Below are 144,179 nucleotides of genomic sequence, written 5' to 3' on the forward strand. Positions count from 1 at the left end.
ACTACTGCTCCTCCATTTCCCTTCAGAAAAGTGAGGCCCTCCCAGGGACATCAACTGAACATGGCATGTCAAGATACAATGAGACCATGCTTTATCTCTATCAAACTATAATTCAAGAGTGCTTCTCCCTTAATTAAAATACAAATCGATACCTGAATCAATGTGTCCTGGTTATCCCCTAGAGAAGATGCTGCCTGTTCAGGAATGAGTGCAGCACAGGAACCAGTCCCCACAAGTGTCCTAAGACTACCACTACTTTCTCCACACTTCTCAGCCATAGGCTGTGGTGATTGACATTAATAAGCCTAAGTTTTCCAACTTCTAGTTAAAAATCATATTTTAAAAATAGGAAAATGCCTAGAAATCATTATTTAATTTTTCAGTGTCCAAAACTTTAGAGTTTTCTTTTTCTTTTTTCTTTTTGGCAAAATAGAATTCTAAATATGTTGCCTTCTCGGTAAATTTAAAGTATCAATATTCCCATTCAAATGGCATTTCTACTTTGATATGGTTATAGATGAAGCCACATTCTAACTTTTTATCTGCTTTTAAATAATCATTTGAGGACCTATCCAAGGGCATGGACTGGCTTTTTGGAGTCCATTCTCTATGGAGGGATACCTTTCTCAGCCTTGATACAGGGTGTAGGAGCTTGGTCCTGCCTAACTTGGTATGCCAGACTTTGTTGACTCCCCAAGGAAGGCCTTATTCCCTTTGAGGAGTCGATGGGAGAGAGGGAGGGGAGACGCACACGGGAGAGAGAAGGGGAGGGATGGGAAACTGGGGTTGGTATGAAAATGAAAAACAAATTCTTTAAATAAAAAATAAAATCATTTGGACCCTTTCTCTAAACCTTGAATTGGGTTCTTTGGGTTCCCAACAGTGAAATCAGATGCAAGGTCTTCAGATCTGAAATACACATGCCATCTTCAGGTCAAGATGCTGGGAGGGCAGTGGCTGGGTACCTTCACTCTTCTAGAAGATTCTGACAGTCTTGAGCCCCCAATGGATGTCGTGCTCTCTGCTTATATTCGATTCGGCATTTCCCTTCTGGCTGGGGGATACCCACCAAATGAAGACAACTCTAAAAGTAGAAACATAGAAGAGATGCAGAAACTAAGAGATGGAAGCCAACAGCATTAGTCCCTTCTTTCCTGGGTGGGGTTTCTAAAAGGTGCAAGGTGAAGGCTGGAAGGGTGGGAAATGTTCACATTGGTGAGTTTCAAAACATGGAGAGAAGAGAAAGACCGCTTATTTTAATACCATCCAGCTTCACTTACACCCACCCTGGGCCCACAGGCCTCCCTGATGCCTACCCTTCTCTTTAGCAGGCTAAAGGGGTTGCTATAAATACACAAGGCTCTTTCTACATCCCTGGCTCAAAAGCTATGAAACAGAGGACTGAATGTGCCACTTTTTGTTCCGACAAGGTGGCACTGATATGGATATCTGACATGAGTCAGCTAAAACATGGCTGACACCAGATATCGAAGGGACTGAGTCAGCTAATGATGGCTGACAGTAGATGCCTGGGGAACCCAAAAGGAAAACGGGGATGTAATGACATGTGACTGTTGCTGACCGAGTGCCACTTTTGTGTGATTCTACAGAAACATGACCTTGAGGTTGGAGGTGAGTGCCTTGCCTCCCTCTTCTGTGGTGGTTTGGGTGAGAAAAGGCCTCCGCGGTCTCAGTATTGGAACACTTGTCCCCCTGCTCTTGACACACAAGGAAGTGCGTCACTAGGGGGTGGGCTCTGAGACGGAAAAGTCCTTCCTGTTTCCAGCTTGCTCTTTCTGCTTCATGCTCGTGGTCTAAGATGTAACTCGCCGCTTATTTTTCCTGCTGACTGCTGCCACATCTCCAAGCCACCACCGACCCTTATCCCTCCAGAACCATAAGCCCAACATAGTGTTTTATCACAGCAGCAGCAAAGCAACTAACACACCTTCCTACCTGCACTCTTCGTGGGAGTCTGCTTGTGTGTGGCCTATACATGTCAACCCGTGCGCTGGTAATTATGTCCAATCTCATCCTCCCTAACTTCCTCTATAACCACCCTTTTCCTGGCTCTGGAGCTTGGACCTCACACCCATTTATGCTCAGTTACTGAGTGAAAATTGGCACCTGTGACAAGTGCTTGGAAACTACTTGCAGCTAATAGACAGACCACAGCCACACTGTTATTATGACCATCGCTTGTGGATTTTTTTTTTTTCGTTATAAAGAGGAATGTTTGAGTTTGGGTAAGGGGAGGGGTGTCATTGTACTGCTAAAACCATAGAAAGGATACTAGGGATTAGAGACATAAAAGGCTCTGTCAGCCTTGAGCTTTAGTGGTCAATGAACAGTAGTGAGAAGGGAAGGTGTTCACAATTTAGGTAATCAGTCTTTTTTTTTTTTTTTTTTTTTTTCTTTCTTTGTTTCAAGTACAAACACAAGAGGACACAGGATGGTGGATTCCTTAGCTCCAGTGATAGAATGGAATGTATAGTTCCCATGAGCCCACTGATGCTAAACGCACAGTTATACATGAAGGTGGATACACTTCTCTAGTGAGAGATGAACACAATTTTGTTTCCCTAGATGCTGGGAGGCACTGCTGGTCTGAGGCTGCAGTCTACCTGGGCTGGCAGCTCTCTCCAAGCTCAGCACCATGGATGACTCCCTTCCCCCCTGGCAGAAGGCACCCTGTTCCCTACCTGACCTTATATGGAGACTGTCTCTAGGCCCAGATGCCTGACTTATCTCTAGTGTGACCCTGGACACAGTTCCCTGCAGAAGCTGTCCCTCTGCTGCCTCTATGGTAAATAGGCATTGTGCTAGGATTGCGATAGGACTGTGCTTCCACAGATGATACTAGGAACTTAATGGAGGAGCACGGTGTTTAATTAATTAGGTGATTCCCAACTACCACCCCCAGTCCTATACATTCTCTACACTCTTGAGCCAAGCTGAGATAATTCACTGAATATATCTCCTGGAGGGCTAATCCCCATCATACTCACAAGTTGGATAAGGTCCTGCTTGCTGCTTCTGCCTGTCTTACCCCCTTGGCCCAGTGGCCAATGGGCTGCGGGGTAAGAGGGGACTGGCATTAAATATTTGTACCCTAAAAATGTTACCATGGAGCAAAACCACCTGAGCCAGCGAAATATGTGCTTGACATTGAAGTTGTTTCATGGTTGGGTGCTAATTACTGGTGTGTCGTGTAGCTTAAATAAAGCTTTGTTGTATTTCCTGGTTATTTGGTTCATAATGAGATAGAAAAAAGAAATATGTGGGTCATAAGAATGGGAGAGCTGGGCCCGTCAGCACTTTGGAGAACTCACCCTGCATCTCGCCTGAACAGCACGGTAGAGCTGACCCTGCTGGTATCCGTACAGGTGAGCTGGCCCGGAGTGTGAGAGCAGGAGAGCTGATCTTCCCATACCCAATCTGCCATTTGGTGGCATGGGTGAGGGAAAGATGCCCTCCCACAACCCTGGTCCCTTGCCACCTGTGGCAGCCAGGAGAGCTGGCCTCTCACCAAGGGTAGCACCCAAGAGAAGGAGCCCTGTACCTCTCCTGGGAAAAACAATAGAGCTAGCCCTGAGGGCTTGAGAGTAGGAGAGCTAACTCCAGTACGTGTCGCCTGCTGCTTTGAGTGAGCTAGCTGGGGCAATGCCAGAGAGCTCTCCCTTTTAGTGTCAATGAGGGAAAGCTGTCAGGTGTCAGGCTATGAATTAGCCCATCCCAACATCCATCTCATGTGTGAACTGCTGGAGCACGTGAAGGGACCAGTCCTGCAGATCCGAAGATGCAGCATCTCCATGACACAGAGAAACAACAGGACATCCCACAGGAGTCCCAGTGAGGGCCCAGTACTGAGGGCGTAGCAGAAGCAGGATGCCTGGAACCAGACCAATAGCTCACTGCAATGAACTCTTCCAAGTAAAGATGTATGGACTAAAGGGCATACTGTGTGACTGTCACACTGCAGCTTCCACACCGAGACTTTTATGTTGTTGTTGTTGTGTGTTAGTTTGGTATTTGTGGGTTTTTTTCTTCTGCATTTTATTTTGTTTTGGGGAGGGAGTAAAAGGATGGAGGGCAGCTATTAAGGGCCAGGGAGATGGGTGGGATCAGAATGCATTATATGAAACCCACAAAGAAGAAGAGAAGGTGGAGAGAATGTAAGAGCCAGAGGTAGTAGGTGACTATAAGAAAACTCTACTTTCTAGACACGATGGGGCTGTTGAATATATGGACTGACAGTGGTTATGACTGTGTGTACAAGATCCATGCAAGCTCACGATAGACAAAACCCTAGCATGGAGGTGTAAAGTCCCACCCCAGCTGAGAAGCCACTAGTAATTGATAGTTGCTGCCAGAAGACAGTTCTCTTGCAGGATGTGTCCCTTGGGTAGGTCTAACATGCTCCAGGAATGACCTCAGGCCTAAAGGTATATTGGAAGCACTAACTGAACTCTATGAGTTTTAAAAAAGAAATAAAGACACAAAGTCAGTTTAGTAAATAATGAAGTACGGATCTGGGAGATGAATATGCTCAAAATACAATGTGTGAGATTCTCAAAGAATTGATAAAATTAAAAAAAAAAAAAAAAAAAAAAAAAAAAAAAAAAACTAGGGAAAAGAGAAATGGAAAAGATACCAATGGAAAGTGCCTAAGTGTATATATCTGTAACACATTTTCCGAGCTGCTTACGTACTTACATAATTTCCATTGAAAGAACACAGGGAGTTACTCCTCATACATTAAACACAAATGGCCTTAGTGAATAGCACTGACGTGACTTCAGAGCCTCATGTGTTTAAACAGCACCGTGCGTCCAGTTTCCACATTTAGGATTACATTGGACTTTTTTTTCCCCTTACAGCAGTGGTCTCTAAAGTGTGGTATACTGGCTACCAGCAGTAACAGGCACACCTATATATAACTTGTTAGAAATGCAAACATGGAGCTCTTTCCCAGCACCATTGGATTAGGAGCCCTAGCAGGGGACTGAACAACCTTTCTGCACACCTTTGAGGATCCAGGACTCTGAGGCTCATGTTCTTTCAGGAGCCACTGCATCTACAAAGAGTTAAGTGACAACAGCCTTAATGATGAGAAAGGGGAGACAGCTCAACCTTTTCCTTTGTGCTTGCTATCTTTACAAGGGAGTTGGTTTCCCTGCATCTGGTCACCTACTGAAAATGAACCAAGCGCCACAACAACATCCAAAACAAAGAGTTCATTTATACACCTATACACGACCTCTCTATATGGAGCCAAGGTCAAATTTAAGGGATTCGCTCAACACTTGGCTGTATTGAAAGCCACATTTATAAAGTTTCTATCAAATCTGATAGAACACTCACCTGCTTTGGCAATGGGTCCAGAAGGCTGCAATCATATTTATAAAGCACTAAAATAATACATATTTGGATCTCTAACAGAGCAAACCACCTGAAGGAAAAACACATGACAATTACTTGTCTCCAAAAGATGTACGAATACCTAACTCTTAATACCACATAGTCCACTGAGTGATTGGGATGGCTCAGCTGCTTTAGAAGATGTATAAAATGCTTAGTCATTATGCAAACACAATATGAAAATGTATGTTTTTTAAGAAGTATTTTATCTTTGTGCATGTAGGTATGTATCTGTATGACCGTGTGTGCAGGTACATGTGCACAAGAGTATGCATGTACCCTTAGAGGCCAGAAGATAAGCAGGAATATGCACATATGTATGCACAAAAGTCAATCAAAATTTTACATTGTATTTTAGCTAAAGGAAAAGATAATGAAAATAATGATTTACTCAAATTTAAATATCTGGGCATTCTAGTAGAATTTTCTCAAGTTCCCACTGAAGGTAAATTTTTTGGCAATGGCAAAATAGGTTTAGGCATTTATTGCAATGTTGATTTTTCTTCCATGTTCATGTTAGAATTTGGCCACCTGTGGCACTTGAGCTATGTTCATGCTAAAAATGTTTTCCCAACACTTCCAATGTCAAAATAGTGAAAATAATGAGGTGTGTTACTTACAACAGATTTGGTTTTTACACTTACCGGAACAAGAGTGCACATCTAGAAAGAAAACTCATTAACAGGCAAACATGCTGGAAATTCCTTAAATACTTAGCCCCTGTGGATCTTTCCCAAGTGTAAACACTCCTCTGGACACAGCTGCAGGGGCTTTGGGGAAAATGAGGTCCCTGCAAATTCAACACTGTCAAGACTGAACTGGGTTAGCGGCAAACCATAGCAACTAGAGCAAGGGGGCATAGCAAAGGCGTGCCCAAAACTGATGCTGCAGAGACCTGGGGTCTGGAGAAAGCACCGACCTGCGTATCCCTGAAGGCGAGCCTTGAGCTGCACCTTCAGGAAGGACTGGCTTTAAATAAGCAGACGTGGTGTGAATGAGAGTCTTTGGGAGCCTGAGCCTGCTCCAACAGTAGAGAGCATGGGGGCCTGGAGACAGCGGGATAACTCTTGCAGGAGGGTAGCCAGTGGTTTACAGAGGTACAGCTGGGGTCAGATTACAGAAGACAGGAGTCCTGACAGGATAAGGGTTTGATGTGCAGCGTGGGTGTGTCGGGCTCCTAACCAGAGTGACATTCACAGACTTACTGCGGAAGAATTCATCAGTGCCTACTAACTAAGGATAGATGAAGGAAGACATTGAGGGGGAGCCAGGCTGATTGATGACAAACTATCTGCTGAGGAGCAGGTTGCACAGGAGGGAACGTAGGTGGGGTGCCAGAGTGGGGGTGGGGTGGGTAAAAGACAACCCCAACCACCAGGCGTCTTGGAGGGTAGCAATGTATGTGACAGAAACAGAATGCTTAAGGTGTGCTAGGATCGGGTGGAAGTACTGATTTCCATTGAGAAGGTTTTGATTTTGAGGGCACTTTCATTATTGCTGTTGTTTTGGTTGCTGTTGGTTTCCATCCCAAGAGGTCCTAGAACCCCATATGCAATCCCAGGCAGTCCTTGAACTTTTCCTCAGCCTCCTGAGTACTTGGACTACAGGTGTGTGCCACCACACCTGGCATCTCTCTGACTTTTCATGAGGGAAACCTCCTTTCCCCTCCTAGAAGTCATTGAAGGCGATGCCAGCAAGGGCTGGAAAACCGTCCCTGTTGCCAGGAGCAGGAGCTGGGCAGTGTGTGCCTGGTTGCTACCAGCAGCAGCTCATGAAAATAGAAGGCTCTTGCCCTGGAATTCAGAGATGGCAGCAGGCAGGCGGAGTTATAGAGGCAACATGCATTGAAGCAAGCTATTCAAGTTCAAGAAGAGGCGTTTCCCCAGTCTCATCCTCCTAAGAACTCTCGGAGGAAGATAAAAATCAAGCATGCGGTAGGAGGGAAAATAACCCAGACTCCAGGGGCGGAGAACCCGTGCCAGCATCGGCCAGAGCCCTGGGAGAACTGGGAAGGCAGAAGTCGCTCTGCCTTATCCTCTGGGTTTCTGACTCCAGAGGTCTGAGACAAGACACACGCTCTGTGGTGTGTGCAGGTTTCTAGATAGTCCCTCCGCTAGTGTTGTGATGCCCACAACTTGGGAATTAATAATCTAGGGGAATTTAGTGAGGGGAAGGGAGGAATGCATGCTGGGAGGTGTGAATTTATCATTCCTCTTAATTTTAGTGCCCAGTGTCCGAATTACAGAGGACAGCGGAGTGAGCAGGTGAAACAGGCTGTCTGAGACACCAAACTTCTAATTGGGGTAACGGTAAGCATAAATAGGAAGAAGATGAAAGGCAGGTGCTTTATGCTGAGCGAGGAAAGTCAGATGGAAGGAGATAGGAAGGTAGGGACCGTGTGGAGTAAGATGGGGTGACGATTGACAGGTGGTGCAGAGGGTAAGAGGGCTTGATGTTCTTTCAGAAGACTGGGGTTTGGTCTGCGCTGAATGTGCTTATGCTCATTGAACCATTTTACTGACCCCAATCTTCTATCCTCTCCCTCCATTCTTCCCTTCCTCCCTCCCTTCTTCTCCCTCTCTCTCCCCTCTCTCTCCCTCTCTCTTTCCCATACACCACCATATCCAGCCCACCCCCCAAGGAATGCTGAATGCAGTTCTGATATTTTGTTGAGACTTATTTTTAAGAATGTGATTCTTAAAAACTAATAATCATTTTATTCTTTAGGTATGGGTGTTTCTGTTTTGCCTGAACGTATGTCTGTATTGCATGTGCACAGTGACAGCAGAGGCCAGGAGAAGACACAGGATCCTCTGGAACTAGAGTTGTTAGCTGCCACCTAGCTGCTGGGCACTGAATCTGGGCTCTCTTCACCAGTGACAGGTGCTCTGAACCTCTGAGCCATCACTCCAGTGTTTTTACATCAATTACTCATAAGAAACATTGCACTGTTTGCTGTTTGCTTTGTATTGTTTCTGTGTGGAATGGAGTGTGGTAGTGCTGACCCCATCAAGTAAACTAGGAAATTCTCTCTCCATGTTTTGAAGAAGTCAGAGAAGGGTTGAGATTACTTAATGATGTGCTTGAAGGCTTTGGGTAAAGGAAAACAAACAACACCTAGAAACAGTAAATAGAGATATTCAAAATCAAGGAGGTGAAATTAATGAAAAAGAAAGGAAAAATACAAATAATTAAAGGAAGAGTTGGATCTTTAAAAAGATTAATAAACCTTTAGCCAAATTAAAGGAAAAAGACCAAAATTAATAAAATCTGAAATGAAAAGTAAGACATTACAATAGACATTGAGGAAATTCAGACAATCATAAGAACAAACTTAGTTACAAAATAACATCAAGTACTTAAAATATACAAAATTAAAAGCATAAAAGTAATACACCAAAACATTGGTGGGTATTGAGAGATTTTATATATATATATATATATATATATATATATATATATATATATTCTACTTATCTATAATCATGACAGTTCTAATAGCTGACAAAATTCATTTTAAATGTAAATATGAGTTTGTGACATTTTGTAAAAGGGGAAAAGATATGATACTGCTCTCTAATTTTGAAAGAAAAAAGTTACATGTTACTAAACCAGAAAAGCTAGAAGAAACCAGTTTCAGAATGTATATGTATATGATCTACCAAAGTTAATCAAGATGAAATAAATAACTTAAACGGACACATACAACCAATGAGGCAGCAGTAGTTAAAATTTTTCCTAATCAACAAGAGCCAAGGGCCAGATGGATTCAGCGTAGAATTATACATACAGTGCAACTGTATATTTGGACCCACGGTGGCTGTAACTGAATGCCAAGATTTGTACAAGATCAAGCCAGTCAAAATCCCAGCCAGAATACTAGAGGGACTCATGAAGTCCTGCACCTGTGTAAGAAGCTATTGGTAATTGATGGCTGCTGGAAAAGGGAGTGTAGAGACCGTTTTCTTCAGGGATATGATCCTTGAATAGCTACCCATGCTGCTTAGTAGATGGACCAATACCCAGGCCCATACAGACAGCACTATATAGACTCAGTGGGTATTTTTTTTTAAATGGAAGGGAAAAAAGAAAGAAGGAAGATAGTGAGAGAGGGAGGGAGAAAGAAAGGAGGGGGAGGGAGGGAGGGAGGGAGGGAAGAAAGGGCTGTTGATGGAAGAAGGGAGAGGGAAAATACAAAGTTGGGAGGGAGAAGATGTGGGAAGTAGAAGAGAAATTAGAGGGAATGGGGGTGGATTAGAACAAACACATTATACGCAAGTATGACTGTTAAGTAAAATATTTTAAAACAAACAACCACAACATAAAATGACAGATATTGTCAGTTTCTGCGTCTATGTGACTCTTTATTCACATCTGAGTGGAAATGACCATTCTCAGTAGGAACTCTAATAGCTAACTTTCTAGCTCTAAACACCTGCCATCACCAAGCTAACTACTATGGGAGAGAAAGGATGGATCTGGGTTTGAATGACTTGATTCACTGAGGGAGCAGGGAGCCACATCAGTAAAGCTGGGTGGAATCAGAGCCACAGAATACCATGGCTCTCCAGGTGAAAATTAAGAATACCAGGACAGGCAAAGAAATAAAGCCATGGAAGATAATGGCCAGTGGCTGATACCAGGACCTAGCACTTCAGTTCCAGCCCCCATGTTCTGAGGAATGAAATCCTCTCTCTGGTTTTATTTTGAGACTGGGTCTCATGTGGCTCAGGCTGGCCTCGAACTCCTGATCTTCCTCCTGCCATCTCCCTAGTGCAGCGATTACTGACATGCACCACCACGCCTGTGTCTGGAAGAGATGAAAGTAACTAAAGAGCAGTCAGTAGCTCTGCTGCACAATGCGCTTCATCTGCAGGAAGGGTTTTGGAGAAGAGAGCATACCCCATTGGAAGTGTCTCCTTTCTCTCCACAGACAACAAAGCTATCCCAGAATCCCATGTTCTATTTCACATATGAGGAGAAGAAAAAAATGACACTTTCTCTGAAAATTTTGCCCAGAAAAGAACGTTCTGTTTTGGAAGCATCCTCCTCTAAGTGCTGGATACCATCCCTGTGCTGCTGTTCAGTTCTCAACAGGCTTTAATCTTAGCCTCATAATGAAGTATCAGAATTAAGTGGTCAGGAAAATAATGACTGTCACTCCTTTATTGTCTCCAGTGCTCTCCTGAGTGAGTCCAATTTCCTTAGCAAGGCCCTGAGAAAAGAGAAGTATGTCTAAAAATCAATGGCAGCCTGGCTTAGAGTCTTGGACTTAATGACACTCAGCATCCACCCTCATCCATCATCCCTTTTTATAGACCCAAACAGACATGTCCACACTTGGCAAAAATATTGGAACGTATTTCTAAATGTTAGAGAAATGTTTAAAATGTGATACAAATGGATGCTTTCATTTAATTATATTTAACTAATGGAACTTAAGGAATAGATTTACTTATAGAACACATTCCTCTGAGTAACATGTTATTTCATTCATTGATCATTAAATCCATAGGTATTAGAATTTGCTCACTCTTCAAAAGTACTGTGCTGTTTCTCTGCATCAAAGTGTAAAAGGCATTCATGGCCCTTCTCAAATGCAAGATTGTGCAAAAACTACTTAACTGCCCAATCCATAACCATAAGAATTATATCATCTGCATGACAAATACATAGGAATGAATGTGCTCAAAGCTCACAAATCCCAAGTAGTAGTAGCCTTAATATGAACATATTTGTACATTGCATTCCTATGGAAACAATTATTTTCTTTTTTTCTTTCTTTCTTTTTTTTTCTAAGATTAACAGGACCATCCCTCAGGAAGACAGACTTTCTTGAATGTTTTTGTAGTCATTATTCCCATGGAGTCCAAAAACCTTTTCAAGCTCTGATGTCTCCACACCGCTCAATATGGAATTTATTCTACATGTAAATCCTCCGTCACTTTCCATGTGCCATCTCCCGTTAAGAAGAACTAGCGTTTTTATTAAATGTTTGTGTGGGCATACATGCATATAGGAAGGCACAAGCATGTGAACAGAAGTAATAGTTCTTCTTTGGAATAATACTTATCAGGAAATTGTCCACCACCGGCCCATGCTACATGCTTCACTGTAAATACTGTAGTCCTGGCTTCAGTAACAGGCTCAAAGCCAAAGAAGATGAGTATAAGAAACTCTTAAGTTGCTATTAAGTATTTATGTAAAGAGACCTGAAAAAGTAACATCTATGCTCAGAAGAATTTACTAAGTGACTTACTAAGTGACAAAAATGAGGGACTTCTCATTGGTCTCATAACTGCTTTGTTGGGACTGGCAAAATAGCTCTCTTGCAAAGTACACAAGTTCAAGCATGCACACCACTAGGTCATAATTGCTGGTAACATCAGATCTATGTGTTCTCTGATGTTCTCTTCTGGCATCTGTGGGCACTTATACACATATGTGCACATACTCCCATGCACACATACACAAACACACACACACACACCCCACAGAGAGAGAGAGAAGACACACACACACACACAGAGAGAGAGACAGAGAGAGACCAAACAAGTACTCAGTATAAAGCCATGCACCTTTAATCCCAGCACTAAAGAGGTGGGGACAGGCAGATCCCGGATGCCCTGGCCTGCCAGGCCAGCTGCAGACAATGAAAGACAGAGACTCACAGAAAATGTGGGGAGTACCTGAGGAACAACACCCAGAGTTGTACTCTCACCTCCTCAGGCACACATGTGTATCTGCATCTGCACACATGTGTCACATACCTCTCCAATGTACACACAGGAAAGTCGTGCTTGAAACTGCCCCTCCATGAACTGTGGAAACCCCAATATCCTCTGACACCAGTAGTGTGGTCTCCCTGTCAGAAGCCACCACGGACATTCCCACAAAGATACCCCACCCCGCCACTGACCAAACAAAAGGTACGCTCCTAGATCTCCCTGTAGCTCCATCATAAATGGACCGGGTGGTACCCGACCCCAGAGTCACTGCATTTTTGCACTTTCTGTATCCAGGCTGTGCAGCTGTCACACTGACCTTCCAGGACACTGGAACTTCATGCCTCCAAAAGCCATGAAGCAGTCCAAGAAAACATTCTTATCTAAATTTGCCTCTTTCCAGCGTTCCTGTGGGAAGAAAACACTTTTTTTCCCCAAATCAGTCTTATATAAATAAGCTTAACTCAGCTTCTTCTGTGCTAAAAAGGATGCTGTACAGCTAATCCTTGCATACGGAGTTGCAGAGTTGTGGGTCATTTTTTACCCCAACCTGTTATTAATATCAGACACAATTGTGGTTTTGGAACATGAACTTAGAAACAGAAAAGGCTTAACAAGGATCCTATTAAGTGGCAAATGTAAATGACAACATAAATCACCTGCAGAATTGACCTAAGAGGAGGAAGGCTATTTATAATATGGCCTTGGGCTTTATCACAAAGTTACTCATAATAATAAATTTAACAGCAAGATACCGACAGAACTGCTTGCTGGAAGAACCCTGGGATTGGAATAAATACATCTGGCTGCCAGTTCTTCCAGATTTTCCTAAAGGCAAGGCTTGAACGAGGTGAACTCTTCAACGGCTCAGCGCTGCGATTCCCCAAGCACATGAAGTAACATCACTATTTTAATTTGCTGTGTTTTTATTTTGTGGGCTCCTTGGAAACCAGTAACAGAAGCAGTTGCCTAAGGAATACAAAATGAGGCTTCCTTCCAGCAGAACCAGGGCTATTGGCTTTCATGTTCCTTCCTAGTTTTTTGTTTTGTTTTGTTGGGGGGAGATTTATTTATTAGGTATACAGGTATACAGTATTGAGCCTGTATGCCAGAAGAGGTCACCAGATCTCACTATAGATGGTTGTGAACCATCATGTGGTTGCTGGGAATTGAACTCAGGACCTCTGGAAGAGCAACCAGTGATCTTAACTCTCCAGCACCCTTTCTAGTTTTATATAATAGTTTATCTTTGAGGATGCTTGTTCCACACTCTATCCAATATGTACACATTGCAGCAACTACATTGCAAAAAAAAAAAACCCCATAGTAGCCAGCTTTGGGCATGGTTACCTGAAAAATATGGCTGCTTGCTGATACAGGCTGAGTTAACTTATGTACTCATATTCTTGGCAAGAAACACAGAAATTATAGAGAATAATACATACTAAAAGAGAGCACTTACAGGTTTGAATGAGTCAAGTTCAAGGAAATGCTCTGGATTTCTGTGTAGCCAGAATGGAGACACCATCAACAGATCACCAGGAGGGACCGTATGACTCTAAAATAGAAAAACCAGCTTCAGACCATGTATTTAGAAGTAAGTTTAAGGAAAGTTTGGGGCATTAAAAACAAAACTACAACCGCACTGTAAAAAAGAGACATGTTATAATAAACTTGAGGAAAACCTAACTTTCCTAGCTAGGTCATATTCTCTCTCTCTCTCTCTCTCCCTCCCTGTGTGTGTGTGTGTGAGAGAGAGAGAGACAGAGACAGAGAGAGATAGAGAGATGATATATGTATAACAGACAGAGGACAACTTGTGGGACTTCTTCTGGGAATTGAATAATTTACGTGTCAGGCTTGGTGGCAAGTGTCCTTACCTGCTGAGCCATCTCACCAGCCCTATTGTTTTAGGTGGAGAGTTTCTTGCTAAGCCTAGACCTAATGGTTCTGCTAGCACTTGTTGGCCTGCAAGTCCCTAGGATCTGTCTGTCTCTTTTCTCCAACACTATAATAGTGAGTGTTCACCTCTGCACCTGCCTTTGCTTGTGGATGCTGGGGATCTGAACTTAGGTCTTCGTGCTTGCAAGACAAGTCCTTTGACAAACCAAGCAATCTCCCCTTCCCCCTGGATAGATTATTTCTATGGTCCAATTAGGAGATGACTAATTCCCAATTCTGCTTACTAGTCACTTGTACATATATGGTTGACTATACAGAGGGAGATCTTAGTTAAATGTCAGCATTTTATTTTCTGAAAGATTTATTTTATTTTGATTGTGTGTCTGTCTAAGTGCAGTACTGGAGATTCAGAGGAGGGCATTGGATTCCCCTGGAGCAGGAGTTATAGGTAGTTGTAAGCTGCCATGTGGGTGCTGGGAACCAAACTTGAGCCTTCTACAAAAGCAGTACATACTCTTAACCACTGAGTCACCTCCCCAAGGCTGACGTTTTAAAATTATGTGTATATGAATATGAGTACTAGTGACTACAGAGGTCAGAAGCGTGTCAGATCCTCTAGACCTGACTGTAAGGAGTTCGGTTTTTCCACCCGCTGCCACTCTTTTCTGGCAGCCGCGCCAGCCCCAAATAACACACAGAGACTGTATTCGATATAATCTGTTGGCCTGGTTACTATTTTCTTATTGGCTAGCTCTATCTTAAGTATTAACCCATTTGTGTTAATCTATGTATTTCCACGTGGTCTTCTTACCCGGAGCCAGCTGCCGCATACTGCTTTCTCCCGACTCTCCATCTTGGCTCTCCATCCTGACTCTCCTTACTATTTCCTGTTCCTCCTTGTCTCCTAGTCCCTCCTATCTTCCTTTCCTATTGGCCAACGGTGCTTTATTTATTAACCAGTATGAGAAACATATATACATAATGGCATCTCCCATCACCTGACATTGCAGGCAATTGTGAGCCACCCAGCTTGGGTGTTGGGAACCAAACTAGGCAGATAAGAGGCACACACACACACACACACACACACACACACACACACAGGTATATACACATGTATATGTAGATGTGTATATAGACATACACATGTATGTGTGGGGGGGGCTATAGCATGATGAATATTCCAATAGAGGATTATCACCATACCTCAGTATTATTAATAATTAGCATAACTAATTAAACAGTCATTGTTCTCTCTTGTGGTTATTTTTTTAATAAAAACACTTAAAATTTTAAAAAATCAACCAAACAAATCCTATAATATGTAAAAAAGTATCAGTAAACAGTGGTTGAAGTGGTTGAGGAGGCACCCTTTGTGAATCTCTATGAACCTCTATCCTCCAGAGGCATATGCACACAACATAAAACACACGCACACACACACACACACACACACGCACACACACACACACACACACAGCACATACCATACACTATGATCAAGTGATTTATCAGAGAAGTGAAAGGCTGATTCAATATTTGATTATTAGTAAGTATAACCCATATCACAGGACAAACACAGGAAAGCATATGGTCCTATCAACTGATACAGGAAAGTAAGAAAGAAAATTCAGCACTGATTTATGATTATCAGACTTCTCAGCAAAGTAGAAATAAAATGTCTTGAACTTGACAAACAGCATCCATACAAATTCTATACCTGGCATGGTACTTAATGATGAAAATGAAAAGCTTCCTCCTAGACTCCAGGACAAAGCACTGTTGGACACTCCCAGTAGTCAACAAAGTGCTGAAAACTACAGCCAATATGATTATAAGAAAACAAAACAAAAAGACCAGTAAAAATAACGCCTATATCAAAGAAGTCACTGGAATCTACTAACATTCCTAGCTGTTGGCTGAGATGCAGCTTGGTGGTAGAGTGTTTGTTTGCCAAGCATGCACAAGGTCCCAGGTTCTATTCCTGCCACCACAAAAATGAAGAACAATTGCATTTCTACAAACAGGCTGTAAAAAACTGAAAACTGAAACTTTAAACAACAGCAAATGACCACCAATAAGCCAGATGGAGCAGATCACACTATAACCCTCGTACCTTAGAGGCTGAGGCAGGGAACCATCACATGTTCCAGGCCAGCCTGAGGCACACACATGTTCTCAGAATAAGACCCTGCTTCAACGACACCCTGCCCCAAACGACCATTTACAAAAGTTCTAAAATGAATCATACATTAGGGAATAAATATTTCTTTTAAAAAATCTGTTTGCTGGAAACCCACTGACACAGAGACATCTATACCAAGTCTCGGATGGCGCTCTGTCGAAGCTCAATCAGGATTATGCTGACATTCAGAGGAACACTTTTCTCTGCTTCATCATTGTAACAACCAGACAATGCCCTCTCAGAGTATGCTCACAGTTGGAAATAATCAATAGGTTACTTAAAAGTAAAACTATCTAAATCCCAATACAGCAAAGTGCTGTACTTGATGTAAGATCAATGAAACTAACTTGGTCTTCACCGGGGAGCAAATGTGTTAAGTGTTACACATTGCGATTTTTACCTCTTTTATGGTCTATCAAAATCCCCTGGAATCAACCCCAAAACTCTGAGACTGTGTATATAAAATGTAAACAACAGAATGGGAGGAACAGATGAGGTCTCCCTGGGTAACGAAGGCCCTTGAGCCAGTAATTCTTGTAAAATTTTGGTTCTGGAATATTTCGGTCTTCGTGGTGCACGGACCCTTCATGGTGAGATGAGGAAGTCTCTCCCCCATCCTGTCCTCCCTCCACTGCCATCCCCGGGCCAAGCAGATCCATGCCCTTCTTGCTCTCTTCTGAGCCCTGTGGCTAGAAACTTCTTCCAGTCATTCAGAGACACTTCTCTCACGCCCTGCTCCTGCACAAAGATACTTGCTGAGTGCAGGAAACGGGCATCAGTGGAGTGATGCCTGGAAATGGTCTGACTATATGTCAATACTGCATCTCCTTGCGTCTCAGGGAAGAGCCAGGAAGAGGGAGTGGAGGATTATAAGACAGAAAAGGGGGTCTGAGTCAAAATAAAAATAAAATTAAGGAAAAAAACAAAAACAGAAACAGAAACAGGAAGGGGGGAGCAATGTCGGGTCTTCTGGACGTGGTGGAGCTGTTGCACTCATGAGCTCCTGGGCAGCTGTGGCCGCCTGCTCAAGATCTGCACATGCTCCAGCCAACATGGACGGGGGAGGGGCAACAAGTCCTCACCCCTAGCTGAGGAGCTGTGTGCAGCTAGTGGCTGTCAGAGGAGGAAGAATCCACTTTTCCTAAGGCGTAGCCTCTGGTAGGTTATCCAGGTCCTACATTCATGCTATATAAGCAACACTGACTAGATTCAGTGGGTGCTAACTGAAAGAAGACACCGAGTTTGGAAGGAGCCGTGGAAAGAAAGAGCTCTGAGAGGAGGGAGTGAATGTGACTGAAATTCAGCATACACATATATAAAATTCTCAAAAACAAAGTTTTAAAAATAAATAGTGTTGAGTCAGCTAACAAAAGGCCACCTGCTTGGCTTAAACATTATATAGCTGATGCAGAATCACATGGCCAAATTTCTACTTGAAATGTTATATGTTAGCAGCGAAACTATTTTCCAAAAGACAAACCTCTCTCTGAATGAGAAGGTGTCACTTAACTTAGTGTTTTGAACTGTTCTAGGGTCCCTTTGGACTCACAGCAACTTAGGGACCCATATAAATAATATGCACCATCATAATACAATGGCATTTTCCATTGTAAAACTGAAATGTTAAAATTCACATGGAATCACAAAAGGCCCCAAATCTTAACCAAAATTAACAAATCTGGAGGCAGCTACCACATAACCTAAACTACAGATCTACAGTAATCAAAATGGCACAAAACCAGACATACAAACTAACAGAAAAGAGAGCCCTGAAATCAATCACAAATTTATAGCTTTTTATAAATGTGCGGAAAATATCCAATGGGAAGATCCCAGTTTTCTTAATAAATGGTGTTGGGATAATTGGACACCAATATGAAGATGAAAGAAATTAGGTTCTTATCTCATACAGCATATAAAAATCAAGTCAATTGGATTCAACTTGAGACTATAAAACTACTAGAACAAAGCACAGGGAAAACCCTCCCTGAAATTGATCTTAAAAAAAAAAAAAAAAAAAAAAAAAAACCTGGCTGCAGAGATGACTCAGCAGTTTGGAGGGCTCATTGGACTTCCAGAGAACCTCAATTTGGTTCCCAGCACCCACACTGAGCAGGTTGCAACTGCCCATAACTCAAGCTTCAAGGAGTCTAGCAATCTTTTCTGGTTTGTAAGGCACTGAACTTATGCAGATAACCACCATCCCCAACACACAGACACACACACACACACACACACACACACACACACACACACACCACGAAAATATTTACTAAAGAAAACCTACAAAATATTCAATCAATAAGTTTATGGGGGAAAAACATACAATATCATTGTCATGGAAATGAGAATCCAAATTTCACCGAATATTATCTCAGTCTTGTTAGAATTTGTATTATCCAAAAATGCAGAAGTATCAGAGGACAAAGACAAAGAGAGAACCATTGGAGACTGTTTTTAGGAAATGCACATTAGTACAGTCATGTAGAAAATAATATGGGGGTCCCTCAAAAGATTAATAGTAGATGCTGGGCATTAGTGGCCCACGCCTTTAGTCCTAGCACTCGGGAGGCAGAGGCAAAAGAACCTCTGTGAGTTAGAGGCCAGCCTGGTTTACAGAGCTAGTTCCAGGACAGGCTCCAAAGCTACAGAGAAACCCTGTCTCGGAAAACAAAAACAAAAACAAACAAATAAAAAAGATTAATAGTAGAACTAGTATGTGACCAAGCTATCCAGATACTGAGTTTATAGCCAAAGGATGTGAAATTAACATGTCAAAAAGATAACTTCACCTTCATGTTCACTGCGGCAGGTTTCACAGTGACCATGACATGGAATCAAAGTGTGTCAGCCTGCAGATGAGGATGTAATATTCTTTTTAAAAGATAGAAATTCTCCAACAGCACAGAAGAAGCTTGAGGACAAATACGCCAAGTACAGAGGGACCAGAGCCTGATAAGCTCAATAGGGAAAATTCTGCTCTTAGAATTGGTGTTTAGAAATGCAGTTATTAGGATCTAGGAGGTGGGAGACTTGAGGAATGTTGGTCAAATAATACAAAATTCCATTGAAACAGTGGAATTGCTAAAGAGATATGGTACATCATGTAGTCACTATAGTTAGAACTAGTGTACTTACTGGTCATAGAGTACATAGATATTTTCACAAAGAATGATCAAATGTGAAATAATATACAGGTTAATGAATTGGCCAATACAAAACCTGGACATATTTCAAAGCATGCTGTATCTGACAAATATATATAGTTTCTATTCAGTTATAACAAATTGAAGAAATCAATAATATATCAACCTAGAGAACATATGAACAAAACACATACTTTTTCTAGAAGTTTCATATTTTCAAACAAAACCAGAGCTTAACAGAATTTTAACTGGCTTTACTACTTTTCTAGTAATGACACCAGGGGCTCTCAAGCGGATGGCTTCCAGAACACACCACTTAATTAGAGGCAGCTTCTTCAAGTCATCTTCAGACACTTTAATCTTATCTTTACCTGTAAAGAAAATTGTTTAAAGATTACAGAAAAGATGCACTAGAGAGAGCAGACTTGTCAATGCAGGGTAAGCTCATCAACAAGGAAACTGTTGCTGGGGTGTATTGATTTGGGTTACTTTCTGTGCGAGAATAGACTGGCACCCAATGCTAGCTGTAACAGTCCTGTAGCTACAGAATGGCTAAGATGGTCTCTGTCTGGAAAAGGGTTCAGTTTTTCCTTAACTCATTCTTCTTGTCAAAATCCCCATTGCACTTAAATTGTACTAAAAGACTGTCAGCATAAGACAAAAAATACAACAGGCCAGGAAAGTAAATGTTTCCAAAAAGTGCTGGACATACTTAGCCATTGGGAAATGCAAATCCAAATTTCCTCAAGGGTCTGGAAGATGGCTCAGTTGTTAAAGATTTGCCATGCAAGCATGGGTACCTGAGTTTGGATCCCCAGAACCTATGGAAAGAGCTAGGCTGAATATCATCATTTGAAAGTAGAGATGGAATGAATGTCCCTGGAGTTTGCAGGCCAGCCAGCCTAGCAAAATCAGTGAGCCCCACTGAAACACCCTGACTTGAAAAATAAGGTGGAAAAGCAATCGTAGAAGATATCCACCATTGACCTCTGGCTTCCCCAAACAGATTACAGAATGCTCCAGGGATCCTGATGTCTTCCTTTGGTCCCCACAGGCACTGTACACACATGATGTGCATCTATGCCTGTAGGTAAAACACTCATACACTAAGTGTTTTTAAGTTCTGGAGATCATTACATTGCAAAATAAACCCAACGGTGAAATTAAGTACCACCTTGCTCTCATACACACTTATATACTCAAAGATGTACACAAATATCTGCACAAACATTCAAAAACTACTTTAGGGTTGTATCCCATTCCAGAAAGAATGGCTACCATCAGACCAACAAATGAAAACAAATCTTGACATTATGTAGAGTCAGCAGAGCCTGTCCACACTGCTAGTGGGACAGTATACTGGTCCCTGTGGAGATCCGCATGGAATGTCCTCATGAAACTAAGACAGGAAGTACCCTATGAAGCAGCTCTGTGACTCCAGGGTATGTTCCCAAAGAACACTAAGCCAGCACACCACATAGATACTTACATACCCACGGTTATTGTCATTCTGTTCACAATAGTCAATACAGGGAAGCAGCCTATGGAAACTCTGCAAATGGATTCAGAAAATGGGGTGTACAATGTAAAGAGGAATGGAATGGGATTCACTGGATAATGGATACAATGGGAGATCATTGGAGCTGGACAGGTGGCTCAGCAGTTAAGAGTCCCTGATGCTTTTAAAGAGGACCTGGATTTGATTCCCCAAACTTACAACCACCCATGACTTCAGTTCCAGGCAGACCCAACATCCTCTTCCGGCACCAGGCAAGCATATGGCATACATACATGCACACAGGCAGACACATACATATAAAATAAAATAAGTAAGTCTACACATACACATAAAATAAAATAAATAAGTCTTTTCCAAGTGTGAAAGATCATTAAAGTATGAAAAAGCAGCCAGACTGGAAAGGAATATATGGCTTGTTTTCTCTCATGTGCAGAATCTATGTTGAAATGTATGTATTACACACACATGTGGTATGACAGTAGAAAAGAACTAGGAGAGGGCAGAAAGAGGTCTGGAGGAGAACAAAAGAGGGTAATGAAATCTATACTCATGTGAAGGAGAGGTCAGTAACAGGAAATGTCAGATGGGTAAGGGTATGTTAACCAAAACAAAACAAAAAAATTAAAATGCACACACACACAAAGACAGAGAAACATAAACACACGCACGCACGCACGCACGCACACACACACACACACACACACACACATGAAGGAAGTGACCTGGCCTTTCTTTCCCTGATGATTATTGCTTGGTTTTGTTGTTTGGTTTTGATGTGGAGAACTGGAAACCAGGAAAGATCCTCAACCTCATTCTTTTGGCAGCTCCAACCGAAGGCATGCACTGCCATGCCCAACTCTTTTACTTTGCAATTTAATCAGTTATTACAGATGACCCAAAGACAGGGACAGTGGGGTAGGGATGGGGGTGACCTCTCTGAAATGAAGAGCATGCCCTATAAACACAGACACACCAGAATTTCCTAAGTTGAATAGATGAAGATACCTAAAAAAGGGAATAGAGGTCAATCTTTACATGGCCTTAAGTGTGGTCATGGATTTCAATCAGATTATACAACTTAATGGTGAATAATTCAAGGAATAATAATTCCTCAGAATAGCACTGCTTTCAATCTGGTCTTGACATCTCTAACTTGGTAAGTCACCATGACCAACCCACCCAAGTGGATCCCTGCGTCCCCTTCCATCTCTGTCTCCCCAGAGACGAGCCAGCTGACCATGGTCAGATCCTAAGGAACCCTGAGCCAAAACAAGTCTTTACTCCTTGAAGTTGGTCCTCTCACAAAAGCTGACTTAAAACACCAGTGGATCAAAATAAATAAAATTAAACTAAGAAATAAACCAAAAGACAAAATCAGTTGTCATAAATAATAGGAGGTTCCTTTCCCTCAGACATGTCAGGAGCTCTCTCTCTGTGTGTGTGTGTGTGTGTGTGTGTGTGTGTGTGTGTGTGTGTGTGTGTGTGTGTCTGCATATGTGTACCATCCTGTTTTTCAATCTGCTCCATTTTCTCTGTGCCCTAAACATCTCCTGGGTACCAAACAGAAGGGGCATTTAGGTAACACATGGCACCTAAGGGAAAATCCCTTGGAAGTCAAGTAAAACTGGCAGCAGATGTGTGCTCTTTTGTCTATAAGCCAGCCTAACTCAAGAACCATCTATCTATTTCCATGTCTGTCTCCCTATGTTATTTAAGGAATTAAAATTCCTGTGAGCTGTGTGTCACAGCAACCCACATGAAATGAGAAACAATCAAGATACATTATTTTTGTTACAAATAATGTTGGATTGGTTGAGAATTTCAGCAATAAGAACAAGTTTGGGATTAGAAGATAGGCCAGCCATTTTTGGTAATTGCAACTTCTGGTATCTGAATATTTTACACAGAACAAGGAAACGCATATAAATAGTTAAATGTGTATGGTAATGTATGTACATCAACCTAAAAGTGTGTGCAGAAATACAAAACCAAAATGTACTATGAGAATAAGAAGTCAAGGAAGGAAAGCAGATAGAAAAGCCTGTTTGTTGTATGATAACTACAGTGTGTGAGGGGCCGAAGGAAAAGGTATGGGGACTGCTGCGGTATGCATTACAAGGTGGCAGCTGATGATGGAGATGGAGCCTGGGAAAAGCAGCAGAGAAATGGGGTATCCCATAGTCCCTGGAATCCTGGTTCCTGGGCCTCCGTGTCTGCTCTTTGCCCTCTGCATGCCCTTCTTTCTGCACTGGACTGCCTCACTGCACACCACCCAGATCATGGTTGTCCCAGGTAGCATCTTTAAGTTCCCCTGATTTTATCAAAGCATTGAAACTATGAGACAAGGGAAAGGAAAATTATACTGTGGCTGGAAACAACCTAGAGTGGAAAGCCCTGTCTGCCATCTAGGCTCCCAGAGATTCAGCCAGCGAGTCACCGGCCATGGAGCTAAGGTTCACCCAGAAGCCCATGGCTATGGCAAATTCAGACACAGACGGGGAATGTTTGGTGATGCATAGTAGTTAGAGATCCAAGACAGGCTTCAGACCAGTTTCTTCTGGATCCTAAAAGCCACGGGATACCTAGCCAGCTAGGACCCTACATAAACAAGCATGACAGGCAAGTTAGCCTGACCTTCTAATTCAGATCCTAATGCTGGCTTCTCCAAAGGACTGGTTTCCCTGCAAATAACTGTTTACAGAAATTATATTTGAACAAATTCACCAACCAGTCCTTCCTCTTTTTATTTTTTTCTGCTTCAGTTCACTATTGCTATAGCATACAGATGATAAATAGTTTTCCGTTAGACCAAAGGTAACTGGTGACCAATAGTTGAGGTTAATGCTCCAAATCAAATGTGAGGGATTCCGATGGGAACCACCCTGGTCATTCATCCTCATTGTCACCCTGACAAGAATCACCTAGGAGGCACACCACTGCGCCTGGCTGTGACAGAAGTTCCCCAGAGGTTTAACTGAGGAGGAAAGACTTGTCCTGAATGTGCGTGGCACCATTCCGTGGACTGGAGTCGCAGATCAAATAAAAAGGGGAAAAAGAAGGAAGTCAGCTGAGCGTCCATATTCTTCCCTTTCTGCTTCCTGACCAGCAAGCATGACTTATGCTGCCGCGCTTTTCCTGTGTGGTGGGCAGATCCCTTCAAATCTCATCCAGGATGAAACCTTCCTTCCTTAAGATGCTTTTGTCTGTATTTTGTTACATGAGAAAAACTGGCTAACACATCTCCCCATTTTTAACATCTCCCTGTTCTAACACATGCATAGCTTGACCTTGGATATTTGAACTTAGTTGTGGTCAAGTTTCTGACCTCCTTCAGAGGAATTTTTGTAAGTTTTTAATCCTAAGTGTCACTGTTAGACTATTTGCACTGTAGGAACATTTTATACCACATTACAGAATACAGAAACTGAATGCTGTTTCTAGTGGGAAACAGCTAAAGCTATGCCATACAAGCATATAAGTGATGTGGAAAACAAGTGTTTTAATCATGTCTCACAAGTCCCAGTGTAATGTGGGAAATGATGTGGTATTCTTGGAAAAGACAAAAGAAATAGTCTGTTTTCAAACATCTTTCTGGTAAAAGAGCATTTTTGTTAGAACTCATAAATGGCACTGCACCGATGCTGTGGGGATTTCAATGCTCATCTGTGGTGTGTTATTCCAGTCCAGTGGCTGTAAATTCAGAAAGCCCCACTTGGGAGAATTCCAAGGTAATCACCAGAAGAGCTGGAGCCCCACCGAGACCAAGACCACTACAGAGAGAGGTCAGGGAGGGAGCTAAGGGTGGTGGCTGGTAAAATTTAGAAACCCTCTGTTTAACTCTTGGCATAAATGCAACAAAATAAAACCTTAGAATATTTGAAAACAAATAAAAGAAAGGATTATTCTTGCATTCAGAAAGAGAGAAAGAGAGAGTTTTGTCTGGCAGTAGTGGTGCATGCCTTTAATGCCAACACTCAGAATTTGAGACCAGCCTGATCTACAGAATAAGTTTCAGGAATGTTGGGACTATTACATAGAGAAATTCTGTTTCAAACATCAAACAAACCAACAGACAAAAACAAACAAAAATTCCCAAAAAACAAAAGGTGAAATTTTGAATGTATCACATTTAGTTTGAGATGGAAACCATAATTGCACAGAAACTATATACTATTTTCATTAAGTATTAGTAAGAGACTTAAGTACTGTTATTTCAGGTACTGACTCACCCATATTACAAACATGCTACATATCTGCTGAGATCAGGCTACACCCTTCTCAAAGATATGCCATATCTTGTAAAATATTCGTTTTTCAGACTATACCTTACCTCAAGAAAGTCCATTTTACAAGGAGACTTTTACTCAGTTTTGACATAAAGATTAACTACCCCTAGGTGGGCATGTGAAGTGTCATCTACCTGGCATCACTCACACTGCATAGAGTTGAAAGGGTGGCACCTTATGCCTTAGTTACTTTTTATTGCTGATAAGATTCGGTGATCAGGGCAACTTAGAAAAGGAAGGGTTTATTTAGGGACTATGGTTTGAGAAGGTCAGAGTCCACGATAGCAGAGCAAAGGTGTGGCATCACAAAACAGCTGAAAGCTCACATCTTGATCCACACTCGGGAGGCAAAGAGCATCCTTAGAAGGGCATGAATCTTATGGAGCCTTAAAGTCCACCCCCAGTGATGCACATCATCCTCCAACAAGACCACACCTCCTAATCCTTCTGCCACCCAGGGACCAAGTGTTCAAGCACATGAACCTATGGGTGCCATTCTCATTCAAACCACCTTATCCTACAAATTTACCAAGGTGAACTGAGACTAGTGTCACATGAACATCCCTGAAGACCTCTTGACCACATGTAGGCTGTGCTATTGCTTTTAGCAAATTACACATCTAACTGAGAAGAGCAGCCACTCCAATATTTGATATGAAAATGAATATTCCATATTATTCCCCACATACTTCTTCAGTAGTAAAAAAGGTTAGCTACCTGGGTTTCTCGTTTCTTATACAACATTAGTATATCTCAATCTCAGCATTTATTCACTGTTATACACACTTTCCTAGACAGAACACCCATGCAAAAGACATTCAGTCAAATTTGTAAAGTTTATTGGAGAAATAGTGGGAACAGGTCAAAGACAGTGGCCATGAAGTTAGCCTTTGAGTTCACTGCTATTTCCTATAAATTCTTTCTTTTTTGTTTTGATTCACTGCAGGTTTCTGGAATATTAACTCTTTGCAAATACAAATAACTTGGAAGTGTTTATGAAATAGATACACAACTTTCCCCCTATTTCTTTACTTTAAAGATGAACTTTACAAATTTGATATTTTTAAATTCTATTTTAAAAACTTCCAGATGATTTGTCTTGATTACATTCTTTCAACCTCCCCCAGACTCCTCCCAGATCATCCCCACCTCAATACCCACCTAACTTCATTTTTGCCTCTCTTTGATTTTTCATTCACAAAATATAGACAATTAAGCCCCATGTCTCATTTATTTCCTGTGTATATGTATACTCTGATTATCCTAATTTTATGGTCAGTTCTCATATGTAATTGAACTCTGACCTTAGTAACTTATATTTCTAATAATTTTACTCATTATTATACCAGTTATTAATTGTAATCATAGTTATTTTGTATGGAATTTTATGTTATCCAGGTAACTTCAAAAGGGCCATATGAATTGTCATCATAATTAATTTAACATATAGTAACTTGAGAATGTGAAGTAATTAGACGTTTTCATGATAATAAATCTTGCCATCTAGAAATATAACATGTTCCTTTTTTAAGAATACTTTATAAAATATTGTTATATGAAATATAATATATGAAATATTTTGATTTTCTCCATATAGGTCTACCCCAACCTGGGTTTTTGTTTGTTTGTTCGTTTGTTTGTTTTGGTGTGTGTGTGTGCATATGAATGTGCATGTGTGTGTCTGTGTGTGTTGTATACAAGCATATGTGCAGGTTCATACATATGTATATAAGAACCCATAGAGACCAGAGAAGCCTATGGGGTGTCTTGCACTATCACCCTCTGAATCCAGGCTCTCATTCCTGTGCAGCAAATGCTTTTACTCACTGAGACACCCCAGTCCCCAGCCCCTAGCCCCCAGTCCTCTGCTCTTAGCTCTGAAAATAATAGACCCTACACAGCTCATTAAGGTACTTCCAGCAAACAAACACTACCAAAGGATTGCCCATAGGCTCTGAGGCTATTGCACTGGGGATAGGAAAGACAGCAAGAGCCTAGCAGACCACATCTCAACCCCCTCCCCATCCTCCAGCCACCAACCTTTCCACGCATTGTAGTCAACTCTGAGTCCTTAGCGACTGCTGCTGAGTCTTTGAGAGGCTGGCATGGTTTTTACCATCTCAAGTGTGTTATCAATCATGGCAGGTTCCTTCTGCAGAAGTATAAGCAATAACCTTTTGGAAGAAGCCTCTGCTCAGCTACTTCATTCTGACACTTGTGATACCAAAGATAAAAGGGACTGTGAGAACGATGGCGTGGGAAAGATAGCAAGGACTATGGCGTTGCCTAGCACAGATAAATTACAGCTGACGGGAGGCGAAGAGGGTCAACAGACTGGCCCTCTGCCCTTTTACTTCACCCATGCATGCACACACAGAAACAACACATATTCCATCCTGTCATTTCAAACAATCAAAGCCATGCTATGCCAAATTAACTGCATCTACTCTCTGATAAAAACTATATCTCGTGCTAATTTTACAAGTATTGCCTCCCACATTCAAGAGGCAGTTTCCAATTCCTGTTTGAAAGAAGACAGTGGACCCCTGCTTCAAAATTGTGATGCCTTTTCCTTCTTTAAGAAGGAGTAAAAGGCATAGTTCCATTTATAGTAAAACATAAAATAAACCTTGATCTAAAACTAACCCTTACATTTCAGCATTTTATCTATGGTAGAGGGGAGATTATCCAAATGCCTTGGTAACTCCCATCAGAACACACTTGAATGAGAAAGTACTTGAATGAGAAGGAGGGAGAATTAATGAAGCCGAGAACAGTGTTGCATGGGAGTGAGATGTGGAATGACTAAACTGAGATGCTGCCAAGGGGAACCTCTCTCCTGGCTCATAAATGTGACAGGGCTGTCAAATAACCTATGGCTATTAGAGGCATCACTTTGCATGCTGGGGCCAGGCGACAGAGGAATCACCCACTTCGCAGAAAAATCGCTTGACTTGGACCACCGCAAGAACCATGGCCCGCATTTCATACAGAAGGCAAACAGTATTAATACAGCCTCTGGGGACTCTTGACCCACCATAATGCATGGGATATAATGCAAGGCTGGGATATCAGGCTGGAGTTCACAGGCCGGGTGTTCCCAATGGCATCATCTTAGCCTTATGGCAGGGAGCAGGATAAAATTATAGGCTTTGGCTAGAAAAGATGAAATTTGCGATAGGTCAGATGAAACAAACCTCTTGCTTTTGTAAATAGCTGGATGCCGTTTTCAAGGCTGGCAACTAGTAAATACTGTGGCAATATGCTGCTGTGTAGTTTATTGCATCCTGGGTCCAAGCTAGCTCATAAAGGCCAGACTAGCAAAGGGAAATGAAATGAGTCTTGTGAACTATTCTCTGAATAATATGCATTAGCCTCTAAACTCCACATTAGATTGGGGTTATCAGATTTTAATAAAATAACTATTCTGTGTCCATAACTCCACCGGAGGGATCTTGGGTCCATCACTTCATCCTTTACTTCATTATTTCGGACGATTTGTCACGTAAAAAGCCAAAAAGATCCATTCCAGCTATAACTCTGGTTATCAGCCATAGAGCCCGGGCTTGCTGGGGAAGAGTGATGAGTAAGATTATTAAGTTAGCTAAGACAGCACGATGGAATCTTTCAAGAATGCTGTTATTGGCTGGCAAGAGGGTATGGAGAATGTATCCAAGTGGAGAGAAGCTGTGAGTTAGATGCAAATAAGTGATGACGGTCCATAAGGTCTAAATTTAGAGTAAGTGCAAATATTACAATGCACTGCATCAGGACTAGGGAGCTAAAGAAGCAAGTGAAGGCAGCACCATGTTCACTATGAATGTCAGTCACCCTGGGCTTCATTTTGATTTTACCAGTTTACAGACTTGTTTATATCTATTATCAAAGTCAACGCCATTCTGTCTTTGCACCTGGACACCCTACAGTGTATGTTCCATACTGTTCCATCCAAACACAGTGGTGCCCAAAACAAAATCAAAACAAACATAAACATATTACAGGCTGAGTTTAAGATTTCTCGTTTTCAAAGTCACAAGTTAATGACTAACATTCAACTTCTGACTCCATCTAATAGACATTTTTTAAAGATTTGTTTTTAGTCTTATGTCTGTGTTTGAGTATATGCACACGAATGTAAGTACCCACAGAGTCCAGAAGAGGGCACTGCATGCCATGAAGTGGGAACTACAGGATGTTGTGAATTACTTGATGTGGTACTGGAAATGGTACTCTTGACTTCTGAAAGAGCATCGAGGGCTCTTAACTACTGAGCCATCTCTCTGCCACCAAATGGACATGTTTGCTTGCACTCTATGATTTATACTTTGAAGAATCAATCCTATCTATGTGAATCTAATTCATTGTAAATCAACAAATTGACTCAATGGATTATTCTCGGTAGTATATGTGTATATGCAAATACATATATACATGCACTAACAATTGGCGAAAAAGAGGCTGGGAATTTGAAGAAGAATGAGCAGGGAAATATGAGAGTGTTTGGAAATAGGTAAGGGAAGGGGGAAATATTGTAATTAAATTATAATCTCAAAATTAGACAATAAGCAAATTTCATTTTAAAATAAGTCATAATAAGATTATGGGCAGAAAAAATGCTGTGGATGACACCCTATGTAAAAAGATATAAATATATAAAACAAATACATAAAAATGTTGCAAACATAACATATATATATATATATATGTATATATATATATATATATATGAGTAGCTTTGATCTGTCTGTTGTCTGCTTGTTTTTAAGACTGAGCAAGTGCTACTGATGGCTAAATCCCCAGGGAGAAACCCCAGAATGAAGAAAAATATTGCTTCTAACACAGTGGACACAGAACCTAAATGTTCAAAGCACAGATTATGTTAGGTTACCTGCCAATGAATGGGCATGCACGTGCTGAGTTAACTGGGAGCCTGTGGTCCAGTGCTACTCCATGCTATTTTGAGAAAACAAAGCAAAGTTAAATAAATAGATGTTTCGAGAAGCATCTAAACATAGACTTCTGTCTTTTCACCAAGAAGAAAGTTAACCTCAGAGTGCAGTGCTATTTAAACAAATCAAAAGCCAGCACTTGGAAGGATTCCTGAAAATCTGAGGTGAGTCTGTGAGTTCAAGGTTAGCTTGGGACAACAGAAAACCTCTCCTTACAATAAAAAGATGTGTTTAAAAAATAAACAATAGCCAATATATAATTTAATAATTAATATGCAATTTAATTTAAAGCAAAGAGGTAAGGAATTTATTTTTCTCTTCAGTTCTGTGGACACACACACAAACACACACACACCTGTGAATACACTACCATTTGAGAATAGAAGAATGTCATAGGAGAAAGAGATTTAGGGAAACTCTTAGAATCAAAGTCTAACTGAACGATCAGTTTGCACATTCTTTTAATTAAATAAAAAAAATAGAGGGAATGAACACATGTTTTTGGCTAGCATGCAGCGACTTCAGGTGATCATGGTACTGTTTAAAATTGCCGGTTGTGGGCTGGAGAGCTGGCTTGTGGGCTTAAGAGAGCCTGTTGTGCAAACACAAGGAGTGACGGTCTGGTACTCCAACACCAAAGTGGGTGGAGACAGAAGGACCTTGGAGAACTGCAGGCTTCCAGGCTCATTGAAGAAAACACAAGTTCAGGGAGAGACTCTGCCTCAATGAATAGGTGGGGATAGACAGAGAATGCCTGACACCTCCCTTGACCTCTGCATGCATTCTTTGTTCATCTTTTGTGTATACACACATGTGCTCACGCTCAGATATGTCACATACACACCACATTCACGCACATAAAAATATGATATAAGCACATTTCTTATACTCACATATATGCGTAACCTATGTAAGTAATCTACACAGATCATCATCGCCTGTGTTTCAGCAGAAACTTGCCTGAGCAGCCCAGAGTAGCAGCCTCAGGATTCTTGCTTTTCTTGTCTCCCCTGAAGCTCCCATGAAGAGAGGCTCCAGATCAGATCAAACAGTCATAGCTTGAACTAGGAGTGAGTGATAATAGGACTCAAGAACTGGCTCAGCAGTGAAGAGCATGGGCTGCTCCAGAAGGATCCAGAACAAATGTCTGGAGCAGTACCAACTGTAACTTCAACAGATGCAATGATCTCTTCTGACCTCCTCAGGGACGTGTGCAAGTGTGCACACATGAGAATGAGCGTGTGTACACACATACACACACACACACACACACGTGAATACACAAACACAGACACATACCTACACATGAATACAAAACAGCAAAATAAAAAGAAGTAGGAAGTTGTTGGTGGGGAAAGCTAGTGATATGAAGAAATGTGATTTTCCTGGCATCAATTGCAGATTTCACAGGCTGCAGTTCTTGGGGACACAATGTTATCTAGTATCCCCTGCCAGTGTCACAGTGTGCTTAGCATTAGTGGGCATACTGGACTTGCCAGGCAGTCCGGGGCCTGATTGTGAGTAGTTTCTGGCTCTGCCCTCCAGGCACAGCATATCCAGCCCTCCTGGAAATCCCACAACATTTTAACAGATGTATTAAGAACAGAGCCAACAAACAAAAATCCCCACCCCCAGTCAGCTGGAGTAAGGTCCTGTTGCTGACTCTAGGAAACCCTTATGACAATATTGGGGGTGGGGAGCAGAGGCAGACTCATCAGACGCCTCTCTCCGGTAAGATGAAACCACACAGAAATACATAGATTAACAAAAATGGGTTAATAATTAAGACAGAGCTAGCCGATAAGAAACTAGTACCTGGCCAACAACATTATATCAAATGCAGCATCTCTGTGCATTATTTGGGGCTGGCTGGCGTGGCGGAGGGACAAGACCAAGGGCGGGCGGGAAAAAAAACCACCCTTACACCAGAGAGCTGGAGAAAGGAGTGGGGGAGGTCAGGTGCTGGAAAAGGCACAGCGAAGGCTTCGGAGGCTGTGGAATGACTGGCAGGTCTGTTTTAACAGAACCGCAGATGCCGTGGGCACACCCAGTGCCATCGCATCTGCTGTCCCTCCCTCTAGAGTCCCACCTGTCTAAGCCCAACCCGGCACTGGTAATCCTCCACACCCAATTCTGTTTTCTTTTGCATACAGCATTGGCAGCTGCTAACAGTCTTAATTTATTTATAAGTTAAACTGTTCACTGACACCCCCCCCAAGAAGAATGCAATCATTGTTTATGTCTTCCAAACTTCCAAAGCAGAAAGGCAGAGAGAGCCTGAGGGGGGTTCTGAAAGAAAACCTTTAAAGGTCATTTGTTCACCTTTGCAGCCACCAGAGGCAGCAGACAGTAGATGGGACGAACACCAGGTAAACTGCAGAGATGAAATCGAAAGCTGGCGGGATCAGGTGCCTGTGGCAGCTTTGACCAGGCCTGTATTCCCACACAAGCCAGAGGCCATTCATTTGTGCAGCGCAGTGTACTCACATTTCCATGCCCAGCCTTTCTTCCTTCTTTCTTTCCTTCCTCCCTCCCTCCCTCCCTCCCTCTTTCTTTCTTTCTTTCTTCCTTCCTTTCTTTCTTTCTTTCTTTCTTTCATGTAGATACTGGAGATTGACCCAGGTTCTCATGCTTATGTGGCTAGCATTTTACCAACTAAGCCATCTCCCCAGCCCTGGCACCCGACTTTAAAACATAGTAGACATTCAAGATCCAAAGCGCATATATTAAATGTGTCCTTAATTATGTAAAATGATTTAGTACCTGCCGTGCCAAACATAGAAGATATGCCTTCTAAAATGGTCTTGTGGATGTCAGGGGACCTGACAGTGGGACAGGACAAATGCAAGTGTCCAGAACACAATCTGGAAAAGAGGAACACAGAAAACATGAATCCTTCTCCCAAGGTAAATGAAAGCAAATTTAGTGTTAACTGTAGGCAGCTGAGAGAGGCAAGGCTAGCGTTTCAGGCAACTGCAAACGACTGGAGAGACAACTTAGCAGTCCAGAGAACCTTTGACCCTTCCAAAGGGCACAGGTTGCATTCTAAGAATCTACAGCACAGCTCACAACCACGTGGAATTCCAGTTTTGGATGATCTGACGCCATCTTCTGGCCTCTGTGGGCACTGAACACGTGTGGTGCTGAGGTGTGAATGGAGGTAAAATACCCATACACAAACAAATAAAGGACAATATGTGAAGATACTTGCTATTAAGTATCACATTTCAAAATAACAAGATTTTACAAATAAGAGTGATGTCAAATCTATACATTGATTCTGTTGCCATAGTTTATCTATAGTATTTACATAGAGCAAACTATCTTTGCTGAACTAAGAAAGGTGGGATTGTGTTTACCAACAAGAAACATAAAGTGTCATGTAGCCATTCACTAAATATTCGGAACAAATTATAACACTTAAGAATGTTAATACAACATGAAAACATCGCCATGAATTAATTTCCTAAAAATACAAATGAATCAGTGGAGAATGGTAGCACTTAGCTATAATCCCAGCACCTGGGAAGCACAGGCTATGAGTTCAAGGACAACTTGGTTCGCACATGAACTTCATAGCAACCAGGCCTACATAGCATGACTATGTTGAGAGCAAGAGAGAGAGAATGAAAATGAGCCAGAAAATGTTCTTCTTGCAAATAAAACATTCATTTTAAATAATTCCAGGAAACCACACTTAAATCTAATTAAGTAAGTTAGGAGGAGCTGGAGCTGAGGCTCGATGGTAGCGCATTTGCAAGGTATGAACAAACTAGTCTTGGGTTCAATACCCAGCACTCCCCCCCAAATTAAAATGAAAGTAAAACAAACAAGAAAATTACAAGAGTTCGACACAAGAAAAAAAATAAATAAATGAATAAATAAAGCAGAGCCATTTTATATCCAAGTACATCTGTCAATTTTCTCTTTTTTGGCCTATCAGAATTATTTTCTATCTAACAATGTAATTTTCAATGCCCAATGGTAACTCAAGGTAATATTCGTAGGAACTTCAAACCTCAGTCTAGGGTTTTAAAACCATGTTGAATGCAGCTGCTTCCAATATAGATTGGACGACCAAGATCTCTGTTGGAATTTGTAATCGATGATAAATGTCTCCTACCAAGTAGACAACATCTGTCTTTTCGATTGTGTAGAATCCTGCTTCTACCCTGGGTCACTCAACCAGCCAGCTTTGAACTTCTATGAAATGCCTCATGTGCCTTGATGTCCCCCACCCAAGCGATGCCCATAACAGTCTTCGTGTCCAAACTTTTATTCAAGAGCTAACATATTTTGGAGGTTGATTTTTATCGTTCCTAATATTTATCACCATAAATTAGTTTGAGTACCTCATCTCTCCTCTGTATAAGGTGCTTAAGATGAAAATCAGCATATTAAAACTGAGCTTCCTGCTGAGGCGGGAGGTTTTTTTTTTCCTAAGGTTAGGCAATACAGGACATCTTAAGGTCCTGGAAAGCTTGGGTTTCCCTTTCACTCGTTTCCTCTAAGCATCTATTGTATTAAAGAAGAGATCATGAACTTGAGAAGGCGTGGAAGTGGGCACAGGAGGTGCTGGAGGGCAAAGGAGGGGTGGGGGACATGTAAACACAGCACCGATGTATGGAATTCTCAAGATGAAAAATGCAAATACAATAGCTGTAAGTGACAAAAATAATTATTTTGAAATCAATCCCTGCAGTGCTTCCGTGAAACAGGGTGTCTCTTGAAATGATCCCAATCCTCCCCCGTGTGGCCAAAAGAGGAAGAGCAATTCAGAAGGGAGGTGTTGAAAGGGGCCAAGCTCAGGTGTATTCAGTTGGGAAGGCAAGGATGCTATTATAGCCTTGACAGAGAGAGAGGAACCAGAGGGCCAGGACCGAGACCCCTGCTGTGCATACATTCTAGAGCAGCATCTGGATCTGGAAAGATGTAGTCTGGAGATTATCTAGCTCACCTTCACACACTGCTTGGAGAGCTCTTTTCCTGTCTCCCTCCTCGGGTTCTTCCTCCCATGAGCTTCCAATGGAAGTGCTAAGCTATTGGATTTGATCAAAAATCATTCCATACTCAACTCATTGCATTGGAAATGAGAGTTCACACCAGGGGAAAGGATTCCAGTGATGATCACAGATCTTCAATAACACAAGAAGAGCTCAAAGTCCTGCGTGCTTGACTGTGGTTTTGAGAGGCACTAAAATTAGGTACCATTTATGAAAACTCTAGAATTCAATAACAAATGGCTGCACGATGGTGTTAAGTGCTTCCCGCCCCCCTTAAAAGCTTTCTCATTTTCAAAGTCTGGTATTTTTTACCTTTAAGATAGTATTTTTGAGAGCTGGTGAGATGGCTCAGAGGTTAAGAGCACTTGTTACTCTTGTAGAGGACCTGAGTTCTGCTCCCACCACCAATGCAGCAGCTCACAACCACCCAGAACTCCAATTCCAGGGGAATCTGCTGTCTTCTAACATCCATAGATAGGCAGTATGTATGTACATACTACACACATGTACAGGTAAAATACTCACACATAAAATAAAATAAACCAGAACAAAAAATATGCTTTTGGTGTGAAGGTACAGGACAGTGATCCCAGCCATCCTCCCTGACATAGCCAGTGTGAGGCCAGCCTGGACTACATGATTACATGCGACCTTACCTCCTGGTACAATAGTTAGAGGAAAGGGAGTACTTCTTCCTTTTAGAAGCTCCCCCAAGGGGGGTACACCATTGGTGGAGGTGGTGCAATACCACATTGCTGCATGGAGTGGACAGTGCAAGCTCTCATTCTACCTCCCAGCTCCAAAAGTCCATTTTCACCATGTTGTCCTCATATAGAGAATGTTTGTGCTATTAAACTGATAAGAACAGATATCACACTTCTCCTTAGCTGAAGGACAAGAAGTGATTTCTTTACTTCTTAAAAAATTAAGAAAAGGGCTAGGCTATACAGCACATGCCTATAATCCTGGACTCTACCAGGGAAACTGAAGCAAGAGAATCATGTGTTCAAGGCTGGCCTAGGACATTGTTTCAACACACACACACACACACACACACACACACACACACACACACACACAAGATACTAGAGAGTTAATAAAATGTTTCCATGCAATAGTGACTCAAAAAGCTAAAGTGGCCCTAACATCACTGACAAATCTGGGAAATGATTTCAAAAGCACTGCCCAATGGAATGGCAATCAAAAGTATGCTGAAGGGTCAAGTACATGGTCAGAGTGCAAAAAAAGAGAGCCACCTGGCCACTAAACTGCAAGAGAGCTAAGGAGGAAGTGAGAAGAGATAGGGAAGGAGGCTCCCAGGCTGGCTGCATCCTTCAACCGCAGCCAATAGGAGATGTAATGGTCAGCTTCCGGAAGTGCCCTTTTTAAGTTAATTGCTACATGCTGCTCAAGCTCCCTGGGTTTCTGGCACTGGAAGTGGGGTTGGTCCCCCTACTTCAGGCCCTAGCGTGTTCACATCAGGGGTTCTCCAAACCCCCTCGTGTGGGAAGTGGACCCCCACACTCTGTGACAGGGAAGAAAGACAGACCACAAGATAGCTGAAGACAGAACTACAGCCTTGAGAACAGCAGGCAGGTAGATCATTTCCCACACATGCTATCACAGTGTAGCCCACGATGAAAGAGTTGTACAGTGCGAAAGAGGAGCTGCAAGTATGGCCATGGCAAGCTCACTCAGAAAAGCAAGCTCAACTGGGAACTCCCGCTGCTGTAACCTCCCCAGCTGGCTTCTTATGTATGTTTTGAGTACCTGATTTGATGATGCCATCCCTCTAGTTGCTGTTTGTTCTTTTACTTGGAAATCTCACCAGAGAGGACACTGCTGTGGTCAAGACTCTCTATGGGTACCTACAACTGGATGTCTTAAAAATGTCTTCCCAGTTGATTTTTCTGCTGCCTGATTTGATAGTGTTTCTCTATGTATCCATCCATCTGTCCATCCATCCATCTGTCCACCCATCATCTATTCATCACTTGCTATTTATTCTTTCACTTTGGCTTTTTATATATTTAAGAATTATACTCATCTAAAGCTAGAAATGATGGCTATTATAGATCATATTTTGAAACAAAAGAAGAAAAAAATCTCTGTAACGGTCCAGATAATCTTCTGTCAATCATGGCCAACACAAACATATATACGGCAATTTCTGACCAAAGAACTTCATATTTAGAGCTGTGAGATACCTACAGCTGGGAAGGGGGAGGAGAGGTTACTGAGCAAGGTCATACGAGTGCCGCCATGACAATAATTGAGTGGCATGTTGGCCACAATGGCTTCTGGGCTTACTTACAACTCCAGGGAAGCAGCAGATAAAAATGGCAAAAAGCCAGCTTTGATACCACTGAGAAATGTGCTGGAAAGTTTATTTGCCAGTCAAGCACTACATAGAATTAGGAAATGAACGGTTTTCCCCTCAAAATAACTTCGTGAAGTATAGCCAGTATCTTGCGATGGTCTGTCAAAGCGCACCTTGGCCCCAATAGACTCTCCTGGTAAGCTGGTGACAATCCCATCTAATGTTCAGGTTCTGGGTCCCATGGGCTTCAAGGGAGGAGAGAGGAAGTACTGACCCGATCTGGACCCGAACAACCTTTCCATCACTTACAGCTATTAGGGCTTCTTCAGCAATAGGCGATCCTAAAACCAGAACAGTAGAGCCATGGCCATCCTAGGCATTGAGGGCTCAAGCATTTTGTACCCATGGCAGCCTATATTCATTATTAATGGCCATTGAAAGAAGCCATTGATTTCAACGAGGGTGGTGTATTTATGTAGGGCACACACATTATTTATTGAGTACCAATGTTGTTAAGCACTTTACATTACCTCCAGTTAAATCCTCCCAACCATCCTTGGAGGCAGTTCAGATGAGGACATGGATGCAGCTGGGAGAGGTTAAAGGAATAGCTAGCCCTTTGTCACCCATCTATGGGAACTGGCTTCAGATCTGTTGAGAAGGTTTTTCCAAGCCTCTGCTCATGCTTCACACAGCCCCTTGGAAGTGCCAACAAGGAAGATTCAGCAAGATGAAACTTCCAGTCATCATCAGACATGTCCTTTCAGATCAGTGCCAGGTCCAATCACAAAAAAAAAAAACTGACCTCTGTGTCCAGTCAATAGCGCTTTGTGTGGCTTTCTTCAGGGGAACTTTCTGGAGAGACCCTGAGAACTAGCACTCTGGCTGGCTGTTGTGTGCACGCTTGGGAAGTTTCTCTTCAGTTTTGCTGTAGTGTAATCAGCTTGTTGAGAAGAGTTAGAGAAGACTATGAGAACATACAGAGGAGTGAGGGGGCAGTGTGGGGTTCTTCACTTGACTGGCAACGATGAAATATGGATTCTTGTGGGTGGCACATGTTTGATCAGAAAGGCCAGACTATCTGTCTTTGTCATGTACAACAGATTAAAAGAAGTAAAGATATTGGGACCTAGGAATCAAGCAACTACCTGGGCCTTCAGAAACAGGAAAGAAAAATGTGGAATATTTATTCCTAGTTGTTAGAGAAAATGAAAAAAAAAAAAAATAACCACAGCTACCAGAGATGGGCTAGGTATTCCTATTTCATCAAACACAGATTCATAGACAGCCATCATTCCATTTCAGCCAATGTAATGAACAGCTTGGGTTAAGGAGACAGTGTGCTGACCAGGAAATCAGGGAAGACTAAGCATAAATCTCCTGGCTTTCACCTAGTTCATAACAGCTTTAAACACACACACACACACACACACACACACACACACACACACACACACACACACACACCATGGAAACAATGGGGGAATATTTGGGAAGAGGGAAGGAAATAAGTAGGTATGGGGGCAAAAAGAGGTAATGCATGTGACCATGAGCCAGGTTCAATGATATACATGAATAAAGATGTCCTAGGGACACCATTGTTTTGTTCACTTAGTAAAAGAAAATTCAAAATAGGAAACAGTTGCCCGGCACTGTGCATCACACCTAGAATCTCAGCACTTGAGACTGGAATTTGAAGGGCAGTCTGAGGCTTCACAGCAAGACTCCCTCAAAACAAACAAACAAACAAAAAAACCTAAATTAACTAATCAACTAAAATAACTACACAAAAAATAAATGAGCTTTAAAGGTCCCTGTTATCTTTAGATGTGCAGTGAATTTCAACATCATAAGCCTCATTCACAGAAAAGATTGTAGAGCCAAGAAGTACAGATGCATTGGTATCCAGAAGGAGAGGGAGAGTTCAAATTCACTGGACATGACTAGAGCATCTTGTTGGATCTCACAGAGACTTTGTAGGAAAATGAGCAGACCCTGGGATTGTTTCCAGGGTCATTGTCAGAAGTCTTTGGGTTCGTAATCATGTTATCGCCCTCTCTCTCCCCCCCTCCCCATTACCTGCAAAGGAAATGGAGGCAGAGATTTTAAGTGAGGACCACTGTGGCTGGAGATAAGCAACTGCATCTGAAACCATCAGCTGCCATAATCTCACCCTGGTTCAAAGCTGGGCTAGGCTTCGCTGGACTGTGCAGTATATAGATCACGTGGAGTCAGAGCCCCTTAAATGATATGATACATAGGGGGGTGGCAAACATGTCAGAGGGCAGAATTCTCTCTGGATCTAGGCTTTGCCTCCTTAGTATTTCGGGGTGGGTTTTTTTGGGGGGCAGGTGGAGAATTATACATGTATGTATGTATGTATGTATATGTGTGTGTGTTTGCTGTGCACGTGTGTGTGTGTGTGTGTGTGTGTGTGTGTGTGTATGCTCATTCAAGGGCACATCCATCTGGTATGTATGCATGTATGCTTTTGCAGAAGCATGTGCAGACAGGCATGCACTTGTATGCTCTTGCCTGTAGAAGCCAGGGGTTGATGTTGGTTACCTTCCTTGGTCACTCTGAGTTATTCGCTGAGACAGGCTCTCCATGAATCCAGAGCTCACTGATCAAGCTAGTTCAGCTGGCCAGCTTGCCCCACAGGTCCCTGGTCTCCGCCTGTCCAGCAGTGGGATTTCAGGCAGCCTGCCACATCCACCAGCATTTAAGAACTCAGGTCCTGTGGCTTGTGAGGCACGCATTTCACCCACTGAGCCAGTAGTCGGAGTCTATCAAGCATTCTCTTTTGCTTTTTAGCTTACACCCCAATCCACTGTTATATTTTTGCTCCCCAAAGTAAGTGAAGAACTGAAGAGCAAGAGAAGATAATGCAAAAGAACAAAGAAAAGTCAAACAGAGGAAGTAAGTCCTTTGTACTTATAAGAGGAGCATTGGCCAGAGAGGCTCAGAGCAACAGTAGTACATAATTAGGACTGTGTTGACCTGTTTCCGTCTCCACAATATCCAGCACGGCCTGCATGAAGGTCTGTGTGAAGGAAATGACTATTGTTAGATGATGTTAGTTATATGATGAGGACTGACGTCCATAAACAAGAAATCACTTTACTATTTTTTCCTGTGTGTGCTGTATGTACTTACTGGTGTGGATGTGTGTAAGTGCATGCGCACAAGGAAGCCATCAATCAGCACTGGGTCTTTCCTCCGTCATGCTCCACCTTTATATTTGAGACAGAATCACTCCACAATTGAGCCAGCTAGACTAGCCAAGGAGCTTGAGGAATCCACCTAGCTCTCTGCCTGCCCAGAGCTAGGGTACAGGCTCAGACCCTCAGGCTTGCTCATTAGGCATTTTGTCTCGACAGAGCTATGACCCTGGAATCTTCATTCACTTGTTATTAATCCCAAAGAGACTGTGTCTGCTATTTAAAGGTTCACAGTCTACAGCACTTGTATAGTGGGTGATAGTGTGGGAATGGGGAACAGAAGCTCCAGGGGGGTGTAGCTGAATTTCTGCCTTGTGGCTTCACTATTAGGGAAATGAATGGTTCTGTATAAATCACATGAATATCCTAGTGATTGAATTTCCTCACCCATTAGATGGCCTTGATGTGGTACCTACCTCACAAATTTTTGAGAATTAAATGTTAGTACAGTTGCCGATAAAATTCTTGAAACAAGATCAACTTTCTCTGTAGGTGAAGATGAGCTTGAGCTCTTGGTCCTCCCACCTCTCCATCCTTACTGCTGAGATTACAGGAATGTACCACCGAACCTAGTTTATTCAGTACTGGGGATGACCCTGGGGCCTTGTGCAGGCTAAGCCAGTACTCTTCTATCTGAGCCACACCCAGACCAACATCATTTTTGATTTTTGGTTTTGATTTTTTTTCTGAGGATTGCTTGCATTTTCATAAATGCTGTGCTTGGTTTTTGAGACAGGGTCTCAGTATGTAGGCTTGGCTGACCTGAAACCCACTGTGTAGCTGAGGCTGACCTTTAACTCACAGAGCTCTTCCTGCCCCTACCACATTCAGCTGTTACTATTATGATGCAACGTTAGAGACCAAAAACCAGGTTCTCCTGCTAGCAGACAAGCACTCTGATAGCTGAGCTACATACTCAACCCAAACGTTAACTTTTCAACACAAGCAAACCTCTCTGCTCATAAGAAAATTAAGTGGCTAGGCCTGGTGGCACCGGGCTGTAATCCATCGACTTGGAAGGTTGGGGCAGGAGAATTTCAAGTTCAAAGTATATTTGGATTTCATTTTCTGATGCTCTGTAGCACATTTAGCTATTCCAAGAGTCTGTGAGGGGTTGTCTTGACTGTATTAACTTCTGTAGGAGGGACCAACCCTCTGTGGGTGGAGCATATTCCTGTAAATGAGTCGGAGCCTAAAGCAAGCACTGTTCTTCCATGGTTCCTGCCTCTAGCATCCTGCCTGAAGTTCTTGCTCTGACTTCCCTCAATGATAGATTATGACCTTGAAGCATCAAATGAGATAAACCCTTTCCTCCCCTAAATCCCTTTGGTCAAGATTGTTTATCATAGCAACAGAAAGGATATAAGGACAAGGAGAAACGATACTGTGTTGGTTTTGTTTCCAAAAGCTGTGATTAAAAAGGAAAATAAAATACCCAAACAAAAAGGGAAAAAAAGAACTACTTTAGCTGATAATTCCAGATGACAGTCCACCACTTTGGGCAAGCCAAGACAGCAATAGCTTGAAACAGCTAGTTTCATCCATCCTCAAGAATAAAGAACAATAGATGAACGAATGCTAGTGTTGGTCCAGCTGTCTTCACTCTTAAACAATCCAGGACCCTCTGCTTAGGGAATGGTACCACCCACAGTGCACCATTAGAGGCACACCCACCAAAAAATCTCTCATTAAAGTTCTCTTTCCAGGTGATCTAGATGACGTCAGTTTTAGAAATTAAGACTAACCATCACAGATATGAATCATTTACATATTCCTTTTTTCTAAAGCTGTCTTCCTCTCTAGAGGTAAGTAGCATCGTTAGTGACATTTAGTATACAATTAAAATCAGAAGTTTTCTTGTTGTGAGCACTTTCCCACCAGCCTGTCCCAGAGCTGAGTTAGTCCAAAATAACACACAGAGACTCTGTTAGTTACAAAGCTGTTGGCCAATGGCTACAGCTTCTTATTGGCTAGCTCTGTCTTAAATATTAACTCATTTCTATCAACCTAAGTATTTCCACGTGGTCTTATCTTACCGGTGAGAGGCTCCAGACTTCTTACTCCTCTTGCGTCCTACATTTCAACTCCTCTCCACTACATCTCCCAGAATCCTCCTTGTCTCCTAGTCCCGCCTATCTTGCTTCTCTATTGGCCAACAGTGCTTTATTCATTAACCAACAGGAGAAATATATTTATAGAAATGACATGTTTTAAATGCTAAAATATTTGAAAGAGGGATTTTGTTTGTTTGTTTTGGTACCATAGTCTCAGCATGCTAAGAAATCACCCCATCACTGAGCACATCCACAGCCTTCTCTTTTTATTTTGAGATAGCGTACAGGCAGACCTTGAATTTACCATCCTCCAGCCCAAGCCTCCTGATTAGCTGGAATTACAGTCCTTCAGGGCCAGTTTATAAATGACTACGTGTTCTCTGGGTATATGTTTATGTGTATGCAGATGTGTGTGTGTGTGTGTGTGTGTGTGTGTGTGTGTGTGTGTGTTTTCATGCATGAGTATGTGAATGCATGTGGATGTCAGAGGACAGCAGCAGGTGTTGTCACTCATTAGGAGGTACCTCCTGCCCTGTTTTTAAATACAGGGTCTTTCATTGTCCTGGAGATAGAAGGTTAGAACAGTCTGTATGGCCAATAAGCTCCAGGGACCTGCCTGTCTTCACCAGTGCTGGGACTAAGGTCACACAACTGGTGACCAAATTGCAGCCTAGCAACCCAGACCAAACGGAACCCAGGCTATACGGATGAAGGGCCCAGGAGTCAGATCTGACTTCTCTTGAAAGTTCCAAGAGTTGACTCAACCCACAGCCAAGGGTGAAAACCTCGCCTTAGCAAGCCTCAGTGGCTGCCTCGAAAGCTGCTGACCCAGGCTATTGGGTTCCACCCCATAGTTCGTGAGTGGCACCCAGGGGAATGCTGGTAGTCTGTGGACCACACTGAAAGAATCGTGGCTCCAGAATAACTTCTGGGAACTGCTTTTCCTGCTTCATATTTTAACCCTCACTGGATCAGCTCCTTGCAGCCATAGAGAGAACTAGCTAGTGGGAGTGGCTCCTAGAGACCAACGTGCTCCCTCAGGCAGTGAAGCAGTCAGGCTGCCTGCCACCTACATCTCTGTTGATCCTGGAAATTGTCATTATATTCTGTTTCTGTAGAGGTATAAAAAGTCTGATAGCTCTTAATAAAATTATCACAGTTTAGCTTTGCTGTGGACCCTCCAACTGGCCTTGTTTCATTCCTTGAAGCCAAATCAGGTGACCTTGGCCTGATAAGTGAGGGTGGGTACTTACAACCAATCAACCACAACAAAAAAATCAATATGGCATTTCGCAAACCAAAGTCCTGTATCATTCAATGGAGGCTAAATCCCTGCATAGCCTTCCTAGAAATCAGGGGAAGGGTGAGGAGCCAATGTTGCCCAATCAGGTCAAGAGTGATGGAAAAGATGATGTTGGGTCCAGTTTATTCTTTATTCCTTATATAAACAGAATAGTCCAATTTTATCCCATCAATTATAGTTTGGTTGTTCTGTCCTCAGTCTTAGAAAGAAAAGGGTTTATTATTATTATTGTTGTTGTTGTTGTTGTTGTTGTTTCTGAGTTTCATAGTTCTATACCCAGTAGTTCTCAACCTGTGGGTCCGACCCATCAGAAAACACATATTTCCAATGGTCTTAGGGACTGAGATACTACTCAATAGTAAAATCTTAGTTGTAAAGTAGCAATGAGAATAAATTTATACTTTGTGGTTCCTAGGACCATCAGAAATACGTGCTTTCTGATGATCATTACCCACAGGTTGAGAACCTTGCACTAGCATAATTCTATAAAAACTAAACTGTTTTATTCTGCCAATGAAAACATTTCATATTTTTGTATTGAGTGGGAAGTTGCCTAATTCAAGAATTATGCCCTAAAGCAACATAGACCATTAAACTGTAACTCTACCCTTTGACATAGCCAACTGTATGAGAATAAATTAAAAAACAAACAAACAAGAGTTTCATTTTATTTTGTTATTGTAATCCTATAGAATAGAATGCCTTGGTGCTGTTAGGCTATAATATTAAAATAATGTATATAAGCATGACAAGTGTATCCCACACATATATTTATATATGCGGTGATTTGCAAGGGTGTTTAGGGTGACAGGTTATAACATAAAAGGACAGAAAGAATGAAGGGGCTGGAGAGATGGCTCAGTGCTTAAGGCACTGGCTGCTCTTCCAGAGGACTCGGGTTCAATTCCCAGCACCCATATGTCAGCTCACACCTGTCTGTGACTCCAGTTCCAGGGAATCTGACTCCTTCACACAGATACACATGCAGAAAAATACCAATGCACATAAAATAAATAAATTATATATTTTTTAAAAGGCGAGAATATTTTTGAACATAGAACAATTTCCTCAGATTTCATCTCTGTTTCCAGTTAGAATATTCAAAGAGGTCCACTTCTGAATGATTAGTTCACATGTAAAGCTGCAGGACAATGGATTTTAGTGTCTTTATAAACAGCTACTGTGATTCCTACTAGGATACCGCCAAAGGAGAAAATCATCCATCAATTGCTTGGTTCATGGGCACTGTGCCTGTCCTAAGAGTGACAGGATGAAAGCCCTGCACAGAGGCAAATGCTGGCTCAGCTAAACGAAGTCCATCGGCTATCATCGTTTTATCCTTGCCTGATTATTACCAGCATCCACTGCTGGGTCTTCTGCAAAATCAAATGCTGAAAATTCTCAAACGGACATGAGGGCATTAAAGACAATAATTACATGGCAGGCAGGGTGAAGCCTTTACCAGTGGCATTAGTGTCTTTATAAAACACTGTAAAGCACTCTGCTGAAGACAAGTCAGAAGTTGACAGTCTTCCAAAAGGAAGGCCTCCTCAGAACCCATACTGCTGGCACCTCATCTTGGATGTCACAGCCTCCAAACTATGGGAAATACCTTCGTATTGCTTCTAAGTTACCCATCCATGCCACCTACGACTGTCCAAATAGGATAAAACATAGAGCAACTGCCACAAACTTTGTTAAAATGCAGTTACTTTTCACTGCATTTTTACCAATGTTTATCTGAGCCAATGGTGACAAATGCATTTGATTATGCCCACTTACACCTTATAGAGGAGGGGGCTGATTCAGCATAGATCCAAACAGAATCTATTCAATAATGATACCCATACTTGTAAAGAGCCTCAGATACATTCTCCATGCTATCTTCTCTCTCTCCTGCCGCCCTAGATCCCTCCCTCCCCCACCCCCCCACGCTGTTTTTCGGGAAGGAAGGGATAGGAAAGGGGGAAGGCAAGCCAGAAGGAGGAAAGAAAGAACAGAGAGAAGAAAAGAAGAGAGAAGTAGATGCCTTTTTAGTCCTTCTTCACTTCACGTGTGCACATTAAGTATGCAGGTTTCAGTGCTCAACCTGCAGTGCCAGCAACATGGAGGCTGAGGCCACGCGTTCCAGGGCAGCTCCGGCTACGCAGTGAGAACACCACACCCACTCCCACGGCCATTAAAGAAAAGAAAACGTCATAGAAACGGCTTCTTCCCACCTCAATTGGTACTATTCTACTTAAGAGAAAGACATGTGGCTGGGAATGGGACTTAGTGGATAAAGCACTTGCCACACGGAATTGAAGACCAGAGGAGCTTGATTCTCCAGAACCTACTAAAAGCTGGCCGTGTGGCATTCCTGCGTGATCGCTGCTCTCCTGCAGGGAGATGGGAGATGAAGACAATAGAATCCCTAGAAGCTTGGCAAATAACAGGAATTATACTGAGATGTTTTGGACCCTGTCTAAATCAAGGTGGGAAGCAAGTGCCAAAACCCAAAGTTTTCCTGACTTCCATATCTTCACTATGGCAAGTGCACTACCCACCACACACAAGCACGTATATCCTACATACACCCACTGATGTGAAATAAAAATAAAGCATAAAACAAATAAGAGAAACGAGATCTAGGAAGCTGGTTCAGAAGGTAACACAAGGACCTGAGTTCAGATTACCAGCCATCCCATGAAAGCCAGGATAGCAGCATGCACTCCAGCATGGCAGGATGCACTCGAGCATGAAAGCATGCATTTGCAACCCCATGCAGAGACTGGGGGGGGGGGGCGGTGCTGGGGCTCAATGACCAGCAAATCTAGGCAAAATGGTGGGTTCTAGGTGTGGTGATGAGTCTTATCTCAAAACCTACACCACAGAATGATAAAGCAAGGCACTTGGTGTCATCGTCTAGCCTCCACGCTCACACAGGGATACCTGTGCATACACATATCTAAGAGAGAGCCAGATGGAGATTAGATACAGATATGGATATAGATATATGTGCTGAAAAGAAATCCCATCAAAGAGCCAATTACAGAAGGGCACCCTACCTCAGGAGCCATTCCGGCAGCTGGGTTCCACACTCGAAACCCTCGTCATAAGTTTTAAAATGTTGGTAGAACTCCTTGATTTTCCTCTTGTTTTGAAAAACAACCCTTTTTTAAAGAGAGTATTGACTGTAGCTGGATAAAGAAGATGCCTGCAAAGACAGGGAAACTCAGGAAGCCAACCAAGCAGCCAATGAGAGCTTTAGATACAAATTCTAAATCTAATCTAAAAAGATGCTCTTAAAACGACAAATGAGCAGTGGATAACGGGACACAGCTTTAGGGGACACAGCTAAAACTTAGGAAGTTCTAGCATTTGCTGCTGAAAGTCAAGCTGTCACTTAGGGTGACTGAAATGTGGCTATGTTTATCTGAAGATTTTTAAAAAATCCTTTTGAGGCCAGCCTGGTCTACACAGTGAGTTTCAGGTCAGGCTCCAAAGCTACAGAGAAACCCTGTCTCTAAAAACCCCAAAACAAAAGTCCTTTCTTAAAAACAAACAAAAATCTTGTTTTCAATAATATTTGTGTATGCATGTGTCTCTGTGTGGATATGTGAATGGAGTTGTCCCGGAAGATCTGGTATGTCGAATTTCCCTGGCACTGGAGTTATAGGCAAGTGTGAGCTGTGCAATGTATGTGCTGGGAACCAAACTTGGGTCCTGTGGAAGAACGTGTGAGCTTTTAACTGCTGAGCCCTCTCTCCAACCCTGAAGATTTAAAAATCCATTCTAAAGAAACATCAGATCCAGGCAAATGCAAAACGATAAAGAGAAATGAGCTGAATAAATGCCATTCAAAGAGGATTTATTTAGAAAATAGTAACAGCTAGGACCCACTTCATGTCTTTGAGTGTAGTCACAAATGCACTAGGAGTAAAGGAGGTAAGAGTAATCATTCATTTCTTAATTTCTCACCAAGGAGGTAAGAGTAATCATTCATTTCTTAATTTCTCACCAAAGTCTGCACATTCAAACCATTGCCAACTGAAACATATGTTGATGTTATTTGTGGTATGAATGAATTGAGGATGTCCCCTGTATGCTACTGTATCAAACCCTTGGTCTCATCTGGTGGTATTATTTGGGAAGGGTGTGACATTTTTAGGGGGTGGAGTCTTGCTGGGGGAAGTACATCACTGTGGGTTGGGGCTTTGAGAGCTGACATCCTCAGTCAAATTCTAGTTTACCCTCCGACTTTATAATCCTGGGGTTCTACTGGGGTGACAAAGTGCTTTGGCAACTCAGTTTTTCATGTGGAGACTTTATGACTATTCATTTGTCAAATGACTGTTGGTTTATTTGCTCACCATAAGGTGAGTATGCTAAACTAGAAAGTGCCTATTAATTAGAATGTAAATATTTTTTAAAAGTTCATAGTGGCCTAGTTAGGTAGAGAACATTAATCTACCCGGTGAATTTTGAAATCCAGGGTATTGCTTCCAAGTTTTTATTTGAAGACTAAAACAATTACGTATTTACCTTACAAAGTTGTTCAGATCCATTGTCCCATGGGCGCCTAAATTTTCCAGTTGCTCACGAAATTCCTCAGTCAGCTGCCCAGTAAACTGATGCATGTTCAAAGTCTCCATTTTTCCCTTCATCAAGACATACAGTTTCTCATGCAGTGCTAAAAAGACATTCTTTGGAATCCATGCTAAAGACAGAGAAAACTATTTTCACAAAGAAGCAACAATCCCTTGTGGCGTATGATCTATACGCCCCTGCTACAAATTGGTCAGTAGGGACTACTGAGGGAGTCCTCACCACAGCGCATAAACTCGATAGGCCTGCGGAGATGATCTCTAAATGAGTGGGAAGGCTATTTCTAACCCCTTCTTCTTGAAAATGCATAGCATCCTGAACTCTCCAGCATTCTGTAAGCTATTGTTTACACTTACAATATTCACCACTCTGCCACTCAAAGCCCAATTTCTACACACATACCAATATCCCTTAAGTTCTCCCCTAGATATCTTCTTGACCATTTCTTCCAGCAGAATAACTCTGACCCCACTATAGAATGCCTCTTTATAAAAGTATTCATCTGCCTTCTACAATATCAAGTTAGGTTAGGTCGGAGTAGGGTCAAGAGTTTTAGTTTTTTGTTTTTTGTTTTTTTTTTTTTTTTTTAACTACTTTCTACAATTTTTTAAATCTAGTTTATCTGGTTTGATTAACCAACTCAAAGTGTCTTTTAAAAGTCTTTAAAGAATCTCTTTTTAAAACAACTTGTATTTTATGATTCTGCTATGTTCAAGTTGTATTTTGAATAAATTTAAATGGAATTCAGATCTCCTGAGCTTACCAGAAGACTGATAAGGATGAGAGGCTGTTGAAGAGTAAATGTTAACAGATTTTTATCTGCTCAGTAGAAATGAACACGAAAGGTCACAGGGGAGCCCTGGTGAACATTCCAATAATATCCATATGCCACCAGCAGGTAAGTTAGTACCTTTTACTGAGAAATGCTTTAGCATATAGAACAATAGTTATATTCATAAATCAGAAACTCCATTGTTTATTTATCACAAGCACTGGAGAAGAGTGAACTTAGCCAGAATAGTGTGATGTTTCAAGAGAAACATGGTTAAATTTTAACTACTGAGTGGTTTTCCTAATAGTAAGAAATATGTAACAGAGTACATCAAAGGATTCTAAGAAGGAAAGACGGGCGGAGCAGAAGAAGGATACCTTAGGCAAGAAGCCAGGCAGGCATTCTGGGTAAGGAACATGGCCTAGGCACAAGACCTAGGGAGAAAAGTAGAAACAGCCACAGCAGGAACACATTCTCCAGTAATAGCAAGCAAACAGATGGAGGCTGTAAGAAAGGACAACTCAGTCCAGCTAGCCATACGGCTCCTATGGGTATTCTCAGGAAAGGCCATAATAATGGCTCGCTTATTAAGCAGGGAAACTACTGTGGGGAAGCAAAGTACAATCAAAGCAAGAGCTGTAGCCTGTAGAACATTGCATTCAAGGCAAAAGGCTGTAGGTGCTATAACACACTAGAGATTCCAAATAGTTTCTAAAACGCACCCATGATGGGAGCCTATCTCACTCAGATGTCTAAATGAAACCTAATATATTATACTGCCAATATTTCCTTTTCAATGACCCAGTCTATTACATGTTACATATTTTCTTCCTTCTAACCCTACTTTAATAACAAAATAATTGCCCTTCACTATTCTTAATAGAGGACCAAGGATGTAATTTTACTCAAAATTACTCTTGGGTTTCAATGTTATACTTCAAGGGAACTATCTAAGAATATTGGTTACCTGTGTGATAGATAGGATTTTGTACAGCTAGTTCAAAATTTACATGTTTAGATTTTAGAAACACGTCGATGCCTTCTTCTTCAGTAACAAAGGTCATCCGGTTTCCCATAGCAAAGATGGTAAATATTGGTCCATACTAGAATAAAACACAAACACAAACATATTAGTAAGCATTTCATGGATTATGTATAACACAGTTTTCCTCCAGAATACCAATACTGAGATTGGAGAAATGGTTCAGTGATTAAACGTGTGTGCTGTCCTTGCAGAGGATCTGAAATAGCTTCAAGCACCCACATTGGGCAGTTCAACAGCCATCCATATATAGCTCTAGAGGATCTGATGCCCTCTTCTGGCCTCCACAGGCACCTACACACATGTGCACATGTATGTGTGGTGATATATTATTTATGATTTAATAAAATGACTGGAGATCAAACTGCAAAGCTAGCTACAGCCATAGAGCCAGACAGTGGTGATGCACATATTTACTCCCAAAACTCTGGAGACAGAGACAGATGGATCTCTGTTCGTCCAAGGCCACTCTGAGCTACATGAAACTGATCTAGTCTAAAAAAGAAACAGCTCACACAAAGGTGAGCTCAGCCCTTGGAATCACTTGCCTTTAATCCCAGCACTTGGGAGGCAGAGGCAGGCAGATTTCTATGAGTCCAAAAACATCCTGGGCTACAGAGAGTGAATCAGAGATTGAGATGTATAAGAGGAAGAAGCAAAGGGTCTCATGTGAGATTTAGTTTCCAGACAGGGAAGGCATAGGATTGCAGTCTGGGGCTTGGTGGAGAGCAGTGCAGTCTGCATTTTGCCCCTGAGGATTCATGGAGACAGGATTGCCATTTTGGTCTGAGGTAGAGGTAAGAGAGAGTGGCTTGGCTGCTTTGCTTCTCTGGTCTTCAGCTTGAAGCCTGAACCCCAATATCTATCTCTGGGTTTTTATTATTTATGTTACATGTATGAGTGTGTGTGGACATACACACAGAATAAAATTAAAGAATATCAATGATGAAGTAATTGCCCAGATTTGAAAATATGGTTACATCTAGAACTTGCTAGAAATTCTGAGGGTCACATTTAAATTATACAAATCCCAATTTATTCTGTCCTAAAATGTGCATAATAAGATGCCTATGCTAGCTTCCTTTCTTGGTTATTAAAAAACAGAAAACAATTAGAATATGTGTGTGTGTGTGTGTGTAACCAAGATACCAAGAAGCCTATAAGCCACATACAACTCTATACTGCTCAAGAAAAATATGCAAAGCTGAAGGAAACAGAAGGCCTGCTTATGTTTAGACATCATGGCACTGACATGGATACCAGTCCTCAGGCAAAGTAGCTAATACAAGATATAAGGCAGCTACGAGTCAGCAAGAACTGACTAACATTGGATGTTCAGAAAGCCCCAAAGCAAGCAATAACAGAGTCTGTTATATAACCATTTCTGGCAAACTGCCACCTTTGTATGACTATAAATATAGCCTTGAGGTCATATGCAAGTCACATTTTGTCTTTGCCAGACCTTGTGTAGGTCTGTGTACCCATGTGCAGCCTGTGTGCTGGTGTGTGTGTGTGTGTGTGTGTGTGTGTGTGTGTGTGTGTGTGTGTGTGTGTGTGTGCTAGCATTGGCCTGGATGTCTGGCAGTGTCTGCCTGCCTTGTAGCTTGTTTGCTGGTACACAATACATATCTTGTCTGTCTAGGACTCCCAGAGTCACTTCATCTTCCTGGATTTCTGCAACCCTCCTCTTTTCCTGGCATCAGAGCTCAGACCTCGCAAATTATACAGTAGTAATCTTTTCCTTCCCTCTCATGCAATTTCTAACATGAGGCTTGCGTTCCGGGAGTCTGCCCTAATTAGCTTTAACCGCTGACCCAGCCTACCATCAACTGAGTATGGAGTCTCAATGGAGGGATTGCTTAGACAATATTGGCTTGTGGGCATGTTGAGGGGAGAGAGCTGTCTAATTTTCCAGTTATGTAGGAAGGCCCACACCGTTATGGGTGGCGCCATCCCCTGACCAGGGTTTCCTAAACTGTATAAAATAAACATGATTGTGTGAGCTGTGTTCTTTCATAGTTTCTACCTGTGAATCCCTGCCATGCCTTCGATAAATGATGAACTGTAATTTGGAAGTGGAGACCAAAAATTCCCATTCCTCCTCTAAACTGCTGTTGTTTGGTGTTTTATCACAGCAATAGAAAGAAAAGTAGGACAGTTTATGGCTTTATTGGAGCAAATAGATGCCATTTTCAGAGCTTTCTAATTATACTCCAGTATCCATTATGAATGTTGGCAACAAATGGTACACCATGAAAAAGAGCCACATATTTACATGCCATTTTGAGTCTCATAAGTATCTCAAGACATCATTTATTTACACTCATCACTACTAGAGCGTTACTCATTTTCACACTAATCATTGAGACTGGCATATGTTACACTCTTCATAAAACTGTTAGGGGCTACCGGGCAAACTGAAGGTTCAAGAATCACTGACTGCCAAGAACAAACATAACCACATCAACAAAAACCAACTAAAGTCACATTTCTCACATCTGCGACCCAGACATCATCACTGCCTCCCAATATTACCTACTGACAATTGTTTGCTAGTCGATATTTAAAAGAAAGCAGGCCGTTCTCATTGTTCAGGTTGTGTTTAAATGTGTATTCTTAACTTTCTACTAGAAAAGTGGTCTTCCTAGTAGGCTTCTTAGGGGCTTCAAGTGGCGGCCAAGTTCAAACACACTGAGCCACTGAGATTACTGCTGCCCCATGCTGGTGCTGTTGAAAGAGTTCCCTGTAGTATCCTGCACAGTGAAAACCATTCAGTGTAGGAATACAAACTCTACAGCAGTGGGTTCCTGTTTTATTCATTCTCCTATTCTTAATTTAATGTCAGGCTGCATACGAACCTTTGGGAGAGACTTTGCCTATTATCAGCACCCTCCAAAGAGTCATCTGATTCTGGGTGTGGCCAAGGCTTCATGTCTACACATTTCTGAGCAGAATTTCACAGAACACTGAAGGACATTTGCTGAAGACATTTGGGATCCTATTCCAAGGGTATTGTTAAAAGGGACTATAGATAAAACCATGCCAGGTTACATTGTAACCCCGAGTTTCTATTTCTGAAGGAGAAAGATCTAAAAATATAAGTACTGAGCTACACAATTAGCTGCAAGTTCTATTAACAAACCGCTGCCATATTTCCCATAGTGGTTGGACCATTAGGCATCTTCAGGCTCATTTTCTCTTCACCAGAGGCTGTTATTGTGGATGACCTTGAGTGTCATATTCCATCATACTCCATGGGGTATGGGAATTGCACATATTTTATCCCATTCTTAAGATTTTCTCTTTGTCCTCCTTGTGGGTTCTGTCACAGAGAAGATATTGCTGATTTTCATAAAGTCCGGTTTATCTGTTTTTCCTTTTATTAACTACTCTTTGAATGCCAATCAAAGAAGTGTTTCCTAGACGCCCCTCCCAACTTTTTGTTGCATGTGTTCTGGTTAAGACTGGGATCCATCTAGAATTAATTTTTTTGTGTATGATGTGAGTCTTAGGTCTCTTATTTTGTTTTGTAAATTATTACTTGTTTATTTCCTCCTAGCTAGTTTCAGCAACATTTGACAAGGGCTGTCTTCACTCCATTGAATTGCTTCTGTCTTTGCCACGAGTCAGCTGAGCGTGCTTGTATGGATGCCTCACCAAATTCCCTATTCTGTTTTATCTCTCTTTGTGTTTACATCTCTGTCAGCACCACAGTTAATGACAAATAAGCAATGAAATGGAGTGAAACAATTCTTCTTGGCTTCTTCCTCCTCCTTCCTTCCTTCTTTTCTCTCTCTCTCTCTCTCTCTCTCTCTCTCTCTCTCTCTCTCTCTCTCTCTCCTCCTTCTTTTTCTTCCAAAAAATGTTTTAGGGGCTCCATTCTCTTGGTCTTTCCACCTAAATTTACAATAATACTGACAAACTCTAAAATAAGGCTTCCAGAGGATTTCAAAGTACTCCTGATTTCAATTCGGACACAAGTGACATCTTTACTATGTGGGCTTCTCCAATCTCCTTCCATGACCACTGCGTATCTCTCCCTTAGGATCCCTGGTACTTTTTGTTAGCAGTTTGGGGTTCTTGACAAATAAGAATCCAACCTACTGGGTCATATTTTTACCAAATATTTGCTTGAGTGATTATAAGCACTATTGTATGTTTATGCACACATGTGCAGCTCCAGCAAGTGTGCAGCCACAAGGTCAGTAATTGTGTGCCAACCTTTCTGAATTCACATATTAATTCCAAGTTCTGAGAAGAGCCCCACCAGATTGTTCAATGTGGCTAATGAGCTGTACCTTAAACTCAGCCTTCTTGGGACCAGTGACTAATGGCTCATTTCAAACACTCCCTCCTCTACCTTGAAGCTTGTGCACTGCAACGTCAAAGTTTCTTCTTCAAAGTCATACTTTTATGGATCAGAAAACTAAATTGCACCAGCAGGTCCACACCCCATCTCCCAACTCAAGCACAGATCATGTTGATTTGCAGCCCCAGGTCACACACAGAGCCACTGCTGATGCCTTTAAGTGGTTCTTTCCTAGCGCTCTTAGGGAAACTCTCTTCGAGTGTGTCTTGTCTCTTCTGCTTTACTATTTATCACTTATTCTGCTTTATGTGTTGATTAAGAGAACACAGCACTAGCTTTGCTTCTCTCTGCATCATCCTGAAACTCCTTGAAAAACTGGGATGCACCTGAGCAAAGCCCCACCCAGGGCCCCCAGAACCCTTCAGCCGGCACTGCCATCAAACTCCACTTCCAGCTACTGGTGACAGGTAAGAATGGGACTGGTGTTATAGAGCTTGGGAATGAGAATTAAGTGGAATAGACAGAGAAGGAGAGGGAGAGGGAGGGGGAGAGGGAGAAGGAGAAGAAGAAGGAGGAGAAGAAGCATTTTTCACTCTAGCTGTGTCTACATGTTTGTGTGTATGTTTGCAGAAGCAGGTGCATGTAGAGGTCAGAAGTCAACACGGATGGTTTCCACCATTGCTATCATTTGATTTCTTTACACGGGGTCTCTCCCTGAACCTGGAACTCAGGGACTGGCTAGATTGGCTTACCAGCAAGCTCCGGTGACCCTGTTTCCTTCACCTGGGATCACAGGTGTGAATCAGATTCTCATGACTGGCTCAGGCAGTAAAGTGCCGGATGAGACTGGCCTGAGAAAGCAATTAATGAGAAAGTAGACTGCAGGTAAGGCATGCCATGCACATCCGAACTCCAGTCCTCAGAAGGCAGGCTACTCAGGCAGGAGGACTCAAGTTCAAGGCTAGCCTAGGCTACTTACTGAACAGTAAGAAGCTGTATAAAACAAAGAAGCAAAAGCCATTGGTTCCATTTGGTTTTCCTTTTGTGTTCCGTTTGTGTGTGTGTTAGTTAAGGAGTGGGTGAGCATTCCTGCTTTGGGACTTTGAGCTTGCATGGTTTAAATGTCTCTAATGCACTTCCTATCATTCTGATTATATGCTAAAAGTATTTTAAAATTCGCTTTCAGGATTCAAGCATCAAACAACGGAGCTACAATCTTTGAGTACAAGAGAAAGACCACACATACACTGTGTCATGTAACATAATAACTGGCTCTACAGAGCCCTTACACATGCTTGTTCTGACAAAACTTTGTCAAACATTCCATACAAATTGCTAAACTCATGTGACCATGGAAGGCTATGGGAAACAAAGAAATATTATTTTAGAAAAGATTCTTTTTCATCTTTTATGTATCAGACTAAAAGTTTCACAGAATTATTATATCCAGTATGGCCCAGCATTTAGTATGATAAGCAAATCTACATGCAAAAACTATATGTTAAAAACTATATGTACATCAAAGTAGTACAATAACACGATATAATCATAAACAATTTAATTGTGCATTTCCCCCCACCAGGAAATCTATTTTTTAGTTTATTCTGAAAAAGTAGTCAAATAGGCTTTAAATGTGCAGCTACATATACACATACATACACAAACATAAGAATATCCACTGAGGGCCAGCACTGGGGAGCAGAGGCAGGCAATCCCCGGAGGCTTGCTAGCCAGCCATTCTAACTGAAAGGACGAACCTCAGATCCAGTGAGAGACTCTGTCCCAGCAAAATGGAGTGCAGAAGTGAATCTTCAATCTTTGAATTCCACATGTGCCTTCCTACTTGGACTAAAAGCCCTTGCACATGAGAGGACACACACATTGTACAATGCATACACCCATTATGCAAAACACACACACACACACACACACACACACACACTGAGAGAAATACTGAATGAAAAGGAAATACTACTCACAATTTGTGTTTACGTGTGTGGGGGGCATGCATGTATCACAGCACCCGTGTGAGGTCTGAGAGCAACCTGAGGGAGTTGCTTCTCTCCTTCCACCATGTGGGCTCTGGATATCTGTCTCAAGATGTCAGACTTGGTAGCAGGCACCTTTACCCATCGAGCCATCTTGCTGGCCCTCTACCTTATTTTCAGAGACAAGTTCTCTCATAGAAGCTGGAGCTCGGTGGTTGGGCTGGACTGGCTAATCAGTGAGCTCCATCGATTTTCCTGTCTCTGCCTCTCATGCATTCAAATTTGAGATGCATTTGGCCACTTCAGCTTTTTTTTAAATTAAGATCCATTTTATTTGTATGTGTATATGTTTATATATATATATGTATGTATGTATGTATGTATGTATGTGCATGGATGCCTTTGGAAGATAAAGGATTCAGATCCCCTGAAGCTGGAGTTGTAGGAGATTGTGATTGAACCCAATGTGCGTTCTGGGAACAGAACTTGGGTCCTCTACTAGAGCAGTAGGTGCCCTTAAGAGCTGAGCCTTCTCTCACCATGTTTGCTCTCTCCCCATCCCTCACCTTAAACGTAGGGGTTAGAGATTGAACTCAGGCTCTCATACTTTGTAGCATGCACTTCATCCACCAAGACATCTTCCCAAGCAAGAATATAGGAAGATCTTGGCCGCTAAAATATGAATAAAAATTAAAAGGCTAATACAAGGGCCTTCTTTAAAGTGCTCAACATTCCAAGCTGCTTTAAGAACAAAAGTCTTTATAATGCATCCACTGCTTATCTCCTCAGGGTGTATGTAAAGGAGCAACTCACTATCAATAAAACTAGTAGCTGTGGGGTGAAAAGGAAAAGTGGCAAGCCTTGGATCTGTCAGGATCAACTTAGCAAAGCAAGTTTTACAAAACCGAAGTGTTACCTCTATTTGTGATACAGATTTTTACTCATTTTCACAAACTGAGACCACAGAAACGTCTTATCTTCCCCAAGTACTACACGTTTATATCTACACGTTAATAAACACGCCCTTAGAATTAAAGTAAGGAAGTTACTAACACTTAAAAGACATCTCTACCTCCAACAAGATGTGTTGTCTTACATTTCATTTCTTGATACCTTGCTTAGGACATAAGTGAAAATCATGAGTAGAGAAACAACAGATGGGATTAACTGCCCTGCCAAACGTGTCTATTTCCAATGTTCTAACACTGCGCTTAAAATCCCCTGCCCTGCACCCCGGACCCCCTACCGCCTACCTCCAGCACAGCTCCATACCTTGAGTCTTGCTTTTTCTATAAATTCAAGAGGGGCTTTTCCAAACTCAAATCCCGCTCCGATCCAGGGAACCCAACCCTGGATGCACGGGGGTCCACGCAAGTTCTGCCACCGAAAGAATAAGAAAAGCTTCCCAGGATGGCGATTACTACTGGTGAGAATAATTCCATGATGCTCATTTTCTAGAATCACAGACGTTTTGAGAACGTCCTCCTTCCAGAGCATTTACTCCCCCTGTGTCCACTGAGGAAAACTCACCAGGTCTTCCAAACTTTGAGCTGAAACTTTGGCAACTAATTCTCTTGCGGAACTGGAGCTCCTTTGCCCCGCCCCAATTTTTGTGTGATTTTTGCCTTGTGGCTCCCTTTCACCTTCGCCTTGCTTTCAAACTCTGGCCAGTAGGGGGGAAGAAAAAAAAAGCAATGAGTTGAACTACACTGACCTGAGTTGGGACCAGTGGGCGATAACACACGTTCTGTAGCCTAGATATCAAGTAACTGGCAGTTTGCAGAGAGCGCCTAGCTGCCAGCCAATGAAAGACGTCGCGGAGCCCAAAGAACTACATTTCCCAGAAGCCTCTTGGGTTCAGCTTTGTTTTTCAGCACCTGAGGCCCCCCGGACCGGTCCAGCTACTAAGCGGGCGGCGGCTTTTCAGTGCCTTGTGAGCGCACGTGGTCCTTCCCCAACAGCTGTTGGACTGAAAAGGGGCGGTGCCGGCAGGGTGGCAGGTGCACAGGAGACTAGGGGTGCCCAGTGGTCCTGACCTGCTGCCGAATGTCTGTTCCCGAGGAGGAGGAGACGCTGCTGCCGCTCACGCAGAGATGGCCCCGGACGAGCAAGTTCCTATTGTCCGGCTGCGCCGCAACCGTGGCCGAGCTAGGTACCGGCTTCCCTAGTCTCGGCCTCCCCAGCTAGTGGCCGCTGGCATCGCGCTGGGGGAGGGATGGGCGGGTAGCCCAGCTCCAGGTTGGAGCATCTTCAGAGGTTGCGCCCTCCCAAGGATGTGGGCAGGTGCCCAGTAGGCCAGCTTCGGGAGGAGCATGGATTGGAGGTGTCCAGGGTCCTTGTCTTCCCATCCCCAGGGATGTTGTCTTATGCCTGAGTGAGTACGCTTGGGCTCTTCATGAGCCCTCATACCACTCTAGGAAACATTTACCCTTTCGTGAGCATGACCTTTTAGGAATCACAATCCATTTGTTCACATATTTTTCATCCTCCGTGGGATCGTCATCGTCGAGGTTTATAGTTTTATGTGGCCTCAGAATCTTTTAAGATTCCAGTGCGGGGCAGGGGTGGGGGTGGGATTCCACCTTGGGGATTTCAATTACTAACCATACCTACTGGACATCTGCCTACAGTCAGCCAGCCACATCTCTTCTTGACCCTATGTCTTGTTTACCCTACAGGAGGGACCCTGAGAAGTAATTTTTATAAAAGTGGTAAACGCAAGGCGGGGTAGCTATTAATTGGGGCATTAATAACAGTCGATACAGTAGTGGGTCCTAGGTCTATAATTGCAAAGACCCTTGTGTGGCCTTCTTTCAGGCTAGTGGGGGCACAAGCAGAGAAAGGCATTTACAACTGCTGCCTGTTGCAAGAGAAGCTATTTTTGTGTATCACAAGAACATCATAGAAAGAACAGATTCATCTGTCTAAGTGAGTCAAAACACACACACACACACACACACAAATGAACAGACCACCTAGCGTGTATTGTGGTATCTTGGCATGAACAGATGGTATTTTGTTGGGGAGGGGGTGGTGAAGTTATTTCAGATTACTCTTACATTTTCTTGTCCATTAAAAAAAGAAAGAACGAAGGGGGGGGGGAGTCTAGTGCATTAGTCATTTGAAAATGTTACTCAGTATTGTTCTAGCAGAGGTTTATCTTTATACCTAGCATAGCCAGCACACTATTTGTTGTTTGCCCTTTAGATCCTTCCCTTTTTGCTCTTTGACCCATGTATATGTCTCTCTCCTCTAAAGCTAACAGAGCATTTACTCACCAGCTTTTACAGGCTCCTAAAACCAGATGACCGAGTACTTAGATACATTAACAGTTTGGTTTCTGCCCTGATGCTCATTGGCTTGTCCAAGAGCACTCCTGTGCTATGTGTTGGAGAAATTTATATGAAAAATAGGGATCGGAAGCCAAGGAGTCAAAGTTAGATGGTAAAGGGGCCTATAAGCCAGTTCAGCATGAGAGCCTGAACTATGAAATAACCAGAATAAAAACAAAACAAAAAACATGTTTTGGGGAGCAGAATTTATACTTGGAATGAGGCTCTTACCTCTTCATATGTTTTTTAGCTTCATGTGTTAATAAAACACTTTTTTTTTTAAAGCATGTAGATGCAAGATACATCTGTTTAGGGAAATTATTTGCTAGATGCTCTTTTCAAAACCTGGTGGAAATATCTAACATCCTCCCTCTCTTTCTCTCCCCCTGCCTCTCCCTCTCAGCCTCTCCTCCCCTCCCTTCCCTATCCTCTCCTCCCCTCTCTCAGAGGAGGTATTCATGGAGTCAAATCAGGTAGTGGTCACTGAAAAATCTTGTGTACTGTCAATGATGTTCATGAACTCATCTCAGTACCCTTCTTAGAGTTATTTGGAACCTTGTACTGTGTGTATAGATCTAAAATTCCTGACGTGGGTCAGGGGCTAAACTTTGCTTTTAGGTAAAAGCAATCTGTTTCTAATTTGACATGTGAACAAGTTTTCCAATGAATAACATTGGAACTTACAAAGAACTCATAAATGGACCATGTGTAAAACTTACCAGTTCAGAAAAAAAAAATAAAACTTTTGAAGAATTTTGAGGATTGCCACCCCTGTATATGAAGACCTTCTAACCTCATTGCATCTTCTGCATCTCAAACATTAGTTCTGTGATTGGTTCTCATGGGAAAAAACACCCATGAAATCATAGAATTCAGCTTCAAGTTTATTGTAAATTTGTATCAGATCTCAAATGATAGTTCCTGTGGTCACAACAGAATATGGCTACAATAAGCTATTTCTCACTGGGAAAATTGAAGGGGGTTTGATATTGAACATTTTTATTGAAAAGAGATCAAGGGTTGTCCTACTTTTGTGGGATTATTTTGGTTTTGTGATTTGGTTTGGTTTGGTTTGAATTGGAGGATGCTCTGGGATGCTGCAGGGCAGTGAGTCTTAAATTTGAGTGGGCATGAGAATCTACATTCTAAATCATCCTTCTACTAATCTGAGTGCCTGAAAATAGGATAGGAAATTTTTCAAAGATTCCCTGGGTGATTCTGCTATGTTCTCAATACTTCAGAATCTCCAAACCATGGGAGAATATTAATCCTGTTACTTTAGAAGTTTTGTTTGTTTGTCTGAATGTTTTGGGGTTTTCCCTTTGTTTGTTCTTTTATTTCATTAGCAACCTTTCCCCTCGATCTCACAAAAACCCGACTCCAGATGCAAGGAGAAGCTGCCCTTGCTAGGTTGGGAGATGGCGCAACGGAATCTGCCCCTTATAGGGGCATGGTGCGCACGGCCCTAGGGATTGTCCAGGAGGAAGGCTTCCTAAAGTTGTGGCAAGGAGTGACGCCCGCCATTTACAGACACGTAGGTATTTATCTTGATTCTAACTGGTAAGTTTGTTGAGTTCCGTGTTTTTTTGCTTTTCTCTTCAGCTGTATCCAAAATCCAGCAAGAACATTGTTTTATTTATTTTTCTCACTCCGATACAATGAATCAGTAGAAGAAAATATTTCCAGTGGTTATTTAGGAGTTAGTGCCCTAAGTTTTGAGAATGGCATATGGACGTACTTAAACGGTCCACAAGATCCTTGGGCCAGCTAGGGTAGCTGGAAGTGGTGAGCAATAAATAAAGAGGAAGACAATTGATGTCAGCTTCAGACCTCTTTGAGTACACAAATGTGCATTCATACTCGCGCTAATATGGTTCTACACACATGTGAGCATAGCTGCACACCAACCACACCAGACACACATACACATGGAAAACAACAACACCACAATACCTACAAAGCACTTTAAGATAGCCAATCAAGTGCTGTCACCTAATAAATCTTGATATAAAGAGAGATATAATTGTTTCAACTTGGCTGTATGTTTTGAGTATTTTCCCCTGTAAGTTCTTTAATGATATAAGACAAAGGAACATAAATAATTTACATCATTTTCCCTTACTTCATAAACCTTAAATACAGTAAAAAATGAAGTAGGCTTTAAATTCAGAGTTCTGAATGAGCTTTCAGGTAAATGTTTTCATGTTCTTTGAAAGTTAAAAAATATATATCATTGCCCTGTACATCATAGACCAGCCATGGCCTGACAGAAGGCAAGGAGCCTTCCTTGCTAATCTAGCTGTGGCACTAGGGTAGACGTAACACAGGTGGACTTGCCTTTGTCTCCGTTCTGTGTGTTATTAGTGATAGCGGTCATGGAGAAATCCTTTCTAACCCTGCTTCCAGGGCGACACTCACAGAAATGGATGTCATTAACCTGTCAGCTTGTAGACTAGAACATGAAATTAGTTCCAAAGAGACATTGAGATAGTGTGGCCTTAGGCCCTTCCACCTTATAGTTGTTTCCTTGGCCCAGAAAGCATCGCTTTTAAGCATGTGCAGGCTTCTGTTAATATTCTATTCTTCACATGAGTAGGTTAGTGTAGAACTTTTTAAAGAGTCAGAATTATGCACAGAAACTTAAACTGCCTTGTAAATTTTTTTTTTTTTTTTAATGAAATACCAAGTCAAACTTCCTAGAAGTTTGGTATTTCATATCAAGAAAGCTCTTGTATGGGCACCCTGTACTGATTTTAATGGTGCCATTTTCTATCTTTTAAACTATTTCTCTTTTGGACCCCATTATTGTTCCGTGGTTTTCCTCTTTCATTTGTGTGAGCCACTTCGTTCTTCTCCTGTTAAGATCTTTCAATTGTGCTTAAAATATGGAAGGGGAGAAATGTTACTGACTCCTCTAGCGCAGTTACATGTGCACTAGAAGAGAACATCTTTTGTACACCAAGCTTCCTACTTGCGTATTTGAGTTGAACTCAACACAGAGAGCTATTGTTTGGGCTCCCTTTTCATTCTTGTTTCTCCTCCCCTTCCTGTGGTGGCGCTCAGGGTGGTCTAAACTGAAACAGGAAGACAGGCACAGCTCCTCTACCTAGCCTTCCTTCAAGCTCTAGAATTCAGAAACCCTTCAGACCTTGAGCTTAGATGTAGCTGTGTGCACGTTTGGTGAATTAATGTCTGTCAAATAATAATAATAATAATAATAAGTAACCAACACTCCAAACCCACCTGGAGAAGCCCTGAGGGTAGATAAGAAGAAATCAATGGCTAATGGATTTGATGTTGCTGTGTTAGAATGGGCAATGTGGGCCAAGGAAAGTGCGAGGAAGGTCAAAGAGCAACTTTCCCCAAAACACAGTGAGCCGAGTCCTAAAAGCTGAAGAGGGATAAACAAAGCAGAGAAGGGAGACTTTACTCTAGAGAGAGCAGATGAGGAGTAAGAATTCCTCCCCTGGAAATTAATGAGGTCAGGCCACAAGGTCCTCTTAGTTTGTTAGACACAAGATTGAATCTACCTTTTCATCGTCTGTTTTATGCAGTGTATTCGGGAGGCCGGATGGTCACCTATGAACATCTCCGGGAGGTTGTGTTTGGCAAAAGCGAAGATAAACATTATCCCCTCTGGTAAGTTTAGTTTTGAAACCAGGATGTCGTGAGCACAAAGACTTTAATATTTATTGATTACATTTACATCAAGTTATCCATTTGTACTAAAATCGTTTCAGTAACAGACTTAACTAATGATAGAAATCCAAGTAAGTGAGAGTTGTGTACATACTGTGTACAGACACACAGAAATGCATATGTGCATTACTCATGTTTATTCAGTATTTTAATCTTAACCAATCCAAAGGTTGGGGAGAGAATACATGCCTATTACTCCAGCCCTTGAGAGGTGAAGACAGGAAGATAGAGAGTTGCAACCCTGTCTCAAAAACAAACAGTAATGAAGAATTCTACTGGAGCATCATCAATTGGGGCATCCTTTTTCAAACACCATTGTCTTAGTTAGCTTTCTATTATTGTGATAAAGCGCCAAGACCAGAAGCAACTTGTAGAGGAAAGAGTTTACTTCACTTACACTTCCAGATAACAGACCATCACAGAGATGGTCAGAGCAGGACCTCAAAGTAGGAATGAGGGTGTGGAACCTGAGGCAGGGACCCCAGAATGCTGCTGGCCAGCTTGCTCCCCATGGCTTGCTCAGCACGCTTTCTTAAATAACTCAGAACTACCTGCCCAGTGACAGCAGTGTGCACAATGGGCTGGGCCCTCTCAGAACATCAGATATTATTCAAGAAAGGGCCCCCACAGGCTTGACAATGTGCCATTCCGATGGGGGACATTTTTTTCAATTGAGAATCTCACTTTTCAAATGACTCTAGCTTGTGCCAAGTTGATGTGAGACTAGCCAGCATATGACTTTTATTATAGCTAGTCTGTTTTAATGAATATGAAAGTAATACATTAAATCATTGCATTACCATGTACTTTTGTAATTATATTCCAAAGACACCTGTCTCACTTTCAGAAATGCTTTGGTAAATTCAAGGCACTGTATATCAAGTCCTTTAAACCCTTCACATCCTAATGCATTTTTTTCCATGTGCCTTTTATTTAGAGACCATTAATCCCAAAATTAATTTTCTCAATGAAAAATTATTCTCTCAGAAAACATCACCCAAAAATAAAGTAACCTCTTTCTAGAGGAGAGCTAATTTGTGGTAAATATATGTTTTGTTTCTGTTTTTTGTATTATTAGAAGTTTTTGTATGGTCCAGTTTTTAAAGATCGTGTCTAGGAAGTGAACCATGTTTCTCTCTCTCTCTTTTTTTTTGTATCAGTTCTACCACATAAAGGCTAACAGTGAGGTCTGCTGCCTTCTCTGGACAGACAGTTCATTCTTTTTTCAGACAGTGGTCTAGCACAGCCTACCCTAGGAATCATGTGAAATTGCTTAAAGAAGAAATACCCAGGAGTAGATTTCACAGTCCTGTAAAGGACAGCAGGTTTGGGGGCACCTGTTTGTATTGTTTGGATCCTTTTGATAACAGAAAGAAGGCACTGTAATGAAGGAACACCTCTTGCCAGTTCTGCTAAAGCACATTTAGCAAACAGTTTTATATTCAAAGCTCCTTGTTCCTCGTTCCCTGAAGTTTAGGTTGTCACTTAATCTTTTTCTATTGTCCTTTCTTTTCTTTCTTTCTTTCTTTTTTTTTTTTATAAGGTTTTTCTTTCTTTCGTTTTTTAGGTTGTAAATGTAGGAGTTTGGAAAGGAGCCTTAGCAGTTGTGGGACTTGAACCCATACACTAATGTACTCCATTCCCAAGATGTAAGAATAATGAACGCATTTGATGTACAAATCCTCATTGTCCTGTGTGTTTAGGTGCCTCTGGTCCTTCTTTTTAGTCACTCAGTTCTTTGGCTTCCTGGACACTATGGTCCTTTGATCATCTCTTGGCTCTTTTTGTCTTTTCTTCTTACATGGGCTGCCAGCTATGACTGACTCTAAGGGCCAAGGGCCCTGCTATAGTCATCAGTGTTTCATGGGAAGAGCCCCATGCTCCGAGGATACGTGCTCATCCCTGGATGTTGAGGAATTGTGTTCTCTTCCCTCTATATGCCTGGTGTGTTCCTGTATCTCTGTAGCCTTGACTACACTTACAGGCTGAGATCCGAATGGACATGTACAGAGTTGACACTCAGTTTCCAGGTGGACTCTGTGACTACTCAGTACTACATTCTTTCATTTTGTTCATGCCAAAGATTCATATTTCCATCATGTCTTTGCTTATTAAGAACCACAGTAGTAGGCCAATGAGATGGCTCTGTAGATGAAGGAATTTGCTGCCAAGCCTGAAAACCTGAGTTAATCTTGGAGACTTAAATGCTAGAAAGAGAAATGATGCCCACAAGTTGTCTTTTGATTCTGTGTGTGTGTGTGTGTGTGTGTCCCTCTCTCTCTCTCGCACACACATACACACAACACACAAACACACACTGAAAAAGAGCTATTTTAAAGACTAGCTTTGTGCAGTCCAAATTCCCATAGCAGCCTTTCCACACAGCCACATGTGCTTCATTTTGAAAAGCTCAGGGATTTGAAGTCAGGGAAGGGCTTGCATCCCGTTTTTCTCCCTTAACAGGGGTGTGGCTACACCGCTGCTGAAGTGATGCCTACCTTTGCATGAGACAATGTACAAGTGCCCGTTGCTTTAAAATTTATAGCCGAGCAGTGGGGGGCGGAGGAAGGTAGATCTCTGAGTTCCAGGCCAACCTGATCTACAAAGCAAGTTCAGGATAGTCAGGGCTGTTCAGCGGAAAACCCTGTCTGAAACACATTGTTTTTAATGTATAACATAAACGTTAAGAGTAGTTCACAGGGGCTGGAGAGATGCTCAGCAGCTAAACATTTCCTACTCTTCTAGAGGACCAGAGTTCAGTTCTCAACACCCCTGTTTCATTGTTTATAACTATCTGTAACTCTTAAGTCCAAGGGATCTGAAGTCTCCTTCTAGCCACCCCCACACACACACACACAGAGAAAGAGATTAAAGAAAATTCTTGTAAAATAGTTCACCATAAACAATATGCATTTGTACCATTAAAACAAAACAAAACAAAAACATAGCTACCCAGTGAAAATAAGGGAAAGAGTGTTGAGAGACCCAGTTCCCAAAAGAAGTATAACTATTCATTACACATGTCAAAACAGGGAGCATCACTAATAAACAGGGGAATTAATTCAAATTCCCTTTAAAGTGTTGTAGAAATGTAAAGCAATAGAGCCCTTATAACATCCACTGCTGGTTTAAGCTTCTAACTTGGGGATGCAACACTGTAACCGTTATAGCCGAGCAGTGGGAGGCGGAGGAAGGTAGATCTCTGAGTTCCAGGCCAACCTGATCTACAAAGCAAGTTCAGGATAGTCAGGGCTGTTCAGCGGAAAACCCTGTCTGAAACCTTGTTTTTAATGTATAACATAAACGTTAAGAGTAGTTCACAGGGGCTGGAGAGATTGAGTCCTGCTCAGTGTTGGCTGGGAAGAGAGGAGCTTTGGCCTCCAAGTTTCTTCAGAGGGAGGAAAGCTGTCAAGCCTGTCACTTGGAAACCCAGCTCAGCCGTGGCTTAAAATTGTGGCTTTCCCTCCTTTGCCCCTAGGCTGATTGCACACATCTGCTGTTTTGTCGCCCTGTAGTCATAAGGCCAGGGGCAGAGAATTAATCAGTTCAGGTGTCTGTACAATTACAGCCATTTTTCTTTCCTTTGGATTCAGGTGGAAGGGTTTCAGACTTTCCCTTTAGTGCCTGCGCAAGTTCAGTGTGGTTCCCTTATAAAGTCTGTGAGATGGGTGGAGACCTAGAGCAAAATAGCAAACCAACCATCTGTCCCCCTTTGCGATTAGGAAATCCGTCATTGGAGGGATGATGGCTGGTGTCATTGGACAGTTTCTAGCCAACCCCACCGACCTGGTCAAAGTTCAGATGCAAATGGAAGGAAAACGGAAGCTGGAAGGGAAGCCCTTGAGGTAAGTCACCCAGGAGGCTTGCTTTTCCTTCCCCATTTCCAGCCTCCTGTTTCTTGGACATTTATCAAAGCCTCCCTTTTGTGATCTGATTTCTACTGAAGGAGTTAACTCCATCCTTTCCGTTTGAAGTTGAGTCCATAAAGAGGCATGAGCACATGATGACTGCTCTGTATCAGGTGAACTGTATCAGGTGTTCATAGCTCCTTGTTAGACTAGTCCCCTGTTCCGAGTAGATGTGAACCATTTAGACAGCCAGGCACTGTCATTTGGGCCTGTAATGTCAGCACATGGGAAGTACGTAGTGAACTCAAGGCTATGGTCTATAGGTTTCAAAAGGAGAAGGGGGGGGGGGGGTGGGAGGGAGGGAAAGAGAGAGGGAGAGAGAGCCTGCCTCTATATCACCAGTAAAGTGAAGGCTAACAGCTATTGCTTCCTCCTATAATTAATGTGGGCATTTGCATTACAAAACTTCAAAAATCATGATATCTTGATCATTTTACTAGACTCCGAAGAGAAAATGATGACAGAATGTATAATGCTGCCCACTAGAAATGTTTGAATCATCTTGCGCATAGCGGTACATGCCTATCATAGGAGGTTGAGGCAAGAGATTTTCAAGTTTGAGGCCAGCTCATGCTCAATAACAAGACTCAAAACTAGAAAAGACAAAGAATGGAGACAAGAAGGAAAATGTTGGGCTAGAGAGATTGGGTCAGCAGTTACGAGCACTGGATACTCTTGGAGCAGGCCCAGGTTCAGTTCCCAGCACCGACATGGTGGCTCACAGCTGCCTGTAGCTCCAGTTCTAGCGGAATCCAGTGCTCACTTCTGGCCTCATAGGATCCAGGCATGTCGTGTACTTTCATACATACAGACAAACCACTCATACACATAAAATAACAAATCATTTTTTAAAGGGAAATGCTTGAATCAAAGGTTGGCCTTTCAACACAAAATTATTCAGCTTATCTAGAAATTAGACTTATAATCCTTTAGTTTCTAATCATTCGGAATGAATATTATTTCATCCCTGATGGTATCTGTTGACCGTCGTTGACCTGTGCAGACCTGTCTGCAATCTGGGATTTGAAGACCTTAAAAAATGGAGGGGACTGCGGTCTAACACTGCAGACAGCTTTACTTCAGTTTCAGCGTACTTTTATACACGAATGTAACAAAGAAAGCAATGATCCGAGGAAGAGAGTTGGAATTCAGAAAAACGTGTAAATAAATGTCAGTAAGCACAGACTGAATGTTAACAGAGCAGCCCTTTCCCAGGACTTTCTCAAGACACACCAGTTTAAACACAGTTGCCTGGCACATATTGTAGATTGTATCTGGGAAGGCACGAAAGCAAGGCAGAAGCCAGATCCAGATCAGGGTGCACTGAGGACAGCGTTCAGCATGTCCTTTCACCAGATTGGGTTCTAAAGCTATGTTCCAACACTCAACAAGAACAAATATGCCTTATAAACTGAATGCAAATATTTGTTGCAGGAAATCACATCTGGGACCATCCAGGTAACAGAATGCACTTGAGGTAAAAGGCCCGCTGCCTTTTCTCCTGGAGCCTCTCTCCCAGCTCCCGAAGGTGTTGCTCACCACATGTCATTCCTTCACCTGTGTGAAGGCGAAATTTACACATCTGCCTTCCACACACAAGAACACACAGACTAACATCTCTGTTATTTTCCTTAGATTTCGTGGAGTACACCATGCCTTTGTAAAAATCTTAGCTGAAGGAGGAATACGCGGACTGTGGGCAGGCTGGGTACCCAATATTCAGAGAGCTGCGCTTGTGAACATGGGAGGTAACAAGCTGCTTGAATCTCTAAGTCATAGTCACTGAGTTATGGGAGACAACCCTGGGGTGTGGAAGGCATTGTCGTACTTTTCAGTAGCAGGAATCAGCAACAGTAACTGAGCATATTATCTTGGAGTATTTTCACCGCATTCAGTGATGTACAAAAACCACCAAAGGCAGAAAAGTGTTCCCATAAGCACAAAAGACCAAACTATCTACGGCCTCCTGCCCCAGCCCAGATTGTCCTGTGAGAGGAAACTAATGTGTGTAGCTGCCTGTCAGTCACTCTGCCCATATGCCCAAGTCTCAGTACCTGAGGCTCAGCTCCTGCTCCTTTGGAATTACTCCTAAATAGCATGGCATGCAGACTGGAAATAGGAAAGTTCCTCCCACAATTTATCTCCATCCCTCTCACTTTAATTACTATTTTTTAAATAATGTAACTATAAAGTTTGGTCAATTACACATCAAGGAAGTTGGAAAAGACTAAAACCCATTTTTGGAAGGTTGAGTCAGGAGAGTCATGAGTTCAAGGCCAGCCTGAGTCATAAAATAAGACCTTGTGTCACAAAAAAAAATTTAAGACATGTCCTAAAAATGTTCTTATTTAGGAAATTCTATCAATATAGTAATATATTACTAGAGAAGCTACACTTACACCATTAGGGAAAATATAAGAGGGGAAACATTTTAAAACTGTGTGTCGACAGATACCTTTATTGAGAAGTTAGATATAGCCTTCCCTAAAAAGAAACATTATTTTAAAGGTACATGCCTATTGTTATATTTTCAAAATCCAGAACATATAAACATGCATGGACATAGCATTTTATAACTTCAAAGGTTGGTTAATGGCCATTCTACCACCAGACAGATAGTCCTGAAATTGGCAATGCCTATGCTTTAGACATACAGTGGGTATGTGTATGCCATGGGTCCTGGTATGGTAGGCATGTTTATTCACCAAAATCAGCTTGAATACAGGAAAGATTACAAGCAACAGTGTACATAAAGTAGTAGCTTGTCTGTCTCGTTATGAATACAGAATTTTGGATACAGAAATGTCCCTGTCATCCTAGGTTTCCATCTCTGGGGACAGTCACTCCCTGTGTATGTGCACAGCAGGCCTTGGAAGGTAGATGTCAAAGCTACCGGCTACTTCCATCTTCTAAAATCATCTTAAGCCAACCCCCAACCACATAGTCCGGCACATAGTCCAGCCCCAAGCCCAGCACACAAAATGCATTCCCGGTTGAATGAATGACTGCTCAACCCGTTTCCCTTTGCCAGACTTGACCACCTATGATACAGTGAAACACTACCTGGTGTTGAACACCCCATTGGAGGAGAGCATCGCCACACACGGTCTGTCCAGGTAGGTGGCTGTTTTGAGTCATTTTGTTTTCTCTGTTTCCTTTTCTTTGTTTTAGGATTTCATTCTACTTCTATTGTGTGTAAGCGTTTGTGTCTGCCTGTGGACATTCGCGTGTGAGTGCAGGCGGCTCCTGAGGCCCAAAGAGTGTGTCGTCTCACCTTGAGCTGAAGATACAGGTGCTAGGACCCACACACTGGTCCTCCGTAAGAGCAGCAAGAGCTCCTAACCCTCTGCCATCTCTCTAGGCACATGTGTGGCCCTGTCTTAAATGGTTGGCATAAGCTCTAACTTTGGGGATCTTTTGGTCAAGAATGTCACCCGGAGAGGAGGAGGATGCTATGTTTTTAAAGGGTGGTTTTCTTCAAGTTTGTTGCAATTAAGATGTGGGAGGGGCAGATAAAATCACAGCATAGGTTAGATTAAACTCAGCAAAGATTTGTGCCTGGTTTGGGCAGGGCAGTTTCTGATGATGGTCTCTTTAACTCAATTCAGCAGCTATGGGCTGATTGTCCCAGTCTGGATTTTGCAGTGGCCCCGCCCAGAGAACTCACCAACAGGGAGAACTAGACAAGTATGAACACTGTGAACAGTAATTAAAGAGAGAAAAGACTGAGTCCCTACGAGTCTCAAAGGAGTAAAAGGGAAGGGACATAGCATAGTTTGAGGGATACAGCTCTTCAGCGTTCCTTCTCTCTGACACCCAGTTCCAACTTCTTCGTTACAATGAGTGACTTTGGGTGTCTTCTGGCCTTCACGTCACAGTGATTTACCTCAGCTGGCTCCTGGTCTTGTTGCCAACGACTGAAAAATATCTTCAACCCCCCCCCCTGCACTATTGAGATGGCCTTAGACATGCAGTGTGATATTAATATTTGCAAGTTGATGTTGGAGTTACACCTCCTTTCCTCCCTCTCCCCTTTTTTTTTCTCCCTCCCTTCTTCTCTCCCTCCCTGCCGGCCTCTCTCTGTGTATACCAAGAATATTCCTTCGTACATACTACTCTCTGTCCTTGTAACACCTCCTCCAGATCTGCACTGACAGACAGGTGACCTGGTCACTCCCAGAGCCTTTCCTTGCCTGCCTGTCGCGTAGTTAACTGGTTTGCACCTATCATGTTTGCCCATTTTGCTTTTTCCTAGCACTGGTTGGGATCTGAAGTTAGCCATTTTTCCTTGGCTTCTCCCTGAGTAGAGCTTAGTCATGGCCAGAACAGGATCTCCTTAACCATTTATGATAGTAGTATTGGGGGGGGCGCACTAATGGGGGAGTGAATGTGTGCCATGCTGGCCTATGCATGCCACAACAGGCTTGTGGAGGTCAGAGGACAGCTTTCGGGAGTGGCCTCTCTCCTTCCATTGTGGTTCATCAAGCTTGCCTGACGAGACAAGCTACCTCAAAGGGGACAATCTTATCGCTCTCATTCCCTGCATGAATGGAAGCCTGGCACCAAGAGGCACATTCTGCTGGCTGGCCAGGCTTGAAATATTTCCTGTCCCTTTAACAGAACTGAGCACTAGTTTTAAAATCAAAGAATACTTAGCACGCCATTCTTGTTCAATATTGGGCAGCTATTGAAATATTCTCTTTTAATTTCATTTCTTTGTGTCTACAGTTTGTGCTCTGGACTTGTAGCTTCTATTCTGGGAACACCAGCTGATGTCATTAAGAGCCGAATAATGAACCAACCCCGAGACAAGCAAGGAAGGTAGATAAATCCTAAGTGCACACATGTTGGATTATCTGCCACACTCCTTCCTGGTCTTTCAAAAGACGCTTTCTTGTGGGTTTTTGCAATAGAAATGTGATCACGTGTTTTCCTGCCCCGTGGGGCAATTGTGGACGTGAAATTACCTTCTCTTTGTCTGATGCACATATACGAAGCCTTTGGGGACTTGGATGAACGGTCATATTATTTAGACACCAAGTAGTCACTGTGACTTCATTGTTCTGAAAGCTTATTCTGCTAAGAATTTGCAGACACCTCTGTTCAGAGCCTGGGCTTTTACATAACAGGATACGACCTAGTATAAAACAGTCTTTTCTCTCTGGAAGAGGTCAGCTGCAGTGAGCTCAGAGAGGCTCAAGGGGCGATGGGATAAAAGAGTCCGCAGGCAAATGCCTGCGCTCAAATGAAGATACCTATGCCAATGGAATACTGATGCTGTTTGTTCTAAACAAGCAGACAGCATTTGATGATCACCTTCCCTAGATGGCTGTATTTACACCTCTGTTTACACAGGAGGCAATGTGACAATGCGCTCTTTCTCCTTGCAGGGGACTTCTATATAAGTCATCAACTGACTGCTTAATCCAGGCTGTCCAGGGGGAAGGCTTCCTAAGCCTGTATAAAGGCTTCCTGCCATCCTGGCTGAGAATGGTAAAGATGGGGTCTCTTTTGTGTTTGCTTTTATTGTTGTTTTCTTTGTATTTGAATTACATGTACCTTACAGATACATTTCCCCTTCTGATGTAGGGCTGTGCCCTGCCTCCACAATAGGTCCCATCTATCCTTTCTTTTTTTTTCTAATACTTTTTTAGGTGTGGTTGGGTTTTTCTGTTGTTGCTTTTTGTTTTTTCACCTCTCCTTAGAACCATGTTTCCTTTCTTGATAGACAAATGAATGAACCAGTCACATTTATTAAGAAATAGGCTGATAAACTGTTACAAAAGTAAAGACATGCTCTTTACCATTTACTTATTCATTGTGTGTGATATAAGACCTTTACTAGTCTTATGTATCAAGCCCTGGGCTGGGGTGGATACACAGATTTCAGAGTGGAGCTCTTCTGAGGGAATTTTGCTGCTTCAGAACTTGTTATTTTGGTGGCAGAGTTATCCAGGTGTTGTTACCACAGAGACCCTGCTTTAGAGGAAGGTGTTGTGCCAATACTTCTGCCCTCCACTACAGTGCCGTGAGACACAGCAGTAGACAGCGTTAGTAATGTCATAAGTATAACTAAAAGCAAGGCACTTTTTAAGTACTTACAAATATTTGAAAATGTGGAGGAGTTGCGGGGTCAGAAACTAATCAATCAAAGTTCCGCATACTATAATAAAACATGTAACCATCTCTATTTACGCATGTTTGAGTGCATGCCCTGTAGTCAGAACTTGGCCTGGAATAGGAAACTATAAATGGTGAGTTCATAGGAAGAATTGCTAGTGCTCTGGAGATACACAGAAAGCGAGTAGAACAGTCTGCACAGGGAATTGACAGGGCCTCCCTAGAAGAGACTTTGCAACTGACATTTGAGCAGTGACTAAAGCTAGGCCTTAGGTGAGAAACATTCCCCGGAGAGGAGAGGGGTGGGAGTATACTGAGAGCCTAGGGGTAGAGTGTAGGAAGCCCAATGAGGAGGTGGGCAAAGGGCAAGACAGAGAGGCTGGAGCAGCTAGAGAGGGCCCGGTGAACTGTGCGTGCCGGGGTAGGCTGAGGCTTAGCCACTTCTACACTAACATCTGTCTTCTCTGAGTTGAGAAAAAGGCCTGGGTGATCAATGAAGCTTAACCGTAGAGTCGGGCAGTGAGGGAAGAGGACACCTTTAATAGGTATTTGGGGTGTAGGGGCCTGATTAGCTAAGTATAGCAGAACAGCCAGAGAAGACAAGGAGAAAAAGTGGCCCTGGGCCATGGTGCTGACAACAGTTTGATCAGATGGACATCATCTGCAGGGCAAGAAAACTGTAGATGAAATCTGCAGAAAGGGGCCAGGACACACAACCACAACCCAACCTGTCCAGGAAGCAGAGAGCTATCTACAGAAAGGGGCCAGGGACAGGTGCATTCAAAGACTCTTTCATACACACCCTGTCCAGGAAGAAAGGGACAGGCACACTCTTCAAAGACTACCTGGCACACACCCTGTCCAGGGGTTGAGGAGGTGGGTTTAGTGGGCTAAGTGCTTGCTGTGTAAACACAAGGACACACACACATACACGGACACACACACACACACACAAATGCACATAAGTACACATACAAAAAACTAGGAGACAGGGCGGGGGGGGGGGTAGAGATGGAGGGCTGGTACCAAAGAAAGGCTCCTCACCCAGCAAGCATCATCAGGGTCCTTGCTGTTGCCCTGTTGGTTGCCGCTATGCATGATTGAACCCAGACATCTGACTCATAAGCACCTTCAAGTATCCAGCTGACTTCACTGTCGCTTGGGATTAGGTCAGAATAGCTGGTGTATTCACACCACGCCACATATTGGCCATGGGCTAGCATGTTCGTCATAAATTTAAGCCCTGTGCGAGCCCAAGTTGTCAGTGGGAGGTCACTTGCTAAGGGTCACGGCGGGAGCTTATTTGTATATTCAGTGGAAGAATATCAAGCCAAAAGAGCTTTTGAGTATCCAGCTTTGCAGAAACGGGAATGGGAAAGGACTTGAGTGGGCTCAAGACAAACCCGAGGCAGGACAATATGCAGAAGGGTTATTGACAGTAGTCACAACTGTGCTGCTGAGGAACTCAGTAAGTACCAACAGCATGGGTGTACAGACACCCATTATCTTCCCACAGGCTTTAGCTACATGATCTCTCTCTTGAACTCACTCAGTACCCCCCAGACCCCACCACAGTCCTTTCCCTGAGGCAGAGGAGGCATGTTGCTTCATCCAGTCTCCGTGGTTTCCAACCTGTAGTATTGCATTTATATGAAGAGCGAATCACACCATTAGAAATGGCTGTAGATCCTTCTTAGCTAGGACCCCTGCCTCCTTGGGCTCTCTGCAGTTTCCTCTACTGCTTCATTTCTGATGACATGGGAATATGGCACATTCGCAACTTCGTGCTTATGATTTCAGCTGTGTCTGAGCAGATCAGCTCATTGCTACTTGGTAAATCCTCAGTGTGCCAATGTAACATGTTGAGAAATTCCAAACATAGGCATATGCATTCCTTTACAAACACACTGAGCAAATACTGTTTAGATTCTAGCTAGTTGACTCTGTTACGCAGTGAAAATCCTTCCTAGGCACCGATTAGAACCAAAGTAAAGCAGAATACCATCCAAGTACCCTTTTCTAATACTTGCTAGTATTTATGTCTCCATCTACACCCTTCCCAGTTCCTGTGGATGTGGTCATTCCGATTAAGGTCAAGCCATTCTGAACCAAGAGATCCTTTTTCTATGTAGTGTGAACTCGCTTGTGCAGATTGCAAGACATCTGGGACTGAGATTTTATGACCCAACCCTTAAAAGCTGATCTTTGTCTTCCTAAGTCTCTAATTGGAGAGCAGTCTAGTAGAGAAGTCAAGGCATCCCACGTTGTAGCCTTGTAACCAGAAATGGTCAGTAGAAAGAACCCTGTGGTCTAGTTCCACACTGAGTCAGTGGGCAGTGAACTACTAAACCTCAGCATTCTCATCTATAAAATGGAGATGTTTTTTTTTTTTTTTGAAAGTTGTTTTTAGGGGAATCTGTGATCAATATGACATGAAAATTCTTTGTAAGTTTCAAGGTGATTTACAAAGGTAAACGAGATTTATGGGGCCTTTTATTTCTTTACAAGTGGGTTGAAAATGATGTATATGTGATATGTAGAATATTTGTAATTACTTTGAAATATGCACTAACCTCTTTGGTTAATCTTTCAGACCCCTTGGTCAATGGTGTTCTGGCTCACTTATGAAAAAATCAGAGAGATGAGTGGAGTCAGTCCATTTTAAGCCCTTAAAGCTAGAGTGCTCGTTGTTACTGAACAAGGGCATCCGCAACCCACGCCCCCTATTATTTCTACCTCTTTAGGAAGATACTTTACTCCACAGAGACTGCGATTTACAGGGGGAAGCACTTTCTATTTCTATGGAGACCGAGTTCTCTCTGACTCCGCTCTTTATCAAAGAGTGATCTATCTGGTCCCAATCTCTCAAGACCAACCACTGAGACTCAGCGCGGCATTTCCTAAAGAATGGAACCTGGACCACTTTGACCTTGGACCAGAAGGTGTAGACGTTGAGCTGCTGGCCCCTGCAAAATCATCTGCATAGAGGGGTGCCAGAGGGAGCCAGCCCCTCCCTCAGACCTGGATAGACTTCAGCAGCATGGAAGACCTTAGTGCTTAGGAAACACATGTAACATGTGCGCCGGTATTCATTGTTGCAGTGTGACCACTCACTCTTCTGTTATTAGAGGGCACAGATTGTAAACTACAGAGAGGCAAGTGAAAGTGCAAGAATAAAGGTTTTGAGTTTCCCTAGTGCTGGAAGAAGTTGCTTTACCATTTCTTGCAAGGAGGATGGAAAAATAAAAGAGGCAACTTGCAGTGATGTGTAGATCTCAAGGGCAGAGGCCACCAGCTGTCAGGGCCCACCTTTAGGTGTGTGCTCACGGCTTGCCATTCCTTCATGCACGCTAGAACCTAGTAACTTGCACTGACAGTCACAGACTATCTCGGTGAGAGCAGAACATTTGCTGTGTGTAGCCTACTCCATTACAACCCTGCGTTTGTCAGTAGCTCTGAGAATCATTAACAAATGGAAACAACAGCGTATTTGCCTGAGATTCATCATGGCATCAACTCTTCCTGGGCGGTTTTGGAGCAAGACTGGCATGAATCCAGCTCACCCTCATGCACTTCCTTCTGTATCTGTCCCCTCTGTCACAGAGCTGGGAGGGCAGAGAGAGAGAACTCAGATGCCATTCTAGAACTTTCAGAAGCCCCAGTATTAGTCATTTTGAATCTTACTTATCCTTGCATAAAATGTGATGAGTGTACACCATCTATGGTTCATGACCGTAGATTTGCATCCACTCCTTTTTCTTGTTCTCAAAGGGTTTCTCCAGAATCACCTGCCCACACCTGCTTCCCTAGCCACAGACGCAGGGCACATCAATATGGATGGGCTATAGCTAAGGGTAAAAGCTGGAGATGTTACTAGGAAAACTCAACCACTCAGGCCCAAAGTAGACCTCAGAGCCAACCAAATAGATGTCATGATGGACATAGATGCTGGTGTGCAGTGTGACTGTGTGAATGGATAATCACTGCCATTTTAAAGGGGGAAGCACACTTTTAAAGATCTTTCAGTGTGTGTAACCATCTCCTTTTTCTACTTGCAGAAGGCAGAGTTTGATCTCTTTACATCTTCAGATTGCCTACCTTGCCACTGCATTTGTCAGTCTGTAATTGAGTTGCTAAATACATATAATCTATATTACACTATATTACATGCTTAAGTCTCCAAGTATTCTGCTCCACAAACTGAATCACATTGGGGAAGTTTTGGTTTTCCTATGTTTTGTAATGTTTATGACTAAGTAAAGACAGAATTAAATAATTATATGCAAACTGGACTATTAAAAGTGGCTTGGCTTTATTCTTTTGGGGGCTTGGGACTGAAACACCACTCATGTACTGACACATTGTTCTTTGGTTTCTGAATCCACATGAAATTGTTTGACATCATCCTCTGGGATCGTCAGGTTTAACTCTGTCACTTTACAAGTTTGGAGACAGAAGCCCAGAGAAAGGAGGCTGCTCATACTGAAAGCGCAAAGGTCCTGATTATTATGGGTATGACAGTGGACCATCATTGTGCACTAATGGGTGCCCAAGCAACTTACATCAGCTTCATGATAACGAGTCTCAGAGTCTGGAGTCATCACCAGGGATTGGTTTGGTTTGATGTTGATGTTGTTTTGTCTCATACATCTTCAGTAAATCTGTGTTGCCTGCACATGAAGTTTAGGATTAGACAAACTTCAACACTAAGACTGCATCATCTGCCTGCTTTCTTACTGATAGCTCATTACATCCACAGTTTACTAGCAAGCTTGTCCTCTTGGTACCCACTTGGAATATGCTTGGTCCTTTGCAAAAGTGAACACATCAGAAGAATACCATCTGTAACTTTCTCACTTTCTTACTGTGGAACTCTGTGGAGCTGTTCAAGTTTTCTGCAGCTCAGTATAATTCTAGGGCATTTTTTCTTTTGTCTTCACATTTTTCTCCCAAACATTTTTCTTCTTGAAAAACTACATATTATTGTTATAAATAGTTCTCTGTTCTTCATAAGCAAATTAACAGGTATATCTAATTAAAGTAATAGCATTTCTTAAGGCTGATTTTAATTAGAAATATTTTTACTTTTTTTTATTTTATTTTACATCTATTTTGCCTTCATGTGTGCTTATGTACCACTCACATGTGGTTCCTAAAGAGGCCAAAAGAGGGCATTGAATCCCCTAGAACTGAAGTTACAGATGGTTATGAGCTACCTTGTGAGTGGTGGAAATTGAACCCAGGTCCTCTGGAAGAGTAGCCATTGCTCTTAACCACTAAGCCATTTCTCCAGCCTTAGGAATAATATGTGATTTTAGAGAGCTTCAGGCCCTGTTGGATTATAATCCTTCAAGGGTAGGACTAGGTATATCTGTTTTATGTGAATTACTGGGGGCTCATTAACAGATTTATTTATTTATTTATTTATTTATTTGGCTGTCCTCAAGGAAAATTGCTTATTGCTACATATACTAGTTTTGTCTTCATTATTTTAAAGCTATAGCTGTCATGTAGGTCTAAAATGTCTCTTGCTGTGTGAATTTAAAAAGGAATCAAATTGGAGAAGTTAAGTGGAAAAACTTGTTGTTGAACCTTCATATTTTCAAATACATTTATTTGCAATTTAGACAGTTACACATTTTTCCCCTCCATGAACAAAAGCAGATTTCTTCAAGACATCTCTTGGCGAAATGTATAATGTTAATATTTGATGATTCGGATACGGGTTTTGACATGGCATGGTGGCACATACCTGTAATTCTAGTTCTTGGAAGGTAGGAGGATTGGAGTTCAAAGTCATCTTGACTATTTGGTAAGTTCAAAGCCAGCCGGGGCTACAGGAAAGACCTTGTCTCCAAATCAAACAAAATATTTGACAAGTAAACCATTCTCTTTCCCCTGCTAACCCAAAGCTCCTCTTCCGTGATTAGCAGACAACCACCTATTGTGACTGAGTGCCAGTTAACATGGAAGGAAGCCTGGCCCTGGATCTGAGAACCTCCCTTGATTCTGGTCTCTTCTTTTAACAGAAAAGAACTTGGACACTGTGGTCCAGTCCTCAAATCTCTAGGTTTGTTTCTTTATAGAAGGCTACGGAAGAGCCAGTGCTCTGTAGGAGGATATAGAGGGGGCACTGTTCTATAGGAAGACAGGTGGGAACCCTTTCTCTTTAAGATTAGAGAAGCCACTGCTCTTTGTATGTTAACCTAGCCTGTATCCAAGGGGCCATTATTTTGATATCTGTTTTTTAAAAGAAAAAAACAATCATTTGGATTTGCTTTCCCTGAGTGTAACTATTTCCTCATGTTCCTAGGTTGGAAATGCTGTATTTGGCTTTATGGCATAAGCACTGTAGCTGGTCTGACTCATTGTGAACTTCATTTTTCTCAGGGTAATTTCTTTTTAGTAACTGGGATACATCACCACGTAGTATTACCTTCAGCTGCTCCTTCATGTCTAATAAAGTTAAAATCTTTAGTGATGTGTTCAAGGTCCTGGCTCTGACCCCACCCATTTGTGGCCTTTCCTCTGCCTGCATCTCTGCCTCTTCCTCCCTTAGATGCTCAGCACTCTGCTTTTGTCCCTAGAGATGTGCTCCACTCACCTGCCTGTCGTGCGTCCGTCATTCTGTGTTCTTCCCCTAACTTCTGTCTGATCATTGCGCCTACCCTTTGTTTTCATTGGTTAGTTCCAGATTTTGTCTATCAGAAGCTTCCCCTACAAAGTGGATCAAAATGCCATTTTCCTCTACAGGGGTTGAGGGTGCTATCTGAAAGCGGGGATTCTATAACACTTCCTTCAGGGGCCTAGTAGAGGATGTTTGTTAAATCAGAAGGTTTTTCTCTCTTCATGAAAACGGAGAGAAAAACATCTATGAACAGATGATTATATATTATTTTCCCTCTATCTCCTTAAAGATAATGATGAGTAGCAGCTGGAACCTCATTTAAGATATTTACCAAATGCTAACTTCCCATTGCAAAGATACTGGTCTCAAAAGCATTCCAGAAATACCATCTTCCTCCATTAAAAACTTTCCATGATGGGCTGGCAAGATGGCTCAGTGGGTACAGGCACCTGCTGTCAAGTTTGACAGACAACCCAAGTTCCACCCTGGGACCCACATGGTAGGAAGAACAGACTCCTGCAAGCCCCACCCACATCAATAAAATAAAATGCCTCCCATACAGGCTAGGATTGTGTATTTTCAAATAATAAAATATTCAATTAGTTGACTAATAGCTAAAAAAAAAAAAAAAAAAAAAAAAAAAAAATACCTGGTCTGATCCTTCATTTTAGAGTAGGTCTGGAAATTTGGCTTTCATTTAATCCCAGACAAATGCATGTTTACCCCACTCAAGTGCGGTAGCATTTCTGACCTTTGAGGTGTACATGATTATTTTTTTTTCTCCCATACTTTACCCCCGACAGGCTGCTGTGATTGCCAGTAGCAGCAGGAACCACTTTGAAGGTTGATTAAAGCAGCTGAAGATGCTCAAAGAACTCTGTTTGCTGAAGATGTCTGGAAACAAACAGGGGCATGTGAGTAAATACAGTGTGGTAGCTATCCCTAGTTTTTAAAATTGATGCTTTGAAATGCCCGGTTGGTTTAGTGGTCATTTTCTATCAAGGTAACAATAAAAATTTAGAGACATTTTAAATCTTTACTGTCCATTGTGGAAATTGAAATTGGCGTGAAATTTGGAGTGTTGGGTTTGAGATATTTAATACTAGCCGGAAAGACGGTACGTTTCGTGGCTATAGTTTTTTTTGTTTTGTGATGTGATTTTTTTTTTGTGAGTATTCCTAGTTCACCCAGTTATCCTGTGCATGTGCTCACTGCCAAAGGGGCAGCATTCAGCTGCAGAATGAGGGAGCCTTTGACACATGTCTGCTCTGATTCCTGCACGTGTGGAAAGCTGTCTTTGCAGGGCTGCAGTCAAAGCCATCTGACTTGCCCATGGATTGCACCTGAGATGGGGAGTGTGGATTGAAAAGGGCTAGGTAAAGACATTAAAGGAAAAAAATGGAGACACAGGGTAGATGTCAGGAGGGCATCTTCAGTCAATACTGAACGTCGTGAGTTTAGTTTTCACCATTCTTATATACCTTAACCGAAAAGGGGAATGTGGTGTCATGTACAGGGAACAAACAGACCTTTTCTTCCTCAGTTCTCCAAGGATTTGGTAACCACACCTCATATTTAATTTCTCCATTTTCTGGCCTTGAAGGTCAGGAGTAACCACACCTCAGACCAAATCTGCTGTTATTGAGATAAGACACCCAAGGCCAAGATCAAACACCTTTGACCTTTAGGTCTTAAGACTTACTAAGCATAGTTTTGAACTCTCTGACCTGTAGCCAAGATGGAGTGGAACCATCTTTATGGGCCCTGACACTTCGTCTCATCCCCTACAGGGTTGGCAGCTCCTTCTCTGTCCCTGTTGCCTCTCTGAGCCACCAGTGCCTTAAAGCTTTGTTCTTTAGAGCTTGTTCACTTGCTCACTGTGAAGAAACAGTTTCTGTGACTTCTACACTGAACCTTTCGATGCCATGGGACGGGGAGATGCAGGGACCGCTCCATGCAGTCCTACCATCTATGCATGACCTCGTTACCACTGCCACATCCACAAGTCCGAATGGCGATCTCAGTACACAGCTTCCTCCCTTTGTAAGTGAACTCTTGCCTCCTCCAGCCTCGCTAATAATACTACTTAATGACAATTATACAGTATGTAGTCTTTTGAATTTTATTTCCAATCTCTTAGCTGAAAGGGCTTGGATGGGGATTTAAGAGGGACATTTGTCAGGGCATTGATGGTGCGGAGGTTCCTCCACCTTGTATTCTTACTGAAGTCGCTTCAGGTTAAATTTGCAGTTAAGATGCTCCAGCTAACTTAGCCTCTGTTAAACTGTCTGCTTGTGCACAACTCCCCCTGTAGCTGCTGAGCGAGATGCCAGGATGTGGGTTTTGCCTTTAAAAGGCCTTTGGTCTAAATGCTCAGGGCTATGCTTAGGTCCTGAATACCTGGATATGTCTCAGCTGAATGGATTGAAGACTTTGCACTGGTTATAAACTGACTAAATGATCATCTCAGGTGAGCTCTCTGTAAGTCAGAGCTTCTCAGCCTTCCTAATGTTGTAACACTTTAATACAGTTCTTCACGTCATGCTCTGGTGATCCCCAACCACAAAAATATTTCATTGCTACTTCACAACTGTAATTTTGCTACTGTCATGAATCATAGTATAAATATCTGATGTGTAGGATATCTGATATGCAACCCCCAAAGGGGTCTATAAATTTTCTGGCCCATCAGGTCTCACGGCCCGTGAGCCCCAAATAAACACAGAGATGCTATATTAATTATGAAACTGCTTCTTATTGGATAGCTCTGTCTTAACTATTAACCCATTTCTATTAATCTATGTTACTGAAGAATGCCTGGAGCATCTTCTGTTCCCAGTCTCTACATGGTAATTGCTCTCTGCCTACACTTTCCAGAATTCTCCTCCTCGGGTAGCTCCACCTAGCCTTCCTGCCTGGCCACTAGCCACACAGTGTTTATTCATCAACCAATAAGAGGAACATATACACAGAAGGACATCCCCATCAGGAGTCACAACCCACAGGTTGAGAACCACTGCTACAAGGTGTTTAGATGGATCCTTGGGGAGTAGATGTTTATTAGAAGAGTTATTTAATGTCATGGGCACAGACAGACAACACCACAGCGGGGCTCTGAGTACAGTTCAGGCCCCAGCACTGGAAACAGGCAGCATGAAAGGCTCAAGAGGAATCAGAGCTCAGGGACAGGAGCCAAGTCTTTTCTAATACTGTCTGATGCTGGGGATAATTTACAGCATGAGCCTGCAGCCAGACCCTGATTTTCAGGAAAGTGGCAGGGAAGGGGGTGGGGAACAGGATGTTTGGCCACCAACACCTCCTGTGATGTAAACTTGCTTCCCATGTGAGAGAGCCTGGCCTCTAGAAATTAGAGATTCACAAGCGATGCTCTCAGGGGACCTTCCATTGGCATCTGTGAAGAAAGACTTCCTCTGGCTAGGTTGCTGTGGCCTGAGCAGCTGTTGGATTCTTACATTAGTGGACCTGCCTTGCAGAGTCTTCAAGTCTTTACGTCTAACACATCATTTCTTTTTTGTGGCTGAGTTACCTCATACAACATGAAGATAAAATAGTTTTTGCTTAACCGTGTGTCTATCAGAAGTTATTTGGGTTACCTACACTGTGGGGCTATTAAGAATATAGCAGCTACAAATATCAGTGTGCAGTTTGCTTCATGAACAAGCTTTCACTACTCTAAGATAATATCCAATGTAGGCTGTATGGGAAGCCTCATTTAGGTTTTAAACCGAAGCTGTATCATTCCCATCAGCACCACAAATGGGTTTCTCCATGCTCCTTGACTAAGAAAAGAAAGAAAAAGGAAAAGGAAAGGAACATGACTGCTCCTAGATATGGTGGGGGAGAAGGTTTATTGTAGATATGTGGGAGAGCATCATAAGAGGCAGGGACCTCCGGGAGGATCCAGAGTGGGCATGACCCCGAGCTGACCATGTTGGGAGGGGAAGAGAGAGGAACCAGGAGCATCAGCCAGGAGGCCCAAAATTCAAAGAGAGGGGCAACAAAGGTGGCTGGATTATATAGTGAAGAGCCGCCCAGCTCCAGGGCTGAGGAAGTTTAGGGTAGGAGTCGGGGCATGCCAGAAAGGAAGGTAGGGGCTGAGGGATGCAGGGAGAGCCTGGTGGCCAGGTCTGCTTTGATATGTTCAATAGGGACCTTTGTTTCATATCTTCATGCACACTGCCATAAATTTAAATTTTAAAAATAACCAAGTCACATGTATTTGTGCGAATGTCGGGGGTATGTGTGCATGTCACCCTGCCTGTGTGGATGTCTGGAGACAGCCTGTGGGTGCCCTCTCTCTTTTCCCACTCTACGGGTCCTGGGGATTGAACTCAGGTAGCCAGACTTGGCAGCAACCTCCTTTATCTGTAGAGCCATCTTGTCGACTTGTTAGTCTCCTTTTTATGGTAGACATATTATTGCCTAAGGGTCTTGATGGGTTCATTGTTTCTGCCAGTTAAAGAATTAAAAAGCAAAGATAATCTGTAGCGCGACTGGAAATGTATCCGTCTCTGACACAGCGGACAGCAGCAGGCAGCTTCAACGGGGAAGAAGGGCTTTTAGTAGAGGTGAGGAGACACACACAATGGAATACACAGCTAAAGGGACATGGTGCTTCCCAGTGGACCTTGGAAGCAGGGGTCTGGCTTTCCTGGAAGCCTCAGGGTCTTTGAGGAGTCTTCCTCCCCCAATTTATTCATAGTCAGTTTGGACAAAGACAAGGCGGCTGATGGGCGCACAAGTTTGGGGTAAACACATACTACAGGCTGGAGCATCCTACTGGCAGAATGAGGCCTGTGGAGCTTTTGTTTTAAGCAGCTGGGGGCCTTTGTCTCTAGTCAGGAGGGTAAGGAAGAAGCCAGCAGTCCTGGCAGTTCACCGTTTTCGCTGTGTAGTCATGTCCCCTCTCCCTGTGTGGGCATCTAATGTCTGGTTCCTAGGATGTTGCCACTGATGTGTAGTACTGTATCACCATGGTTTTGCCTTCCCCAGCTGCTAATGATGCTGAGAACATTTTCATGTCCTCCTTTGACAGCTGCATATCCTCTTTGATAAAATGTCACTTTGAAATGCTTCTACTTTGCTTTCCTGTTACTGCCATGGCCAAAAGCAGCTTGAGGAGGAAGGTGGTTATTTAGCCTGTGCTTTCAGGTCGTGATCCATTATTCAGGGGAGTCAAGGTAGCAACTCAAGCGGAAACCTGGAGGCAGGAACCATGGATGAGCATAGCTTGCTGGCTCTCTCTCTCATTTGCTCTCCGTCTCAAGCTCAGCTGGCTTCCTTTTATCAACCAGGCCCACCTACCTACAGCAGACAGGGCTCTCCTATATCAATCAGTAACCAAGAGAGTGGCTCACAGAAATGCTCACATTTGATCTTGACAATTCCTCACCTGAGGATTTCTCAGAGCTAGGCTATGTCAGGTTGGCATTGAGGCTAATTATGATTTTTGCCCATTTTCAAATTACATTTGTTCTTTTGAGACAGGTTTTCTCTACAAAGTCCTGGCTGTCCTAGAACTCACAGAGAACTGCCTGCCTCTGCCTCCCATACTAGGATTAAAGTCTGTGCTATCATGCCCAGGGACACATTGGATTGTTTACTGCTGACTTGAAACTTTGAAAGTTATTATGTGTGTTGTAGGTATAAGCCTGAACATGCCGTGGATACAAGTATGAATGTGTTATTTGCACAGTTTTTTCTCAGAATATTTAGCTTGTGATTTTCACTTTTCATGCTTGAATTACATTTTAAATATTAACTGGAGCATCTTTAAACATTATTTAGGGATAGAGAGACAACTCAGCCATTAAAGGCACTGGCTACTCTTACAGAGGACCCAGGTTTGACTCCCAGCACTTATACTTGATTCACAACTGTCTGTAACTCCAGTTTTAAGGGCTCTGATGCCCTCTTTTGACCAAGCACGCATGTGGTACACAGACATATATGCAGGCAAAATACATCAAATAAAATATATACATCTAATAAGAATTTTAAAGATAAACATGGTTCATTCATACACTAGACTCTGTACTTTGTTTGGATAGCATAAAAAAAGTACTGTTTGATTTTTCTCAGGTGTTTTTTGGTCTTATTTTTATTAAAAAATATTAAAATAGCTCAAAATATAGTATCAAAACCCCTCTCAGATATTTTTTATCTCATCCATGGCCTTATCCTTTCCCCCTTTGGCCCTTGTTTATAGGGTTAGAATTAAAATATCTCCTTTCCCTTTGCTGAAGGTAGAGGCCTCTCAGGAGGGAGTTTGTTTTCTTTTGTTTGTTTAATTACTCTTCACCTCTTTGGGCTCCCTTGGGGGCCCATCACCCAGCTCCCAAATAAATCACACACAGACTCTAATTCTTCCTTATATATGCCTGTCTTAGTTTGGCTTGTTTCTTGCCAGCTTTTCTTAACTTAAATAGTCCCATCTACCTAGCCTCTGGACTTTTTCCTTTTTTCCTTCTGTATATCTTACTTTCACTCTTCCTCCATGGCTGGCTGTGTGGCTGGCTGGATGGCCTCTATTATCTTCTCTTCTTGTTCTATCTTGCTACTTTCTCCTTCCCAGATTTCACCTCCTATTTATTCTCTGCCTTGCTATTGGCCATTCAGCTCTTTATTAGACCATCAGGTGTTCTAGACAGGCAAATAATCACAGCTTCACAGAGTTAAACAAATGCAACATAAAAGAATGCAACACATCTTTGCATCATTAAAACAAATGTTCCACAGCATAAGCAAATGCAGATATCTTAAAATAATATTCCACAACAAACCACCAGCCTTGGCTTCTGTCAAATTGTTTGCTTGCACAAAATCGCCTTCCCCACCCCAAGTGAATGCCAGAGTTTCTGCCTTCAAAAGCCCTGTATTCTGGACACTTGGTGCTACATGTAGGTCTGCAACCAGCTGGAATAAAGACTTTCAATTGGCTATAAACAGTGTCTGATAGTCATCTATGGTTGGCTCCCTGTAACATTGGCACTGCAGAAGGCAGGAACAACCAATTCTGTCTGGTGAATAACAGAGTCATTCCTGCTAAATACTTTTGTAATGTCTTATTTTTACTCATGTGTATGAGTGTTTTGGCAGCATATGGGTATGTGCTCAGTGTACTTGCCTAGTGCCTGCAGAAGCCAAAGGGTAACATCAGAGTCCTTGAAATTGGAGTTACAGATTGTGGAAAACCATAAGGGTGCTAAGGGCTACACCCAGATCCTTTGACCCATCTCTCCAGCTCAGAGAGAGAGAGAGAGAGAGAGAGAGCAGGTGGTCATGGAGCCCAGAAGAGGGCATAGGATTATCTGGAGCTGGAGTTACAAGCATTTATGAGCCACCCAATGTGACAAGATTGTGAATTGTAAACTGAGTGTTCTGCTAGGGCAATAGGTGTTCTTAACACCTGGGCCACCTCTCCAGCCCCTTGCTATTTTTTTTAATTCAATATTTGCTTTTCTTCCATAATGAAAAATAAAGTTACAGGAAATAAAAATGGAAAAGAAGTAAAAACTTTGAGAAATCAAATTTGTTCATTCAAGAGCTAAGGTATTTCCTTTCCTCCACCCCATGCAGGCTAGTGGGAAGCCAGGTGATAAACTGCAATGTAATGGGGAAAAGTGTTACTTACCATGCACAAGAACAGACCACAAGATATACAACAAAACCCACTTTAACAGTTTTATTAGTAAAGTAGGGGAAGGGAAGAGGGTGTGTGCACAATTCTGTCTGGAAAAAACGTGTCTGAGAGAGGGACTGGAGCTGCCCTGTTTGCTTTTAAAAGTCATTCAGGTAGCCCCACCACGCATAGGTTACGTGGCCATGCTGTGCATGTGCCTAGATTACATAAGGCCGTGGATGACTAGGCATTTTGCCGGAATGCTAACAGTGCATGCGCAGCTGACCCGGAAATGCTAACACCTGATGTGACAAAGCATTTTCCCTGAAAGCCTAATGATGCATGTGTGTGTGGCCATGGGACCCCAGAATGTTGGAAATGATAACAGAAAGAAATAGCGCTGGGAGATTTAGAAGCGTGGGAAGCCTCTAATATGGAACATACGGCAATTTAGTTGGGCCAGGACAACAATTGAGTACTGTCTTGTGTTCATATATTCTGTAACCTGCAGTGTGATGAAATATATGCACAAAGTGAAAAGTCCCCCAACGATATATGCTCTTTGTGAATGGACAACTCATCTAATGTAGTTGTCTACTAGGCTCCCATAGCCCTTCACCCCTTGACCGAGATTTCTATGATTTGCTTTGGTAAGAGTTAGGGGAGGGAGAAGAAATCTTCTGATTTAGCAGACACTGCAGGAGTTAGAAGAAATAACTCAGTGTTCTGGGCTCCCCTCACTGCATCTTCTTAGGAGCTCGCCAAGAATCCATAGGAATGTCTTCAAAGTTGCACGGAGCTAGGTAACAAGGCAGGGAAGGAAACATTGACCTCAAACTTAATTGTAAATGCCTAAGGAATCTGTCATTCATACATGAAACAGGGCCACGGATTAGAGAGGCCAAAGCAACCTGGTCCAGGTCTCCAATGCTCCAGACCAAGGGGAAATTCATCGGAACCCTGCGCAAGCGCACTGCTGGGCCTCCGCTAAGCCTTGCCTAGAGCAATGAAAGTTCCAGCCTCAACGTCCAGGAAGGCACCGTTGGGGCCTCCATTTTTTTCCTTCCCAGTTTCTCTTTGGGAATTTCAATGGCTCGCACCGTGCTTGGCGCGCTGTGCTCCATCCACTGCAGGAAAACCAGAAAGGAAGTGACCTCCCTGCCCTACCCTCCTAGAGGATCTCTGCCAGGCATTCCTACTGAGCATCCTGGAGTCAAGCTATCCTGGAAAGAAGGAGGCTATTCCCTAACCCTGCTTTCCCCAGGCTTGCTGGCGGTCCTCCGCTGTCCCCTGTGCCCGGAGGCCACCCTCCAGGCAGCCTTGAGGTTCCCCGCGCCGGGAAGGCTGGCAGCCACGCGCTGGCCAAGCCTGCGAGGCGCGGTGGGCGGTTGGCCAGCCGCCGGCTGCTACCAGTCGCGAGTCCCCGAGGCCCTGTGCCGGGCACTTGGCCGAAGGGTCGCCTCTCTAGGCGTCCTTTCCCTTGCGTTGGTGACCGGGGCCTGGCTCGGTGGGACTGTCTCCGGACGCACGGGGAAGCTCTGCACCAGCTGTAGACATGAGTTCGACTCCCGGGCTGCCCACTCCGGGGGCCTCCCTGGCCCTGCGGGTATCCTTCGTGGACGTGCATCCCGAGGTGATCCCGGTGCAGCTGTGGGGACTGGTGGGCCAGCGGCGGGAAGAGTATGTGCGGCTGAGCCGGGAGATCCAGGAGGCCGCAGCCACGCGCGGCCCATGGGCTCTGGGTGGCGCCTCGGCATCGCCAGGAGAGCTGTGCCTGGTGCAGGTGGGACTCATGTGGCACCGCTGCCGCGTGGTCAGCCGTCAGGCGCAGGACAGCCGCGTCTTCCTGCTGGATGAGGGTCGCACCATTACGGCTGGCGCTGGCTCGCTGGCACCGGGGCGCAGCGAGTTCTTCCACCTGCCCTCGGAGGTGCTGGGCTGTGTGCTGGCCGGCCTGGTGCCCGCTGGCGGCGGTGGCACGGGCGGTGGTGAACCCCAGCACTGGTCCTCAAGTGCCGTGGACTTCCTTAGCAACCTGCAAGGTAAGGAGGTGCACGGACGGGTCCTGGACGTACTGCTCCTCCATCGCCTGGTGCTGCTGGAAGTGCCTGTCGTGTCTCAGCAGATGGAGGAGCTGGGCCTGGCCAGGCAGGTGCCGGACAGTCTCTTCTGTTCGCTGCTCAAGCGCTACCTGACTGCAGCTGGGCTGGGCTGCTCTGGAGCTCCAGTTCTCCCCCGAGCCGCCCCCAAACAAGAGCATCCTGGGTTAGATTACTTCTATCCCCAACTGCAGCTGGGAGTGACGGAGCCTGTGGTCGTAACCCAGGTATGCCATCCCCACCGCATTCACTGCCAACTCCGGAGCCTCTCGCAGGAGATCCACCGCCTCTCTGAGAGCATGGCCCAGGTATATCGGGCCTCCACGGGGACAGAGGATGAGGACTCTGGCAGTGCCACCTGGGAGGAGAAGGAGGAGAGCCCAGACAAGCCGGGGTCTCCATGTGCCTCCTGTGGCTTAGATGGACAGTGGTACCGGGCTCTCTTGCTTGAGACGTTCAGGCCTCAGCGCTGTGCCCAGGTGCTTCACGTCGATTACGGAAGAAAAGAGCTCGTGAGCTGCAGCAGCCTTCGCTACTTGCTGCCTGAGTATTTTCGAATGCCTGTGGTGACCTATCCCTGTGCATTGTATGGACTCTGGGACTGTGGGAGAGGCTGGTCTCGGTCACAAGTAGGTGATCTGAAAGCTCTGATCCTGGGCCAGGCGGTGAATGCGAAGATTGAATTTTACTGCTCCTTTGAGCACATGTATTATGTCACCCTGTACGGGGAAGATGGAATCAATCTCAACAGCGCGTTCGGAGTACAGTCCTGTTGCTTGGCTGACCGATTTCTTCAGAGCCAGGGGATAGAGGAGGAAGAGGAGGAGGAAGTGGAGGTGACGGTCCAGTCTCAGTCCCCTGCGGAGGAAATGGAGGAGGAAGTCTCGCTCCCATCTTTACGATCCATCAGGTTGAAGATGAACGCCTTCTACGACGCCCAGGTGGAGTTTGTGAAGAGCCCTTCTGAGTTCTGGATCCGCCTGAGGAAGCACAAGAACACGTTCAGCAAGCTGCTCAAGAGGATGTGCAGCTTCTATTCGTCGGCGAGTAAGCTGGATGGTGTCGTTCTGAAACCGGAGCCCGACGACCTGTGCTGTGTCAAATGGAAAGAAAATGGCTACTACCGGGCCATGGTCAGCCGCTTAGACAGCAAGAGTGTGGATGTGTTCTTGGTAGACCGGGGCAACTCTGAGACTGTAGACTGGTGTGACGTTCGGATGCTGCTGCCTCAGTTTCGGCAGCTCCCGATACTGGCTCTCAAGTGCTCGCTGGCTGATATCTGGCCTTTGGGGAAAACATGGAGCCAGGAAGCGATTTCATTTTTTAAAAAGACAGTGCTCCACAAAGAATTGGTGGTCCACATTCTCGATAAGCAAGGCCATCAGTATGTGATAGAGATTCTCGATGAATCCAGAACAGGCGAGGAAAACATTAGCAAAGTCATCGCTCAAGCTGGATATGCCAAGTACCAGGAATTTGAAACCAAAGAAAACGTCAGACTCAGTGTCCATTCCCCCGGGCACGGTTCAAGTCAGTTTACTGCAGAGACTAGCAAAATATCTTCTGCCAAGAAGGTCGAAGGAGACCAGAGAGCCAAGAAAGGCAATAAAACCATGTCTCTTTCTGAAGCTTTGGCCGATACAGGAAACCTTTTCACCGGACAGACTGGGCAGGACAAGGAGAAGGTAACATCTGATTATTCTCTCCTTACGCTGAATTTCCTGAAAACGATGCCAGACTGCTGTGGAAAAGGGGAGCTGGAAGTGGGCAGTACCGTTGAAGTGAAGGTGTCTCACATCGAATCCCCTGGCTCCTTCTGGTGTCAGCTGATGAGGAACGCGCAGGGATTCCGAACCCTGATGTGTGATATTGAGGACTATTGCAAGAGTGAACCAGCTCCGTATGAGGGGGACACACGTGCTTGTCTGGCGAAGCGCGCAGCAAATGGAAGATGGTCCAGAGCTCTGATCAGTGGCACACAGTCTTTGGAGCACGTCAGAGTGGTATTTGTAGACTATGGAGACAAAGATGTGGTATCTATGAAGAACATTCTCTCTGTTAGTGACCCGTTCCTCAAGGTTAGAGCTCAGGCATTTCGGTGCAGTCTTTATAATTTAATTCAGCCAACCGGTGACAATCCCTTTGTTTGGGATGAAAAGGCGGTACAGGCTTTTAGTGGTTTCATAGACAACGCTTGGCAGAATAACTTAGAATTAAAATGCACAATCTTTGCTTTGGCGTCCAGGCATGATGAAGAGTGGTTCAATGTTGTGGACTTGCTAACGCCCTTTCAGAGTGCCTGCCATTTTTTGGTAGAAAAGAGACTTGCTAGGCCCGTGAGACTTCAGAAGCCTCTGGAACCCTCTGTTCAGCTCCATTCTTACTACTATTCCACGCATGACCTAAAAATAGGAAGTGAAGAATTGGTGTACATAACACATGTTGAAGATCCCTGGACATTTTATTGCCAACTAGCAAGAAATACAAATATTTTAGAACAGTTATCATACAACATTATAGAACTAAGTAAAGCCTTGCTGAATTTAAAAGCATCCACCTTGATCCCCGGAACTTTGTGCCTTGCCAAATATACTGATGGGAACTGGTACAGGGGAGTAATAACAGAGAAAGAGCCAAATAAAGTCTTCTTTGTTGATTTTGGGAACACTTATGTAGCAAGTGATCATCTGCTTCCAATCCCCCGAGATGCCTATGATGTTTTGCTTTTACCCATGCAGGCAGTTAAGTGTTCCTTATCTGACATTCCTCATCACATCCCAGAAGAAGTTACAGCTTGGTTTCAGGAGACTGTTTTAGATAAGTCCCTGAAGGCTTTGGTGGTAGCAAAAGACCCAGATGGACGACTGATTATAGAGCTCTATGATGAAAGTGTCCAAGTCAATGCTAGTATTAATGAGAAGCTAGGGTTTCTTGGTTATAAAAACACTACAAGAAAAAATGACAAAGAGAATGAGATGATTCTCTGCACGCCCGAAACCCTTGAAGATGAGAATGTGGTGAAGTCCTCACCTACAGAATATTTGAATAAATCAGGAGAGAGCAAACCACACAGTGGAGAGATTATGGGCGAACCGTGCAAGCCCAAGGTCAGCCCAGCGCGCACGGAGCTCAGATATCTACAAGGCTCGATGAAGGCCAACCTAGTCCCATATCAGGACTCGATGGGAAACAGAAATGACGGAGGGTTTCCATTAGCAAGAGAAAAGAAAGACGATATGTTTGCCAGCTCACCTGTGAGTGCCACCAAACTAGACTCCGCCCTTCCTGAGAGAAGAGTGGGGGAACCTGGAAGCAAAGATCTGCCCCCAAAGTTCTGTGAGTTCCCACAGAAGACAATAGCCCCAGGTTTTAAGACCTTTGTATATGTCTCGCATATTAACGACCTTTCCGATTTTTACATCCAGCTGATAGAAGACGAAGCTGAGATCAATGGGCTTTCAGAGAGGTTAAATGATGTCAGAACAAGGCCCCAGTGTCACACGGGTCTTCCGTGGCAAATTGGAGATGTGATATGTGCCATTTTTCCAGAAGACAACTTATGGTACCGAGCAGTTGTCATGGAACAACAACCCAAGGACCTTCTCTCTGTGCAGTTTATAGATTATGGCAACATGTCTGTGGTCCACACTAACAAAACGGGTAAGGTTGGTCCCACTGATGCTGTGTTACCAGCTCTGTGCCTCCATTGCTCCTTAAGGGGGCTTTTGATACCCGGCATAGTACGCTGTAAGGAAATGGTGGACTACTTTACCCAAAGGACAGATGAGGTACAGCTAAGATGTGAATTTGTTAAATTCCAAGGTACCTGGGAAGTGATTCTTGCAGACGAACATGGAATCATAGCTGAGGATATGATTAGCAGGTTTCCATTCAGTGAGCAATCTCCGGTGGGGCTTAGCACTCATATCACCAAAGGGGACTGTTTCAAGTCGGCTAACAAACTCAGCACCAACACTTCAGTGTTTCTTAACTGGTACAACCCCCAAACAAAGTCCATAAGAGCCTATGCCACCGTGATAGACGGACCTGAGTACTTTTGGTGTCAGTTTGCTGACTCTGAAAAGCTGCAGTACTTAGAAACCGAGGTTCAAAGCGCTGCGAAGCAGCTGGCAGACCGAAGAAGCTGTACCCAGTGTCCCCGAACTGGAGATCCGTGTATTGTGAAGTACCGGGAAGATGGGAATTATTACAGGGCCCTCATCACTAATGTATGTGAAGACCACCTTGCATCTGTCAGGCTTGTGGACTTTGGGAACGTTGAAGACTGTGTGGACCCCAAAGCACTTTGGAGCATCCCGTCTGAACTTCTGTCTGTCCCCATGCAAGCATTCCCATGCTGCCTGTCTGGGTTCACCGTCTCTGGTGGAGTGTGTCCTCAAGAAGGAAATGATTATTTTTATGAGATAGTTACAGAAGATGTATTGGAAATAACAATATTGGAAATGAAAAGGGATGTTTGTGACATCCCCTTAGCAGTTGTGGAGCTCAAAAGCAAAGGCGAAAGCATTAATGAGAAGATGAGCAGATACGCTAACATGGGCCTTCCCAAGAGTGACCTATTCTATGATAAGCATGGCACAGAGAGAGCGGTGGGCCTTGGACCCACCAGTCCTGACCTTGGCCTTAAGGTGCCAAGTCATAAAATGACACAAGAGAGGTCGTATGTGGAAGGCCGGGCAGGTGAGCTCTCGGAGATAATTGAAAAGGATTTGAACATTGAAACGAAGCCAAGTAAGTTCTACCCACGTAGCACCCGGAACATTTTTGAGGCTCTGGAGAACTCCCGCAGAGCTAAAATGGGTTCTGAGAGGCTGGAGGGTAGCGTGGATTACCATACTGTGGACAGAGCCAAGTATGACGATAACTACCTCATTACAGGGTTTAACCCAATAATGTCCCATGCTAGTGAACCGAAGGAGTTACTGGAACTGAATTCACTAGAGGTGCCACTGTCCCCCGACGACGAATGCAAAGAATTCTTAGAATTGGAATCCATTGAGTTACAGCACTCCCCTATCAGTGAGTTAGAGAAGGAGCTAGGACTGGAGCCTCCGATGGCACCATTGTCCCCAGGCTATGAGGCAGGTGCCACCCTGGAACCATTTATGGTGCAGCTTCCCCTGGACTGTGAGGCTGAGAAGCAGCTAGAACTGGAACTCCCCACACCCCAGCTGTCTTTGGATGACAGTATAAGTCCTTTATCGCCAATCGCCAATCAGAACATCCAGGAGTCCCCGTGTGCAGAGGATGACAGGAAGTCTAGTTGTATGGGCTCGTCTGATGATGGCCACAGCATATCACCACTCTACCACGGGAAGAGTAGGGATTCCCCGGCACATGACGAAACGAGCCTGTTGGAAGATGTGTTTCCACAATTTGAAAGCAGAGATGATACTGCATTATTGTCACCTTTGTTCTCCGAGGAAGAAGCCAGGGACAGAAAGAAGTGCGGGCGCGCTCTACCAGGTGCGTTGCTCAAGGCCACCTTGAAGTCTTTCAGTGGCTTGTGTTTGTTTTCAAAAATGGTGGATAGCTACTGTATGAGTTACAATTTCTAAGTAAAGGTAAACACAAGGAAGGTATTCAGATTTGCGTTTTAGGAAGGGCATTTAAGTTTTGTTTATTTAGCAAGATCGTCTCTGTCTATACGCCAGAATAGCCTTGAGTTCGTGCCCCTTGGGCTCAGCCTCCTGGGTGCTGGGGATGGCATGCCATTGTGCCCCAGCAAAAAGGACATTTTGAAGCATGGAAAACGTAGCTGTAAGATCAGTGTCAAATGACAAATGCTAAATGAAATGACAGAACATTAATTTTATTTTAAAAATAAAACAACGTAGGAGCTAGAAGTTCAGCAGTTAAGAATGCTTAAGGGGAGCCATGTAGAGGACCCAGGTTTGGTTCCCAGCATCTATACAGTTCTCTAGCTCCAGGGATTCTGACACCTTGTCTCACCCCAAATGCTCCTGCATGCACACATTGAGGGCACATATGCATACCACAGAAACTTTTATAAAGTAAAATGACTAAAATCCGTGTCTTAAAGGAATAATCGCATGTAAACTGTAAGGAATTGTATGTTAAAATCAAGACAGCAAATGACTTGCTAAGCTTTAAAAATATGGCCTTCCCTTAGTCAAACATGCCTGTAAATAAATAAATGTACAGTGGGGATCACTTTGCCTGATGCTTTTTTCCTAGACTTAACTGCATCATATATATTGATTTTGCCATCCATTTAGAAAACTAAACAAAAATTAGATTTAGGGAGCTTCTGTTAATCAAAAAAAAAAAAAAAAAAAAAAAAAAAAAAAAAAAAGCCAACAGTCGGGAGAAATCTCGGCGTTTGCACTCAATAAACATTAACTTTCTTACTTGCTGTTTTCTTTGCTTCTTAAGAAAACCACAAAAACCTTCAGAGCAACCTTCTGGAAAACCAGTACACATTCTTCACTGCCGGGTCATCTCTCTATCCCCAAGAAAATAACAACAAAAAGATGAAAGTCACATGAAGCAGTTTCGTCATTTCACTTTTCATGACCAGTCTTATGCTTTTCAAATGTCTACATTTGTTTATACTGTTGATGCAAAAATGGAGAAAGTAACAGTATAAGGAGAGTGAGAATCACAGGTTCTTATTACTAAGAAATAAATACTCAGTGCAAACAGCATGGTACTATCTCCTCTGGTCATGTTTTAGTTCCTGTGTATGTCCGTTGCAAACAATTTAAAAACTAGATGCCTATTATACTGTCATAGCGAGTGTAGCCCGGTGCTTTAGTCCTTACGGCCTGTCCAGGGGTTAGAGAGATGGCTCATTAGGTAGTAGTGCACAGTGCTCTTGCAGAAGACCCAAGCTAGATTCTCACAACCACCTGTAACTCCAGGTTCGAGAGATCCACTGGCCTTTGGGTACCCACACACATGCACATGCGCACACAAAGATCCATATGTAAATGAAAATCAAATCTTTTAAAATACATTCAGAATGGGTGAGAATCTTTGCCAGCTATATTTCATATAGATGGCAAACATCAGAGATATACAGGGATCTTTAAAAATGAAACGTTGAAAAGTACCCACAAAAGTTTCCAGTCAATAACTTGATCGATCGACTAAGTAGACAATTTTCAACAGAAGGGACATAGAACATCTTGACACGTTTAACATTCTTGGCCATCAGGGGAATTGCAAATTGAAAGTACTTGGAAATTCCTCATCCCAGTAAGGTTGGCTGTCATCAAGAAAACAAGCTAATGTTGGCTGAGATGAATGAGGAGCCTTTGTCCACTGCTAGTAGAAGTATTAACTGATGGAGCCATTACAGAGCTTGATAGGGAGAGTTCTCAAAAAGTTAAAAATAGGACTGTCATAAGTTACAGCCATCCATGGGTGTACATCCAAGGGGCTCCTAAATCCTCCCACACGGTCTTGCTGTCTTGGTTAGAGTTTCATGATAAAACCATAGCCAGAAGCACCTCAGGGAGGAAAATGTTCACTCTATGGCTTTAGAGCTTTACTTTATAGCTTGTAGTGCACCATCCAGGGAAGCCAGAACCTCCGGCCAGGAGCTGATACAGAAGCCACACCGGAGGGGTGCTGCTTACTTGCTTGCTCCCTGTGGCTTGCTCACCAGCCCAGAGGTGCATCACCCACAATGGACTGGGCCCTCTCACATCACCAGTCAAGAAAATGCTACACAGGTAGCTCCTGTGGAGGCATTTTCTCAAATGGGAGTCCCTCTTACCAAATTACTCTAGCTTGTGTTGACATAAAACTAGCTTATGCATGTCTATTGTGGTATTATCCACAAATAACTATGAATGAATCAACCTGGATGCCCATCAGCTGATGAATCAACAACAGAAACGTGGTAAATATGCTCAGTGGAATTTTATTTAGCCACAAAGAAAAATGAAATCAAGACATTTGCAGGAAATTGGGTGGAATCAGAGATCACCATGTTAAGCTAAATATCCCAAACTCACAAAGAAAAATACCTTGTATTCTTTTTTTTTTTTTACATTCATATCCAAGACTTTAATGTTCATATATGTGTGTATGGCAGGGTATGGCGATGAAACGAACACTTTCACTAACAATGACAGTGCCAGCTTTTAAGTGTTAGAAGTCAAATTTAACGATGGTTTTTACTTTTGTTGTTTTGGGGGAAGTGGTTAGGATTATATGGAGCTGGGCCCCCCCCCACACACACACACACGCACACAATGTATAATATAACTGGGGAAGAGATACTTGGAAAATAAAATATAGTAATATATCTCATGGGAAATAAGATTCACTTTCACTGGGACTCAGCATAGGTTGAGTGGTATTTATTTGGGGAGAATTCACTTATGCCTGAAACAGACGACTGCTGCGGGTTCCTGCTCCACGGATGCCACCCGGATGCTCTTTGCAACCTGACCAGGAAGTAAAAGAGGGAGCTGGGGTCCCGGACTCCAGCTCTAGCCTCCCTGTTCACATCTGCACCAGCCACGCCCCAGTGGGCGTGGTCAGTGCAGCAGGCGCTGACCTGGTGGATAGATATCTCACTACAGTAGTATCTGTATGTTACTGATTAGACAAGGATAGTAAACTAGGAAAGTGCTTCTCTTGCATGTCTCACAGTAAGGTACTAGACTATGCACACTGAGTCTTCCTGTATTCAATTTAGCAGTCCAGCTACAGAGCACCTACACTCTGAAAGGCTTCTCTGTTGGATCAAAATGTGTCGTGTGGTCAAGCCTAAGGAACACGTGGTCTAAGTGTGAGATTCTGGAACTAGCCGAAGAAGGAACACGGGTAAGGGAAAGGGAAGGTCTTCGTCTCAAGGGGTACTTGCTGTAAGAGCTTTACTAATGTCACCAGACTGTCAAGGATTTGTTTCCCCCTGCTCATTTGTCCTGGCAATGTGAAGTTGGTGAGAATCCACTCTACCTCACTTTTTAATGTAAACACTGCTGGGGAGTTGGTTTATTGTGGTATTACTTTGTCTCATTTTCTGCAATCTGGAATACCAGATATTCTAGAATTGCTGGCCTATTCTTTTTTAAGTTCTATATTCCTGGTCCTTGCCCTGACTTACCAAGTCTGAATTTCTGGAGGTGGGGAATTCATTTTACACTATTAAGACTGGATATCGGGGCTGGAGAGATGGCTCAGAAGTTAAGAGTTTCTTGTAGTGGGTTCCCAGAACTCCTGTCAGGCAGCTAACAACCACCTGCAACTCCAGCTCCAGAATAGGGCTCTTCTGGCCTGAATTGGCTCTGCATGTATGTGGTACACATACAGACAAGCAGACACACACACACACACACACACACACACACACACACCTCTTAATATATGAGAACCACTGTGTAGAATGTACATGAGTTTCATTAAAATTATACAAGAAACACTCTGCTGAGTGTCTCTGTAGTTTTATGTTATTTCTTCTGTTTTCCTGTTTGTTTTCTGAGACAAGGTTTCTCTGTAGCCCTGGCTAGCTTCAAACTCAGGAATCTGCCTCTGTCTCCCCAAGTGCTGAGATTAAAGGCGTGCACCACCATACCCGGCTCACTACATAATTAATTCCAAATTATTTAAAAATATTTCCTTTAGCATTTCCTCTTCTGAGAAACATTCTGATATTACTGTGCAGAATTCCCTATAGCTTCAAACTCTACGCCCCAAAAGAGCTGTATACCTATAATCTATCTTGAGTTTTTGAGCGTGCAGAAGCAGACTTTTGGGGACGGAACTGTACATACTACATTCTGTGTCTTTGCCTGATTGTAGACCTCCTTTTCCATTACATTTGGAACACTTGAGTTCTAAATCTTAATTTTTTTTTATCTCTTAACATACATACTCAACGTGTTTGTACTACTAAGCTTAAAACATAGGGTAAATTTTAATACAACAGTCCTGGATTTTTTTCGTTGTTGTTTTTGTTTGGTTGGTTGATTTCTTTTTAGACAGTGCCTCATGTTACCCAGGCTGGTCTGAAACTCTGTGACAAAAGGTTTCCTTGAATATCCGCACCTCCTGCTTCCACCCCCCAAATGCTGGGGGTCAGGCATGCATCGCCATATTTGAGGGTTGGGCCTCAAGCTATGCATGCTAGACAGGCATTCATTCTACGAACAGAGCCATATCCCTAGCCCCCAGTGCGATCACTTTTACTGTTTTATTGTAAGGGTTTCTGTGGCGCCTCTGTCACCTACAGTTTGTGGAGCTTGCCTGGTTTTGGGTTTTGTTTTTCACTAAGAGCTCTCCTTCCTTCCTTCCTCTTGTAGGTCTTGAACCTTTCAAATGGTGAGGAGGAGACAGTAAGCCCAGAGAATGTCTGGAATGGTATCCCCAAGGTAGATAAGAACCCCTCTGAGGTATGACTCTGTAAGCATTATCTAATGAAAGCATTGCTCCTCATTTTTCAAGACAGTTGGACAAGCACTTTTCAAAGCCCTTGTGTTAGGAGTAATGAAGGGGGGGGCTGGGGGCTGGGGGTGGGAAATCTGTTATCAAGAACAGGTAAAAGCATCAATATCAAACTGATTCTGAGATGGGAGGCCAACTATCACTTGGGCAAACTAGTCATTCATGGTTTACTCAGTGATTTTTCACTTGAGGTTAAAGAATGAAAAAAGGAAATCAGGTAGCGGTGGCGCACGCCTTTAATCCCAGTACTCAGGAGGCAGAGGCAGGAGGATCTCTGAGTTGGAGGCCAGCCTGGTCTACAGAGTGAGTTTGAGAACAGCCAGGGCTACACAGAGAAACCCTGTCTCCAAAAACCAAAAGAGGAGAATAGGAAAGAAAAAAAGAAAAATGTCTGGTATTAATTCATATGGTACATATATATATTCCAAGAAATGGGACAAAATTTAAAATGAAGTTGCTGGAGACAGTTCAGAGCTTAAGATCGCTTGCTGCTCTTGCAGAGGACACTGGGCAGCTCATAACCGTGGGCAACTCCAGCTCCAGGGGGTCAGATGTCCTCTTCTGGCCCTCAAGGTCACCTGCATTCACACCCGCACACACCCACACAGACACATCTATACACACAAATGAAATATCTTTTCCTTTTTTAATTTAGAGGCAAAAGAGTAGCAGCCCCTTGCAGTCAACCCTCTGCAAAGCCAAGCGGGCCTTTGCCTCCCTCCCACCTCTCACCATCCATATTGAATTTCAAGTATTTCTTTCACACATAGCTAACACAGGTGATGCTGCCTGGGGGGGGGGGGGGCGGGGGGGGGGAGGGGGGTGGAGAGGGGGAGGAGTGTGTGTGTGTGGTCATTATAGCCTGTTGAGGACTATAACGGTGGCCAATTTCCACAGCCATCAGGATGTGTCCCTCAGTGTGGAAACCTGTTGTGTTTGGATGGTTGGATTTGAACTCCTTGCTTCTCACAGTATCAGGGCCTGATCATCGCTTTGCCTCTTTCGGTTGTTTTACCTCTGGAGAAATGTGGCTCGGGTTGCCCTACTTCCCTGTGAGCCGAGTCCTTTTGGGTTTTGTTTCAATAGGTGATGGACAGAGGCTCCTGTTGTAAACGCCGTCTATGAGCTTCCTGGGCTACTGCGGCCAAGTGGCCAAGCACAAGGCGGGCCTGTCCTGAACCTTAGCCTTAAAGGCTCATGCTTGGTGTTCAGGTTAAACCCATGCTTCTTCCTCCCCCAGATTTCCTCTACCCCGTGGCTGTGGACAGCATACATGCATGTGTTTGCACAAGCATGTGGTGGGCAGAGGTCAACCTCGTGTTCCTCAGGAGCCATCCACCTGGCAGGATTTGTTTTGTTTTGTTTTGAGGCAGGTCTCTCACCGGGAACCGTGGCTCTTCATTTTGGCTTTGCTGACAGGACAGCAAGCTTCAGGGTGCTGCCTATCCTTGTCCCCATCTACAAAGGAATTACTAGCATGCTTCTCCACACCCAGCTTTTTATATGATTGCTACTGATCGAACTCGGGTCTGCAGTGAGTCTTTCTCTGTCCCACTAGTCAGTTCCCAAACCACTACACAGAGACTTCTTACTAATTATGAAAGCTCAGCCGAATGCATAGGCTTTTTTCCCACCAGCTCCTGTAACTTAAATTAACCAATTTCTATTCATTTATACGCTGCTACATGGCTCGTGGATTGTTACCTCTTCTCCTACACACCATGATTCCTCCTCATCTCCTCGAGACTCTGCCCTTCTTCCCAGCTTCCTCTCTTCCTGGAAACCCTGCCTAGCGTTTGGCCGCCCAGCTCTTAAGCCAATCACAGTAAACATTTTTTTACACAGGGCTGCTCTCGGTGCAAAGGTAGGGGGCAGGGAATGAAACTCCCACCTATCATGGGTCCCAGTTGGTTTGTTTGTTTATTGCCAGAACCAACCAACCCATTTACACTTAAATTTGCTTTTGTCTATTGTGTCCAGAAGTTGTAAGTAGAAGAGAGAGGTTAGGGAGCTCACTCCATACTGGCTACACCAAAGGGCCAGAAGCAGTGTCTGGCATATAGAGACTGTGTCATCTTTGGAGCATGTGGCTGTTAACTCATTGGATTCTGCTCTTTACCCCCCTTTGTGGAGGTGCAATAGTTTATTACAATTTCACTCCATTTCTTTCCCCTTCTGGTTGGCTCTAACTATGAATTTTGAAGAGTCCATACTCAAATATAGATATGTACAGTTCTAGTTGGATAAAATACCCTGTGGCAACCAAAGCAGGCTGGGAGGATCTTTATAGGAGTACCTGAGTGGGGGGGGGCAGTCATAGATACAGTTGCTGTGGGCATTAACTAAGCCAACAGATACTGAGACGCTCCTTCCGAGAAAAGTGTCAACATTGTTTGATTTGGTTACTAACGGGACGGGACTCGGTGACCCTGTCTCTAAAGCAGGTGAGCTCACATACCCACTCACAGACAGGTATTACGAGTCAGTCAGTTATGCTTGGCTTTAGATACATGAAACCATTAGTGTCCAGCTGTGTTTCTGACTTTTTTAAGAATTTGTATCTGAATGATTTAATTTTGCCACAAAATGTCTTACTAATACGTTTCACTTGCACATAATGACATTGCTTATTGAAGGGATAATAATCATCATTAATTTGAGTCTCACTGTGAATAGCAGCTGTTTGAAGAGTGATGGCTCTCCCCCCCCACACACACACACCTTTTTTTTTTCAAAGCTCGGCTTGTATTTTTTTTCAGTACATAGTTTCATGAAATGTGCTTTAATCATATTCACACACACACCCTTTCCCCCCCCTTCTTCCCAGATCCACTCCCCTTCCCTACCCACCCAACTTTTTGTTTTGTGCCCTTCAAGATTGGTTTGTGCTGCTCAGGTGTTCTTGGGTGTGTGGTTTTCCACTGGGGCGGAGCTGACTTAGCAGATGCTAGGCTCTAGAGAAAACCATCCCCTCTTCTTTCAGTTGTCAGTGTCCCTATGGCTGGGGGTAGGGCTCAACACCCATCTCCATCTGGGGATTTGCATAGAGCTTGTGCACACTGTCTTAAGATTCTGCACGTGCCGCTGCCCTTCTGTGTTTAGAACACACCTACAGCCATGCACTGCCTTCGGCCCTTACTCTCTTTCTGCCCTCTCCTCTGCAAAGATTCCTGAGTTTGGGGAGCATGAGGTAGAGTATTTATGTTCCCTCTAGGACCAAGTATACTGCATCTTCCAGGCTGGCCGTGAGCTCCCTATATAGTGGAGGATGGCCTTGAACTTGTGATCATTCTGTCTTCTCCTCGGGACTATGGGCACACACTAGCACACCCATTTACATAAATACCCTCTCCTTCCTTCATCAAACAAAGCCGCCAGGGTTTGGGGAGCTTACATCCAGTGCAGGTACTCCCCTGCCTGTGTGGAATGTTCTGGCAGAGATGTAAAGGGGAGGGAGAGCTTGGCAAATAGAAGATGTGGTTTTGAGCCCGATCCCTGGCTCTGAAACCAAACCGTGAAGTCATCAGGAATGCATTTTACCATTTCTCCTCATCCATGGTGAGGTTATGATTCTAAACTAGTGTGAGTTACAGCTTTAACAATGGTAATAATGCAAAGGTTCCATTTGTTAGGCTGGATCCCAAACAGTGGAAAAGGACCTTTCCTTCATGTCGTCTGCGGATGACACCACCATCAAAGGTAACCTGTATGATTAAAATCACCATAGCTTTTGCCATCCTGAATTTCCAATTCTTAATGATAGCATTACCTTTACTCTCTCAAACGAGATGGCTTGTCAACTTCTGTGGATGTTAGCAGAACCAGGCTGGGGGGCGGGGTGTGTTAAAATATTTAAATGTGGTTAATTGGGATAAATAGGAAGATGTGTTGACATATCAGAGGGAATTTGTTGGTGAATTGAATCTGTCTTGGAAATCAACTTCTGAACTTGAAAGTTAGTATTTTAAAAGAATGGTTTTCTCGAGGCAAGCAAGATGGCATCATTTGCTGTCATGCCTGAAGACCTGAGTTCAAACCTAAAGACCCATACTGTGAAAGGAGAGATCTGACATTTGCAAATTGTCCTCTTACCTTCACACACATGTGCAGGTACCTAGCCGCCCTCCCTCATCACACAAAATAATAAATATAACTTAAAATGTAGGTGCTTGCTCGGGGCTAATTTACTCACATATTGAATTATCTGTCTGTCAATCTTCTGGGATTTCTGTTTAGTTTATCTCCATGACAAGATGCAGCTTGTTGGGTATTCCCAGAACTTGACGTTTCTTTTCCATAAGCAGTACTTTGGTGGGTGGCCATATGGCTCATTGGTCATAGAGGCCTGCTGCCAAGCCTTGCTGACCTGGGTTCTATGCCTGGATCCCACATGGTGTGTTCCAATTTCGCTCTCAATTGCAATGATAAAACACCATGACCAAAAGCAACTTGGGAGGAGAGGATTTATTTGGGACGGTCCAATCACAATCCATCATTGAGGAAATTCAGGGCAAGCACTCAGGCAGGAGCAGAAGAAGGAACCATGAAGGGATGCTGCTTACTGACTTGCTGTCTAGTTCATAATGCTTTTCCTATACCTCTCAAGACCACCTACCTAGAGCTGGTGCCACCCACGGTAGTCATGGCTCCCCCACATGATTAAGAAAAAGCTCCCATAGACTTGCCTAAAGACCAGTCTAACAGAGGCATTTTCTCAGTTGAGTTTCTTCTTCCTAGATGACCCTAACTTGTGTCAAGTTCAAAACAAAACACAAAACACACCCACCTAACCATGGTGTAAGGAGGAACTGACTCTTGCCAAGTTGTCTCTACCTTCACACATCCCATAAAGTAAAAACAGAATGAGCAGCTTGTTGGTTCTTAGAACTGTGTCACATTCAGAATGGGAAAAGCCAGGCTAATCCACAAACTGATTGGCTCCTTGTTACCCTCGTTCTCGAAGGCGATGAAATGAGCTAATCTCATGTCTTTTAAAGGTGGGGGGGGCACCCTTCTTCCTCCCCGCCCTGTTTTCTCAATGCTTTCTCACTCGGACCCTTTCTTCCGTTTCAGAGGAGGAGTGTGGAGGTGATGCCGATTCAACTGCGGCTGTATAGACACGGCCAGTCAGATGCTCGCTGCCTTTCACAGCCACATGGTACCCAGACCGGATGTAAAGCTAATGGCCCCTGAAGTTGTCCTTAGCGGGGGAAATTGATCTGTGACAGAAACAATAGGTCCCAGGTTGACAAAGCAGCCCGTTTATTGCTACTTAGGTGTCAGGGTTTGTCTTTCAACCTGTTTCTTCTCAGCCAGGATAATTTATTTTACTGAACAATTTGATAACACATTACTATATTTATACTTTAAAATGGTATCTTTACAATAGAGTATTTATATTAAAATAGAAAATTCTAGGTTCGTGATCAGCATAACAGGATGCCACCAGGCAGTATGGCTCTGTTAGCAAGGTCTTCAGAACCCCTGTTTTTTTGATTTTGAAGTTTTGCCTCATCAGTCTACTTAATAGGTAGCTGCTGTTCTGTTTGAACTATGTACACAGATGCGCCACAAGATTTGAATAAAGGTTATCCTGAGAGCTGTGCTACCTCATTTCATCTTCTGTCTCTCCTCTATAACTGAGGCATGGGTAAGCTTGGTGCTGTCAAAACTTGGTTTTGATCTGGTGTGGTAACTCACACCCCTTTAACTCCAGCACTCGGGAGGCAGAGGCAGCCCCTTCTCCCGTGAAACTGAGGATAGCTTGGTCTCTATATATTAAGTTCAAGGCCACCCAGGGTTGCATAACGGGACCCACACACACACAAAAGGGGGGGAAGCTAGCCTTTACCTGTGAAATTACATTTCATTAGGACATGTGTGTGTGGATGCATGCATGCACGGGCACACACGAGCAGACCAGAAGATAACTTTGCAAGAGCTGACTCTGCTTCTACCATGTGAATCCAGGGGACTGAATGAGGTCATCGAGAGTGAGGGCAGCCCCTTTCCCAGCTCAAACCTCTCTCTGGACCCTCGCCAGGCCCTTTAAAGGCATTTTCCCACCTGGCAGTGGTGGCACACACAGTTAACCCCAACACTCAGGAGGCAGTGGCAGCGGCAGGTGGACCTCTGAGTTCAAGGCCAGCTGGGTCTACAGAGCTAGTTCCAGGGGCTATACAGAGAAACCCTGTCTGAAAAAAAAGGCAATTTCCTGTTTTCATTATGAACTCTGGGGCGCATAATATTAATACTGTCCAGCTTTCATAGAGGAAAAGAAAACCAGAAGCTTTTTAGAACCATTGATTATTTTGTCTGTGGCCAGTTGAGAACTTTAATGGGTTTGATTAAAATCAGATCCATCTTATTTGAAAGCTCAGGCTTTGAAGAATGGTTTCCAGGCTGTGTGGAGGAAAGTGTCCAGAGCCACACTTCTGGAAACAGACAGGAGCTATGAGCTACATATTTGATATGTGACCTGGTTAGGCAATGCACTGTTCTTACGCCTTTTCACCTACGCCATGGTAACGAAACCTTCTTGAAGGCTTAAAATTGGGAAGAGGGATCTTCAGAGATGACTCAGCCATTTAAAGCACCAGCTGCTCTTCCAGAGGGGCAACTGTTTGGTTCCCAGTGTCCACAACATGGCCCACATGTCTGTAACTCCAATCCAGGGAATCCAGTGCCCTCTTGTGGCCTCTGTGGGCACTGCATGCACACAGTGCAGGCACGCATACAGTAAAACTTTTAAAACCTTTTTCTTAAAGTTTAGATACAAAAACGTACATGCAACATGCAGGGTGTTTGAAATGTGTGAGTCACTACTCTTTCCTATAAGAAACACCAAGTTTGCTAATTCATTTTTAAAACTGTAGCTCATTAGATGTTTCTGCATAAAACACGGACAATTAAAAAAAAAGAAAGAAAAGAAAAAGGATTCTTGAATTAAAAAACTCTTTGTGCCCCAACACTTAACCATGTCTAAAATAAAAGGGTATGCCCAAGCAGTGAACAAGCTGAAAGTGTATGTTTAGGAATATTATTGGTCCCTACTGTCCTGGGAACAGTGAGAATTAAGCACCTTAAAAATTGGGCATGGTGACACTCTGGATTCACAGGCAGGCAGATCTTAGAGTTCAAAGTAAGCCTGGTTTACATAGAGAGTTCCAGGCTAGCCAGGGATACACAGTGAGACCCTGTCTTGAAAACACAAAAACATCATCATCATCAACAACAACACAGCACCTGGGTTTCATCTCAGTAAGTGGAAACAGAGGGGAAGCTACATTACAAGATGAGGAAGCAGGCAGAAAGATGCCTCGGGGTTCAGAGTGCATGCTGATCTTGCAGAAGACTTGGGTTCGGTTCTCAGCACCCCTGTGAGGCAGCTTATAATCTGCAACTCCAGTTCCATGAAATGCAGGGTCCTCTTCTGTTGTCAACCAGCACCTGTACAAGTACGTGCACGCACGCGTGCACGCGCACACACACACACACACACACACTGAACACATATACACAAACACTGAGCATGCACGCATGCACACACAGTGCACACACACACACACTGCACACACACATGCACACACACACACTGAACACATATATACAAACACTGAGCATGCGCGCATTTACACACAGACTGCACACACAACACTGCACACACACACTGCACACACTCACTGTACACTGCACATACACACACTGCACACACACACAGACACTGCACGGGCATGCACACACACACACACACACACACACACACAGAGTTCTTACAAAGTAACTGAAGAATAACATGACTTGTTCTTGGGCTAAATACAACAGATAGTTTGGCTGACAGAGAAATATTATAAATTACCAAGCAGAAAAGAAGATACATTATGGCCAGATGACGAAAACCTTCAGTTTTATGTTAAGGAATTTCTATCTGTTTAAAGGCTTAATGTGAATGGGTACTGGGGAGGCGATGTCCAGTTCTCCATCTGAGTGGCAAGTCAGAAAATGGTCACCTACTAAGTGGGCAGGAGAGGGGGCAAGCCACAGCCTGGCTTGCAGGTTGTTAACACAGGCTAAGCCAAGCCACACACTGAAGATTCTGTAGAAGCAACAGGATGCTTAAACCAGAATATGACATAACTATCAGGCAGCCTCCAGCTACAGATGTAGACGTATGTGTATACCTTTGAAGGACTGGGGAGATGAACCGGTGACTGAAGCCTTGGCTGAGCTGGGTTCGGCCCGAATCTGAAACCCTAGAGCCCAGGAAAAGTCCGGGGCAGTAGGACTCGTCTGCAATCCTGGTGTTCCTCAATGAGTTCTGTGGCAGGGACAGGAGAGACCCTGGTAGTTTGGGTGGGGAGAGGGGGAGTTAACCTGGTATATGCAACAGAGAGCAGTAGAGAGAACCTGACTGACAGAGTGGAAGGCAAGGCCTGATGCCCGAGATTGTCTTCCTGCCTCCACAAGTGCCGTGATGTGGACCCACATGCAATGCACACGCACAGTACACGCAAAATATTATAAGATCCTTTTGAAAACATCCACTTCGGTGTTAATCATGCAGCAGCATTGTATCATATAAATTTAAACATCCCAAGTTGGCTGAGGATTTTGAACATTTCCTCTTCGTCCTTCACAGTCTTTGGGCAAATAGTTCTGTTGCATGTGGGGATTCCTGGCCTGCCTCACACAGCCAAACACCCACAGTGTCTCCATTTAGTAAACAAAACACATCAGGTATTAAAAAATTAAAAAACCCAAAGCACCAACAAATTTTCATTGCCCTAGTTCCCATCGATAGCGTTTTCTGTGAGTATAATACGAAAGCAGCTTTTCATTTGACACGAAGGACCAGCCTTGTAAAGATGAGATCTACATTGCGGATGATTTTAATATGCTGTACTTTATGTTCTTTACACCGGAGGAAAACCCTTAGTCCAGGGATTCATCATTAGTACATAGTACAGTGTACACTTAAAAACGGTCATTTGCGTAAATACATTAAGGTCTCTGTCTCTCTTCCATTCTCTCTCTCCCTCTCCCTCCTCTCTCTAAGCAGCTCTAATTCTGGGTGTGCGATCCCGGAGAGTGATACAGAGCCGGGGACAGGGTAACTACATCAGAGGGTGACCCAGGGATCAGATTCTTGTTGTTTCCTTCCACCAGAGAGTCCCACTGATTGAAGTCTTTATGAAGTCCTGTATGAAAATAATAATGATGAAGATGATAATAATAACAACACTGTCAGGAATATTAAACAGTTGGGTGCCACTAGGTGGCGCCATAGAATCACAAATTACAGAGCCATTCCAGTGCCAGCAGGATACCTGGTAGCCAGGGGTTCTGTCTGAGGTGGCCAGGTTGCATTAGCATTTGCAGAACCTCCTGAGATGCTTAGAGATAAGCAGGATGCTGTCAGCATCCCAGGCTTGTGAATTTACCCTGGCTCCAAGAAAGGTTCAACAAATATATATATATATATATATATGCGCGCATACACGCATACTAAAGAATGCAAGACAGCATAATTCACTTTTTGAAATGTTTCCTTTTAAATTAATTTACTGCCTTGTCTACTAAAACCCAAATGGAAACAGCTGCATAAGTCTAAGAGGGAATGAGTATAAAACAGCTTTGCCATGAGAATCAAGTGACTTGAGTCACAGAGGAAAGCCATTTCTTACCTAAATGCCTCTGTAGAAAAGCTAAGGAAGCTTTGTTGGTGAGGTCGATGGCTATACAGGAGTCTATTTCTCCTTTTAACGTTAGCTTGATTCCAATTATTTTGCCAGTTACAAAAGTAAAGTCGGCAAAATTCTGGTGCACCGAGCCCCTAAAAGAGAAAGGTATCTATAACTCATGTTGCTGGGGGGAAAAAACGTTTGTTTGTTTTTGTTTTTTCACAAAAGTACATAAACCACTCCAGCCCGGGTAGACAATTCTCTGCAAAACAAGGAAACGGAATGTGAAATCTGAAAATTCTTCACGTATGTGAGGGTCAAAAGATGTTCATGTAAGGATCCTAAAATATAATTCCTTTTCCTGCTAGGGGTAAAAAATTGTGCCCTAGTTTATATTTCTTGCTATGATAGACAGCATGGCCACAAGCAGCTTGGGGAGGAAAGGGTTTAGCTCACTTCCAGATTACATCCAGTCCTTCACTGAGGGAAGTCGAGGTAAGAGCAGGGCAGGAACCTGGCAGGAACTGATGCAGAGACCATGGAGGAATGCTGCTTACTGGCTTGCTCCCCATGGCTTGCTCAGCAGAACCCAGGGGGATCCAGCCATGCGCTGCACCCTACTAGGTGGTCTGGGTCCCCCCATCAATCATTAATGGAGAAAACGCTCCCAAAGACAAGCCTACCCGCCAACGTGACAGAGGGCACACCTCACTTGAGGTTCCCTCTTCCCAGGTGACTCCAGTTTGTATAAAGTTGGCAAAAAACTAACTGGCAAAACCTGTATCTTATTTTCAGAAGAAATAAGTTACAACCTTCCATTAACCAGAATACTTCTGAGAAGATGGAGTGCAGTATTGTTTTCTCTTTTATTTCTTTTTTTAGTGAGTGCTCTTTTTGAGTTTTTGAGATTGTGTTCCATTTTTTATTTTATGTGTATGAAACGTGTCTGTGCACCACATGTACAGTACCCACGGGAGCCAGAAGAAGGCATCCAATCTCCACTGCAGTTACAGATGATTGTGAGCTGCTGTGTTGGTGCTGGGAATTGTAACTCGGATCCACTGCAGAGCAGCTGGTGCTCTTAACCTCTGAGCAGTCTCTCCAGCCCACAGAGTGTTGCTTTGTTCTTGTTTAACACAAAAACAGGCAAAGTAACCAAAGCAGTATGTTAAAGGAAAAGAAGAGGAGGAGGAGAGGAGAGAAAAAAACGTGAAAAGCCGCCATCTTTCTCTTTTCTCCTTCCCTTCCTCACTGATTTACTGAACTGGGTGTAATCTTGAATACTATAACACCGTGATAGGTGACCTGATGGCAAGGGTGAGGCTAGGTGACTGTCAAGAGGTTTGCATATAGAATAAGCATGCACTGGATGAAGGAATGGTTCCCACCAACGCAGGACGGTGCATGATTTCATTATGTCATGGCAGCTCACACTCCAATATGAGGCATGTAATTAAGAGCACGGAAAGCATTTTTACTGAAGGCAGAGGTTGGAGAGATGATGGCTCCGTGGTTAAGAGCACTTGCTGCTCTTGTAGATGACCAGGGTTTGCTTCTCATTCCTCACATCAAAAAACATAGCGTAAGCCTGTGGGTGGTGCTGGTGAACGCCTTTAATCCCAGCACTCAGGAGGCAGAGGCAGATGGTTCCCTGCATTCAAGGCCAGCCTGGTCTACAGAGTGAATTCTAGGACACCCAGGGCTACACAGAGAAAACCTGTCTTGTGGGGGAAAAAAAGAAGAAGAAGAAAAGAAAAGAAGGAAGAGAAGGGAAAAGGAAGGAGAGCCTGAGAGTACTGAAGATGACAGACTATATTCTCCATATTAAAAGAAAACCTAACAACCACCACAGCTATTTCTTCCCAATGGCTCCCCAATGACACATGACAGCCCCTCCACCGAGTTCCAAGTCGAGATCATCATAGCCCATGAGAACTTACTTGATGGTAATCATTTTCCTTTCCTTGTCAGGCTGGTAGAATTTCTTCATTTTCATGATGTCTTTGGGAGACTGGAATTGTGCGGAGTTGATGAAGAAGAGGGGCTGAGGGACTTTGGAGTACAGCTCCTCACTCACCGGATACATCCACGGATCAAGAGCTACCCCGCATCTGTAGGCATGGTTGATAGTGATGGAGAAGGACCAGTTACAGGCTGGCCAACTGAGATCTTTCTACCACACTGCGAGGACCTCAAGACAGCTACAGTCGGCTTTGTAACCTGAGTATTTTCTTTAGGAATCATAACATAAAGAAGGCTGTTTCCTTAAAAGTTTCCCATATTCATTTTTTCCACAAGGTTTTCAAAATACACTTACACCAGTTGCAATTTCTTCAAAACCGGAAAACAGCAATTTTGCCTTATTTCTTCGGTGTTTCGAACATTGATTTTCTTAAGCTTTGCTTCTTGTGTGTATGGGGGGAGGGGTGCAGATTTTCAGAGAAACCAGCAGGTGGCGCCAGATCTCTTGGAGCTGGAGTTTTATGAACTGCCTGACTTGATGCTAGGAACTGAATACTAGTGCCTGCTGCTACCTGCTGATTAGTCTCTCCAGCTTGTTCCAAAGTCTTAGGTGCTTCACAGTGTGTCTGTTCCACCTATTTCATGGTAACCAGATACTCCAGACACAGATGACTGTATTTACAGGGTTTACACAGGACATGAAGCATACCTTGTGAGACCTTTGGGCACTGGAGAGAGAGATGGCTCAGTGGTTAAGAGCTTGTACTATTCTTGCAGAGGACCATACTAGGTGGCTCACAACTCCTGTAACTCTAACTCTAGGGGATCTGACACCTCTAGCTTCCTTGTGCACCTGCACTCACATGTACACATTCACGTGCACGCACGTGCGCACACACACGTGCACATCATTAAAAATAATGAAAATAAATTTTAAGCAATTTAAAATCAAATTTTCTTCTTTCCACTAAGCTTGATCCTGTTCCCTGGCCTTTTTGGAAATACACCCATATGCCACGTAGATGACAGGAAAAACTGCCCTTATATCGAGGGGAAATGTCTCAAATGGTCTGCCCATGCCCTAGGCAGTTGGTTCCATGTGAGTCTAGGATGAGCTGATCAAGAAAGAAAATGTTTCTGTATGTTAGAAACTTGGGCTCTTGTCTTAATTTGGCCCAAATAACTATGATTTTAGATCTAGCCTTACCTTAAAGACAAGGAGGAAAAAAAAGAAAAGATAAAATTAAAAAACCAATGTCTTAAGGAAGTCTGTAAAAATGAGGCAATACTATCACAAGCGTGTCACAGTAAAGACATAAAGGTAAGATTCCAAGTGAATTGTGAAACCCTTTATAGATAAATAGGGGTGATATAGGGGATGAGAAAGGTTTTAGCAGGACACATAAATGGTTTCTACCTCAGAAAATGTATGAGCCTAAGGAGGCAAAGAACACTAGTAAACCTTGAGCTGGAGAGATAGCTTGCTCATTGATTTAATCCAACTGTTTCTCTGGCCAAGGACAGAGATTCAATTCCCAGTTCTCACATGGCAGCTCACAACTATCTGTAACATATAGTTCCAGGGCATTTGATGCCCCTCTTCTGACTCTCTTTCAGATCAATGCATCCACACGATGCACACACATACAGGCAGGCAAAGCATCCATACATGAAAAATGAAACAAATATAAAAACAATAAGACTTATACACCCCATAGATCCCTTAGTCGTGAGAACTCCAGAAACAGTTTCCTGGGTTAGCCTGCCCTGTATTCCAGTCACTTTGGTTGTCTTGCTTTGTCTCATTCTCTTACTTGAATCTCTGATCTTCACTAAGGGTGTGGATGACTGTTGCTCCTCCAAAAGAATGTCCAATCATAGCTATTTTATCCTCATCGATAGCACCCTGGGTGAAAAAAAGCAGGGCAGTGAGTTACTATCTCATCTGGCATTAGAGGACTACATCCAGTAATTCTGTTTGTCACGCAATTGTTATTCACTTCAGGTCTGGCTAAGCACCTTGATGACATAACATAGAACACACATATATACACACGGTCACATGCGTTTTAATCACACACGCACACACGCACGCGCACGCACACACACACACCCACACCTCTGGTCTAATTTTATTTCTGTTGTGATAAAACATCCTGGGGCAGGGGGACTTAGATGAGAAAGGGCTTATTTTAGCTCACAATTCCATGTTATAGTCCACAATGGTATGAAAGTCAAGATGGCAGGAATTTAAAACTATACAACAGTCAAGGGCAGAGGGAAATGAATGTATGCGTGGTTTACTTTTTACTTGCTCTCTAGCTTACTTGTTTGCTTGGGCTCGGGTGGATTTATTTATCCACAGTTTTTTTTCTTTCAGTTTTTATGAGATAGGCTTTCTCTGTGAAATAGTCATGGCCGTCCTGGAACTCACTTGTAAACCTTGAACTCAGAGGTCCACCTGCCTCTGCCTCCCAAGTGATGGGATTAAAGGTGTATGCTACCACCGGGTGGTTTTCTTCACTCTTACACAGTTCAGGACTCCCAGCCTGGGGTTAGTGCTGTCCACTGATGGGAGATGTCATTCTGTAAATATGTTTCTCTTATTGGTTAATGACTAAAAGACTGATGGCCTATAGAACAGTTAGATAAGTGGGACTAGGAGAGGTGGAGGATTCTGGGAAACATAGTAGAGTCGCAATGCAATGTGATCTCGGGAAGAGAGGACGAGAGTCTGGCATTCTCGGTAAGATAAGACCATGTAGAAATACATATATTATTGATTATAGGTTAATATTTAAGACAGAGCTAGCCAGTAAGAAATGCTAGTAACGGGCCAACAGTTTCATCATTTAATACAGTGTCTCTGTGTGTTATTTTGGGACGGACTCAGCTCTGGGACCAGGCTGGCAGGGAAAGTGCTCAAAACAGCCCACAGCAGGCTTCTTACATCAGTTTACTTACAACAGTCCCCTACAACAAATACCCACAGGCAAACCCAACGTAGACCATCCCTCATTGAGTCTCTCTCTCGCTAGGTGATTCCAGATTGGGTCAAGTTGACAATCCCAGCCATCCATGGCAAAGTTTCTTATCCTATACCTTGTGATGTAGCAGGAAAACAGGCAACAAAGAATAACCCAATATCACAGTCCAGTGAAGAAAGAGCTCTGCTAAATGCTCACCTCCAGCTGTTTCTGGTCAAAATCAGAACCTAGCATGTTCTCTTTCGGGCTTCCACGTCCAATGTCAAGAATTGCACTGAGAGCCTGGGAACACTGTTTTGCTCTTTGCCGTACCTAAAACAATAATTAGGAGCAAATGAATGATAATACAAGATATTGTAGCACCTTAACATTTGCGTAGCATTGCCTGTGGGAGATCGGTTAGGTTACATACTGCAAACACCTCAGTGAAAAAACCACAGGAATACAAGCTGGGACCATGACTGGGGTACTGGCTTCAGCTAGGCTCAGCGCTCACCTCTTGCTTGCCTGATGTGTGACTTGTCTGGGTTTCTAACTATTGTATAGTAATGGTGGGGACATGTGAATAAAGTCAGTTCATCCCGGAGAGGATGCCAACAGACCAAAGAAACAATGCCACCAAGTCCCACACTTAGCTTGGTGAACTGGTAAGATGATCAGGGTCGCGTGTATGGTGACTCACAAAAGCTATCTCCCCCCAGCAGGAGAACAATCAGCTGCTTCCTACCTGTACAACCTCAGGAAGAGACTGTGTCAATCTTGTAGCTTTCTGGGCTTCCTGGAAAGGAAACTTCTGTAGTGATGTAGCCTACTTCAATGAAATGTGTGTGGGTCTAAATAGCATGATACATCTATCACCCCCAATATAAAAAAGCAGGCAATGTACTTTATCTCAACTAATGATTCCAATGGCCATACTGTCATTCACTATTTTGTAACATATCAAAGCACAAGGTTTACTTGGTCAGGGTCTTTCCACTGTCAAGAGATGGGGCTGGCATTCGCACATAAGTGGATTTTAAGGCCTGTACAGGTGTCATTATGTAGCTTTGGATGACCTGGAATTCTCTGTGTAGATCAAGCTGATCTCAAACCCACAGAGGTCTGCCTGCTTCTGCCTCCTGAGTTCTGGGCAAGACCTATACATTTAGACCATTGTATGCAACTTCCCTGAAACCTTTTCAAAGATACATCTAGGGTTGAAGATCTAGTCTTTTTTTTTTTAATATCAATTTTGAGATAAAAAAAACTATATACTTTAACAGAAGAAAATTCTGTTTTTGTTTTTGTTTTTCGAAACAAGGTTTCTCTGTGGCTTTGGAGGCTGTCCTGGAACTAGCTCTTGTAGAGCAGGCTGGACTCCAACTCACAGAGATCCGCCTGCCTCTGCCACCCGAGTGCTGGGATTAAAGATGTGTGCCACCACTGCCGGGCTCAGAAAGAGAATTCTGAATGTCATTGTCATTTCCCAGGGCAATTTTGTTTGTTTTTCTGTGAAATAGACATTTCAATAAAAGGAGTTTTCTCCATTGGGAGAGCCTTCCGACAGACCTTTAAGTAAGGGGGAGGACAGTTAGCATTAACGAATGTCTTCTTCAGGCTTTGAAGACCGCATCACCTCTACTCCTCACTGAAATGTACCTGCTCTTTCCGAACTCTCTCTGCCTCCTCTTGTTTTAGCCTTTTCAGGTAGAGCCAAGTCCTGTTTTCCACCTTTGCAGCCGCCTGGTCCTCAAAATAGTAAGTTGCTGATGCCGATCCATCTCTACAACACACACAGATTTGATCACACCCCATTCATCTGTCTTCCCCAGCTCCATCCCCGGTCCATTTTCCTCTCATCTGCCGGCTTCCCTTGCCTCTTCTGCTCTACCTTCTCCTTCCTCAAATAAAAGAGGACTCCAAGGGAGTGCTTGGACGAGGATCTAACCGCCCATTGTCTAGGGACTTGCAAATCACCCCTCCATTATCACAGTCCTAGAAAGCAACATTGGGAACGTGTGGAAAAGCCATTCTTGTGAGCTGGGGGCACAGCTCAGTGCTAAAATGTTTGCCTGATACACACAACGTCCTGTTTCCAACTCCCTGTACCGCAAAAATAATACAACACAACACAAAAACTTTAAAATCAAATTCCAGCATTGTCAACTAATAGCTTTAGGTACTTTGGGTAAATTACCTGTAGTACCTCTATCTCGTGTGAAATGAATAAAACAATCATGGCGTAGGACTGCCACAAGTTCTAAAGGATGGAGATAGTGTCTGAAATGCTGCAGCCTAGCCCATGGCAGACCTTTATTGATCTCAGGGAACGAACTCTTTTGAAAGTCTTGACAATGTAGTTCATTCTCTTTTTGTTCTCTCGTGTAAAATTTTATGAGCTGATAGGACCAGTTATAGGTACACTTAGGGATGTTAACATGGTATTTTTTTTTCTGTATTTGACATACACAGGACCATACCTGTGCTCCACAGCAGCAACTATGAACCCATAAGATGCCAGGCCAATGCCAATAGCAGAATAAATAGTTCTGGAAAACAAAAAGTGGAAGCATTGCATTTACCAACCTTAATTACAAACCCTAGTCCACTAAGAAAAAGAGGAACACAGATCCCAATACATCCTGAATTGGGATATTGGCCAGCTCTGATCCTCAAAGAGCTTACCCTCAGGAGGCAGGTGGTGGTGTCTGGAGGTGTTTTATGTCCTCCTTTATTAGGACACTAATTGGCATATAGTGACCAGATGGACACTGCTAAGCATCCTAGTACATAGCATAGGGCCTCTGAAGCAAGCAATTATTGGGTCTAAAAATGTCAAGAATTCTGAATTAATGAAGCTCAGAGTTAATGTTCCAGTTATTACAGATAATGACTCTCAGACCTGACCCATGTCTACAACACACATAGATTTAACTATGATCTTTCATTCCTTACCAGGCTGGCTTATTAGCTTCATCCTTGACTCAATTTTCTTCTCATCTATTGACTTCCCTTTCCTCTTAGGAAGTGCTCAGAAAAGTAGCTGATTGTCCACTTTCTGGTGACACGCAAAAATACCTTCATTATCAAAGGCAAACGAGGAGCCATAGGGAGGAGCCATTCTCATGAGCTAAGGACACAGCTCAGGGGTAAAGCGATCTGAACTTGAGCGTGAAGTTACTGAATCTTTGTCATTTATTAGCTACCTGATATTTAGACACTCAATGTTGTAATCACTTGTGAAATAGAGCTAAGAACAAAGGCATACATTTAGGGTAGAGGAAGTAAGGTTTTCTCTTTTTAAAGACTTAAACATTGTTACTTATGTGTAGATGTGTATGTGCATGTGTGTGCATGTGCACATGGAGGCCAGAAGAAGGCACTGTATCCATCGTATCCCTTGTGTCATAGGTAGTTGAGAGCTGCTACCTGATATGGGCACTGAGAGCTTGGGTTCTCTGCAAGAGCAGTAAGTGCTTATATAACTATTGACCCTTCTCCACAGCTCCAGAAACTTATGACAAGGAAATGCACATAGGGTAATTCATAGGACTGTACTCCAGCTTCCAGCACTTCCTAGCCCGGAGTCATCTTCACAGCTATGGCTCCTTCTCTGTGAAAGTTGGCCATCACCAAGGTCAGGCGAGTGCATGTATCTTCAGCGCCTTGAACCTACTTAAAGCAGTGCAACACTACTTAAAGCAGTGTTCCAGAAATGATCAAACTGAGAGAAGACAGTTAATAACTATGAACGGTCACATTTACACTCTTCTATGTCTCCATTCTGTAAGATCTCTTTCTCACATCGCATGTTCTGTAGTCGCTGTCCGTGGAAATACAGGAGGGCTGTCTAGGAACTGTGTTTTCCACTGTTGCAGACGCGGGAAGGGGTGTGGTCTACTGTGTAGACTTGGAGCCCTGCCTGCTGCAGGTCAGAGGAGCTGCTTCCAGCTTTATGAGAAAGACATCTCAACTCTGCTGTAGCAGCCACGGACAATGGGAAAGCTGGATGCCTGAAGCTCTGCTCCGAGACAGCTTTCATATAGGTGGCTAGCTAGATTTGGTTCGTGACTTCCCGTTTGCCAATCACTACTGCAGCCGAAATAATAGTGTTCTAGACGCCCAACTTTCTGTCAGTCCCACAGTCCCACTTAGGGGACCCCAAGTGTCCAGCATGGGACAACATTACACTCTGAAATCTGATTTTTTTTTAAAGAAATAAATCTAGTCAGTGATGGCTTGGAACTAAAGCTGTCTGGTCTCCCAGGCATTACCTGAAGGCTCCAAGACCATGAGAAAAGACAATTAGTGGATATTTTTCACCAGTCCTGACAGGAGAATTCCAGCTTGCAGGCGTTGTCATTGAACCTAGACAATAGTGGGAGGTAAATCAAAGTTTCCTCTGGCTTACTGCTGCTAATGAATTTACACCGTCTTGGCACAAACCCCCAACCCATGGAGTCTTAACTATGATTTTACAAATCAGGACACTCATTTTAAAAGCCAGATACTAGATACTCACCAACCAGAGCCTCCAGCCTGCCTTCCCTTGTGAATGCATCCTTTACCAGTCAGTTCTCACTGCTACGCCTCACGAGGACAGATTTTCCTATTTACAGGCTTATTCTAGAAGGACGCTGCTTGTTTCTGTTTTGAGGTTGTGAGACAATGCTGAACATTTAATTTAAAACTAACCAACCATCTTGGAAATCTTAGATAGTGTACTGATAGCTGGGACCTGAAAACCAGAGTCTACTGTCAGGAAGCATCACAGTCCAGCAGAGGATGAAGAGATGGTGGATTCACACACGAGAGGGGGGTTTTCATGGGACAGCTGCTGACTAGTTATTGACCATGGGCATGGTCCTCGGCAAGATGGTGGGGGTGATTATGATCTTAAACACTAATTAGGTTTTATTTATATAACGTATTAGGTTTTATTTATATAACGTATCCCTTTATATATATAAAGCACCGTAAGAAGCCCAAAGCTGGGAAACGTCACCCTCCTTCACATCTGTTTCTCTGTTTTCGTCATCACTGCCATGGTCATTTGAATGCCATTTTCTTATCATAAAACAAAGATGTGGTCATGAAGACTGAATGTGGTGGTTTCTATGGAAGTGGCTTATAAATTACTCCATGCTATGCAGCAGCATTTTCTAGTTTAGGGTATTTTCCTACTTTAGAGCAATTTCTATGGAAACCTGAAGAGAAGCTTAAAGGGAATTCCCAAACCTGAACATTTTGGAGGATAAACTTGAAGGCGTAATTAACATAGGCTCAAACTTACACCTGATCTAACAAATATTAGGAACTTCTGTCTCCCTTGGTACAATGCAGACATAGTAAATGATGACTGTAAGGGAGGAGCGGGTCCTTTGGGGTGGGGGATGGGCACGAACTGAGATACCTTACTATGATAAGTGGGCTTGGCTGCTATTTTTCTATTTTCTTCTGACACAAAATGCACACAGGCAATGGTCCCACCAGACAATTTGCTGCTCTGGCCACACTGTGGTTACCACCACAGGATGTAAGAAGGGAAACTGAGGATCACGCATAAGAAGATGTTAAGGCGAATATGACATCCTCATCCCCATTCCATTCTATCCCACTCCATTCCATCCCCATCCCATCCCAACCAGGATGCTTAAAAGGATAAAGACTCCTTGCTTCTCTTGGTGTTGCCTACTCCCTAGGAAACCCCTGTCTTCCTGTCTAGGAAGATCACTCAACTGTTAAAGTGTCTGCCTTGCATATGGTGGTATAAAAACACCAGCCACACGGCTGTAATCCTGGTTCTTCAGAGGCTGGGAAGGAGGGTCCCTGGAGCACGCTGATATGCCAGTCTAGCCCAACTGGTGAGCCCCAGACTACAGAGGTCTCCTGTCTCACAGATGGTAGACTGAGTTTCTGAGAAATAACACAAGTTGTCCTCTGGCCTTCGTATGTGAATGAATACTCATGTGCAGAAGAACACACAACACACAACACACACACACACACACATTGTTAAAGGAAAGAAATCCCATCCTTGCCATCTTAGGAGAAAATCAACCTTAGTCTTACTACTTATAACTTTTGTTTCTTATACACACACACACACACACACACACACACACACACACACACAGGACCAATAGAAATCTTACCATAGAAGAAGTTCAAAATGTTGCCTATAAATTGAGGTGTTCCAAGAAATTTACTAAGGCCAAAAAAATATTCTTTGTTTGGGATCCAAATTGTGTTAAGGTGATCTTGATCTTGAGCTGGGTAATACAATCGCAAGAAGACACTCTAGTGGGAACAGAAAGACACATACTCTCAGTCAAACAGAGCCCAAATGCAGTGCTTTGAATCTTTGTATTGTCAGGGTCCAAATCCCTGTCTTCCCTTAAGAGCCCCAGGAAAGTGTTCAAGTCCTTGAAGCATGGCACAGAATTATAAATGACACAGTGGCTGATATTGGGGCTCAAACCTCAAGCTGAAAAGTAGAAAAGCAAAGCAGGTGGTCACTAGCTCTTACTCAGACCAAAAGGCGATCCTGGCTCCACCAAACCTGAGACCTTTGCCTCTCTCTCCTCAGTATGACTGGAGAATCCTAAGACTTCAAAGTCTTCCTGCCTCCTTGTGGCTGGAGAATGAACACCAGCTCCGAGACCCTGTTCCTATCTTGAGTACAACCCATGAGTCCTGGGATAAAAGGAGTGTGATCCCAAGTGCTGAGATCATCTTTTGTGTGAACTGTTTCTCTTTAGGACTGGATCAATCTTATGTAGATATGGGTGGCCTTGGATTCACAGAGATCTGCCTACCTCTTAATCCTGAGTTCTAGGATTAAAAGTGTACCACCACCTCCTGGCTTCTGGCTGCTGTGATTAAATAAATATTTATATCACCACTGCCTAATCTCTGTAGCTTGAGGCTGACTTTGCTTTCTGAATCCTCAGGCAAGCTTTAGTAAGTCATAAATAACATATCACCACACTGAAGGTAACCACAAAAGAGGAAAAGAAAATAACCATGCTTTGACTGGAAGAAAAATCTGAGCAAAGATAAGATTTATCAGTAAATTAACCGGGAGGCCATAAATTACTGAAGAATGACATAAGTAGGGAAAAAATGTTGCAATGGGGAGCAGCCAATGAGTCATCCTCAGGTGACTGCAGGATCAAGGCCCCACCTGTGCTAGAGAGCAAGGGCAAGTCCTCAGGACTTAAGGCAAACTAAGACATTACCTCATTAGCATAACCGAACATCAGGTCTGTACAACCAACTGGGTAGGGTCCATTTCCTTTGGGGATTTTACTATGGCCAGAGCTGGCCGCGGACATCACTGCTTGTATCTTTTGGAGCCACGCTGAAAAATAGGTTCATGTAACGTAAACACATAGCAGCAACCCAGTCTACCTCAGACTTTACTGTGCTAGGAGTTCTGTGTTCATAGTTTCTGTCCGTGTGTGTGGGGGGGGGGGAGAGAGAGAGAGAGACTCCTCACGGAAGCTGAAGCTTACTGATGGAATAAGGTAACAGGCCTATGAGTGCCACAAATTCAGCTGTTCCTACCTCCGAAGCACTGGGAATTATAGACATATGCCCAGATTTTACATGGGTGCTGTCTGAGCTCTGATCTTCATACTTGTGTGACAGGAACATTAGTGACTGGCTCATTCCCAAGCACCCTCTCATTTCTCACGCTACCCAAGGGCCTGCTTTGTACAAACCATGAATGGCACTTTCGGGAATAAAAAGATGGATGTAGGTGATTAGTGTTTGTACTCTGTGTGTGTGTGTGTGTGTGTGTGTGTATGTGTGTGTGTGTGTGTGTGTGTGCAGACAGGGTCTCTCTGTAACCCTGTAACCGGTGTAACCCTGGCTGTCCTGAAACTCACTCTGTAGACCAAGCTGGCCTCAAACTCACAAATACCTGCCTGACTCTGCCTCCCCAGTGCTGGAATTAAAGGCATGTGCCACTATGCCCCGAATGTGTACGCTCCTATACATCTGGACCTGACATCTTTCCATAGCAATAGCAATGCCAATGGCCTGAGAAGAGACTACACAGCCATCGCCCAAGTCCCTCTTCTCACCCTGCAACTGCCCAGCTTCACCTGAACCCCAGAATTCTCTATCTTGTGACTTCCAGGCCAGAATCCTTCAAGTCAATCAAATCTTTACATAATCTGAATTATCCCCTGATCCCAGACACAATCATTTCTTCCTCAGGATCAAGGATTCCTTATGTGTGAATATTATGTGACAGAGTGACACATACTAGCTGTTGCTCTGGTCCTGCTCGCTAGTCTAAATACAGTGAACGAGGTCCGGTAAAATTTTGTGGGAAGGAGGAGAACTAAGATGAAACACCACCAACCCCTCTTGTCCTTCATTCAAGCCCATCATATTAGTTCTTTGACTCACCCACTCCTGAATTTCCTTTTCTCTCTCTTGCCCAAGCCCTTCCATACACCTGCAACTGCCCTCCCTTCTAAACCACAATCAAATCCATGTTTTACTTCTAGATGTTGGGTTCATGGTCTGGAGAGATGGCTCAGAGGTTAAGAGCAACTGGCTGCTCCTCCAGAGGTCCTAAGTTCAATCCCCAGCAAGCACATGGTGGCTTATAACCATCTATAATAGGATCTGGCAGCCTCTTCTGGCATACAGGTATACATACTTGCGGAACACTCATACATCAAATATAATAAATTTTTAAAAATAGATGTTGGATTCAAATAACAACAAATCCAGCCTCCTATTTTCCTTTACACACTGAGCTTGCCTCCAACATCCACTTTACTGAACTGCTAGCTTATTCCTCTGCTATATATACTCTGTGGTTCGCACTGCTCCGGCTCTGCCAAACACCCAGAGCTATGTGAAGTGTGGCACCGCCTTGTTATCCTGCAGCATTGCTCAGCAAGGCTTTGACTCAGCACTAATCTTATTCACACCCTCCACCGATGACTCATATGTGAGGCAGCAGCCGTTGATGGAGGCTTTCGATACACAAGACCTCCTACGCCAAGGTGATCCTCAGGCCAGCATCATGGGGATCACCCAGAGCTTCGAAACGCACATCCCAGTCCTCGCTCCAAATCAGTTGAATCAAAAAGATCCAAAGTAGACTGACTCAAAGAAATGCTGTGTCACCATCCAGATCTCTTGGCCTGCCACACCCATACAGCTACGATAGGAGGAGATTTCAAGAAAGACAGAGGGTAGAGTGAAGCCCAGTATTAGATCCAAGCAGCCCTGTTTCACATAGCAACTATGGCGCTCTGGCCTAAGCAATTTAACTCATCTCTCTGCTGCCCATCGGTAAAGAGGGAGATCAAGGCCCTTAACCAGCTGCAGGACAGCTGTGCCGATAAAATGAGTGTATCAACCCATGCCTAACACTGACTGTAGCATGTCACTGGAGGTCAGCGGCCGCTGTCACCTCGTCCCTTCAGCAGAGCTGGTTACCTCTCATGAGTCAAAGGATGGGAGTCTTGGACGGATTTAGGAGATCTACACTAGGGTTTCCACTCTCCTTTAAGACACATTCAAAATTTGGGGCATTTCTCCGAAGATTTTTTTTTTTTTTTTCGTTTTGCCTCCTTATTAGTGAACTATCTGGGGCTTCTTTAGAATTACAAAAGGTTCTTCCTCTCCCATGTCAGGTTGTCTGTAAAGTCAGACTTGGTGTAACTTGGAGGCGACAAGTCTAGAGTCACAAGGTAGGAGATACGTCCTGCCATTCTTTCTGTGATGAGGAGCTGGTGCACCGATGTGTCCCCATGCATAGGCAGCCATGGTGGGGATAGACCAGTGGGGAGGCCACTGACTCTCACAGTTCAGTGAGGCACCCAGAGGACTCTTAGCGACTTTGGAGACCTTACCTAGCAGCCCACAACTAAGATCTTAATTCCACTGAAACCATGGGAACCTCTTCAAATAACCAGCGGTTCTAGAAAAACTCTCCTTTAGGCTCCCCAGAATCTAGGAGTCCCAGGTACTACACTGCATACAGAAAAGACTGAGTTCCTTACAGCTTGCACATCACATGAGTTTGAATCTCCACCTATCTGGTATCATCATAAAAGAGGAGGAGAAGGAGGAGGAGGAGAAAGTGATGTCAGAACAATCTCATCTTGGATGCTATAGCTTTGGACCAGAATTAATCTTTCCCTAATCCTCTCCAACTTTATTTGAATAGGAACTCTGGACCTATAGTATGCTCCTTAGTGTATATTTTTGCTAGTCAAATATTCCTGAGTCTTGAGAGGTATCCATTCTAGAAAAGCTGTATTTTCTTTATAATATCACTGACCTTCATCGGCACGTGACGTATCTCTAGCCCATGACAGCACACAAACACAGAGTGCTTGAGGAGCAAGCAGGATAAATAATTCAGGGCCAGCATTTGCTACATAAGGCTCAGCCTGGGCCACATAAAGCTGTCTCAAACAACCAAAAGAAGGGTTTGGGGAGACGGTTTAATGTGTAAGAGGGGCGGCTTCACAAGCACGATTACCTGGGTTTAAATCTGTAGCACCCCATAAAAATTAGGCGTGGCTTCTGGGACCCAAACCCCCAGTCCTGTGGTAGGCAGAGACAGGAAGATATTTGGAGCTTGCTGGCTGTCAGCCTGGTTTCAGGTTCAGTGTGAGACCCTGCCTCAAAGGAATAAGGTGGAAAGTGACAGGACAGGACATTCTCCTCTGGCTTCTGCCTAGGTAGACAGATGTGGACACTCACAGGCACACGTGTACTTATAAACACACATGCACATGTAAATCATAACACAAATAGCTATATTTTCTGTGTATACCTTTAACAGGAAATTAACCTTCTATTGTTTTAATCTATTAATTATAATTTTAAAGGCATTCATGAGTCCACTTCTGAGCATGTAGAATGAGTATGGCATTGGGTTAACACAAGTCCCAGGGACATGAATAACTAATAACCATGTCCTTAGGAATAGATTTCTAGTCATGCTTAAAGATAAGAGGGTAGAAAATATGTCTTAAAAGTCTCAGCCTGCACCGATTAGAGTGAATGCCTTAAAATGTACCTTGGATAATAATTTGCCCAGCATGTGACCTGTTTTCGTTCCTTAAAACTGATACTTGGAAAAATTAACTTCATTTCAAGTAGATCCCAGGTTCCCTGATGATAACCTCCGTACCTTAGTCACACTAAGTGCACTTACTTCCTGGGAAGTGTTGAGGGATGAATGAACCTCTGAGATATTATTCAATTACCTGTGCAGATACCAATATAAGGCACAGTCCTTTTCCTATCGATTCACCCACTTCCCCAATTACTAAGTAGGGCAAAGTTTATTTGGATGACACCGAGTTATGCAATCCCTTTTGTAGATGCCGTGGAAAGAGTTGTCCAACCAGCAGAGGCAATTAGACCCAGAGTATTCAGGTATACAGATCTGTGGGTGTAGACATTGTGACATCATTCTCTAGCCACCTCCTGCTGTGCTCTTCACAGGTTGAGACACATTTGTATCACAGTTCTTTGAGATAAAGCGGCATTCACGATGCACCAGAAGCAATGTCCTTGCAAGGTCCGCCCTTCTTGGTAACATGAGATGTACCTGTCCCCTAGCTACTCTTCCTAGTATGGTCTAAATCTTCCTCTTCTTTTATCCCCCCTTAACACAGCTGAAGAGAGAAAGCAACCCTGTCCGTTCTCTTCTGAAGTTCCAGGCATCTACTTGCCTCTGCTTCTCCTCAACACTTAGGTAGAAACAGCCATGCCCCCTTTGGATCTCAGGGGTCCAGATTGTTATTTTCTCACACTTCTCTCCACCCCCCCCCCCCCCAGCCCAAGCTTGTTTGTCAAGACACAACCAGGGTTGGAGACTTCCTTGCAAATGGCAAGGCAAGTGTGCTCCTGCACCTGGCCGAGGTTGAGTAGGGGAAGTGAGAGGGGGAGGGGGAGGTGTCTCAGGCATTTTCCATGCTCATAGCAAGCTGACAAGAAAACACATGCTTATTCAGTTTGGTTCATAAAGAGAAAAGAGTAAGGCCTCTTCCTACCCCAGAATGAGTATTTCCCTGAATATATCTGCATGGCTGAGTGCATGCTCGTGTGTGTGTGTGTGTGTGTGTGTGTGTGTGTGTGTGTGTGTGTGCGCGCGTGTGTGTGTGAGCCCTTGTTAGCATGTGCATGCACAAATGCTTGGTCAGGTATACATGCATATATGTATACATGAACAGTGTCTTTTATGATCACCCTCCATATTTGCTTTTTGGAGGCAGGATCCCTTACTGAACCTAGAGTTCATCAAGTCATCTAGGGTTGTCTGCTAATAAGTTTCAGAAATCCCCCTGTCTCTGCCCACCCCCCACAAAACTAACAACTCCTTACATCAGTGTTGGGGAATCAAACTCAGGTTCTCGAGCTTTCCCAATAGGCTCTTTACCACCTGGACCATCTCCCCAGCCCCTGAATGAACTCTTCTTAAAAGGACTTGCTCACACATCAACACATGCGGCAGCACTTGGAGTTTGAGGTCTCTTACCTGACGACCTAAAGTCAAAAGGAAGGGGGTCTTGCCAGTGAAAAGGCTGCACCCACGGGAGGCAGCAGAAGAGGCAGACGAGTGCATGCAGTTTGAGTGGCACCATCTTGGGAGCTGAGCAGCGGCTTCCGTTTAATGTTCTTCAGAGCAGACAGTTAAAAGAGAAGAAAAGGAAAACCATGCAATGAATGGTACGGAAGAGGATTTAAGTGGCTGCCACTCAGTGAGGTCCCAAAGATGTTGGTTAGCAATGAAAAATACATTTTTTTTTGAAGCTGATGTTCAGATATTTACTGAATTAGCAGAATCCTTTATGCTGATGGATGACAGAGCATAGATATAACATTTCGAGATAGTTCAATATGATTTTCTCTCATTTTACTACAGTGCCATTTCGTTATAAAGCACCACAATCATAATAATTATAACAAATGTGTCCTCAACATCATTATGCCCAAAGGCATGTCTTGTACCATTGACTAACGGCAGCTAGTGGGCTCTCGATAATGTTTCTGTAACAGTTTCTACTGTGGCTGCAATGCCCCATTGTGGTTGGTTTTGATGTAAGTCACACTACTGAGTGTTGTAAGTATGTGTCCTACCACACGAAGTTTCTTGAAAGCAGAGGTCAGTTCTAAATAGTTGGCCTCTAGAGGCTGCTGGTATTGGAGAAATATTTCCTAAATCAATGACTTGATAAAGTGATAGACTATTAGAATTGGGGTAGTAAAAGTAATATTGTGCAAACATCTTATTAACAAACGGTTCTTTGGGGTGTGGGTGGCTCATGCGTTTAATCCCAGTACTCTGAGGCACAGGCCGCCTTAGCATCTGACACAGCCAACCCTCCCTGTCCCCCAACAGTGTTTGGAAACTTTTGCAAAGGGACAACAGTATCATTTGTTTGTTACATAGTTTCCCCCATCACATTGGACCTCTAATTTTATCCTCAAGGCACCAATTCTTTCAATAAAGCATGACTAGTTCACTCATATTTTCTATATTCATTTTTTTCTCATGTATTGTTCATTTACCCAGTTTTAGGGAAATTGTTCCAACTAGTAATAATTGCACCTTGAATAAATCTAACTGGTTACAATGCTGCCACTGTGTGAAGAATTCCATTTTTAAGAATTCCTCTACATCAAGGCTGGTAGGTATGCTCAGCGGGTGGTGTGCCTGCCCTGTAAGCATGAAGACCAGAGTTTGGATCCTAGGCAACTACATAAAAGCATGGGATTGTGCTGGTTGGTGTTTTATCGACTTGACAAGAACCTAGACATAGCTAGGAAGAGAGCATCTTGAGAAAATGCCTCCATAACACTGACCCATAGTTAAGTCTGTGGGGTACTTGTCTTCATTAATGATATGGGAGGGCTCATTCAGCCTGCTGTGGGTGGTGCCACTCATGGACAGTTGGTCCTGGGTTCTGTAAGAAAGCAGTCTGAGCAAGCCATGAGAAGCAAGCCATTAAGCAGTGAGCGTTCTGCCATGGCCTCTGCATCAGTTCCTGTCTTGAGTTCCTGCCTTGGCTTCCCTTGATGGACCATGGTCTGGGATATGTAAGCCTGATAAACTCTGATCAGTCAGTGTAGCCAATCAGTGAATGCAATTTGTGGGAAGCTGTCTCAAGAAAAATAAAATGTAGATAGTAATAGAGGTACGCACCTGAGGTTCACCTCTGGCTTACACACACACACACACACTCACACACACACACTCACACACTCACACACATACTCACACACATACTCACACTCACACACACTCTCATACACACACTCACACTCACACACACTCTCATACACACACTCACACTCACACACACTCACACACTCTCACACACACACACACACACACTCACACACACACACTCACACACTCACACACATACACTCACACACTCACTCACACTCACACACATACTCACACTCTCACACACACACTCACACTCACACACTCTCACACACACACTCACACTCTCACACACACACTCACACTCACACACTCTCACACACACTCACACACACACACTCACACACATACTCACACACACACTCACACTCACACACACACTCACACACACACACACACTCACACACACACACACACTAACTTTAAAAAACCCACTTTAGTCTTAACCTTGGACATCTAGAGGTACTACTTTAAAGCTTCCAGAAATTTTCTTCAAAGGAAAAAAAAATCTCCTGGCACCGGAGAAAAGATGTTTTAGAGAAAACGGGAAAGCAGGCATGTGTTTTGTTTTGAGATTGTGCCACACGGGCTGGCCTTGTACCTCTCCTATCTCAGTCTCCTGAGTCCTAGGTGTGCAGGTGTATGAATGGTAGAGAGGACTTTTAATGTCCCATAAACCAGACCCCACGTAGTAATCCGCTGGCTGCCCCAGTGCCCCTAGCCACCAAGCTTAAGACAGGAGTGATGGACAGCTGTGAGGGGGCAGCTGTCCACTGCCCGTGCTGTCCTTGAGGGCTCAAAGACTTCCTTGATAGCCCCCAAACTGCAGCATCAGTTCGTGGGAGACACACGGGAAGAACGCACTTTGGAAAGCTTGCTTCCGGTGGAGGATGGCAGAGCAGGCAGGTGTGCTCCTGGCACGATGCTCTGGTTACACGGAACATGAACAAGGAATGGACTGTTCCGCTGGGAAGCACAGAATTCCCCGATGGCATGATGGAGGCCCATAGGGGTGACAGTGAGGCGGCCCTGAAGTCCTGTCTGTCAGAGCTCCTTTCTGAAACTGACCTGTGCCCTTGGGACAAATGGCTAGAGAAATGAGAGTATTTTAACACATCATTTTGTCGAGGGTGGGAGGTAAAGAGTCTTGTGTACCCAGGCTGACCAGGAACTCTGCTGTGTGACCCAAGATGACCTTGAACTCTTGCCTCTACCTTGCAAGTGCTAGGATTAAAGGTGTCACAGACATACACCACCAAGGAGGGGCTCAGAAGATGGCTCAATGGGTAAAGTCCTGCTGTGCAAGTGTGAAGACGTGAGTTCAGGTCCCCAGAACCTACATAAGGCTGGACGTGCTAGTGCGTGTGACCGCAGCCGCCCTCCTGCCTGATTGGAGGAGACAGAAGAATCTCCAGAAGCCTGAAGGCCAGTCAGCCTAGCATAGGCAGAGGTGAGCAAGAGGCCCTCTCACAAACCAAGAGGAAGGCAAGGAGCCACACCCAAGACTGTCCTTCAGCCTCCACACACTCACAGTAGTATACGTGTAACTGCATTTACAGACATAAATGGATACACACACCACACAAGAAACTTAAAAACAAGACAAAACTTCAATGACAGCCCTGGAGACCAGGAAGAAGCCTGCTGCCTGTTTCCGGAAAGATCAACAGTGTTCTAATGAAAGCAGCACAGGCATCTGGATTTTCTTGTATCTCAACTTGTTGGTTTGGAATTTGTTTTGTTTTTACCTTAGACGGGAACTCCATAAGCAAAGTATTTTGCCTTCCACTTAGACTTCTGGAATCCCAAATTTGATAAGGGCTTATGAAACTTAAAAACGTATGTGAGCTACAAATGCCTGCGGTCTACTCAGCAGCAGCTGTGCGCAAGTACTGTCTGGCACATGGCTGCACGGTCTCTGTTTCTTATGTCATGGAGTCGTTGATGCCATCTGCCTGGGTCATGAGTAGCAGGCCTTAGAGCCGAAGGAATAAGCCCAATACTCTGATGCATATTAAAAAAAATTAATGTGGCATGGTCTTGTTTGTAGTTAAAATATGCAATTTCTACATAAATAGAAAAATAAAAGTCCAGTTAAACACAACCCCCAAGTGTTTTCAGAGATCACCTCTGAGGGAAGGACAATGGTTGGTTTCTTTTTGTTTTAATGAGTACTTGGCAATCCCTGTCTGCTGGCAAGTGGTGGCAAGCAAAAAGAGAGCATCCCCATCTGAGACTCAGCAGGCAGCATCAGGAACAAGGCAACACAGGCAATGGTACCAGCGTGGCATGGGAGAGGGGATGAAAATCCACCCTGCGAAATGAGGAGGGTTGAAAGCTATATAGAAAGTAACAAGCTGCGCCAACATGCTTGCCCTGTCCAGCACTCAGGAGGTTGAGGCAGGAGGACTGCCACAAGTTCAAGGCCAACCTGGGCTCCCGAGTGAGTTCCAAGCTGGCCTACACTATGAAGTGAGATCCTGCATAAAAATAAACAATAAGCAAAAGAGAAAGAACAATAACCTGCGGCGTAGTAACACAAACCCTTAATCCCAACACTTGGGAGGCAGGTGTAGAAAGACTGGGGGTTCAAGGTCGCTCTTATTTATATAGTTAGTTCCCAACACTAGTCTATGCTACACGAGAGGTATAGTTAGTTCCCAACACTAGTCTATGCTACACGAGAGGCTGTCTTAACAACATATGAACTCAGGGAGAAAGAGATGATGCGGATGTCCTTCTGTATAGATGCCTCTCTTATTGTTTGATGACTAAAACACCGATTGGCAAATAGCCAGGAAGAAGATAGATGGGGCTCCCAGATCAGGAGAGGCTGGGGAGAGGAAGGCAGGGAGAGGCAACCAGGAAGAGACTCCATGTAGAGACCAGGAAGATAGGACATGCTAGGCATTCTCTGGTAAGATAAGGCCACGTAGAAATACATAGATTAGTAGATTTGGGTTAATAATTAAAAGAGAACTAGCCAGTAAGAAGCCCTGGCCATCAGCCACAGTTTAGTAATATGTCTCTGTGTGCTTATTTGGGGCTGAAGGGTGTTGGGACTTCATGGGACATAACCTCCATTGAGAGAGAGAGAGAGAGAGAGAGAGAGAGAGAGAGAGGAGACAGCTAAGCCATAAACCCATTTGCTAAACATATGGCTTTAGTGGAAATTATAAGATGTTCTGGGTTTTATGTTTACCAAGCTACATGGTTTCATCAATAAAGCATCCAACTTCTAAAACATACCCATCACAAGTGCTTTCGACATACTACCCAATCAGTGACGTTGGTGCTTTTCCTCCAAGATTCTCTTCCTAGTTTCCCTAGTTGGAGTCTCACCTCATGACCCACAGTACCCACAGTAGTGTGCCCATTCCTCTGTTGATTCTTCTCTCATAGAATGCTCACACATCTCTTCATGATGAGTAGTAACCATAATATCCATGGACCACATCACCTGTCTCACATACTCAGTAACCTCTATCTATGCTCTTGGTACTAAAGGCATGGCTGGCTTGTATGGGGACACAAAATCCCAGGGAGGGAAGCAAAATAGCAAGAAACTGCTGGACTTTTGTGCTGAAGCTAGTGCGTCTCCTACTGCACTCGGCAGTGCGGGCTTTGCATCCCCTAGGTGTAGAGTGCGTATCTACTTGGCTAACCCAGAAAAGACTTCTGGCCTGCAGAATCATGTCTGTGTCTTTAGTCCAGTAGTGTGTGCATGCTCCAGCCTTAGGGGATACGGGATGGACTGTATCATGATAAATAAAAGACCCAGAGACTGATCTTCAGGTTCTAGCTTCAAGCTGAAGATCAGAAAAGCAAAGCAGCTGGCCACTAGCTGTTACCTCTACCTCAGCTCAGACCAAAGTGGGGATCCTCAGACTGCTCCCGACTTCACTGCTCCTCAGATTCACTCAGACTGCTATGCTCTCCTCAACACGACTAGAAACTAACTCTCAGAATGAATGTCTCTACCTTTTATACCTCTCAAGTCCTGGGATTAAAGCCTTGAGCTCTGATTCAATCCCTAGTAGCCCAGGGTGGTCTTGGACTCAGAGATCCATCTATCTCTTAATCCTGAGTCCTGGGATTAAAGGTGTGTACCACCACTGTCTGATCTCTGTGGCCTGAGGCTGGCTTGGCTCTCGGAATCCTCAGGCAAGCTTTAATAAATCATAAATAATATATCACCACAACGGGCAGTTCGTGGTGTGTGCATGCTCCAGCCTTAAGGGATAGAGGGTGGACAGTTGAGAGGAATGTCGCCTCTGCCCTGAGCATTCTTTGCTACAGGTACCATCTGTGTCAGGGAGCTCAAGGCGCCCTTCCTGACTCCTTAGCTTCCCATCTTTCCACCCAGCTACTCTCTCCCTTCTTTCCACATGATTTCCCATCCCTTGCAAATGAAAACATTATCCCCTAAGACATGGACTGTTGGAGCCATAGACCTCATGTGACCTTCCCTCCAGGTTGTCTCCTGTCTCGCCAGCACCAGCCCTATGTCTGCTCCTTGTCGCTAACTTCAGCTTCCTCAGCCCCTCCAGGCCACCCCCCCAAATCACACTTTAACTTTGCAGTGACTTCTGCTGCTCTGGCACACTTAAAGAGGATGGGGCTATAGCTCTGAAAAAGTACACGGCCCTAGATTTCAGTCCCATCACCATAATGGAATCTTTTTCTAGTTGACTCCAAGACGTGGGTCTAATAAACTTTATGTTTTAAAATCTCTGGATGCTCTGTGTACCTGGGGAGGGATGATACTTACAACACATTCCTCTGGCTTCTGGTCTGTTTCCTTATCTTATGTTGTCTGTTAGCTGTTTTCTTGTTCATGTGATTTTACTCTCAGGCACTGCCAATCCCTTTGAAAGTATTCTATATTTTAAATAAACATGACTCAGATGTCCCCAGGTTACAAAGATGAAGACAGAGTTTCATGCTTTTCAAAAAAAAAAAAAAAAAGCAGTAGTATAAACAGACAGATGTCCTTGGCATCCCTGGACACACTATTTCAAGGGTCACTGAAATGTGGGGGAGACAGCCACAGCCCTCAAGGCTTTTTCTTTTTTTTTTACAGTAGAACACAGTGGAACTTTTCGTAGGCGGCTGTAATTCCCAATGCCTCTTCCAGCTCTCTGCCTGAAGATAAGCGTTGGCTAAAAATATGTTTATGTTTCAGATAGTGACTTTGGACAGTCTCTTAGAGCTAGAAAATACAAAATGTCTATTTTTATTTGTTGAGCAGTGCTGGGAATGAACCTGGGGGCCTCTTGCCTCCTAGGCAAGAACTCTTCCACTGAGCTGTATCCGGAGCCCACAAAATGATCACTTAACAGTCTTCAGGACCACAACATACAGAAAGTCCTTTTTGTGCAACCACCACCACAGGCCAACACAACACAAAACACATCCTGTTCTTTGAGAAAGAGGGAACTAGACACACAAATATCAAAGGGTAGATCAAAGCCAGGAACAGAGCATCTCCTTAGACTTTAAAATAGAAACAAAGTCAGCCATGCTAGTACATTTAAAAAGCAATTTGGGGGCTGGAAGTATGCCCCCCCCCAGTGGATAGGAGTGCTTGCTGTGAGAGCCTGAGGGCCTGAGCTTAGATCCTTACACCTATGTCAGAAGTCTAGGGTGACAATGGACATGCCAACCCTGTCTAAAGCAGAGACAGGAGGGTCACTGAGGCTTGCTGGCTACCGGTCTAGCTCTAGGCTCAGGAGAGACCCTGCCTGAAAGTAATAAGGTGGAGAAGGATAGTGTGACAGGAGCCTAACTTCTGGTCTCCAAGCGCCTCTCTCTCTACCTCTATCTCTCTTTCCCCCTCTCAAGTTCACCAAACTAGTCCTTAACAAACTCCAATTTTGCTTTAAAAATAAAAATGTGCATCACTTTTTTACAACGGAGTATGTTTCTTTGATAAGAATTAATGCTGGTGTATATGATCACAGAGTGTTTATGCTTAATTTAGAGCAAAGTACCAGAAGAGAATAACCTCTCTATTCAGACAAAACAGCACTTGAAACAGATGGGGAGGAGGAAGCTGTTCATATCATGGTGGATCAGGAAGTCAGATGTGAGGGAAGCAGAAGGTGGGCACGCCCTCCACAGCTCACCCTAGTGAGCTACTGCTTCCAGCCAGGTTCCACCCTGCAGGTGTTCCATGGCCTTCCAAAACAGCAGCAGCAGCTGAGGGAAGGAGCCTTCACAAGACAGGCCTATGGGGACATTTCACAGCCCAGACACAATGTGCCCTCAACCACTAAATGGCAAACTGTTACAGTAGCCACAGAAAACTAATATGGAGAATGTAAATTTGCTGGGTGAGATGTGTGATAATAGGTGTGCTTAGTTTGGACCAAAGTCTAATAAAAAACAGTTTAGCTAGCTCAAAAAATTGACTTGATACCAGGCTGAGTCATCAAGGAAGATAAGAATCTTCTCCTTTGGAAATAATGTAAACAGCTTGTCGAGTAATTTGAAACCAGGGTGATTTTGGTTTCCCCAAAGACACTTAGAAATACCTGGAGAGATGTCTTCAGTTGTGTCATTTGTCAGGGAGCTGCTACCGACATAAAATGGGCATAGGCCCAGCATGCCACTAAATACTCTCAACGCACAAACTTCCCCCTACTATATATAGACACCCCAAATCATCAGTGACTGACGTTAAGAACCACTGGTCCAGCCGGGCATGGTGGTGCACACCTTTAATCCCAGAACTAGGGAGGCAGAGGTAGGTGGATCTCTGGGTTGGAAGCCAGCCTAGCCTACAGAGTGAGTTCCAGGACAGTCACCGTCTGTAAACAAACACACACACACACACACACACACACACACACACGAACCTCTAATCCACAAGGAAGCTGAAGCAACTGCATTTTTGTTTAATGAGAAAGAAACAGTGGCTGAGAAGGTGGCTCAGCCAGCAGAGTGCTTGCCTTACAAGCACAAGGCCTGGACCTTGATCCCTGTATGTAAAAACTAAGGGCACCCTGGCACACCCTTGTAAACCCACACCACAGAGGGAGAGAAAGGAAGATGGTTGGAGCTCCACCCACTTGAACCTAAACCAATGAGCTGCAAGCTGAGACCTGTCTTAAACACAAGGTGAATGGCTCCTACAGAATGACGCCTGAGGTTGTTCTCTGGTCTCTACTTGCTTGAGTACACATGTCCCTCACACTTGCACACATGCATTAAGTGCACCCACACACACACAAGAAAGAAATGACATATTTCATATTGTCCAGATATGTAGACAAAAGGAAAACATGTTGATAACTAGTTTGTTTATTTTTTTATTATTTTATAACAATTGATTAATTTGTTTTTCTGAGACAGGGTTGCTCTGTGCAACAATCCTGGCTTTCATGGAACTTTCTCTGTAGACCAGGCTGGCATGGAGATCTGCCTGCCTCTGCCTCCCAAGCACTGGGATTACATGTTTAAAAAATAAATAAATCTTATGTTCATTGGTGTTTTGCCTGCATGCCTGTCTGTGTGAGGGTGTCAGAACCCCCAGAGCCGGTGTTACAGTTTTGAGCTGTCATGTGAGTGCTTGGAACTGAACTTGGGTCCTCTGGAAGAGAAGCCAGTGTTCTTAACCACTGAGCCATCTCTCCAGCCCCAATAACTGGTTCATTTATAATTGCTACCTCAACTGCCATTTGGAGTTGATCTCTGATAACTGTTCCCCTTCTAGAGATACTAAAACAAGGACAGTCTGTGGATGGAATTGGACTCTCTTGTCTCAGCTTCATCAACGTGGGGTATTTGTGTGTGTGTGTGTGTGTGTGTGTGTTTTAAATCAGAAAAACAACTCCTACTCAGTACTTGCTAATATCAAAATGAAGAAAGAGATAGTTACCTACTCTCTTAACACTGTGTCCATCCCTTTCTCATTATCCCATCAACTCAGAATTTAATGCCGTATTACCTCAAAGGTATAAGAATCGTGACACTTCTGCACAAGTGTCTAGGCAAGCTTTGGGGACAGTTCATATGATTCTTGTGTGATCATTTCACAACATCAGAAGAAGCTGGAGTCAAGAAAAGGATACTTGTGGTAAAACCTACACCTAAGGGCTGGTGAGATGACTTGGCATTTAAGAGCACCGGTAACTTTTCCAGAGGACCTAGGTTTGATTTCCCAGCACCCACATGGCAGCTCACAACTATCTGTAATTTTATTCCTCAGGAACCTGGCATCCTCTTCAAAGGTCCACAGGCATCAGGCATGCACATGGTGCACAGACACACATGTGCACAAGACACCCATACATATAAAATAAAATTTAAAAAAAAAATCAAAAACCTTGTGCCCAATGTGCAAATGGCCAGGTTTTGTTCACTCTTCCACAGGAAGAAATCACACAACAGCACAGTGCTGGAGTTAGTCTATCCTTCCACGCTTTACATCCTTTGAGACAATCCTAAATCACATCAGGATTCCTTAAACACACAGAAGTTGATCCAGAGGCCAAGAAACTGCAAAGTGCAGACACACTGGATGAGAGGTGGTTCATATTCTGAGCTGGCTGGGATGGAGGAGAGCAAGGTATCGTGATGTTTTGTTAGGCTGCTCAGAATATGGTACACAACTTAACACAAATTGTTTATTTCTGGATTTTCCACCTAATATTTCCTGGCCATCGTTTGAGTATGAGTGATGGAGACCACAGGTCTAGAATGGGTATTGCTATAATGGGGGAGGTCATAAAGGGAAGGCAGTTCTGGCGTCTCTCGACATAACCTTAAACTACACAAATGCCCAGATGCACAGCAGTCAGATGAGGTTAAAAAGTAAGTGCTAACTCCCCTACTTTACCAACACATCTTGCGGCTGAAGCCTTATACATGAGGCGAAATGAGAGAAGGATACTATGATAACATCTGTATAACAGTCAGCAGTAATGATAATCGACAACACCATGCAACATCCTACATATTCTACACAAGAGACCTCATCTGATGTATGTATGTATGTATGTATGTATGTATGTATGTATGTATGTATGTAGAAACAGAAATGGGGTGAAGGTATGGGGGCTAAATGATGTGTTCAACACCACAGAGATAGGAAACAGCTAAGCCAGAATCTGAACTTAAGCCCCAACTTTAAAACAGGAGTTCTTAACTTTCTCATGCCTGGCATTCCAGGCTGACAAGTCATGGTTGTAGGGGGTGGCCTGTGCCTCATAGGATGTCTATGGCAGCATCTTTGTCCTCTCCTCATGAGATGTCAACAGCAAACCAGATATGTGTTCATATACTGTCAAATATCCCACAGGAAAGCAAGAATCATTGTCAGCCGAAAGTCACTATACACTTCTTAGTTCTGCTGAGGACTCAGCAACAATCAAACTAGGAAAATAAGGCTAAAAATGAGCCAAAATGAACAAGGAATTGGCGAAAATAAACCAATCAACCACAACCTAAAGGCATCCTAGGCTGCTTAACTGAAGTGTAACATCTTAGAGAGAGGAAAGCTACCTTCTCTCTATGCACTGTGCCTGCTAGACCACATCTTCCTAATCTGGTGGGGCTCTAAAGATTTTAACTAATGAAAGTTTATGCATAGATACAATAACCTAACAGCAGCCTGAAGGACAAAGGGTCAGGACAAGTCACAGGAGGAGCTGCTGAGCAATATGGAAAACTCAAGCGACTCATCACAGATACAGTTCTGCACCGAAGGTCTTAAGTCATTTGCTAGGTGCACCTGGTCTACAGTAATCTACTAATGAAGCCTTTCAATAGTTAGCAAGGCATGGTCTGTGCTATACTGATTGCACTAAGCGAGGAAGTTGCACTAGGCAGCCCTGACCCGAGGTCAAACTTAGAAGTCCACAGGTAACTTTAAGGAGGAAACAGACCTATGCAATAGAATGGGAACTGTGGCAAACTGGACGAAGGAGCATTGCCATTCCACTCCAGTAGACTGCTTCCACAGAGGAAGGAGAGCTGAACGTCACTACATCTTTCAAGAAAAACGGGGTGACTTCATTTGCCTGTAACAGTCACTGCCTTTTGGAGGGTAGCAAGAAATCAAACCTTTCAATAAATCATGGGAGTCAAACAAAAACAGATCTACAGCCCTTGAGTCTGACATGCTGGCTTGGTAGTAAATTTCTTGCAGAGTAAGCATGAGGACCCAAGTTCAGATCCCCAGAGCCCTTATACAGAGCAGGGTGTGGGGCAAGCATCTGTAGTCTGAATGCTGGAAGGTGGGAACAGGAGGGTTTTGGAGACTGCCAAGCCAATCAATCTAGCTACATAAGGGAGTTGTGGGTTCAACAAGAGACAGACTTAAAATAATAATAATAATAATAATAATAATAATAATAATAATAATAATAATAATAATGTGTGGTATGACAGTGGTGAGAACAATATGCTGGGTATGTCCCCAAGTCATTGTCCCATCTTGTCCCCAATCTGAATTAGCAGACTAACTACTTCAGAATCCAATGTGGGCACCGACAGCTTCTATCTAGCAAGAGAATGTAACCCACAGGCTGTCATGAGAGCTGAAATTTCCACAGAACACAATGCAAATAAGGAAGGGGCCCCTCTTCTCCTAAAGAGGGACATCTCATTTTTGTAAGTTGCGCCTCAGAGTGAGGAAGGAGAAGTGGAGTTGCCTCACATAGCAGTGAGTTGTCCTGTCACGGGAGGGTCATCCCTTCTCTAGTTAGTAAACAACTTCAAAACCCGCATCCCTCTCTTTGTCAGCAATCAGCCAGGGGAGCTGCAGAGCCTCCTCTGACACAGAATGCTTCACTAAGGGAAAGCTATTATTCAATGCTTGTTATTCAGGGCCCTCCTGGTGAATTCTGCTGCCCCATGGAGATTTCCATTCAGCAGATCTGTGCACTCTTGGACACTGGCATGGCCCATCCAGGACAAAGACCCATTTGTTCTCTGAAAAGACTTTCAACTGTTTTTCTTTTTTCCAATTCCCAGTTTCAAATGTTATATTTTTGTACTTTACTTGAGCATGCTCAACTTTTAAGATTAAATTAGTTGTCATTTTAGGCTTCGTGTCATTATCTGCTATCATGGCTCATCTAATGGCTTCTGATGTATGTTCCAGAGAGGTTGTATTGTGTTTGGTTGTGAGCCTAGCCTTTAACAGCTAAGCCATCTCTCCAGCCCCAGAGAGGTTGTATTGTGTTGTAGTGTGTGTGTGTGTGTGTGTGTGTGTGTGTGTGTGTATGTGTGTGTATTAAAATTACACAGTGATTTTAATAGTATTAGTCATAATATCTTATATACTCTTAAGAGCACATTCTTAATATTTTTTAAAGCATACTTATTAGCGTATTTTTTACAGAAGGCCAGGGGTGGCAATGGCAGATCCATTTTGTGGGTGGGGAATTTGAGACACGGAAACATTATGTAACTTCTCAGTGTACCTTCCAAAACTATCCTGCGCTCACCTGTCACTTACACCCTCAACTAGACTCCAACCAGCAAATCTAAAGTTGCATCCTCTCTTGCTTCTTCCATATAATCCGTCCTCCACACTTCACCCAGACTAGTCTCCCCAAATGGAAGTCTGTGAATTCACATCTCTGCTTAGAATGTATCCAGCTTCTTGCTATCCTGTTTGGAGTGAGACCTACCTTGCTTGATTTGGCCGATGAGATTCTGGGTGATGTGGTCCCCTCCTCCTCCTCTGTCCTTGCATCCAGCCCTCCTCTGCTTTACCTACTTCAGCCACCCTGGCTTTCCAACTGGGCCTTCTATACATTGCACTTGATCCCCACACACCTATACACTAGGTCCCTCTGCCAGAAGTATTTCTGTGTCAAGGGACCCATCTCAGGACCTTTCCCCCCCCCCCCCAGAGAAATCTCTCCTCAACTCCAAAGGGCTGAAGAGAAGGTTCGGTGGTTAAGAGCCTAGCACCCACACACTAGCTCACAGTCATCACTAAGTATGGTTCCAGGGAATCTGATGCCATCTTCTTGCCTCCAAGAGTACCAAGCCCATGATGAAGCACACACATACATGAAGGTAAATATTTGCACACAAAAATAAAAGTAAATACATCTAAAAAAAAAAAAAAAAGGAGGAGATGAATCCTCTGCTGGCCCCCTGCTATTTGCCCAACACATTTCTACACTTTAAATCCGTATCGATAGTGCTGTACACGGCGCCTGGCTTTTCTTTAAAACTTTTATTACTGTCTGAACTCACTTTGGTCACTCCTTGGTTTTTGCTCATCTCTTGACTCCAGAATTCTTTGATCCTAAAAAAGTGTATCTGACTTACTGTTCCATAGTCACACCCTGGTACACAGTAGCAGGCATCCATCCATCCCTCCATCCGTCCATCTGTCTGTCTGTCCGTCCTACCTGTTCTCTGTTCCAGAGTTCAGGACTAAATCAGATTTTGCACATGTTTTGCAAGTTCTCTACCACTGAGCTATAACACTCCCCCCTACACTCACTCACACACACACACACACACACACACACACACACACACCTGTGGTTATTTTTATTGAGACATGATCTTTTTGTGTAATCTAAGCTGTCCTTAAACTCACTACATAGCCCAAGCCTTGAACATGTGAGATCAGCCTGTTTTAGTCTCCCTAGCACTGCAAATACAGTTGTCCCAACAACGACATGTTTTGACATGGACAAATAAAGGAATGAATTAACAGAACTTTTGCTAGACCAATTAATTCAGTTGAGTGTTCTCACAGCAACTTCCCTCCTCAGCTGCTGAGTTTACTTAAAAACAAAAGCCACGCATGCCTGTGTGGGTCTGTTCTGTTGCTGTATTATTCGTTACTTTCATTAATGGGTGGTTCACACTTCATAGAGAAAGGCAACGGAGCCTTCTGTCCATGCCAGCAGACCACAGAGCTTCCTCAGAATCCTGAGGCATGAGTTAGAGCTAAACACTCCTTCCTTCAATATCTTTCTATTTAATACTTTATCATCCGGGCTTTACTTAATGGAAATATCTTTGTGCTTCTCAGGGTCAGTGGGTCAGTTAGGCTCATAATCATGAATCATAGGAGAAAAAAAAAAAAAAAGACATGTTTAAGATGCAGAGTGCATGGGGTGGGAATAGGGAGCTCCTGAGAGATGGCTCTGTGATTAAGAGCCCTGGCTGCTCATCTAGAGGACCTGCATTCAGTTCCCAGTACTCACGTGGCAGCTCACAATCATCTGTGACTTCAGTGCCAGGGGATACCTGGTGGCCCTCCTGTGCCCCTCTTAGGCACTAGGCACACACGTGCTGTCCAGTCTTAGAGGCAGCATCCAATATACGTAAAATAAAATATTTTTAAGAATATGGCTGGGAGTGCAGCTTTGTGGGTAGAGTGCTTGCCCAGCATGCCCTGGGGTTGCTCCCCAGTGCCTCATAGAGCCGGTGGGATGCCTCAGGCCAGTGATCCCACAACTCAGGAGATAGAGACTTTTCACATCAGAATGGAAAGATAGCAACAATAGGCCCCCCTTGAAGAAGTCTTTCCCAGGAACTCCCAAGTACCCCAGGCAGTCTCAAAGTGGCTGTTGAATTGCTTTTGTTTACAAACAAAACTAGGTGGGGGAGGGGTTAGTTAGGTCCCTGGAGTTCCTGATGAACAGTGAGTAGACACAGTGGGGAAGAGTTCAAAGCCAGCTACCTGGCTGTGAGAGCAACCTGGACCAGCCCTCAGCACCTCACAGGGGATTGATTTCTAATTGCTTAATGAGCTGCTGACTCATTAACACCCACTGAATGCACTCACATGCATTCAGTGGCTCAGTATGTTGAGTCCTCTGCCTCAGTGTCACCCATGCATCATCATCATCGTAAGGACAGACCCTGGTACCTGTTCAAGGATGGTATCAGCACATGGTGAGGGAAGCTTCTGTGTGCAAATGTCCAGGGAAGGGAAATCACTCTCGATGCCTGACTTCAAGAGGCTGAAGGCGGCACACCAAGGATGCTGAATTAACAAGCTCTCTCTTTCATAAGGCTACCAGGGTCCCCTCTGGGAGAAAAAATTCCCGGGTGCTGACAGCTCTCCGGTGCCCTGTTGCCAGAAGGTGTTCTCTCTTTGTTTTGACTCTGGTGCCCTGATCCAGGGGATCAATGTGACTCCAAGATTTGCTTGCCAGCCTCTGGCATTGTGCTTGCTTCAGGGAATACATTTTCTCCCCTCCTGCTCAGACACAAGTCTCCCGGTTCTGCCTTCTCATTTGGGTCAAAGATAATTTGTGCAAGTCTGATTTGGTAATGTGTGCTGCCCAAACCAGAATCTGTGTGTCCTTTAGAGGTGACAGCTCCCGTGTGTGTATGTGTAAGAGCCTGACACACCTCTCCTTCCTTCCCTCGACCTGGCAGTAATTCCCATGGTTCCAAATGAAAACCTCAGGATCATTTTTTTTTTTTCTGGTTTTGCTTGGCTTTGTAAAAAAATTCAGCCTTAAGGGTGGGCTAACCAGCATTTTATCTGGCCAGCCGCAGGATGCTCCAAGCAGGGGTGATATTGCTTTATTTTTATTATTCTATTCCCAGATTCCTTAAGTCTGAGCTATTCCTCACAAGAAAGTGTGCATGAGCTGAGCGTCCCAGAATGAGATCTACAGACAAAACATTTCCCTGAATGCTCTAGGTTCATCTGCCACCTGGTCGGAACTGAATTTTTAGGGTGGCTTTCTCAGAAGCAATCCCTCACCTTCCCTCAACAACTCTGGATTCCTATTCCTGGG

At 43.5% G+C, this 144,179-nt stretch overlaps 4 protein-coding genes and 1 non-coding gene across 6 annotated transcripts in view; 2 read left to right on the forward strand and 3 right to left on the reverse strand.

Moving 5' to 3' along the window:
* Positions 1–800: 800 nt before the first annotated feature.
* On the reverse strand, positions 801–58,183 carry LOC127236572 (24-hydroxycholesterol 7-alpha-hydroxylase). The gene is given in 13 exon segments (XM_051204284.1): positions 801–1,084; positions 5,365–5,452; positions 12,466–12,554; positions 13,609–13,704; positions 19,602–19,750; positions 32,897–32,951; positions 32,953–32,997; positions 39,391–39,399; positions 40,404–40,499; positions 48,564–48,733; positions 50,361–50,496; positions 58,005–58,135; positions 58,138–58,183. Coding segments are annotated over 13 exon segments (1,227 nt in total). The 3' UTR covers positions 801–967.
* LOC127236809 (U2 spliceosomal RNA) lies at positions 35,851–36,042 on the reverse strand. Its single transcript, XR_007835793.1, has one exon. It is a non-coding gene; the product is annotated as a U2 spliceosomal RNA (small nuclear RNA).
* A 508-nt stretch (positions 58,184–58,691) lies between the features above and the next one.
* Slc25a27 (solute carrier family 25 member 27) lies at positions 58,692–76,773 on the forward strand. 2 transcript variants are annotated; one of them, XM_051204449.1, is made up of 9 exons: positions 58,692–58,884; positions 61,411–61,602; positions 63,619–63,703; positions 67,486–67,608; positions 69,307–69,419; positions 70,703–70,787; positions 72,400–72,492; positions 73,062–73,164; positions 76,536–76,773. In XM_051204449.1, the coding sequence occupies exons 1-9, from the start codon at positions 58,779–58,781 to the stop codon at positions 76,635–76,637; spliced, it is 1,002 nt and encodes a 333-aa protein (XP_051060406.1). In that variant the 5' UTR covers positions 58,692–58,778; the 3' UTR covers positions 76,638–76,773. The 2 variants fall into 2 exon arrangements, with proteins under 2 accessions (XP_051060406.1, XP_051060405.1); XM_051204448.1 differs by lacking the exon at positions 58,692–58,884 and adding an exon at positions 59,542–59,660.
* Positions 76,774–89,446: 12,673 nt separating this feature from the next.
* Positions 89,447–105,720, forward strand: Tdrd6 (tudor domain containing 6). Its single transcript, XM_051204285.1, has 5 exons — positions 89,447–95,647; positions 98,856–98,983; positions 100,462–100,551; positions 104,236–104,302; positions 105,677–105,720. Exons 1-5 carry the CDS (start codon positions 89,617–89,619, stop codon positions 105,718–105,720), a joined length of 6,360 nt encoding a protein of 2,119 aa, XP_051060242.1. The 5' UTR covers positions 89,447–89,616.
* Positions 105,721–109,475: 3,755 nt separating this feature from the next.
* Positions 109,476–144,179, reverse strand: part of Pla2g7 (phospholipase A2 group VII) — a 34,990-nt gene continuing 286 nt past the window's right edge. The window contains exons 2-12 of the mRNA XM_051204407.1: positions 127,747–127,886; positions 122,456–122,577; positions 121,370–121,514; positions 119,489–119,582; positions 117,695–117,763; positions 116,874–116,997; positions 115,431–115,544; positions 114,060–114,151; positions 112,224–112,394; positions 110,287–110,435; positions 109,476–109,800 (exon numbers count right to left, since the gene is read on the reverse strand). Of these exons, the coding sequence (XP_051060364.1) occupies positions 109,664–109,800; positions 110,287–110,435; positions 112,224–112,394; positions 114,060–114,151; positions 115,431–115,544; positions 116,874–116,997; positions 117,695–117,763; positions 119,489–119,582; positions 121,370–121,514; positions 122,456–122,577; positions 127,747–127,852 (1,323 nt within the window). The 5' untranslated portion in view covers positions 127,853–127,886 and the 3' untranslated portion in view covers positions 109,476–109,663. The remainder of the gene's footprint in view (positions 109,801–110,286; positions 110,436–112,223; positions 112,395–114,059; positions 114,152–115,430; positions 115,545–116,873; positions 116,998–117,694; positions 117,764–119,488; positions 119,583–121,369; positions 121,515–122,455; positions 122,578–127,746; positions 127,887–144,179) is intronic.

The sequence above is a fragment of the Phodopus roborovskii genome, unplaced genomic scaffold, assembly GCF_943737965.1.
Source record: "Phodopus roborovskii unplaced genomic scaffold, PHOROB, whole genome shotgun sequence".
NCBI classification, from domain to species: Eukaryota; Metazoa; Chordata; class Mammalia; order Rodentia; family Cricetidae; genus Phodopus; species Phodopus roborovskii.

Excerpts from the sequence above, each read along its gene's own strand:
- Slc25a27 (XM_051204449.1), top strand. The coding sequence starts at position 58,779 with ATGTCTGTTCCCGAGGAGGAGGAGACGCTGCTGCCGCTCACGCAGAGA. Across the intron at positions 63,704-67,485 it reads GATAAACATTATCCCCTCTG|GAAATCCGTCATTGGAGGGA; the intron begins GTAAGTTTAGTT and ends CTTTGCGATTAG. Across the intron at positions 69,420-70,702 it reads TGCGCTTGTGAACATGGGAG|ACTTGACCACCTATGATACA; the intron begins GTAACAAGCTGC and ends TCCCTTTGCCAG.
- Tdrd6 (XM_051204285.1), top strand. The coding sequence starts at position 89,617 with ATGAGTTCGACTCCCGGGCTGCCCACTCCGGGGGCCTCCCTGGCCCTG. Across the intron at positions 98,984-100,461 it reads TAGCCGAAGAAGGAACACGG|GTCTTGAACCTTTCAAATGG; the intron begins GTAAGGGAAAGG and ends TTCCTCTTGTAG. Across the intron at positions 100,552-104,235 it reads TAGATAAGAACCCCTCTGAG|GCTGGATCCCAAACAGTGGA; the intron begins GTATGACTCTGT and ends TCCATTTGTTAG.